This window comes from Toxorhynchites rutilus, chromosome 3, assembly GCF_029784135.1.
Source record: "Toxorhynchites rutilus septentrionalis strain SRP chromosome 3, ASM2978413v1, whole genome shotgun sequence".
Classification (NCBI taxonomy): Eukaryota; Metazoa; Arthropoda; class Insecta; order Diptera; family Culicidae; genus Toxorhynchites; species Toxorhynchites rutilus.
In genome coordinates, this window is record NC_073746.1 from 214,965,506 (window position 1) to 215,109,684 (window position 144,179).

A 144,179-nucleotide genomic window follows, 5' to 3' on the forward strand; every position below is an offset into this window, starting at 1 on the left:
CAAATGTAAACATTGAACTCATATCCAGGGTTGCTAGATGACTGTTTTGAATATATTAACACGGCACGAAAAGGGTCTTCACATATTGAACGAAAATGAGTAATTCAAAACAATTACTTTATTAGAAATACATGTATATAGATATAAATCTTTTCTTGATAAATCGCGAAGGTGAACATACATTGCCCCCAATAAATCCATAATAACAAAACGTCTGAGTGATGAAACCATATGCTCGAGGAAACATATCAATGAAACCAAAAGATATATGAAACTTATTCCTTTTTGTTATGTTTTTTTAATATTTTGGTACTGAGAAAAGAGATCGATTGATCAATTTTAAAACTGTTTGTTATTTTTCTCAAAACAAAAACATGTCTTCTCATCTGACATCACTGATCATACCGAGAAAAACTGACTGAAGTCTCTCCAGTCTACCAAATAAAACATTTCAATGAAACTCGTGTACTGGAATAGAATATTTTGCTCGTCTCGACAGTGACTGAAGCCGAGACGAGACGAGACGAATTGCTCGTCTCCTTTTCTGGAATAGGGCCCTATATACAATTTATTGAAACTGTTTTTGAAATCTCAATAAACTGATTATGTATGAATTGTAGCAGTAAGGAACTCCATATCTCTACGAAAATACGGTACACTCCATATTTTGTGAAATAATACTTTTCTTGAAACAAAAATTAATAAAATAAAAAAATGGAGAAATGTGTTTGGATATGTTCTTGTCAGAATTAGGCCTAGAAACCCTGTCTGTCATTTCTTTCTATAAATAAACATTGCTGGAGTTGTTTATGAAATGTATTTACGTGTTGCTCCCACAATTTACAACAATTTGTGCGAATATGTAAAAGCAGAAAAAAATTATAGATCCAGAAAGTAGAATATTCTTTACTTTAGTCTAGACTCTTTCCCGATCAAAATCAATCACAAACACGAACGAGAATCAAGGCTACCGAATTGTAACAAATCCTAGTTAAACTAAGTAATCCAAATAAAAATATCTAAGTCTAATCTATAAAATACTTTCAAATCAATTTAACTTTATTTTACACATTTTGAATTTTTAATAAAGCCTCTCAGCTACAATGAGCTAGATGCTCACACTATTCAATTCGATTATCCTTTTCCAAATTTGATCAGAACAAAATGTTGAATCTCCACCACACAATACTGTTTTGAGATGCAATTTGTCAAAACTAATTTTAATGTTTCGTTTCTCTATTTTTTTTCTGTTAGTCGCTTCAATTTAGAACAAATACTGCGGCCAAAAACTAAGAGATATCATCAGTCAGATCGAAGAAGTAAATTTCGCTCTGGTTAATTTTTTGCTGCTTTTGTTTTTGTACATTACAGTATGGACTAAATGCGGCATCTAATATATCCGAGGTTATTTCTCTCTCAAGATAACGCATTGCTATGAAACTCGGGAGCATTTCCACGACCGCGACCTCTGCCACGGCCACGACCCCTTCCTCGCCCCCTGCCCCGTCCGCGTCACCTTCGACCATCTCCCATTCCAACTAGATCTGCAAATGAAGACGAATCGTCCAGCAAAAAAAAACAATTTCAATTCACATGTAAACGAGATTCCATTGCGCGATGCTGGATCGATTCACGGACAGTTGTTGGCTCACCTATATTACTAGCCGTTTTCTCCAGATAAGCTAAGGGTCCTTGAAGGTTGGGGTTTTGCTGGAATCCAGGACCTCCAGTTCCAACACCACGGCCTCCACCAGGCTGAGAATAATGCTGTGAATTGGCCCCTATTGGCAGTGACTGCATCTGCTGCTGCATTTGCTGAGCTTGCAGCAATTGCATTTGTTGTTGGGCTTGCATCTGCTGGACTTGCATTGAATTCTAAAAGACGTAAGCTTTGGAACATCAACAAATTCCATCGTTTGTTCGATTAGATACCTGCATAGACATTCCCATCCCAGCTGGCATCATGCTCTGGGCACCAGAGGCTCCTCCTACCAGATTACCACGCATCTCCGGAGGAAGAGCCTGAATGGGTTTGTTGTAATTTTGCTGATCCGAAAGTAAGTTTTTCCATGACTCAATTTTCTCGTAATGCTTCCGAATAAGTTCATCCTTCCGAGCAATCTCTTGCTTTAAGTCGAAATTTTCTTCTTTCAACAGCAGATCTGGTTTCAGTGCAGAAAGCAAGAAACGTTTTTGCAGAAAAAATGCTTCCATTTGACGAGCAAGATCGATGAATTTCAGAGTTGTTTGATCTACTTCCAATTTTATTTCATCTTTATCGACCCCAGTAGCTGATTCTTCTTTTGTCAGAGCATGTATACAAGACTATGGAAAGTGAAAAATTATATTTTCATTATATTCAAAACGTTCATCAATTACCTGGAAGGCCTCTTCAAGCTCGTCGACTAAGTTACCGTTTACATTAGTCGATGAAGTCATGATTTTGATGTTATTTTTAACAAATTTTGGTTGTAATTTCAATACAGAACACCGAATATACTCAACTCAACTCAAAAACTTTTCTGCAGACGGCAGAATCCAAAATAATGCCACGGAATGAATCGAATGAATTGATTATTGCCAAGATAATTATGTAGAGAGGGGAGATTTTCTATTGTTGTCAAATAAATCTAGAGTAACATGTCAAGAGAGTCTATCTCTAAAATTAAACAAACTTTTCATTGCATTATTTGTTTGAGAACTTGAGCATCTTATCATGTTCGGTTCGGTTACGCCCCTTGGGCTGAGGGCACCTTAACATCCAAATATCTTCTCGAACCTCGTTCAGACCAAGACGCGTAGAAGTATATCCTAAGGTGAGGCCGTTTCGTCGGTTTCGTCACTAAGTTGGTTAGGGGAGCGGTACATGAAAACAGTACGGAAGAAAGCAGGAGAATAATTTGCTTGAAGCGTGAAAGAGACAGACTGATCACGAGCGAGCTTTTGCAGAAGCGTATTGTGTTTTGTTTACAAACAAACTTCCTTCCAAGACTTCCAAGATGGCTGAAAAGTGGTTTCAAGACCAAGGCACCTAGAAGTATATCCTAAGTTGAGGCCGTTTCGTCACTAAATTGGTTAGTGGAGCGGTATATGAAAACAGTACGGAAGAAAGTAGAAGGGAAATTATTTGCTTAAAGTGTGGAAGAGACAGACTGATCAGTAGCGAGCTTCGACACTAGCGTATTGTGTTTTGTTTACAAACAAAACACAGTAGACTTTAAAGATGGCTGAAAAGTGCTTTTAGCAAGTTGGCCCACCTTAGGACATACTGCTAGGCGCCTTGGTTCAGACTCCGACCTAGTTTGAGTTCAAAGGATGGAAAGATGATAAAAATAAATAATTGTTTAAGAAAATCTAGTAGGCATAGTTGAGAAGGAAAAATGTAGAGCATAGTGAGAAAAGTAAAAACATTTGCGCAGTGCAGAGAATTTCGAATTTGATTCGATGGAAGCCAAATCACAGTAAGTTACAATTTAAGTTAATTCGACATGCCGAGGTACACTCAGTATCGCATTGGAGGCGATTTTGACCTGCAATTCGCGATAACAGTGTTACCGTGTCGACATCTGGTGGCGGCTTTCAATGTAGCAGTGGAAAATTTCTATAGAAGCAGAAAAAAATAAAAATGATTTTCTCATCTACCGATATTTTCAATTTTGCTGTTGGAAAATCTTTTGGTCGTCGAGGATTAAATGAATTGCTAATCGTTGGTGTTTAACAGGTGAACGATGATGTCTTTAGTGTTTTTAACCTTCCCACAATTATCATCGCCAAGTTTCGAGCCAAACAAATTAATCGTTTTGTTCCTGAAAAATAATACGTTAAAATTGGTGACAATTGCTTAGTGGAAACGTGGTGATTATGAAATGATATTCACGGTTCACGTTACGTTAATCGGTTCTCCATATTTTCATTCCAATTCGTTCAACTGTTCAGGCACATTTTCAATGGGGTAGCATTAGTTTCTATTCATGCCTTTAAAAAGAGAACTGCTTTCTGGTGTACTAATCAAAAACAGAGAATATTCTGTACTTACCTATTAACGTCACCGCAGCAGTTATTTTTTGGACGTGTCTGGAAAATCGCAAAAGAAACTAACAACAAAGAAAAAAGTGCAATGGAAAATTGCACACATAAAATAGCGCACGCGAAAAAATCCTCATGGGTATAAATGTCACACAGAAAAAGTGCAATTTGTTGAATAAATTATTTTTTTCGCAATGAAATTTATTCTGAAGTCAATGAAATGAGGGCGAAGTCCTCATCTAACGAGAATAACGAACCGAGGCGGTCTCAAGCCACCAAGGTGACACAATCCGAGTCGGCCGTACGCGAACTTGTGGTGCACCGATTGTCTGGTTAGTTTGGAACATAGTAGTTAGCTCTGACCGAGCGAGTTGCCATTGACTAGCACACAATGTTCACGAAAAAAACGATACCTACGAGTTTCAGCAATTAGTGTGTTTTGTTATGTTAAATAATTGAATGGGTAAAAGCACAACTTACTTTATCAACCGTCGTTCAGGATCAAGCAAATTGAGTAGCTTATCGGCATACACTCGCTTCGAGGCTGTAAACAGAATAACTTCAAACAGCTGCGAAACATTCTCGAGAAACTCACGACAAAATAGTCGTGTTCGCACGCACACCTTATATATACACTCCCGGGACAGTATCCGCGTTGACGGCATTGAGCTTCGTATTGTGCGATTCACATAGAACGTTACGGAAAAGAACGTCTACGTTCCGTCAACGTTTCGACCAATTCACACATGCAGTCAATGCTTGCAGCATCACCGTCACGTCAAATGTCAAACGAATGATTTATTTAATGTTATTCATGGTGTCGCCACCTACAACAGTTTTAAATTGCAATGCCCTCTTTCGAATCAGCATGCCTAGAATTAGTTCTTATATAGAAAAATTCAATGAAAACCATTGAATTATATTATTTGAATGCTTAAACCCTATAGTCCCGACCCTTATTCAACAATAATAATACACTAGACTATTTTTCTCAGCTAGTCGCGAAAGAATTTGACTGAGACTATGGAACTGGGAGATATGTCGGGGCATAAAAAATGCAACCAAAATCAAAAGCCGAGACACACAGCCCAGACAAAAAACCAATGAACCGTTCCTCTCCGTCAATTATTCTTTTCTACAAATCCTGCCGGTCGTTTTCGTCGGACGTATGCTGATGGGCCGTTGAGCTGCCAGTGTATGTGAATGTTTCCATATGAATTGCATGCTAGAATAACTGACGTAACGTGGCGTAAGGGGACGTGGATGTTGTATGTGAATCGCACTTTTTCGGAATGGGGGAGTCGGCATGACAATATGGGTTTGCAGAAGAAATGAACACACTTCAAAAATAAAAATTATGAATGAGAATTATTTTTCCCAAATCAAATAAGTACTCTATGTAAATGAAAATCACCTTTGCTTGCAAGTAGTGAAAAAATATCATACAAAAATTGTGTCTAAAGAAATTTTTTGGTAATGGTAAGTTTTGGTGATAATATCTAAAAACTCATAGAAAATATATCAAATTAGAGTCAGAACAACGTACTTCTAGCAGGTAAATAACCAAGAAAAAAAATTCATACAAAATTTAGCAATTTAAAATGTGGAGGCGATCTGGCGTAGTGGTAACATCCATGCCTCTCACGCTAAAGGTCACGAGTTCAATTCTCACTCCCGACATTCTTCCAAAAATGGAAGTAGAAGTGACGAACCAGCCAAATGAGTTGAAGTTCACTATAATACAGATAAAAAAAAGCAATTTAAAACTGCCATAGGGCCGACTTATTATTATGATAGAGAATAGTTGGCCTTATACAAACTAATGTCGTATCTAGAACTCTGGACTGAACTCCGGACTGGACCTAGCAAACCAATCCGTCCAAACTATCGGCTGAAAAAAAGTCTGCAGTGTGCGGGGGCCCTAATACAAACTGAACCTACCTCAATTTCCATCCTTCATAGGATTCCAGCTGTATTTCACTTTTACTTTCATCACAGTCGTTTCGTTGCATTCATTCATCAAGTAACACCAACAGTGTTTACATTCGATGTTTTCGTTCGGCCAGGTTCGAACGAAACCATTGATACCTTTTTCGAACGTGTGAATCAGAGCATTCGTACGAAAGCGGATACGGCCGTTAACAAGAATAAGGGTGGTAATTGGCGTCTAAAGACATGAATAAAACCAAAGAACAAATGCGATGCGCAATAAACCGTTCAGCTATTTCTAACGTTTTGTGATGCCTATTGTATTATCCTTGAATTAACACGGATTATTTTTGAAAATAGTATTTTTGTTTGTAAAATTCGCGTTCGCGGACATCCATACCGCAGATAGTCGGTGCTCTACTGTACATCTCAATATTTTCTTTTGTTGAATCTGGCAATCCTGATGCTAACTTGAGATTTTGACATTTAAGAAAATTCTGACATATTTCGGAAATGTTCGGCACTTTGATATTCATTCAATGTTATCATAAATTGCATTGCTTGTAAACATAGTAACTTAATACAGTCACATATCTGTTTCATATAGTTTTAACATGAGATATTCTATGGCGACAATGCTTCGCTTTCCGCTCCTTTTCGGTGGAATGCTAGTGGCCGGCACAATAGCATTTGTTAACAGGTAGAAGCATAACGTAAAATAACGCTTGAAATGAAATATTTTATATTCACAGAGATAAGTTCATGACCGATTTGGAAGAGAAACGTGCGGAACTGCTTCGCGAGGATGAAGAATCTAAGCGTTTGCTGCTCGATTCAATGGAATCAATAAATAAGTTACGCGCTGCGAAATACAATAAATGATCATAACCGCTGTTTTATTTAGTCTCCAAGCGTCTACATTATATCCATTCTTCAATCTTTGCGTATTCTTGCGACGCGTGGATCGTCCGGACGCATCACGACGTAATCCATTTTATAAACGCGATTATCCATGTCGTTACTGTAGTATCTGACTAGGCCGATCGCAGTTAATCCGACTCCAATTACGGCCATAACTGAGGAACCAACCACTTCTGGGATTTCGTTCCAGCCTCTTCTGAAGAGGGCCCGCAAACCTTGGGATGTTTTTGCGCTTGCAGCCATCCTGATTTCTGAAAATTAGTTGATGGTAAATGCGAGTAACGAATAACACAAATATACCAACAAAATTCACGTAATCAGCAGCTCTATCGCCAGAATGTTTTTTTTCAACGCAAGGCAGGATTGATTCTGTCAAAAGTTGTCAAAATGAGAATATCAACAAAAATGAAATATCAATAGAACATACCTAGATTGAAATAAAAAGATGGGAAAAGTAGCATCAAATTTTTTTTGATTATTTCAGTTATAATGTAGGGCGATCACTCCATGAAATTGAAAAGAAATGAAAATTTAAGAGATTTCAAATACATATTACCCAACCCAACCCAACCCAGTTGACATATGGATACACAATCACAGCCATATGTAAATCAAGATGCTCAACTATAGGTGTTTCGTTCTTGACACTTTCAGGACATGACGAGACGTAACTTTCAGAATTATTCACTTTTTGTTCGGGTGTGTGGTTATGATTTCAATGTCAACTCGCTAAGGAAAATAACTGAAGGAAAAAATAAGCAAATATATATTCGTGAAATATAGTGCACAACCTCCTTTTGCTCAAGCCAATTACTTGTAACGGCCCTTTCCTTCTTCTTCTTTCTTTGTTTTTAAGAGGCTTTAAACTTTGCAGTTCATTCGCCTCTATCGGCCCTTTCCGGATCTCCTTCCCGGTATATGCACAGCATTCTCCTCCTCCCTGAGCGAAATCAGTGGAGCCATAATCAGCGTTATTTTCTGTCACCATCGCCGTAAGCTGATAGTACTCTTTTCCCCGCCGATGGGAGCCAAACAGAAGTACATTTTGCTTGGAAAGAAAGGCGAAAAGATATACTAAAAACATCCTTCTGCACTGTTATGATTCGACAATAAAGCGCGAGCAGCTATTTTGCCAACGAATGCATTTGTCACCAAAAGATACGATTTGTTTTGTAAACACATTTGTTTTGTCACGAGCAATGGCCGAACAGCAATTTTGACATTGCGGTCCACCTATAGTACAACGCCTTGATGTAAATCTCCTGCCCACGGCCATAGGCACAGAACCTCCAACATTTTTCAGCTAAATCATAGATCTAAACTTCAACTACATGTAGGAAGCCTAGCTAGAAAGTATGATAATTATATATATCAGAGCGAACATTTATTCATTTCGGTTTATTCATTGCAATGTTGTGACATTGTGGTTATGTGGTCGCGGACTTCGACATAACGTGTCGCATTAGAGGTCAGTTCAATTAGCTAGATGTCGAATTAGATGTAACTTATTGTATATGTTAGTTAGGCGCATCGTATACCCAGCAAACATTAAATCGTATAACTTTGCACATGATAAGTCACATATAATTTCGTATCAAATCACAATCGTATAAAATATCAATCAAAATCTCGATCATATATATCTAAAATCGCATAAAATGCAAAAACACGATTTTCCATGTCATCGATGGATTGAGTGGTAACGTTGTCGTATCAAATTGCATATCAGTCCAAAAAGCATCGCATATCGTTATATACGGCTTTATATGCGTACAAAATATGGCATATACGTATATCGCCTCCACTTTTGTGTGTATATGCTAGTTATCTGCATCATATATCATACAAATGTGTCTTGGTTGTATGTATATCGCCTCCAAATATAGCTATTCATACGACTTAATGTTTGCTGGGTATACCTACCAAAATATGTGGTATATGATGATGTATATGCGCTAGTTATACGATTTAGTGTTTGCTGGGTTTTGTCTATTGAATTTAATTTCTTTATCGTAGAAATTAACCTCTAACGTATATGAGGTGTTCATACACTGTTTGATCGTAGCCAGATATTGGCCACTTTCAGACAGAGAAAATTTGATCAACGTGTACTCATCAAATATATTTGACACGAGACTATAATCAAATATTTAGTTTCTATTCACTTAAACTTTTTTTGACCTGTTCCTCGAATCATGTACAACATATGTTAAATATTCTAGTCATTTTCTTTTCTATATTCGATGTTTGACATTATAGCATCTGTACCAAATCTCAACCAAATATTATCTTTCTAAAAATGTGTCAAATATTTGACCTTTGGTCAAACATTGAACCTTTATATCGTCTATTTTTCTATCATAACATTGCATGACAAATCGCTGCCAATCTAAGAATACGACATGCCGAGGGACCGCTCAGTGTCGCATTGGAGGCGATTTTGACCTGTAATTGGACTAGGATTGGGCGATCTTGGATCTATTTTCAGAAGATCGATCTTTTCCATTTCGATTTCCGATTTTTTGGATCGATTCATTTTTTTCCCTTTATTTATTTAATTAGGCTCAAGTGGATAAAGAACCACCATCAATCAATACATTTACAACAACTATTTGAATATATTATAACTACATAATCACTAACTTAAGTCTAATTAGCTAAAACTACAGTGCAATATAAAAAAATATAATTTATTCCTTCGTTGCCTCGTCGGTATTATCATTGTCTGGAACAGTGCCTGTGGTGGGTCGTAACAACTACATCGCCAGTTGATGTAGCAACGGTATCCTTTGGTAGTGAGTAGCTAAAATATCGCGAACTGGCATGCACGACCCAGCAAACGTTAAATCGCATAACAAGCGTATATATAACATCATATGCCCTAAAATTTGGTTGGCATATAATGCGCTTAACTGGCATATGCATGCAAAAGTGGAGGCCATATACATACATGGCAAATGCTTACCGAATTTGTTTGGATGAATATGCAACTTTGACCGGCTATAATAGCGATTATGTTGGAATTGAATTGCGATCTAATATGAATATATTCATGAATTGTCAAAGCACCAAATACGACTTTTGCCATACTTATATACGATTTATTACAGACATAGAAAAAAACAAATGGCGCAAAATATTTTCGTGAAATCTCGCGTAACTTTTGAAAAGGTCCTATGTAACAAATGTAAACAAATCGAGTTAATGAATGCACGCTATTAGTTTTCAATCATTGAATGTATTACAAAAACAATCGTTCACGTATCTATCTTCTTCATCTTTTTGTCGCCGATACAAAAAATATCCAATGTACAGATTCGAATTTTAAGCACCCGGCTGTTACTTCGGACGCCACTTTCCTCCGACGGCCGAAACGTCCGAAGTAACAAAGCAGTCAAAACAACTCGCAGTCGTACTTCGGTCGTTTTGGAATTTGTTTCTTACAGGTGTTGTTATCGATTTCAGTGCAATTCAACGAGTGATAACAATAGTAATCAGTCTTTAGAACGAAATGCTGATATTTGGATTGTTGTTTATTAGTTAGTTTCAAATTTTTATAGTGCAACCTAATATGTCCAATGTGCAAACGCGGGCAGTCAAAACGTCCAATGTAACATTTTTCGCTCCGAGGCTTCAACCTTAATCTCAAATCACGGAACAATAGTTACGATTGGTTTTACGAAGTTATTCTTGACAGCTAGTGGTGAAAACAGTGATAAAGATTGATAGCTTTTAAGACAATTCGCGAAATAATGTTCGGGTCTTCAACTACGTTTTTCTCGAGTTGGCGAAAATGTTACATTGGACCTTTTCAAAAGTTACGCGAGAAATGTTTATTACAACCTCACGAATCGCCATTTTTATATATGAGTATTTATGTTCGTAGAAATAATAATTGTGTGATTGACTTGTGTTGGGAGTGGAATATGAATGTTTGAAATGCCACAGATTGATGTTTGGTGAAAACTGTTCCGATGTGGGTTCGAACTCCGGTCGTCTGGATTTTCATCCACCAGCTATCTCGCGCGGCTATCTGAAATTTAATTCAACAGCGGTTAAAACTTTCGAGTGCATCATTGACATTTCAATATGATGTAATATGTTCTTTATTAGGATCTAATATGATTTACTGTTTCATGATTTTCTTCAGCATGCAACACGATTTACTACAGTACTGAATCGATTGAAATTATACGCTTATACGACACACAAACTGCATCAGCGTAATATACGCATATGATGCGGATTAAATATATTTTACGACAATGTACAACATAAAACTGATGTTTATTATAACGAATTGCGACTTAATTTGATAATGGCATATAAAATCGAGTTTTTACATTTTATGCAATTTCAAATATACACGATACATACTTTGATTGATATTATATGCGATTATGATTTATTCGGATTTCTTGTAAGACTTGGCACGTGCAAAATTATACGATTTAATGTTTGCTGGGGAGTGTACTCCTTGAGCCTCTAAATCGGCAACCAGTTTTATTCTTTCATTGCAAAATTCATTACATGACCAAACAACGTGCTCGATGTCATGATACCCTTGACCACAATTGCATAAATTGTTAGTAGTAAGACCTATGCGGAAGAGATGCGCATTTAGCGCGGAATGATTGGACTTGATGTCCTGGACATAGTTCTAATAAAATTTCTGTCAAGATCTAACCCTTTAAACCAGGCCTTCGTTGAAACTTTGGGGATAATAGAGTATAGCCATCTCCCGAGCTCATCTCTGTTCCATTGGTTTTGCCAACTGGTGAGTGACTGCTGTCGGGAAATGGAGAAGAATTCCCGATACGCTATTTGTCTTTCAAAAACTGTGCCCTGTATACTACTCATCTTTGCGAGTGTATCCGCTTTCTCATTACCAGGAATAGAGCAATGGGAAGAAATCTAAATGAAAGTGATTTGAATACTGGATTGATTCATTGTACCCGAAAAAAAACGTGAAGATCGATCTTTTTCCTTAGATTTTTTCTCAGAGTTGCTTTTTTCCCAGTGTACATTAATTTTAATCTCACAACCTAACAAATTTTATAAACATAATGTCAACATTTGGATTGTTTCAAGGATGTCAAATAAGTAACAGTGAATAGGGTTGGGCGATCTTGGATCGATATTTAGAATATCGATCTTTTCTTTTCGATCTTTCCGATCTTTTTAATTGAAGGAAAGAAATTGTAATTTTTTTCTCAGTGAACATTGATTTTAATCTCGTCAAAAACCACCTGATTAATCCCTTTTGGGTCCCTTTCAAGGCTATCAAATAAGTGGTCGTAAACTTAGGAGAAGCAGTTTTGTAAGTATGGTCATCACAAAACAAGTGGTCACAAGTTATATTTACACCATCACATTCACTAGGCTGGCAGTAAAAATTGTGACGAAACTGGATGTTGACATCACTAAGACTTCGACTAAATGGCAGAAGAATGACACGATTGGATTAAACGGGATTCTTATCAGCGGAGTTCTGGATGTATATCAGTTGTTGAATTTCTATTCCGGTTCAAGATGAATGCTCTGGAAAATATTTTTTTCTGGGCTTTCAATTTTTTTGTGACCTTCCTTCTGAGAATCATAAGAGTCATAATGAAATGCATTTGATGTTTAAATAGAAATGTAAAATGTTTATTCTATGTTTAAAGAAAAAAACAACACTTATATAGAACAAGTAAATAAATTTGAAAAAAAGGCATTCGATTTTTCAAAAATCGATTCAGCAAAGATCGATTGTTTGGTACCGATTTAATAAGTGAATCAATTCCGGCGTCATTTAGGAAATCAATCCATCAAGAACGATCTTTTTCTGAAGATCACCCAATCCTAAATAGGACATTCGCGAAGACAGTGGTACAGTGTCGCATCTGGTGGTGACTTTTAGTGTTGGGACATAATCGATGTTTTCAAAAATGTTCAAACAGAGGTAAAAATGTCCAATTAAACGTGTCGCATTACAGGTCTGTCCAATTAGCTAGATGTCGCATTAAATGTAACTTACTGTATTTCAATTTTGTGAATCATTTACGAATTGGCCCTCTTTCTGCCCATAGCAAAGAAAGTGATGCTAGCTTTAGCAAACACATTTACGAAACAAGAACATTCCCATGTTGTTGTGGTCTTCTGGTTTGTGGTGTATTTGGATCAATATAACAACAATAAACGTCAAACATTCATGCAAAACATAATTGAAGCACGGCAACACAAATTACAAGCGATTTAGCATAACAAGATGTAGTACGGTTTATGTATCGTAGTGATACCCCAAACGAACAGTGCATAAAATATCTATTCATAACAATGATTTGCTCAAACTGTGATGTGATGTTTTATTTATAATTTAATCGATATGTGATATTCCTTGTTTTATTGTTGTGATACTCCCAGCTTGACAGCTAAACTGAGACTGGAATGTATTCTGGTGTCTCGCAATTACATGAAAATGCTCGCCAAATCTGTTTGATAATGGAAAGTTTCTGTTTGCCTGGAAAATCAAAGTCTGTGGAATTCTATACAAGATTGCTGTTGATAGACGTGATAAGGAACAGGACGATTGTGAAGGTTTTGCTGATATCCCCGAATATCCTGAATGTAGGCTAAACCAATGTCAGTCTCAGTGGTCATGTGAAAGCTTTTCTATTATTGCATCAAAAACAGTGCAACAAAAATCGCTTTGCTATCGATTTTTGCTGTGTGGCGCTAAGAATGGTGGCAGGCTGTCTGCATGTGTGGTAGTGTACAGTATCCTTGCAGTGATTTTTCAGTATTTTTCGTATGTTTTCACTGTCAACTATTGACAGCAATATGTAGCCAACATTTATTTATTTGAATAAAAATCAGGGCTGTTCGGTATGAGTGACAGAATGGACGGCTGCCATTGCTAGTTTGATATGTAAAAAAATAAAATGGATGTGCCAGTATCCTTCAGCTAAAATAACCGAGTGTGGTAAGAATACAGTTGAAATCCATCAGTCCTATATCGTGAAAATGGGACAGGCATCGAGTCAGAACGACGATGCTGAACCCAACCAGGAAGACGACGAAATCATCCCAATGAATGAGGATCGTTTTCTGGTAAGCTTTTATTCATTCATTCATGTTTTGTACTATTAGAAGTATCGAGCTTTTTGTTGTGTGTGTATTGTACTCAAAAATATATTTTCGGAGAATCAATCGATCGTTGCTTTTTCACGCGCTTTTGCAGAAACAGCTAACATGAACACGCCTCCACATATTCTAATTGGAAAAAAGCTAAGAATCTGTGACTTTAAACCTTGGAGAAGCTTTTACGATACCGTTGATTAACGATGTTGGCGCCACCTTATATGCATTTCAAATACGCTCTTAGGGAAACATGAATGTATGGTGTCCGTAAACTTAACCGTTTAAATGTTATAGACGCGGTTGATTTTCATGCGAGCTCCATGACGAGCTCCAACAGGATATGCAAATGTGAAGGCTAGATTCTTAGGCTAAAGCTGGGCTCATAATTTGCGCTGACGACATTAACGACTTTGTATAATTATTACGGATAATTTTCATTCTAATATAGTAAAAAGTACTAAAAACAGGAAGTAGGTTATATATGTTGTATAACCGCAAGGTTGACGTAGTACTGTCGTTGGTTTAGTGATCATTTGTGTTATGTTGAATCTGCATCAAATTTCAATTAATGGATGAAAGAACACATATACAGCCATTTCATGCCAAACCAATATAGTGTTTCTCAGAATTTCGTGAAATGTGATAGTTTTGTTTCTTATCGCGAAATATTAGACGCATATAATGATCATTTCGGTTTTAGGGTGGTTCAAAAAATCTGTTTTTTTTTCCAAAAATGATTTTTATTCAAAAATTCATAACATTTGAACTACTGGACCGATTTAGGTGAAAGCCAATTACCTGGTCTTTTTTGAAAAAAAATACTACACTTGTAAAAAAAATAATTTTGTTCTTGTGATAATTGACTGCATTTTATTTTTTTACATGGTCTCGGGATAAAGGGCGAAACATTTTTCAAAATATTTTTTCCTGAAAGCTTTTTTACATAACATATCAAAAAATCAGAGATGTGCGGTTTTTCGTTTTTAAGTTATGATTTTTCAAAGTTAACATGTTTTCAGTTTTCGTTCAATATTCCTATGCGACTAGTCTAAATATATGCGACTAGCATCCAGTTTTCTCGCAAGTATAGATTATTTTCAAAAAAGACTAGCTCATTGGCTTCAATTCAATATGTAGATTATCTGAATCGGTTTGGTAGTTCAAACGTTATGACTTTTTGAAAAAAGGGGAAAAATGATTTTTCGGACCATTGGTTAACTTTGAAAAAGCATATCTCAAAACCGAAAAATAACACATCTCTTTGATTTTTGGATATGTTATGTATAAAATCCTCAAGAATGCTTCCAAGAAAAAATATAAAAAAAATATAGCGCCCTTGGTCCCGAAACCATATAAACTATAAAAAAAAAGGCACAGGAGGGTTGTGTCCGAGACACGACCGCATAGTTGACGTAGGATTCCGTTAGGCTATCTGTTGATTTTGGATATGTTGGAAAAATTACATAGGTAAACTCCGTTTTGTTTGGTTGTTCGGTATTGTTTGTTCACTCCACAAGTGTTTACCGAGTGATGATGATAGAAGGATGGTCAACAGTTCTGGATGGTGTGTATCAGATGCCGAAGTGGAACGAGATATGCTGAAAATTACTAACTTTTCAATTTTCACTTCCAAAATGTTACTTAATCTCACTAATTCAGATGTTCCACTACTATATTCTGTACTAAATTTTCTCATCTTTCAAATGAAGGCGACAGAATTGGCTTACGTCTAGTACTTTTCAGTGTAGAGCCAGTTTAAGGCAACAGAGTCCGAAACAAAACAAAATGTTCTATAGCTCAGTCATTGTTGAAATTCGAACATACACGTAGAAGGATCTTTTCATCAAATATGATCATCTATCATCTCCTGAGAGATTCTGGGGAAAAATATATTCATGTGAGAAAGGTGTTTTCTGGCTTTAGGGGGATTAATCAAAAATTAAATTCTTCTTTTATTTTCAATAAACCAAAAATATATGCATAAAAACGAATAAAAAAACTTTTTTTTGATTCGATTATATACAGTGAAAAGAAATCGGAAACTGTATATAATCGAATCCACACTGTATAAGATAATTACCAATACCGTACACAATTATCAATTTTTCTCATCAGTAAAAACTTGTTACTTTAATATAGACTTTAATTTTTCTCGCAGTATAAACTTCCCTTGGGTGAAAATGAACACAACAAAACAGACAGCTTAAAACGAACTACCCGTTCTCGGGCGGGAACACACCTCGTATCACTCATCTTACATGCAATATAAAAATGTCCCCGACTTGCATATATTTGCCATGCCGAGTTCACCCGGGTACCTTGGTTTTAATATCTCTGTTAGGGAACACTTTTCGGTGGGAACAAAAGCTCCCCCTACTTTCATGTATTTGCAATGTTGATTTCCCCCAGGCACCTTGGTTTAGATGTCTCTGTTAGGGAACATATTTCGGTGGGAGCAGAAGCTCCCCCTTCTTTTATGTATTTTCAATGCCGATTTCCTCCAGGTTGCTTGGTTTTAATGTCTCTGTTAGGGAACCGACGCATGTGTCGTCAATTTCGACCAATCAAAAGAGAGTATTTCCGATAGGAAAGGGATTGAGATTTTTCAATTGTTCGATAGTTAGTTTCATGACATACATTATTTTCATCAATATAAAAAATTGTTATGGAGTGCCGAAATCGATTGACGCAAAAAATTCATCAATCCATCATGAAATGACTGAGTAATAAGCGTTTGAAATTGGACAATTTTCACGATGTGCTCGATTTTCGATTTTCAATTTGTACCCCAATATGTTCCCGAAAGACGTAATCCTACGTCAAAAGACGGGTGGGTAATGTCGGAGATATAACCGGAGTGACGTAGGACTATACAAAGGGGACAGCTTTTGTTAAATATATATTTTAAATATATTGTTTTATTTTCTTCTCCTACGTGAATACCTACCTATCTACCTGAAAAATGGATTAGTTTACTGTTTACTCTTTATGAATATGTTGATGGTTCTGAAAAGAACCTTTGGTGTTGTGATTTTGTTATCACTCGATACTCCCATCTTGTTCGGTTAAACCTTCCTGTTTAGTTGTAAAATTTCTTCCCATCCGTAAATTACATTTAATGCGACGTGCCGGAGAAACACTTTGCCACTCACTGAAACTAATTGTTGCCTTGATGAGCGCCGAACCGAAGCTGCTCTGTTCTTGATGTGGGTTTTCTAATTGTCGTGAGCAGCTTTGCAAGCCAACTCGAGCACTCCGACGGCCGAAACTCTATAATCGCTGTTAGGTATACTGGTGCTCCGGCACCAATCCGTTCGGCCTAGTTACCCTTGCGGAGCAATCAGTGAATGCGGCCAACAGGGAACTGGAGACCTGCACGGTTCGAGTGAGACTTTGCCTTTCCTTTAACTTGTCCTCCTTTGTTACGTCCACGATGCCGATGCCGTACAACCACACGGGTTTACGGTTTGAAAGAAAATAAGATATTTTTTTGGGGTCCGCCTGTTTTATACTCTAGCGGTACACACTCACAGGATAGAGACAAATCGGCAGACTCAGCCAGAGGGGCGAGTCCAACGAGACGAACGAATGAGCGTTAAAAGGGAGCGATGGCAAAACAATACATTCATTACGATTTGTTCGCTCATTGGATTCACATGCAGGCTAAAAAGGGTCCTTTTCAGGATCACAAAATTATCTTCAATCTAAAGAGTTTATTGTTTTGTTATCACTCGATATCCCCATCTTGTTCGGCTAAACCTTTCTGTTTAGTGATTGCATTTGCCACTCGCCACAGCTTTCACAGTTGGAAAATTTCTTCCCATTCAGCTTGTGACATATTTTACAGTAAATTACATTCAATGGCACGTCGCATTACCACCACTCAGTATCGAATTGGAGGTAATTTTAACCTGTAATTGAACATTTGTGATGATAGTGGTACAGTGTCGACTTTTAATGTGGGGTCATAATTTGGACCCCGAACTCTATGTTTACAAAAATGTCCAACTAAATATGTCGCATTACAGGTCCGTCCAATTAGCTAAATGTCGAGATAAGTGTAAATTACTGTACTTTCACTAGAAGCAATTTAAGAATTGGTGAAAATCAATAAGCTCAGAACAACTGACAAATTCACATACTCATCATATCCTGGCAAACAAATTATGAAAAAATCAATTTGTGTTTTATTATTATTTTGGATATTGTTTTAGAAAGCATTGAACTGTATTTCCTAAACCCTTTTTTGGGAGGTTTAATGGCCCTGAAAAGCGCCTTGTTTTATGGAATGGTTCCAATTTAGAAAACTTAGTACTCGTGGTTTTGAAAAAAACCATTTCGAACGCCCTCGATGCCGCCTTGTTCTGGATTTGCCACCAAAGCAGTTTGTATAAAGAACAAACTTTTTTCTTCTGCTACCTGATTCCGTTTTGCGATTGCGTTTGCCACTCGCCACTCGCTGCAACTGCCTGTTGTTGTCTTGATGTGTTCTGTTCTGAATGCGGTTTTTCTTATCGTCGCGAGTAGCTTTACCAGCCAACTCGATCACTTCGGCGGCCGAAACTATATAACGCCGGCTAGGTGGACTGGTGCACTGGTACTAACGCGCTCGGCCTAGCTACCCTTGCAGGGAACTCCAGATCAACACGGTTCCAGCGGGATTTTGCCTTTCCCTTCACTTTTCCTCCTTTACCATGTCCAGACATGGCTGCTTGGGTTGGTTTGTTGATGTGTTGTGATGCGAACCGATGTGGTGTACGGTTTGAATGAGAATGATCGTTACGGCAGCGGAGCGGGGATTTTTAAGCTGACGGCTGGCTCGAGAATTACGCATGTGTGAGACTGCGACCAATGTTTCGTTCATTTTTTTCTTTTTCCTTTCCAATCGTGCTTCATTCTATTTCGCTGCTGCTCTGGTTGCCCGTTTTGGTCGGTACGATTTGAGGAGCACAAAATGGACCAATCAAAAATGGGAACATAGTGCATTTTGACAATGCTTGATATTTCACAAGTATTCAATTATTTATCTCAAGAAAAATGAAATGTTATTCGTTATGATAGATACGTAGATATATTTCCTATCAATTGATGGAAAAACCTTTGCGATCTATTGAGAAATGCTCGAGTTATAAGCGTTCCAAATCTTGCATTTTTCCCTACTTGTTCAGTGCCTAGATTTTCATTTCACTCCCTATATCTTCCGGTTAGACGTAGTCCTACGTCAAAACAAATACAATCAATAATTATGAAAAATAAATTCTAATTTTTTGAAAGTTCAGTATATATTCGAAAAAGGACCAGCTAGTTGACTTTAATTTGGTATATCGATCATCTGAATCGGTCCAGTAGTTCAAGTGTTATGAATTTTAAAAAAAAGTAATTCTTGGAAAAATTGGGAAAAACTGATTTTCGAAATGGTCACCCCAACGAAAAATAAATAAATAAATAAGGGTCTAATATTTTGCAATAAGAAACAAAACGACCACTTCTCACGAAATTCTGAGAATCACTATATCGGTTTGGCATGGAATGGCTGTATAACAACATTTAGAAAGCAATTTCACTGTATACTATAAGAAAAAAATGAAAACATGTTCAATTAAGGTTTATTTGAAATAACTATATCGGATAACGAAGATAGCGGATCGAAGTGTCGGTACAGTCCTATAAATATATATTAATATATTATTGGTGTTTGCATGTTTACACAAAATTTTACGGTGCGGTAGAAGTCAAATTGCTTGAGCTACCAGAAAGTGTCACCAATAAACAAGTTGCTAATTTTCTTGCCGAGTACGGTGATGTTATTAGTGTTCGTGACCTACTATGGGATGACCGTTTCAGCGTCTTTGGTGGTATTAAAACTGGAGTTCGTGTTGCTCGAATGGTAGTCATGAAGAACATACCATCCCTCGTGACGATCCAGGGCGAAGAAACTGCAGTGGGTTATAAGGGGCAGCGGCAGACCTGTCTACACTGCCATGAATTTGCACACATTGGTATTCCATGTGTGCAAAACAAAAAACTGTTGGTACAGAAGCTCGCAGCAGACCTGTCGTATGCAAGCGTGACGAAGAGTAAACCATCTCAACCACAAGAGACTAAACCATCCAACCAACGTAAACTGTCATCAGTTTCCTCAACACGGATAACGAAAGACCCGCGTGTAGACGGATCAAGCGATATATCGGGTCAAAAATTAAATCTCCTTCGAGTAAGTGAGACACAAGATACATGTTCACAACCACAACAGAATAACACGATGCCACCCCCCGCTGCCCCTGCGACAACGATCAATTCCACAACACACGCTGTAGTACAACTCTCGCCAATCACGATCTCGAACGCCATCACATCGCATCGCAGACCCGATGGCAACGAAACGGATGGCTCGCAAACATCTCAATCCTCGAACACTCGACGCCTGCGTAGACATCCGCCGGGCAAGAAAATGCGTCACTCCGTAGAAAATATCAGTATCAGCGATCACGAACACGTCAGAATCTCCGACGAAGAAATATTATAAGAATGGAGAACGTCAGCTGTAATATTGCAACGATAAACATCAACACCATCACCAACCAAACCAAGTTAAACGCCCTTCGCACATTTGTTCGCTCAATGGAGTTGGATATTGTGTTTCTACAGGAGGTTGAAAACGAACAGCTCGTCTTGCCCGGCTATAACGTTGTCTGCAATGTCGACCATGCGAGGAGAGGAACGGCAATTGCTCTGAAAGATCACATCAAATTCTCACACGTAGAGAAGAGCCTGGACGGCAGACTACTCGCACTCCGTGTGCACAACACTATATTTTGTAATGTGTATGCTCCATCTGGTTCTGTTCTTCGGGCAGAAAGAGAACGCTTTTTCAACAACACCATCGCTTATTATCTTCGTCACCATACCGACCATACTATCTTAGGTGGCGATTTCAACTGTGTTATCCGACAATGCGATGCGACTGGACAAAACTCGAGTCCAGCTCTCAAAACAACCGTTCAACAGCTACATCTGCATGATGTGTGGCAGCAGCTTCGTCCACGAGAGATGGAGTACACATATATCACACACAACTCGTCGTCCAGGCTCGATCGGCTCTACGTAAGCGATGGTCTTCGAGAACAGCTGAGAACAACAGCTGTTCATGTATGCTGTTTCTCGGATCACAAAGCAGTCACCGCGAGAATTTGCCTTCCTCTCCTTGACAAAGCGCATAGTCGTGGTTTTTGGTCCCTCCGTCCCCATCTCCTGACTACAGAGAATATAAACGAGTTCCAAATTCGGTGGCAGTATTGGACTCGCCAACGGTGGAATTATCCATCATGGATGGAATGGTGGCTGTCGTGCGCAAAGCCTAAAATAAAGTCATTTTTCCGATGGAAGTCCAAAATAGCTTTCGACAACTTTCATCAGGAACAACAACGTCTGTATCACCTACTACGGCAAGCGTACGATAGCTATCAAAACAACCATGCCATGCTCACCACTATCAATCGGTTAAAAGCAGAAATGCTAGCACACCAACGATGTTTTTCCGAAATGTTCGTGAGAATAAACGAAACCTTCATTGCTGGTGAGCCGTTATCGACCTACCAGTTGGGCGAGCGTGTGCGTCTAGTGATCCCCGACTTTTGAAATTAATCGTTCATCAGCTAATCGAATAGTTTTCAGCAGTTTGTTATTCGATACGATTAATCGGCCCAAATAATCGATTAATCGATTAATCGTCACACTGAGAGAAATAATTAGTTAGATTAATATTTCTCTTTTGTTAGAAAGTCATATGGAATCAAAAAAGTGTTCATTCCGCCTGAAAATCAATTATTATCTTTTACTCATTCCTAAAGTCGTAAACGAAGCTCAATTCACGTTGACGGCATTGAGCTTCGTTTACGAACTTAGGGGAGCGTCAAAGATAATGATTTGTTTTCAGGATAAAACTGCATCGGCCGTACGTTTTTTCCTCTGAGTTTGGATCGATTAATCGACGTAAATTATTCGTTCGCTTCGATTATTGATTGTGCAGTATTCGTTCGATTAATAATCGATTTCTGTAGGAAGTATTCGATTAATCGATTAATCGAACGATTATCGGGGATCACTATGTGCGTCGAAAAACCGTCATCGAGCGTTTGCGAAATGAGAGAGGCGAAATTATCGGAGATTCTACTTCGATACAGAATCACATGGTCGAATATTTCACGAATCTTTACGCACCAGGGCATGTAGAAGAGGGAGAAGGAGGCTCTTTCCAATGTGACAGAATCATCCCCGAGCAGGATGCCGGAAACGAATCCTGTATGAATGACATTACCACTGCTGAGATGTTTTCAGCCATCCGCACAAGCGCATCGAAGAAATCACCTGGGCCAGACGGGCTGCCGAAGGAATTTTTTCTGCGTACATTCGATGTAATACACCGTGAGTTAAACCTTGTCATCAATGACGCAATCAGGTCAAACTTTCCATCCCAGTTCGTCGATGGAGTGATCGTGCTGGTCAAGAAGCGAGGCGGGGGAGACGACGCGCACTCCTACCGACCAATCAGTCTGATAAACTACGACTACAAAATTCTCTCTCGTATTTTGAAACGGCGGCTTGAAAATGTGCTTCAAGCCCATGGTGTTTTGACTGGTTCGCAAAAATGCTCAAACGCGGAGCGCAATATCTTCCAAGCAACACTAGCTTTGAAAGATAGAATTGCACAGCTGAAAGCAAGCAGACAGAAAGGGAAGCTGATCTCTTTTGATCTCGATCATGCTTTCAATCGAGTGGACCATGAATTTTTATTTAACACGATGCGAGCTTTGGGATTCAATTCAGCGTTGGTGAACTTGCTTTCGCGTATAGCAGCAACCTCTTCCTCCCGCTTGCTCATCAACGGACATCTCTCCGCTTCGTTTCCAATCCAACGATCTGTTCGTCAAGGGGATCCGCTCTCGATGCATCTTTTCGTGCTCTACCTTCATCCTCTTCTGCGGCGATTAGAACAAGTGTGTGGAGCAGATCTAGTTATCGCTTACGCAGATGACATCAGTGCCATTGTATCCAGTGTCGATAAGCTCGATGCAATGCGAAACTTATTCCGGCGTTTTGAAAGAGTGGCAGGGGCACGCCTGAATGAAAACAAAACCATCGCAATCAACGTCTGCTGCGTAAACGATCCGATAAATGTTCCGTGGCTTCGCACAGAAAACACCGTTAAAATTCTTGGAGTGTTTTTCGAGAATTCGATACGGTGCATGATGAAGACGAATTGGGATCTACTTGTGACCAGCTTCTCGCGCTTAGTATGGCTGCATTCATTACGCAGCTTATCGTTACACCAAAAGGTAACGCTGCTAAACATTTTTATTTCGTCAAGAATGTGGTACATGGCAGCAAATTTGCACCCAATGGCAGTTCACGTGGCGAAACTGACGGCCACTATGCGAAGATATCTTTTCCGTGGTACATGTGCAACCATTCCAATGGAGCAACTAGCGCGTCGACGGGAGGATGGTGGCCTCAACCTGCAATTGCCAGCGTTGAAATGTAAGGCGTTGCTTATCAACCGTCACTTACACGAAATAATTTCCCTTCCCTATTATAATTCCTTCCTCTCCCAAACAAACGTCCCCCCTTCAGATCTTCCCTGCCTAAAGCTCATCCTGAACCACTTCCCAACTTTCCCCTTCCAAATTCGACAGCAGCCTACCGCCAGTCTCATCCATCGATTCTTCGCCGAACGAACAGCAAAACCAAAAGTTGAAACAGCGAATCCTACAATTAACTGGCCCCGGGTGTGGAAGAATATCACTGCTCGGGACTTATTACCTTCACAACGCAGCATTCTATATATCTGGACAAACGAAAAATTTTCACACCGACGACTGATGTTTGCTATGAGAAGAACGGACAATGAAATGTGTTTACACTGTTCTGCGAGTATTGAGACAATAGAACACAATTTTTTCGGCTGCTCGAGAGTACGAGACGCTTACAATGTGCTACAGCAAAAGCTGCAAGTGGTAACTGGCAGACAACGAATTCTTCAATTCGACAAGCTCCTTCGGCCCTCACTGGAGGGGATAGCAGCGAATGAAAGAACTCTAATAATGAAATTGTTATTGATATATATCACCTTCATTGATAACAGCAATGATAGGATTGATATAGATGAATTAAAATTTAATTTTGAAGTCGAGGTTTAAAACAATTATGTAAATAATTTTTAATGAACAAATAAACGACAAATAAACGTATTATTGAAAAAAAAAATCGATGCAATATGGTCTGGTTGACCAGCACTTCTCCAATTTTGATGAAGTCAAAAATTGGATTGATTCGTGGTTAGCCGAGAAACCGGCCGATTATTTCCGCAAAGGGATCCGTGAATTGCCAGAAAAATGAGAGAAAATTGTGACCAGCGATGAGCAATACTTTGGATATTAAATTTGTAACCATTTTTGCAGAATAAAGCATTAATTTTTGGAAAAAAACCAAGAAACTTACCGGTATTCCTATTACAAAAAAAAACATTTAAAGGTCAATCAAGAGGATTGTTCGACTGGCTATGTGTACTTGGTCCGCACTGACTGATCAAAAAAATATTTTTCAGATAAAGCGGACAGAACTATAAGTCGGGCTCTGCATGTTTTTGCATTTTGGGGCATTAGGGAAGACCAAATTCCTCAACGGGCTTGTCACACTCCAGTTCTAAAAAAATGTTTGATACACGAAAGTTGAACTCAATTTCAAAATGAAACTGTAATATTTTAATAATTTTTTTAATCATCAAATATCTCAGAAACACGATAGAACCGACAAGATCGTCAATTTCGCAGTAAGTAATTGGCTCTTCACCATCTGCTTCTTCCTCGGAAGTACAAGATTCTGCAGAAAAATGTTTGATATCGAAGTCGGAGTCATTGATTTATTCTGGAAATGTTTGTTTTCCGTCATTTACATTGAAGATTGACAATTTTCAATTATGTGTTTAGTCAGAGTGAACCAAGTACAATTCTTGATTTTCCAAGAAAATTATATTTTAACGACAAACGGGTTAGGGTGACTTTGAAAAAGAGTACTTGAAGTCAATGAGAGACCACGGCTGCATTTGAATTGGATTATGAAAAGTGTAGTAATTACAACTTCAGTCACTGACACTTAGTCCAACTGTCTGAACAAGATATATTAATATATTCGATCAACTTTTCAACAACTATGAATTGTCTGAAAAGCATGTACTTTGATGTACAATATCAGTTACTTTTCCGTGTTCATTGAAGGACAAAGGGAAGTGTCTTCTGATGCGGAGAGATCCAATATTTCATTGGAAATTCTTTTCATTTTCTGGATGGCAGGAAAACGCGGCTTTTTTCTAGTCGTTTTAGAAACGCACTCTGACCGCCTCTATTATCAGTTTTTGCTGATCAGATCAGTGATAAATTTATGCCATAAACCTGGCTATTAGTGTGATCTGATAAAAGTAGAATGTAGGCTAAAAATTCTTGATTGTTTGCTACAATTAACGTATTTCTCCATGTTTTGTGATTTAGTCCGGTCTGGCCCAACACCGATCATATGAGAGGGTAAGACGAACAGGTAATGCAATAGGCAATAAGTAGAAGTTCGTCGCTCCCAAAAGAAATAGGGTAAATTATGTTGGTTTATCCGATTTTGGGTGTGTTCACGCAACTAGTAAATGCAAATCGTTTTTCTTCACGTAAATGTAATCAAGGCGGGTTTGGATTTGCTGAAATGCACCAAGTCTCTAATTGCTGATAATACCATAAGACGTTCAAATTATCCAATTTTTTTATGTTTTTTAACGATTCTTTTCAAAGAGAACTCATGATCATGGTTTATCCGGTTTAAAAAATCACCATTTTTGAAAACGAAGATATTCTCAGGTAGATTTCTCATTGTTCTAAGTTTATTGTCATCATATTGATCCATTCATAAATTAGGCTTTCTTCAGAATAAAGGGTGTGTCACATCAAATTGCATCACGGAAAAAACACTGTAGAAATTCGCCCAGTAGACCGATCCTTTTGAAAATTTTAGACAGTAAAATAAAAACTATTGAACAACTTTTGGCATTTTCTTTTTATTCCTACTTCGAGCCCAAGCCCGTATGCTCGCACCTTCCTCTTTACCCCGTCCATAAGGTTCTGTACAACGTCAGGTTGTAGTTTTTTTTTAACAAAAATCCATTTTCTCTTGAAGTCCGCCTCCGATTTGACAACTTTTGGGTTCTTCCGGAGGGCCTGCTTCATAATCGCCCAATATTTCTCTATTGGGCGAAGCTCCGGCGCGTTGGGCGGGATCATTTCCTTTGGCACGAAGGTGACCCCGTTGGCTTCGTACCACTCCAACACGTCCTTTGAATAGTGGCACGAAGCGAGATCCGGCCAGAAGATGGTCGGGCCCTCGTGCTGCTTCAATAGTGGTAGTAAGCGCTTCTGTAGGCACTCCTTAAAGTAAACCTGCCCGTTTACCGTGCCGGTCATCACGAAGGGGGCGCTCCGCTTTCCGCATGAGCAAATCGCTTGTCACACCATGTACTTTTTGGCAAACTTGGATAGTTTCTGCTTGCGAATCTCCTCCGGAACGTTGAATTTGTCCTCTGCGGAGAAGAACAACAGGCCCGGCAGCTGACGAAAGTCCGCTTTGACGTAGGTTTCGTCGTCCATTACCAGGCAATGCGGCTTCGTCAGCATTTCGGTGTACAGCTTTCGGGCTCGCGTCTTCCCCACCATGTTTTGCCTTTCGTCGCGGTTAGGAGCCTTCTGAACCTTGTATGTACGCAGGCCCTCCTGCTGCTTGGTCCGCTGGACGAATGAACTTGACAAATTCAGTTTATTGGCGACATCCCGGACCGAACTTCTCGGATCACGTCTAAACTGCTTAACTACGCGCTTGTGATCTTTTTCACTGACGTAGCATTCATTTTTGCCGTTCTTCACCTTCCGGTCGATGGTTAGGTTCTCGAAGTATCGTTTTAGTACTGTGCTGACCGTGGATTGGACACCGGAGTTGTCATATCGGGACCGATGTCCCGATATGACAACTCCGGATTCTCGAAATGAGTGCACAGGATTAATTCACGACGCTCTTTTTCGTTCGACGACATTTTTCCTAATTTACGAAAAATTGACAGTGAAGCATGGCCAACGTGATCTATACACTCTTATCTGATTATAAGCGAAAGCTGAAGATATAATTCCTAAAAATTAAATTTCTACAGCGTTTTTTCCGTGATGTAATTTGATGTGACACACCCTTTATAACCTTTTCTTGGGTATTTCAAAGGTAAACAGCACTTAACAGAGAAAAAAATTATTTCTGCTACGCGTGAAGGACACAATAGACAACTTTTTTTATCTTTACATGTTATTTGCAAGTGATTTAAAAATCTTGAACGAGAATTGTGTATGAAAATAATTTTATATTACAATGACGAGTTTTGGTAGAAGTACCAGGAAATTTATAGTGAAAGGAAATTGTAAAGCGTCAATTAGAAGATCAATCATACAAAAGTTCTGCGTTTGGACCAATGAAGGTTCGCTTAGCAAGAAAACGTGAATGTTTGAAGGTATTGATAACTAGAAAAGTTTGCCGGGTCTGCTAGTATCCTATAAAACTACTGTAAATTATGAAAAAGACAATTTTATTTATATGTTTGGAAACATTTGAATACTTCATTTGACACAGGTGCGTTGAAATAAAAAGTATGCGCAAAAAAGTGGACAAACCAAGATCATAATTTCGACTGGACAAGCCAACATAAAATACCCTAGTTAAATTTTTTTCTCTCTTACACATGTCTGTCCAGCAACAGAAATGAAAACATACAGATGAAGAGGAAGAGAACGCGAGTTGGATACGCTTCCCATTACTTACTTTGCAGATTCGACATGTAGAATCACATATGACATTTGACAGATCTTCATTACTATGGAAAACATATATGGGGGAGCTCATCAACACGAATATGAAATTCTTCAGTTAACTATTCGAATGTCCATCTTACTCCTACCGTTGTCCACTTTACCCACAGCTCCCCCATTTACATTTTACAGTGCACTTACAGTGCAGAATGAGATTTCTTCCAAAAGTGAACTTTTTCCGAGTAAAATTGGCGAAGGAGCATTTAGTGTAACACATCCCAAAAATCCCGTATCCGGACTGAAGTTTAACAGACTTGAGCCAGTTTGGACTTGGAAGCTTTCCAGTATTGACAGACCCAATTTTGACGTCGACGCTATCGCCAATAAGAATATTAAATATTATCGGTTGAAAACCGTGTATGTATACAATAATCACAGTGCGATCTTTATTTGCTGTATCAGTTGGTGTCGGGTCCGGTTCCCAGTGCTGCTTATGTCGAAGCTGCAAGTGGCAACAGTCACCTCCCAACGAGTCACGATTTCGCATAATCTTTGCGCTGAGTTTTGACTGATTGTGAAGGGCCGGTCTTCATGGAAAACGATCTTGTGGGCGGTAAATACGTGAAATGTGATATATTTCCCCAAATAATTAGATACCTGTGACGCGGGGGCGTAAAACAACTTGTTTGATTTGTTATTTATACGATCGTGTGACTGCTAATATTTAAATGTGATTGAAATCGGTTCTGTTTAACCATGGTTATTTATGGCACTTGTTAGTGAAGACCGGTTAATTCAATTTGTTTTTTTTTCACGTCACAGCTGCGTCATGATTCCGCGGTAATGCAGCTGATCCATTTATCGAAAGGAATTAACAACAATTGCGATCGAGATCGATTTGTCATTATTAAATTGTTTGTTCCTTTTGTACTTTTATATAAGCTAATCGGAATTATTCTTTGAAGGTGGCGGCCACATGCATTCTATCTTTATGAATGACTATCATATCACGAAATTTGTTCGTGTGCAACACAAGTTTGCATTACTTGTTTGGCATCGGTCACTCACTCACTGGGCAGCTTTTGTTGTGATTTGTATACAAAGAAGTGTCAATACCGTCATGGTAAACATGCATGCACATATAAACAATCTGTGATTATAACGATAAACCGTGTAGTGTAGAATGTATTGTTATTTGTGGTTTGATCAGTTGATGTGTTGGTGATCACCGTGCTTGAATGTTCACGATCACTTTGCTTCCCTTGTTTTGTACGATTCACCGAACCAAGCGACTTTAGGTTTTATTTTTAACCATCACACGATCTATAGTATTGATATTAATTTCACGCGAACGAAGATAGAGACCGCGCTGAAAATTTTCGCAGAAGTGACATTTCTCAGTGTTGGGAACGTTTGCTGGTGTTTAACCGCTACAATGGGCTGAGCAACATCGTCTAATATTTTAAATGCATGTTTTAAAATGCTAACGAAAAACCAGATAGTTATTAATGAAAACTAATATTCCTAGAAAATATGAATAATTCATCGAATTAGCATTCGGATTCACATTTTGTTTGTATTTGTTTGATGGATTATTCGCCCGAAATACAACAGAACGATGCGTTGCGTATTATTTCATTATATTTCCACTACCTGCGGTAGAAATATTTATGTTAAAGTTCGTTCAATAATAGTTTTACGCTTTTGAATATGTGAGCGCATTTAGAAAACATATCACATAGTTGCAAAAACACATTCCCCATTGTAACCGACATCAATAATCAAATGACTTCGCGAAATTCTTCAAAGTTTCAATTGAATTGACGATAGCGATACATCCAATTGACCAGGTAGCAAATACATCAAGATAAATTAATCAATTGGAATCAAATATTAACTGGACTCGCATTAATCACTTGGAATGGGATGGAATTTTAATAGAACGCACGGAATATCTCGAAAGCACCAATGTTGACCAAACTACATGTTTCAAATTGTCATAAGTTAAGGTCTCAAGTCCAGCGGTACAAAACGCATTGCATGCTTTGGGGAAGTGCGGTATACGGTAAAGATAGTTCAATATGACGGAGCCTAGTTTATAGAAATAGAATATCTTCGTCCGAGAGGATATAAATATTATAAATAATAGATAAATCCAAAAATTATAATAAGTACATATGAAAATAGTCATTCCAAATTTCAATAACCGATCATGTACATTTTGTTTAGTGGTCCTGAAAAATTAACTGTGCAAAATTTCAGATCAATCGGACATGGTTTAGGGGTGGCTCAACCCCTACCGTGTGTTGGCGTTGGATTCAAGAAAGATTGTTGACTGCCCTTTAGCTGGAACGAGATCGTGTAACAACGACTTTTAACTTTCCAGTTCATTCGTCTCTATATGTAACAGAAATCGAGAGTTGTATTTTATACTCAAAAAGTTGCACACGGACAGAGCTGAAGTTGCAATATTTTCTCTCCCCCCATTGTTCGAGAACAAAAACTCCACTTGCTTTTCGAACCGCGAACAATTTACGCGAACCTGACTGGGATATAAAAATTTTACTCCGCGGCTACATTAGTTGCGTGTTACTGACAACACGAACATCCCAACCGCCATGTTCACTGGGGAGTATGAGGTTTTTACTTGCTAAACCCACCCCCTTGTATTCCATGCCATGCCATTTGTACTTTATATTCCTCTCCCTGACACTATTGGAGGCGTTATTCACGTCGATCTTTATTATTACTTCGCAACAGTGATCTTTTCTTCGTTTCTGTTTTAGACTTGCTCGTTGATGACTTGTACACGTTCGGTTTCTTTCTCACCGTGTTTCGTATCAATCTGGTTTAAATATCAAAAAATGGAAGGATACCAGCCTTCCCATACATTTTTTTCTGCCCACATGTGTGTCCACCTAATTCTAACATCTATAATGAGCAACTAATGCATTGACGTGGTACAGTATTTATTTACCACTGCGAACCAGGCGTGCGAAAATCGCTCACTCGAAATGCAAATGCAACGTTTGTTTTAAGGACAATGAAGAGAGAGAGAGAGAGAGAGAGAAAATGTTACTCCATAAGTATACAAATCATTGAGTATAAATAAAACATTCGAGATTCGAAATCACAGTCTCAATCCAGATAATGAGCAGGTAACGTTTCACCTATTAATGGTGATATCACGTACAGAGGTTTTGCTAGATACAAAGGAAGTATGGCAGTATTTTTCTGTATTTTTGCATAGCACGGGCATATTGCTTTTGTTTTTTATGCGTTGACAAAAATAGATTAAAGTGGTTAAGAAATGTTGAATAAAGGTGCTGATGGAAAAAAATGTGTTCGCATGTAACCGAGTGTCAAATGTTAAAAATATCGCCGCGTTAGCGTTTGCGATGAACACTCAGTGCCAGGGTTACAAACTATAATTTTTAAAAATCAGGAAGAATGAAAAGAATAAACAGGAAGAAATCAGGATAGTTCATATTGGGTTGTCCAGAAAGTTCGTTTCGATTTTTGGGAAAACAAAAGCGTCATTTTCAAAGGCAGACATATATTTATTCAATTTTATATGCACAGTTGTGTTCCACAATCTTTCACAATTCTCCCAGAACATATTTGCTTTCTCATCGAAAACGGTTGAAGGTATGTTTATGCTGTTCATGAAGTCATGAAGTTTTTTTCCCCTTGAGAGAACTTTGCAGGAACCTGAACCTGTGATAATTTGATGGTGTAATACCCAGTTAGTTTAGCTGGTAGGACAATACTCCCTGACCAGACTTCAAATTAATTTTTCGTGTTGTCAAATAGACAAGAAGTTTAGCATTGCCTTTATGGGACACGACGTCTATCACATTAGCTAATTCTATTTGTTCTGGATTACACATTACGTAATCTCATATGGTTTTTGAATCATGTCTATTGTGCTTCATATAGAATCTGCCAAAAGTCTGTAAAGCTGTCATCCTAGAAGTATGAAAAAAGATCTCTCAATACTGTTCTAAATGCTCATTCATTCAATTCGCGATGACCATATTGAGCTTCATTGTTCTGTCTTTGTGTTATCAATGCATTTTTTTAAATTAATTTTTTTCTTTATCGAATATGTATTCTACGTAGAAGATGAACTTTTCGTTACAAAATTGTAGAAATGTACAGGCAAACCTTTTTTTGTGCGGGGGATAGGGAAAATCAGACTAAAAAAACCGCACAAAAACAGGTTTTCTTGTTTTTTTCATCAGGAAATGTATAGACATATGCAAGAGAGCTTCAGAAGACATGTAATTATTTTTATTCATAACTATGTGAAACTGCTTTCGAGCATGCAAATATGATTTTCTTTCATGCCAACTTCAAGCTTTTATAAATGTCAAAAATGCACCTCCGATTACACGAATTGTTTTGGAATAGATAAATAATGAACTAAATGAAAAGTAGGCATTATACAAGTACGAATCGGAGAGATTTCCTACGTAGGCTATCCGTAATCAACTTGAAAGTTTGGGATCCAAATGCCAAATCTGATTTATCAGATCAGAAGGCACGAAACCCGTTTCAAAATGTTAAAACTTGAATGAAAATTTTTGCATCATGTTATTTAAATACTCAAAACGAGTATTTCTGATTATTATTTGGTCGGTGTTAAGTCAGAGGGGACTAAGTCGCAAAATTAAAAATTTAGAGTTATTGATTGCATTAGGTTAAGTAGGAAAAACGTATCGAAATTGTTTTGAATGCTCAATGAAAACCCCTTATAGCATCAAACTTCAAGTTCGTTTTTGCGAAATCATAAAAATGTCACAGGGTCCGGTCTGACTTAAGGCAGTATTCTAGTCTAGAAATTTGAAAAAAATCAAAAAAATTTCCTTCATATTTCTGTAGTTTAGGCATTCAAGAATATACTATAGAAAAGACTTATCGAAAATCCTATTATTTACCGAGCTAGAGCCATTTTAGTGAAGCGGTATCTAACCTGATACGGTCATAACAATGAACTTCAAACGCGTTTTTCTCGAAACTAGTTTTTTAAAACTGGCGTACACAATATCTCCAGTTCTACTGAACTGATTCATGTCGAATTTATATGAATACAATCCGCAAGCATCTCTCTATCGCATGAACCTCTAAAAATCGATATTTTTTAAATTTTACTATTTTTAAAAAATCGGGAAACGTAAAAAAAATCGCAAACCACATTTTGTTTTCCTAACGACAGCCATTTTGTCAAAGAAGATGTTTTTGACTTGTCCGAGGTTCATGCGATAACGGCATCTTTACTGATTCAGAATCTGTTCGATTTATTTGTTTCAGATGACCAGAAGGGCTGGAATCGTGTACGCCATGGCACAATTTTTTTTTAATTTCCTTACTTCATCAGCTTGTGATTATTCTAGTTATGAATATTTTTTCTCCGTTCAATTTTTGTTTATTGTTTAAAGATAGATGAACAAATAATTATGTAATGGAAAGTAAAAATATTCTTTGATTTAGTTTTACGGAGCTCAAAAAAACGTTCGAAATTCGTGTCTCTACACTACCCCCTTAACACCGACTATTTAACCATTTAATTTTCGATTTCCAATATTCTTATTGAAACTTTCCATTATATTATGAAATTGTCTTCAGGCACAATTTTCGTATGAGATTTTTCACCACCTTCAAAAAAAGTGTTTTCAATTTACATAGAATACTGATAAGAGATAAGTTTTTAATCATAATTTTTGTTTTAAAAGCGTGTTCATTCCGCCTGAAAATCAATTATAACATTTGACGTTACCCGAACTCGTAAAAAGAAGCCCAATGTGGTCACCGCGAATTATGAGAGCTGTCATTTACAACCAGGGACACTTCAGCAGGGATATAATTATTGCGAATAATTTTTATTCTGATGAAGTAAATATCACATTAATATCAGAGTGTTTGTCAGGATATCAGGGAACGCGCCAAAAAGTCTGAGTACTCCTGAAAAATCAGGAAGATTGTGCAATGTGGGAAACAATCATATGATCAGCTTGTGTATTGTACTCGCATGGGCAAGAATGAATCATCATTCAACGGTCTTCAACTGCTTCTACAGACTTTTTACTGGAAGGTTATTTATACAATTTCCAAAGTAATATCAGAAGCAGTAGAAAGTCATTTTTACTTTTTTGCCGAAGAGAGCTTTTGTGAATTTAAGAGTATGTTCGGACTTATTGTTGACATTTTCCGTACTCTACAAAGAATGTGATTCAAATGTAGATTTAGTTTATAGCACATGATACTTAAAGGGCGAACACGAAATTATTGCGACACCGAAAATATCATACCAATTTTCTTATAATGTTTAGAATCAAACCAAAATTTTAGGGTAGTTTTATACATATATTACATATATACATTATTACATATATACTTCAAAAATCAAAAGAAAAGTTAACAAAATGGACAAAATTGGCCTCATACTACTCCAGGGCTCTTTTAGAATAGTGGCATGATGCCAAATCTGGCCAACATAGCGGAGCTTCGTCGTGCTGCTGCAAGAACGGCAAAAGGCGCTTCTCGAGGCACTCAGATTTGTAGATCTCGCCATTTACTGTGCCCTTTGTCACGAAAGGCTCACTCCTCAGTCCGCAAGAGCAGATGGCCTGCCAAACGAGATAGTTGGAGGCGAACTTCGACATTTTCTTCTTCTTAAATTTGTCGTCCACACCGAACTTGCTCTTACCGGTGAAAAACTCCAACCACGGAATTTGCTTAAAATCGGCTTTTATATACGTTTCGTCGTCCATCACACAGCAGCCATATTTTGTCAGCATCTTCTCCTTCCGTGCCCGAGTTTTAGCCGTCGATTGTTGTCGCTCATCGCGGTTTGGGAAGTTCTGTACCTTATATGTATGTAGTCCAGCTCTCTTCTTTGCATTCTGGACGTAGCTCTGCGACATGCCGATCTTTTTAGCCAAATCTCGGCTTGAGACGTTGGGATTTGCTTTAATCATCCGCTTCACCCTTCCCTCCGTCTTTTTGTTCTCCGGTCCTGGTTTTCTTCCAGTTCCTTTGCCGTGGTCCAACGTCAACCGCTCCTGGAACCGCTTCAACACTCTGGAGACGATTGAATGGTGAATGTTCAACATTTTTCCCAACTGTCGGTGCGACAGGTCAGGAAATTCAAGTGTTTGGAAAGAATTTGTTCTCTCGACTCGCGTTGGTTCACTTCCATTTTCATTGAATCGAAAAACACGACTTCGAGTTTGACAGCATGTAGACAATGAGAAATTGTGCAAAATTTGATTGATTTTTACCCAACGGTAAAAAAGTTATGACCTGTTGAATGTGTCGCAATAATTTCGTGTTCGCCCTTTATAATTGTTGATTTTCGAACGATGTATGAAAGCTGTATGGAACTACGTCTGTTATGCAGACAAACAATGATTTTTCGGAATCCTTTTTTTCAAAATTGCTTAAATGTTTTCGAACAAAAAATGTTTGTTTGCATGTTGAGCAAACGAACATTGCGTAGAATGTAAAACGGCGAAAAAGTCGATTTTGTTCATTTTGTTGCTTACGTCGTCTATACAAACATGGGCAGTTTAAAGGGTGTGTCACATCAAATTCCATCACGGAAAAAACGCTGTAGAAATTCGCCCAGTAGACCAATCCTTTTGAAAATTTTAGACAGTAAAATAAAAACTATTAAACAACTTTTGGCATTTTCTTTTTATTCATACTTCGAGCCCAAGCCCGTATGCTCGCACCTTCCTCTTTACCCCGTCCATAAGGTTTTGTACAACGTCAGGTTGTAGTTTTTTTTGAACAGAAATCCATTTTCTCTTGAAGTCCGTCTCCGATTTGAGAATTTTTGGGTTCTTCCGAAGGCCTGCTTCATAATCGCCCAATATTTCTCTATTGGGCGAAGCTCCGGCGCGTTGGGCGGGTTCATTTCCTTTCCTTCGTACCACTCCAACACGTCCTTTGAATAGTGGCACGAAGCGAGATCCGGCCAGAAGATGGTCGGGCCCTCGTGCTGCTTCAATAGTGGTAGTAAGCGCTTCTGTAGGCACTCCTTAAGGTAAACCTGCCCGTTTACCGTGCCGGTCATCACGAAGGGGGCGCTCCGCTTTCCGCAAGAGCAGATCGCTTGCCACACCATGTACTTTTTGGCAAACTTGGATAGTTTCTGCTTGCGAATCTCCTCCGGAACGCTGATTTTTTTTCCTCTGCGGAGAAGAACAACAGGCCCGGCAGCTGACGAAAGTCCGCTTTGACGTAGGTTTCGTCGTCCATTACCAGGCAATGCGGCTTCGTCAGCATTTCGGTGTACAGCTTCCGGGCTCGCGTCTTCCCCACCATGTTTTGCCTTTCGTCACGGTTAGGAGCCTTCTGAACCTTGTATGTACGCAGGCCCTCCCGCTGCTTGGTCCGCTGGACGAATAAACTTGACAAATTCAGCTTATTGGCGACATCCCGGACCGAACATCTCGGATCATGTCTAAACTGCTTAACTACGCGCTTGTGATCTTTTTCACTGACGGAGCATCCATTTTTTCCGTTCTTCACCTTCCGGTCGATGGTTAGGTTCTCGAAGTATCGTTTTAGTACTCTGCGGACCGTGGATTGGACGATTCCCAGCATCTTACCGATGTCCCGATGTGACAACTCCGGATTCTCGAAATGAGTGCACAGAATTAATTCACGACGCTCTTTTTCGTTCGACGACATTTTTCCAAATTTACGAAAAATTGACAGTGAAGCATGGCCAACGTGATCTAACACTCTTATATGATTATAAGCGAAAGCTGAAGATATAATTCCCAAAAATTAAATTTCTACAGCGTTTTTTCCGTGATGCATCAAATTGCACACACAATTGACACACCCTTTATATAATACCTGATAACTGACTAAGTTCGTTGGTTTGAGTACACGGTGGGTAAACAATAAACAGTCCATTAGTAAAGTTTTCGTTTCATTTTATATGACGGAAAAATAGAATTGTGTAAGTGGGATTTGTGTCAGGGGGAGTAGAAGTATAGATTGAAATCAGGTTGAATGAAGAGGCAGATTTGTATTCATTAGTCATGTCAATTAGAATAACCATTTGCTAGAATAGTTCATCAGTCATCCTCGCTCTCAACGCTTGTCAATTAATTTTCCAGTCAATTCAAATCATGAAGTAGTCTTAGTCGAAGCAAAGCTACTAAGATGATAATCGATTTTCATTATTCATCTTCGAAGATTTCGGGCCCTGTCGATAAGAATTCAAGATGAATCATGAGCGAATGATGCCGTTGGCGATGGGTACCGCACCGGATAATACAGAACGTATGATCAGGCCCGGGGCCGGAGAATATTGAAAATATGGCTTCTTTGACTTATCACCTTGCTTATTTGAAGAACAAATACAGTGCGATGAGATTTTGTCACCAGGCCATTTGGAGCGTTAATATGTCTTTGCCGACCGAACGAAGTGGAATAGGGTTGCCACATTTAATTCTGTATTCTAAAAACCAACAGAAAAAATGAAAAAAAAGGTTTACGATGGTCGTTTAAAAAATAAGTTTCAGTGCCTCAGAAATCGCGGAAGAATAAAGTTAGGACAAAGAACAAAGTGATTTTTCGTAAGCTACGTTTTATTTTCTATTTTTCTACATAATCGCCATAACGTTCGAGGCATTTTCATAGCGTGGCTCGAATTTTTCTATTCCGAGCGCAAAGTGCGTAGCGTCCAACTCGACGTTCTCGTCTGACACTGCTTCAGTAGGTCGCCCCGCGCGCTTCATCAAACACCTCTTCTCGGCCTTGTTGGAACTCTTTCCGCCATTGAAGACTCATAAACCTCACACCATACACTGAACACAATGCTCGATGAATTTCAGCACCACTATTGTTTTTCGCAGTCAGAAAACGAATGGTAGGACGTAACTCATATTTGGACAATTTTTTAAGCGGCACTTCCATTTTAAAACTCAATAAAAAACGAACGACGCGTCCGATCCGACCAAGGTTTCTTGAAAATTGCCTAGAAATGTTGTGAAATCACATAATAAAAATTTTGTAGTTCCAACTTTTCATGCGAGATGGCGCTGCGGCACTGAAACTTACTTTTTGAACGACCCTCGTATTTTCATTTGGAATTAGTTTCCCTTTTTTATCGTTTGTTAAAGTAGTAACAATACAACAAAATAAACCATAAAAAGATTTTCTTATAAAGCTTGCTTCAACCCTTCACAATGAAAACAAATTTACGCGGATGTTTGCAAACTCTTTCCGCCAACCAATTAGAACGAAGCGCGGGATTACTTGCGAAAGAGCGAAAAGAGATCGCTTTTGCTGAGAAAAATACGAATTCGCGTTGCTTTGACAGTAGCCTCAGCCCACATCAGAAAATTGAAACAAGACAATCAAGATGGGGGCAACAAGATATAACAAATTTTGCTCAACTTCACATCGATGGAACGATGTAAGCAATATTCAAGCTTGCTGCTGGTAATAAATAAATTTCCGAACGTTCCGTTCAACGTTCAACATTCAATTTCAAAGTTCAACATTTTTATAAATAAAAATATCTTCATGACTCAATGAAAAAAGAACAAAGTTTATTAGTAAGAAGCCAGATAAAAAATGCATTGTAATAAATTTAAAATTTAAAATTGAGTTTTGAAAAAAAAAACTGTAAATTCTGTATCTTTGCTGAAAATCTGTAATTGTGTATATACATATTCTGTATTTCAAATTTGGCGAAAAATCAGTAAAATACAGAATATTCTGTATATGTGGCAACCCTGAGAAGTAGGATGATAAACATTTTTTTCGAATAAAAGGTAATGGATATCCGGTGAATTCCCCTGAGATAAGGTCGAATGCAGAATACTCGTCTATTGTAATGGTCAAACTGAAGAGGTAGGAGTTGAAGTCAAAAAGGGAAATTTGGTTGCCAAAAAAGTGAGAAAACAGTTGTTCGTGTTTGAGTTTATTCGCTTAGTATAGGGAGCAGTTATACCAACTTAGCGACAGAATAATCTTTACCAATTTATTTAAGCGTGATTTTCAAATTGTCAATTCGTGGTACTTTTTTGTCAGAATGTATCCATGCTTTGTCAATAAATTTGTACGTTAATTCATCAATGTATGCTCGGTGCCTTTCAATAGCAATCCGGAGCGTCACTCTTTGGCCCACAGTTTTGTAAAATTTGCGTGTTCATTATACCCTATCCGTCGTTGTGCGGGAGTCAACTTCAGACACAAACGTTTTGATGCGCACAAGCACTTACCTGTGTTTAGTGGTGAGACGCAGACAGTCGACCCCGATCGGAAGCAATCATACACACTAATAAGTTTTTCATGGGAGATTTCGGCTTCAGTCTGCTGTGGGCTTTATCTTCGATATGCATACGATCTACAATTTGCAAGTGTTTCATTATAGTAGCTCCCATTAAGATCCGATCGAAAAAGACGCGATGTACTTGATGTTAATTTGCGTCTCACCCAAAGCATTAGTTAAATTCGAGCAGTTCTTCGGGAAGGTCTACAGATACACTGACTGAAGTGAAGGCTGTGGAGTAGATATATATTTGTGTATATATAGATTATCAAACGCGTTGGCTTGATACACATTTTATTCCTCCTGCATTTCTGCATAAACGTCGATTGCAGTTAGTGCAGACTTGCCTGTGTGCTAGTAACAACGGTCTGCCCTAGAAAGCAAGTCAAGAGATTCTCGTCACTGTTGAAAAAGATTCTTTGTGTGTCACAGTTTAAACAAATTCATTATTTGTGTAATTCATAAAAAGAAGGCAATTCGGAACGAAAATAAACGGGTGAATAATTACGAGCGTGAAAATCCTTTGTGCTACGCAACGTGATCCAATACGAATGAGTGAAAACAAATTATCCATGGGTGACACAACGAGGAAAATCTATCAGGCGCAGTGAAAAACGCGTAGAAACAGAGAGTGTTTGTGAGAATTTTCCGCGAAAAAGTGCATCTATGAACGAGAAGCAGGTGGAAAGCGAAACCCACAATTCGGCTTTACTGTCGAAGCCGTTTAGGATTTGTTGTCTCCGCTGTCGTGCATAACTCTATTTTGCGTGTAGTCATCTAAACACAACATTGAAGCACGAAGCCATACATACACATTATGAAATGCAGCTCGGCATTTGTTACGACGGACAGGATCTATATTTTCCCCGGTTATCATACACACGGACAGTGAAAACAGCTGTTCGATTTCGGGGTCGGCAGAGAACTCTGTCAAAATAAACACAACAAAACAATTTCCGAGTGCTTGTCGGAATTTTTTAAATGAATTAAGGCCAGAACCCAATTTGTGGCAGGCAGCAGAATTTAGGGGTTTAAATTGACGTGCAGCCGATGAACGATGGATTCGTTTCACCCCTTTGCTATTAATAAATGTACCTGTCAGTTGTGTCGTGTGCCTCTTTGGCGCATTAAATTACATAAAAAATATAATGATAAGTCCGTTCGATAGCACTTGTGGTAGTATTGCGGGCGTCTCTTCATATTTGCAACTAATCAAATGTACTAACACTTGACTTTGTTCTATTTGAATTTGTGTTGAGTAATACAAGTGAACATCTAATTGTAACAGTCTGCATTTAAGTATCGCGCGAAGTACACAGTCGTAATTGCAATGCAATTGCATTCGTCGTCAATGCATATGTCAATGAAATGTGTTGGTATTACTCTGTGAACTAAACACGCGAATCGATTACTTACTACTATAACCTCGATTCACGTTGGTGTCGATGAGTTCGCATAAAGAATTTTGGTTTACATCAGGGATCATCAGTGCACAGGTGACAGATGTCGCGCCAATTCACAGAGTCCAGGTGTCGATACTATCCTTTCTGTTTCGTAATGAAAATTTTTGTAATTGTGGCTCAATGTCGATTGGTACGTGAGTCACATCTGATTTTTCAAACAGATTCTCATTTAGAGAAGGAACAGAGAACAACTGTTATTCACAGCTCTAAAAGTCATGGACTCATGGAAAGACTTCTTTCTCGTGAGATCTAGCCGCTTGGACTGGTGTCAAACAAGTTTGGGTTTTGATAAAACCAACTTGTAAATTACTGTATTTTTGTATTGTATATCTTCCTCCGGGACGTACTCACGATGTCCCACTGATCGTTGTGCACGTAAGGGATAAGTGTATAAAATGTACCTACTGGGAAAACGAACCATTCAAATCCTTGGAAACTAGCAAGAATACAAATGCAAAAATAATAGAATCATCTACGAAATCTGCTAAAAACTGCGAGTTACTAGGAACGGAAACTACGAGAAATCGATCGGGTGATTTGGACTGGGAAAGAGCACTTATGCAACATTATCTGCCGGTATATTTTTACAACGTCGACATCGAATGCAATTTGGTGGATGCGGAATCGTATGTGGATGGACTCCTAATTCTTCTTCTTCTTCTTTTTCTTTTTCCTTTTATTTTTCTTTATCTCCTTCCTTTTCTTTTTCTTCTTTCTCTTTCTTATCTTCCTCTACTTGTTCTCCTTCTTCCTATTCGTTTTCTTCTTGTTTTTCTTACTCTTATTCTCCTTCTTCCTCTTCATATTCCTCTTTTCCTACTTCTTCTTCTTCTTCAAGTTTTTTCTTCAAGTTCGTTCTTCTTCTTTTTCTTTTCCTTCCTCTCCTTCTGGTTCACAGTGATAGATGACAAACACGTGGAACTTCTGGTGATTGGAAGACTACGCTTCTGGAAACAGTCTATCCGAACGAGGTCTTGAAGAATACAGGTTGCGCTTCATGGCAGTAAAACGAGGAAATACTCCTCCGCCGACAATCGTGTTATCGTAGAGTGAAATCTAGAACCGTGAGATGGGTGATCAGACATGACAATCGAAGTGGATTGTTTTTTTCGGGGATACAGGTTGCTCAACGGGATGTCCCAGTGTCGCATGACTGGTTTGTTCCGCTTCGTTGAAACCTTGGCTTGCCGCTGGTAGTCTCCAATCAGGTCGTACAGTTCTTGGGTTGACTCATTCTATAGAGGTGGGAGGTCATACTTATATCGGTCGATTTGCATGGCTTCTCATTTCAGTGACTGTAAGAGATACTGAGCTTGGCTAGGTTTTGCTAGGCTTTGAAGGTGAACGTATCACGGATGAAAAGCCGTCTGGATATGTCTGCCGTAGCTTTTGAAAGATCGAATTTAGGCAGATGTAACTGGGAACTTGTTGGAGGGGAATTATTATTGTTGGTTGGTTGGGATATATGCAACGCTTCATCAGTAAACATACTTTAGCCGAACGGTATCTCGCTTCGAACGCTGCTCGCTCTTGCTGATGCTCGTTCTTCACTGGAGTATGAGACAGTTATATGGGTATCATGATAACAAAACGGTTTACTACAAGAAGAGGCAGTTCAATGCATGTTTGTCCGCATTGCTCTCACACGACTTCTTTGGAATGATCCTTTTCAATCTTCCAAGATATGAGAATTGTTACAAGCTAATAGATCTAAGTTTTCTTTTGAGGTGATGGAATGTTTCCGTAGCTTCCTCAGTATTTGATTTTCTACCATCTCACATTGACTGCAAATCAGGATCGGGCAAGTTCAATTTCGATATTCGCTTGCACGAGTTATAAACAAACAAATGTATTTGTTCATTTAACAAATAAACAAATAAACAAATAAACAAATAAACAAATAAACAAATAAACAAATAAACAAATAAACATATAAACAAATAAACAAATAAACAAATAAACAAATAAACAAATAAACAAATAAACAAATAAACAAATAAACAAATAAACAAATAAACAAATAAACAAATAAACAAATAAACAAATAAACAAATAAACAAATAAACAAATAAACAAATAAACAAATAAATAAATAAACAAATAAACAAATAAACAAATAAACAAATAAACAAATAAACAAATAAACAAATAAACAAATAAACAAATAAACAAATAAACAAATAAACAAATAAACAAATAAACAATTAAACAAATAAACAAATAAACAAATAAACAAATAAACAAATAAACAAATAAATAAATAAATAAACAAGAGTTTTGGTTTTTGCATGCAATTTGCTCGTTTTTTTTTTTTATCCAAAATATATATTTTTATTAAGGCTCATATGGCGTCAACCTGACGGGGCCGGGAGTTCAATATTTCGACAATGTTTGCCTTATAACTATGTTAGTAATATGTAACCGATTACTCGCGGTTGGCTCGAGGTTAGTATTACAAGTGTTTTCGTAATTGTGATGTTGCTGTCTTTAATGATCTGTACCTGTGCCCGACACGGGATACTTCCTATTGGGATGCAGCTGACCATTAATCAGCAACGCCCCCTAGTCTGTACCCCATATCTAGCGTGGTGCGTCTTCTCGAGGAATCCAGGATAGAATGGTCACTAGCCGGCGCAATCATCAGCTCGTGTAGAGTTGTCATGAGCGGTACAACCTTTGGCTTTTGTTGAATCATCAGTGGACTGCACAACCTTTGGCCCGTGTATCTGTAAAGAGTGTGTGTATGTATTGCCGCGACTAAGTAAAAGTTTATAGATCGAATAGGAGGGATACGAAACAGGGACACAACGAAGGAAAAATTTGCTCGTTAACTTACATGATATGGTCTGTCGTTGTCACGTTGCATCGAGCAAAAGGTGTACATTGTTTTGTTCCGTGCTTTCGATTTTTAGTTTAATTAAAGAAAGCAATCAGCCAATATAATGTGTCAAAGCTAAGAGTACATTGAGAAATATTGCTGCTGTGCCGATTGCTCGCGCCACATATTGGAAGCATTCTGTGCGATGAAATATGCGTTCGTTGAACAGAATAAGAATATCAGTAGACGGCGTCGGCGAGGACGTCTAAAATGGCTTTTCTGGAAGCTGAGAGCTCAGGTTAGGTTTTATAAATTGGCCTTTTTGAAGGCAAGAGGCGAATGAACTGCAAATGTTTAGAAACTCTTTAATTTAATGCTCTCTCTGCAATTTTTAGCCACATTTTAGACAGCGATCAGCCAACATCATGTATTGAAGCCGTTCGCGTACAAAGAAATAACTGATCGAGCTTCAACGTGTCAACGGTATTCAACAGTACAAAAATCGGCAGTAAATCGAGCGTTTGCTGTTTTGGGCATTGATTGTACAATTACACCGCATCGATGTTTACCGCAATTGTGATATCCGGGACCCCTCGATATAAAAGGGATCAGTGTAAATGTAGGACTCTCTTTGTTTCGCTTCGGTAGATAGCAGCAGTACAGCCATCATACAATTTCTCTCATCGTTTATATTTAACTAAGATTTCATTGAAAAATGTAATTTAGAATGTAGTTTAGTCAAATAGATGAATTGTTAATAAGGAATTGAAATTGTGCTTACCCTGGAACCCTTGGAATACGTGCCAAACCACCTGAAATTAAAAGGAAGAAAACCTTACCTTTGTCACTGTTGCTTCCGCTGAGATGCTGGAAGTTAGCTGGAATTTGTCCGTTCTACTGAGCCGTTGACAGAAGCTAAGAGTTAATCTGGAATTCATTATTCCTGATTTTTATATTTTTTGGCGGGAGAGAGCTCGTGTGAATGCAGAAGTATTTTCGGAAAAAACTCATTAATAAGACTTTTTCTGTTCGGTCATCTGGGATCGGTTTCTGGGATGAAAGCGGCATCAAAATGCAACGCATTCCGATCCGGATGTTAAGAAGGTATTTTCCTGCGCTTTTAGCTGATTTTTTTGGTTTAAAAATGAAAGCAAAAGTTTGTTCCGCGGTGGTCGCTGTCGTCGCGCCGCATGTTTAAATTTTTTATATGACATATATGAATTACAGGGTTTTGTGCTTATTGTGGGGCCATTTTTTCAAAATTACTTCCTACCATAGCCCATTGTTCAAACTTTTTCCCTGAACTCGACCCATCAACCTCTGCACTAGCCAAAAGTCAAATTCCCTTATGGCTCACTCATTCTAGTCGCTTCCAATGATGTAAACATACCGAATTTATCCTGATAACAAATGCCTACTATAATTACAGTACACTCTTAATGTAATTCAGGGATACAGATAGTGGAGCAATAGTTTCGAATTGCAATAAATGATATATTTCAAAAAGCTCGCTAAAACTCGATTGAACCTTACTAAAGGATCTTATCATATGTTTCAAACTAACCGGACCATTAGTGGAACCAATGTACCTCATGTGAAGGTGAAGCAGTAGGCGAAGAATATTTGTATTGGCAAGTAAAATACGGTGTGTAATAATTTGCGTTCTATATGAAGCGTACTGTTTTGTCTCAAATTCCGAACACTTAAGCTTTGTTGGCCATTAAGCAGCGTCTCATTACTCAAAATGGTACTTTTTCGTGAAATTAATGTGTTTTTGTTGGATACAATAGAGCCTTTTCTTTCATTTGTCCACCATGAAATTGATCTACAAATACATATTCATGGTGAAAAACTAAAAATATGTTTGATTATATTTGTCTCAAATTCCGAACAGCAAAAATGCATTTTTTGAAAGAAATCATAACTTTTGAGCTACTAGACCGATTCTGATAATCGATGTATCAAGTTAAAGCCATTTAACTGTTCTCCTTTAAAAAATATTATACTTCAAGAAATTGCATTGGAAAAATCGAATTGGATTTTTAGCTTCGAAACTAGATTCAAATTCCGAGTTTTCTAACACAAACATTTTATCGCTGGATTTGACAGCCACTTTTTTGCAAACGTTTAGTATTTCTATGTAAATGATGTTAAAATGAAGCCTATATCATAAAGAATGTCAGAGTTTTTGATATTCAATTATTTATAACATTAAAATTCAGTAAAATTACATTGTGTTTACATGAAGTGTTCGGAATTTGAGACAAAACATTATATAAAAGAAACAAAACAAAGTTCAAAATACTCACAATCTATGACGATTTGAGCCAAATTTCTTATGAAATCATGCAACTGTTCATCTTTTAATCAGGGCCCGAAATATTCGAAGATAAAAAAAAAATAAAATTTACTCCCCTCTCAGTCGCTTCGCTTCGACGCTTCGTCAATTAGAATAACCATATCCTAGAGGTTATTCTAATTTACGTGACTAATGAATACAAATCTGCCGCTACATTCAATCTGTCTTCAATCTACACTTTTACTTCCCCTGACACGAATATAGTTACTTGCGCACACCATTTTTTTTTCAACGTCCATATAAAGTGAGACGAAAACTTGATTTCTGATGCAAAAAAGTAGTTACATCATTAAAGGACGGTTTATTGTCTACCCACCATGAACTCAAACCAACGAACTTAGACAGTTATCAGGTACGGTATAACGTTCCTCGTGTTAGTATTAGTAAATAGCGTGCAAAATGACGTGCAGTTTGGTAGGAATTCTAAACAAAACTTTATTTCACTTTGTTTCCGAGTTTAATTTTGTGATAAAAACATACAGAAAAAAGAGTTTATATTAACAAAATTCATAAATTTATCAGTGTTTCTGAACACAACACTGCACGCTATTTTATATGTGTGAGTGATTTTCCTGTACGATATAAAAAAATCTCCCGTGCCGAGCCCTGCTTTTAACAGATGACAATTGTATTGTGACTTATTTCCATTATTTATGTGGTGAAGAGGCCCAGATGGTAGTCGTACACCCAAAATTGATTTTTAGCACATGCTTTGTCATCCCGAATTATAACATTAAATGAGCGTAAAAACAACAGGAAATGACATGACTCTCAAAAATTGGTAAGCATTTGTATAATATATATGGTACGGCAATATGAGATTAATACGTGAGAGCGAAACAAGAGACACGTTTCAAATAAGCACGCATTACTTTGCCACATATGTACACGGCCCAGACCGAGATGGATATAGATCTCCTTTATGTTGGAAAGTGTTTTCTTAGAGTATAATTTGAAAACACTTTCCAACTTGTAATGAGATGTAATATTATCACGCTTCTGCGTAACAGCATCATTAGCTATGTGGATAGCGTGGTCGTGTAAAACAGTCGTGCACGCAAGCCGGTCTTGGTTCGATCCCCGTTGACGTCGTTTGGACTTTTTTTGGGTGCATCCCAAAAAAGACGAAAAAAGAAAAAAGAAAGAGATGACTGCTTCCATACATACAAACATTTTGAAGCGTTGGGGGACAGATGACATTATTTGCTCATTTGACGCTACAAGACATGAAAAGACATGGTTTCTACCGAAAATTAAATGTTTTCTAGCAGCGCTAGTTTGGGTGTAATTATGATCCTCAAAAGCAATGACATTTTCTGTGAAATGCTTCTTTATTAAAGACTATTTTCTCATATTACACACACCGACACTGAGAACCACAGTCCAATAACTTTTGTAGACCTAAAAATAACTTGTTTTGCTCTAGAAAAGTCGGCTGGTATTGATGACGTCAATGCAAAAATTGGTCAAGAATGCTTTCATGTCGTTGGACCTTCCATGCTGGACTTGATGAATGATTCATTAAGAACTGGACACGTGCCTAAAGTTTGGAAGGAATCGTTAGTGGTTCCAATTCATAAAATTGCAGGGACGATTAAATCCGAAGAGTTTCGTCCTATCAATTTGTTGCACACAACTGAAAAACTGTTAGAATTAGTTGTTTACGGCCAGCTGGTGAATTATTTGAATAATTACTCCTTGCTGGCACCAGAGCAATCGGGATATAATGAATCACATTCGTGTGAAACCGCTTTGAATCTGGTGTTAGCTGAATGGAAGGAATATATCGAGAACAAAGAAGTGGTCATTGCAGTGTTCTTGGATCTAAAGCGCACTTTTGAAACTATTTCCAGGCCCTTGTTGTTACAGACTCTGCGGCGCTTTGGTTTAGAGGGTTCGTCATATAAATGGTTCGAAAGTTTTTTGAGTAATCGAATTCAGAGGACTGTTTTTGCTAATACTGTTTCTGAACTGATAGCTAGTACATTCGGTGTTTCACAAGGAAGCGTTTTAGAGCCTATTTTGTTTATAATGTACCTAAATGACATGAAACGAGTCTTACGTTTTTGTGATATAAATTTATTAGGCTGTCTAAAAAGTCCTGCGGTATTTTTTTTGAATTTTCATTTGTTCATAAAATTAGTTACAATCATCTGTTTTAAGTCAAATATGCGCCGTTTTGTTCGATGACTTGTTCCCAACGAGATGCCAACTTCATAATACCCCTGTTATAGAAGCTCGCTTCATTATTGGCATAAAACTCGGATAGCCAATTTTCACAGGCCTCTTTTGTGGCTAACTTCTGACTACCTAGCTCGTTCGCCATGGACAAAAACAGGTGGTAGTCACTTGGTGCAAGGTCCGGACTATACGGCGGATGCAAAAGAACCTCCCATCCGAGCTCCCGGAGCTTCTGGCGCGTCACCAAAGAAGTGTGTGGCCTGGCGTTGTCCTTATGGAAGACAATGCGGCCTCTGTTTATCAAAGATGGCCTCTTTTTCATGAGTGCTACCTTCAAGCGGTCCAGTTGTTGGCAGTACAGGTCCGAATTGAGCGTTTGGCCATAGGGAAGCAGCTCATAATAGATTATTCCTTGCCAATCCCACCAAACACACAGCAGAACCTTCCTGGCCGTTAATGAGGGCTTGGCCACCGTCTGCGGGCTTCGACCACGACCGTTTGCGCTTCACGTTGTCGTAAGTGACCCACTTTTCATCCCCAGTCACCATCCGCTTCAGAAACGGGTCGATTTTGTTGCGATTCAGCAGCGATTCACATGCGTCGATACGGTCAAACATGTTTTTTTGCGTCAACGTGTGTGGCACATCGAGCTTCTTTGTGAATCCAAGCTTCTTCAAATGGTTAATAACGGTTTGATGACTTATCCCCAGCTCTTGGCCGATGCTACGGCTGCTACTATGCCGGTCTTTCTCGGCTAATTCAGCGATTTTGTCGCAATTTTCGACGACAGGCCTTCCGGAGCGTGGCGCATCTTCGACGACCTCTACACCAGAACGAAAACGTTCAAACCATCGTTGTGCGGTGGAAATGGAAACTGTATCGGGTCCATAAACTGCACAAATTTTATTGGCAGCTTGAGATGCATTTTTGCCTTTGTCATAGTAGTACTGTAAAATATGTCGGATTTTCTCTTTATTTTGCTCCATATTTGCGACACTATAACTCACGAACGACTTAACCAAACAAAACACTGTCAAGGACTATATTATACCTTTCCAACAAGCTATAGTATGACTCGATACAATGAATACAACTAGAACTACGCGCTTACAACGACACCTCGCGGAAATACCGTAGGACTTTTTTGACAGCCTAATATTTACTGTTCTGATCATAGCAGCTAAAAAATTGTAATCAGCAGCATTACGCTTCAATGGGGATTTGCATTGTCTCAATATTTGGTCAAACTACGTTTTAAGTCTCACATAGATAATGATATCAAGAAAATTGCAAAAAAATACGGTATCATATGCCGTTTAAGGAATGATTTGATTATATCGAGTAAAATTCAGTATTTCCGATAGATTATATCGCCACACATAGACTTCTGTTCATCCATTATTTTTCTTGCTAATGAAACACAAATGTTGAGGTGCATTTCACACGTCAAAAATGTAATATGAATGTTGAGATTGTAATCGACGAGCTGCGAGCATCCTCGTCTCAATTATAATGAAGGATTTTTAAATGTTTGTAGAAATTATAAAAAAATAGAAAGTAGTCTACATTAGTTTGAGAACGTGCGCGGATGCAATGATGATTTACGATCTTCAAGAAGAATACACAATAATCAAATTGGTTCACCACCAAGTTCAACAATCGCTCACACCCAACGGTTGATTCATCTGAGTCATCTTAGAAAACAGTAGAAATATGTAGTGCGTGGAAGAGTTATACACACAGAATCTTTATGTATTGATGAAGTCGATCCTCAAGGATATCTAAAACATCATTCAAGCTCGTAGCAACTTAACACTTTTTCACACCATTTTATCACGTGTTTGTTCGTTGACAATTATCATAATATAATCACAATTATCAATCGAATTGCATTAGCACAAGTTCTGTCCCAGTCCCCATGTGCAACGTATTGATTGCATTTATCACCGAGAAGAGTTGATGATGTGTGCCGACGGTTGAACTGGACACATGATTACGGTCATGTGCTCTGTACATAAATTCTGATATGGTTCGAGTTCACTTCAAATATAACATTACTAATCGTTGCGTTGTTGGAGGGATGATGATTAAACAAAACAAGATAGATATGCTCGACAGTGGTGTTGGGTTTGGCGCCAATGTGACACAGAACTGCATAAATAAATTGCACCAGTGATAGTACTAACGGAAGCAATAACTGCTAGCTGCTAGATCTGGGGGATTCTGCCTTGGAAAGTGCTTCACTCGTCGTTCGTGTTGCGATCTGCGGTTTTTGCTCATTCTAGTGTTGGCCGAGGCTCGGAAGGAAACGCCACAAACGGGTTGAAAACGTGGAAAACAACTTGTTTTGTATATGAGCGTAACGATGAGTGTTCGGAACATCTCGCAGAAAGTGTTGTGATCATAGTGTTGCTTTGTAGAACGGTGTAATATTTTATTTATTATTTTTGAATATCGTGCCTAGCTAGTGTTTAAAGATAAGATTATTGGATAAAACGGAGAATGTCGAATAGAAGGGTGCGAAAAGTTATGAGGGTAAGAATACTTTTTTTTATAATTCTGAATGCGTCTTTTATAGGTGATAAAATGGAAAGGTGACAGTGACATCTTAACCGAACAGCACTTATTCTCATACATCACGCCCACGACTGGCTGGCATTGATGGGGCTTTGTTGTTAACATTGACCGATTTCTCAACACACTTCGGTAATGCAGAATCCGCGATTGGTTGAGACAACGTCCATTATTAAGTATGTTCGTTGTATTGCCTCTTTATTACCATCGGAATGTATAAAAATTTCAATAACAAATCCGTTCTGAAACCCTTAAGAGAAGATTAATAACTGCCATGAAAGAATACTTCAATATCCTAATTTGTCAACGTTCAAGGTTTATTCAGTTTGGACTTATGCACGTTGGCCATCGTGATCTACTTGGATCCTGCTGATGTGTAGTATTCCCGAATCGTTTGTGTTGGTATTAACTCTTGCTGTAATTACAGAAATTGCCTTAAATTAATAAATCTATACATTAGCAGCGTGTGTGTTGCGGGAAATAGGGTGGATCAGCTATTCTAACACTATGAGCTATGCGCGGGCACTTATTTCCTTATCGTCACTATAAGCGGCGCGAATATTGATAGAGTATATACTACTGCACTTGTTGTACGTGTCATTTCGTCTCTGATAATCGCTCACTTGACCACTAGCGAACCCCCTAACACCAAGAGCGGGTGGTGTGTTTTTCTGGGTCCTGAATACACTCGAATGTGGGAATCAACAAATGATTTTCCAGAGCGCGCCTGATATCAAACGAGAGAAGCTTAATTGGCAGTTGAATGAAATTTCTGAAAGTCTCATCCCCGGGGCCCATTAGTTGATTGGTTACGCTGGCGGACGGTCGTTGGCAAATGATCGGTCGTAGACGCGCATATAAAGTCCGATACTTTCCGGAAAATTGAGTTTGAAATGTGCGTATTTTGAGTACTTATAGTTAAGTTCAAAGTTGAAGTCTTTTGATTAGTGTAATAGCGCATTTAGAGCGGATTGAGTGAAAATGTCTGGCAAAAATAAGACGGTGAGATATTTTATTGTGTTTCGAGGTTTTATTAGAATGCGAATATGTACGAATTGCTTTTTTTGATCGTTTGAAAGTGTAATTCGTTAGAATGATTGATTGATGATTATGTGAAATGCATTACATATTATTAAGTTCAAGTTCAAAAATTGAATTATACCGAGCCCAGTGAAAACTAAAATAGTTCACATAATGAACGACCAAACTAAAAGAATTTTCTGATAATTCAGCAATAGTGAATTTAGTGACAAGTGATCACATGATACACAGTAAATGGGGATAGTGAATTATGAAATACAGAGTTAATGAAAAAGTCGTTCATTAACTACACTGTTTGTATCACACACATTTCTAGATCTTCTGACTGAATCCGATCTGGGTTAGAATTGAGTTTTTTTTAAGAGTTTGTGTAGAATCTACAAAAGCTGGTGACAATAGTGGTTTGCCGTTTATATAGGCTGTATAGTCCTGTATGATCTGGAAGTGTTCTTATGAAGCCATGTGGCCTGGTGCTGTTCTCATGGAAACCAACCCTTCGCTTATACAAGTTTTTGTTCAACATCAACTTGTGACAACTCGTAATGATGTCCTCGAGTACCCTGTCAGCTGAGTGTGGTCTGTTCCGGACTATACATCCGAGACCACGTGTTGATATCAACTTATAGACATCGTTTCGTTTTGTAAAATAGGATGTCGATGACCTACGATTCGTTCCCACTTCGATGAAGTACGGCTATTACATAACGTGGTTGATGTTGTAAAACCTTCAGTTAAATATTTTTTACTACAGTGCTCTATTCAAATATTCCATTATTCGAAACAGTGTTGCAAGTCTTCTGTACAGTTTCTATGACATGGGCTGCTTTCTTTTTTACAGCTTCCAGTGGACCTAGATCCTGTTCCATATGTAAAGACAACATCATTGTTTTCAGTACAATTTTTTTTTAAATTGAACGGATCGTCTTGCGTTCTTTACCAGTGCCCAGGCGTTAATCATTTTAAACGGTATTTCGACTATGTTAAAGAGGCGAGTGAACTGAAATGTATCTTTAAGCCAAGTACAGCGCGGACTTGATTATATACAATTTTTGATTTCTTTTCACTGTATATAATCGAATCCTGTATATAATCGAGTCAGAAAAATTTTTTGTGTTATTCGTTTTTTTTGCATGTATTTTTTTGTTTTTTGAATATTAAAGAGGAATTTGGGTTTTGATTCAACCCCTTAAAGTCAGAAAACACCTTTCTCACATGAAAAAAAACAAATTTATCCAGATTCTTTCAAAAGGTGATAGACGATCATATTTGATGAAAAAAAACCTTCTACGCATATGTTCGAATTTCAACAATGAGAGAGTTATAGAACTTTTTTTTGTTTCGGACTCTGTTGCCTCAAACTGACTCTCCATTACAGAGTACGCTACAGAAGACGATTTTGTTGCGTTCATTTGAAAGATGAGAAAATTTAGTACAGGATATAGTAGTGGAACATCTAAATAAGTGGATTTTAATAACATTTTGAAAGTGAAAAACATAAAATTTATTTATTTTTAATGTGTTATTATCAATTTCATCCTAAAAAATTATATTAAACTAGATTGTTTTTATCAATTAAATTGAAGCTTTTTAATCGTTCTACAATTTGTTCTTTGACACCGAACTTCTATCGTTCTTAATTTGGCTGCAATATCGATATAAACAATTCTTGGTGAAAATTTAATCAATATCTTCAAAAATCACGATTTTTACCCCACTGTACATGTAATAGCCCCTTAAATTACACCTTAACGTTGAAAGGTTACATTAATTCTTAAAATATGTCATATTTGAAATATAAAAAAAAATATTTTTTTCCAAACTGTATATAATCGAGTCAAAATTGTATATAATCGAATCACATATAATCGAGTCTGTATATAATCGAGTCCGACCTGTAATAATAATAATAAGAAGAAGACCATCTTCAAAACGCTTGAACGACTTGAAAACACGTGCTCTTCGTGATAATACTATTTATCATAATTCATTTGCTGGAGTAAACAAAAGTGCAGAAAGATTAGAATTTATATTTGCATGTTTCCACATCGGCACAAACAGTTTTTTGGATTTCCGCGCTTAGTTTTAATTTTTGTTCTTGTTGTTTCATAAAAAACGCCAAATTATGTGGTCGCTGCCCTCTTAGATTTATTGCAGAGATTTGTGCATGAGACGGTAGCAACATATGCCTAATCGTAAATAATTTTTTATACAATAAGAAATACATTTCGGAAAAAACATCGTAAATACAAATCCATGAAAATATGGTTTTCGATAAAGTTGTTTGTTGTCAATAAACTTTTTAGGAAAAATAACTTTTTTTTGTTTCATATTATTTTTTATTTTGTTTTTTTTTTGTGAAAATTATCTTAATTGGTCATATGATAATGAAAATTTTAATTTTTTGTAGATCCTTATTTAGGGACCACCTTATGTAAAAGGTTTGAAAAAATTGAGAGACACGACCGAGTACGCAGAACTACGAAATTTTTGCCTGCGAGAACGAACACTAGAATTTTCAGATTCTCAGTACTCTTCAGATATTTAATAGCACTGACAAGGGCAGATGAATAAACGCTTGCACTGACTGAGGGGCGCAAATGATTCGTAAAGTGATTAAAAGAACATGAACTTTTGAGTGCTCTCTCTACAGCGACATTGAAACACTGAACTTATTTTATAAATTATACAAATTATACTATGCAACATCCTTCGTAGAACGGCAACAGAAGATCCGTATCGAATCGTTTGTGTGGTGGTGGCAATGTTTTGATGGCTCTGAAAAGATCCTATAATTTGCATGGTTTTTTGGAAACCGTTGAAAATGATTTTTTCATCAATCTTTATTGTTCTCGCGTGAACAATACACAAGCTGTCCATGTGTCGTAAGTTGTATTCTTTTTTTTTCTTTTATCCCATTGGTTTAATCCAGGCTCATTAGCATTTTAGCTGTAACATAGCCAAATATTAATCGTGTACATGTCACATATGTTTATCATATCTATAGTTAGCACATTACACAGTTGCCATTTTTCGGCGTTATAGTATTCCTTCTATATCATTGCATATGGTACATAAAATTTCACAGAATCCATTTAGGCGTAACAGTATTCGTTCTGTTCATCCATTGTCCAGTCAGACCGGACAGCGGAGACAGTTGATATGCTCATTGTCGAGTTATTAACAGGATAGCAGCCTGATGTTTCTTGCAGAGCAGAGCAGTTGTATGGATGAATCGATCTTATTTCGACCATGGATCGATCTCCATCGCTGATGATTGTTGCGTGGACCAATGTGGCTACGGAGGCCCCCAAGTTGTATCCTTATTGATAATGATCGTAATGCAACTCTTCTTTCAGACACTCGCTGCAGCAACAGTCCATTATATATTTGATGATGGTATTGACATGGTATTGACAACGCAAAAAATTGAGAGTGCGTACGTATAACTTAATTATACCCAAACAATCTTCACTTAACGGTATGAAAGCCGACGCGAGGTTGCTTTTCATATAATCTCCATCTCGAATTTAAAATAAAAAATTAAAAAAAATTACAGTTGTGCGAGACACGGTCGTATATGACGTAGAATTACGTGAGGTTATGTGTTGCACATTGTTTGAAAAATTCCATTATTAAGCTTTTTGATAATAACTTGGTGGCCCTGAAAATGACGGTTTAGTATGATTGTTGGTTAATGTATGTACCACAAGTGTACCAGTGGTACACTCGAGGGATTATGGGATAGGAATGGGACGGTGCATATCAACATAAAAGATGCCGATGTTTATGAGATATGCTGAAAACTGTTCTGTATGGTCTTGTATGAAATAGGTCCTGTAGATATGGAAGGTGAATTAATAGTTTCTCTAACCAACCAAAGGAACACGAAGCTTAATACATCAACGATAGGCCCTTTTAGAAAACTTACCCTTAATTCTGGTTATCGGTCATTTGGCAGCCTCGTCGCTGCTGCCGTCCGGTCTTTGACTGGATGATTCATGAATCGTCATTTAAGCGATTATATTTTGTTCCATTAGTTCCATTCCACATTTCTTAACCCCCTCAATCATTGGCAACGCATAAAAATAACAAGAATGAGTGCGTGTGATGCAAAATTACTCCAACCACTCTCCATGGAAATCGACCCGGTACCTCAACCGAACAAAATTGCATTAGTGTGTGCGTTGAGTCAATAACGCGAGAGCGAAAGTTCGTAGTTCTCCGGTGGAACTTGCAAGTCCATAGCGGAAACTCTTTTGAACAGATAGTTCTGAAAATAACTGATAAATGAACTCTTTCTGCTAGGTTAATAGTGGAAATAATCATGTTGCGACAGGAGCTAAGCACAAACACACGCGTTGTATTCTCGTTCATTTCGCTGTGACAGAAAACTGAAACTCGTTTGCTCCTATCGATGTTGTTGCAACCACCGCTCCTGCTGCTAATGTTAGATTTTATTACTCTGTTTCTTTTTGGGTTCTTCTTCCTTCAGATTGATTTGAGATAGTTGTTCCACAGTAATTTTCTAACCGAGTTGGAGTCAACTTACATTCTCTCAAATATTTACTGGAAAGATTCACCACTGAAATTTTTCAGTTTTTTAAAGTCATGACAATTTTGAGCGCGATCTGTGTTTAATTTGCTTACAGAGTCATTAAGAACAAGTTAACATTTTTCGTTCGGCATTTTTGATATGAATAATCTTAGATATTGTGTGAAATTTTGTGTTGCAAGATAAATTTCTTGTGTCGAAACGTTGAAAATGTTGCAGAGTATATTTGGTGTCTTAACAATGTCGAAAATACGGGTGTACGAATGGTATACGGCATTCAAATACAGTCTAGAATAGATGAACGATTTGTCACATCAAGGATGAAAAAAAGGACAATATAAAAGGAATGGTGTTCGAACATCGTCATTTAAGATTGAGAGAGCTAGCCTGTGACTATCTACTCTGTCTTCCCGGAAATCTCAGTAGCAAGAGACCCTTCGAACTGTGTCTCGGGGTCGGCTTACTACTTGGTAATTGGAGGGGCTTCGCGATCAAAATTGAAAGAAACACTCTCACCTTCTCATACTTCTTTTTCACAATTTCGGTTTATTTCTGTTGATTTTGGCGTGTCGTTTCGAGGTGGCGAGAGAGTGGCGAGCGGGTCCGACTGGTAGGCTTGCTGTCCAACAGCGTTGGAGTCCACGGCTAATCGGCACGTGGACAGTTGACCGTTGCTCGGCGTCTTCCCTCTTTGACGGCAATCGACAGGCCCAGGACGATACCGGAGTCGCACTGCCGAGAGGGGTCCTCTTTTGAGCTTATGGTCAACCTGACCAGACGGTGCTCGCTGGTCCTTTAGGGTTAAGCGTAGGGGTGGTCCACTAGGCCGAAAGGTGTGCCGGTCAACCGAGAGTTCGCCGATGGATCTCTGTCCAGACTTTTCGATCGAACTCTTGGACAAACGTCCGTCACACACCACATCTGAATCCAAAAGCCCCGTTTTGTCTCGCGAATAAGAATCCGCTTCAAACCTTTTCTTCATAATTTTTTTGGTACAGCGTCCATTTTTGCCAACCCTCTCACGCAAGACATGCTTGAACGATCAAATTCTGATCCTACGTTCATCTAACGCATAATTACGGATGACGAGACATGTCTGTAACTTTTTCCTATTACCGAGACTCATATTACTGCCTTGTGGGACCCGTTTTAACAGCATTGAAGACTTAAAAACGAATATGCTGCGGGAAAGAAGGCAATTCCCGGATACAGTTGTAAAAAGTGTTCCGATAATCCAGTTCGTTGGAAAAAGCATATGGATTCAGATTTTCTGTGAAAACACAAATTCGGGAATATTTGACAGAATGTATTACATCAAACAAACATCCGCTTGATAAATCGAATATTAAAAACACAATTGAAAAATAGACATTAGAAAATACTGAAAAACTATTGTTGTCTGTTCGGTAGCAGGTGTAAATCTCAAGGTTGCCTAGAGGCCAAGATTTCAAGCTGCCATGATTGAAAAACATGTGCTTTTCTGAGAGTAAATTGTACAGGAAATTATTCAGAATTGACGAAAGTCCACGATTATGAAGTTTCTCTGAGAGAATTTCCATGGAAACTGAATCAAATGCCCCTTTGATATCGAGAAAAACGGAAGCCATTTGTTCTTTACGAGCAAATGCGATTTGGATTTCAGAAGATAGCAGCGCGAGACAATCGTTCGTCCCTTTACCTCGGCGGAAGCCAAACTGCGTATTTGACAGCAAATTGTTCGCTTCAACCCACTTGTCCAAACGAAGTAGAATCATTTTCTCTAACAATTTACGAATACAGGATAACATTGCAATCGGCCTATACGAGTTGTGATCGCAAGCCGGCTTGTTGGGTTTTCGTATGGCTATCACTCTCACTTGTCTCCAGTCATGCGGGACAATATTCAGCTCTAGAAACTTGTTGAACAAGTTCAGCAAACGCTGTTTCGCCAAGTCGGGAAGATTCTTCAACAAGTTGAATTTAATCTTGTCCGACCCCGGAGCTGAATTGTTACATGAGAGGAGGGCAATTGAGAATTCTACCATCGAAAAATTCTCATAATCGCATTGGAGCGGAATGTCGCGTACGACGTTTTGTGCAGGAACGGAATCGGGACAAACCTTTCTTGCAAATTTGAAAATCCAACGGTCAGAGTATTCCTCACTTTCATTTGTATGGTTCCTAGCCGTATTCCAAAGAGTGCTCATAGCTGTCTCCCTTGACAAACCATTGACGAATTTCCGCCAATATCCACGCTTTTTTGCTTTAATCAGACCTTTTAGTTTGGCTTCTAGAGCTTGGTACTTTCGAAACCATTCCACTAATCCAGTTTTCCTGAATTTTTTGAAAGCGGATGATTTTTCAAGGTAGACCTTTGAACACTCCTTGTCCCACCAAAGTGATGGAGGACGACGTCGGAAAGTGGTAGCAGGAACACGTTTCTTTTGAGCTTGAAGTGCGCTTTCATAAATCAAACTCGATATAAAGTTATACTCTTCGAGTGGAGGAAGTTCATGCATTGAAACAAGTGCTTCAGATATTGTTTCTGCAAATGATATGTCTAGCATACTTGCCCGTGCAGGAGGGTTGGCTATCCTAGTTGCTTCCCCTGTATTTAAAACTGTCATGTTGAAGTTGTCGCACAGATCATAAATCAACGTGGCACGGCTGTCATCGTAGTGTGACCCCCATGCTGTTCCATGGGAGTTGAGGTCACCTAAGATTAGCCGCGGCTCCGGCAATGCCTCGATGATATCAAAAAACTGATGGCGGCCGACCATGGTTCTTGGAGGAATATATATCGTGGCAATGCAGAAGTCTTGCCATTGATTTGTGTCTGGCAAGCGACAACTTCAATGCCTGTCATCGATGGGAGAGTGACTCTATAGAAGGAGTGACATTTTTTGATCCCCAATAGTACGCCACCAAACGAGTCATTTCGATCGAGGCGAATAATGTTGAAATCGTGGAAATTCAGCTCGTCGGCTGAAGAAAGCCATGTTTCACAGAGGGAAAATACATCACAGTTAGAACTATGAACTAAAAATTTAAATTGATCTAGTTTAGGGATGATGCTTCTGCAATTCCACTGTATTACAGTGGTCAAATCCTTGACCTCTTGCACTGAATTAGGCATCGAGGGAAATGAACGCTGCTAAAAAACCACATTTTTCTTTCAAAAATGTTCTCACAATCGGAAGCAAACATAATACTATGCTTTTAAGAGGGTCATTTATATTTAAAGCATTTAAAATGTTGTCCACCAGGTCAGAAAGCGCAAGCAAACCAGATTGTGGCTGTTGCCTCGACCGCGAAAATGGAACAGACGGGGTGGGTGCTGCTCCGGGAAGTGCTGAGGACCCCTGGTGCGTAGAAGAACCGCTTAAACCAGGAGGTACTTGCTTCGGTCTATTCTCAGCACGTTCAATTCGAGTTTTCATTCCAACTTGGGAAGTTTCGGTCGTCTTTCTGGGGAGTGATGGAAAAGAAGTAATTTTTCTTTTCCTGACGGCACTCTGCGATGTACCGGAACTTCCTGCTTTGGGAGCGTCAGCAACAGGCTCGTCGTTCTGCAGAATGGAGTAGGGATTGTCCTGATTCGTTGGTACGGAATTCTTAAGCATTTCTGCATGAGTCCGCTTGGAACGTTCCTTTAAGGAACGCTTGATTTTCTCCCCTCGTTGTTTGTACACCGGGCATTGGATAAGATCATGAGGAGTCCCGTCGCAATGAAGACACTTGTGCTCTTTCGCGCAAGGATTCTCATCATGGCTGTCTCCACAATCTGCGCAACGTTTTTTATTGCAACAATAGGCGGCCGTGTGACCGAGTTGCATACATTTGTTGCATTTCATTACCCGGGGTACAAACAACCGAACAGGTAAACGAAGTGCACCTATTGCAACGTAGTTTGGAAGGGCGGAACCCTCAAAAGTCACACGAAAAGAGTTTGTCCGATTGATTGTCATTTTTGTCATTTTGTGACACAGATTTCAGTCGATCGCATGCAAGAATCTTCACAGTTTTTAGTGAAGAGTTCTTGTAGCGACCGACACCATCGATAATCTCATTTCGAGTCAAACCCTTTTCGGTTATTACGCCGTCTATTTCGACGTTGCAACAGGGCACGTATACGCGATACTCAATCGCAAAGAGGTCGCAGCGCGTGATTTCGTTCGCTTGGGTCCTGCTTGAGACGACAACTCGTAGTTTGTCTGGCCCCATCCGTGTAATCTCGGTAACTGCAGAAAACTTCTGAGTAAGTTCCTTCGAGATACGAATGACATTGAGAGGTTTAGATTTTCGTCTAAAGTATACAATGAATGGGCCTTTGGAGCCTTCATGGTATTCTTTTGGACGAAAATCCTGTTTTCGTCAATGTCCTCATCTTCGGAACTTCCAACTTCATATACAGAAGTTTCTTCCTCAACTTCTGCTTCATCTTCCTGCTCTTCAGGAGGAGGATCGGTATCGGAAATATTCAATGGCGTCGATGGGGGATCCTTCCCGCCCTCAGCCATATAAAAAAAAATCGGTCAACTGTTCGATATGAACAGAATATAATGATTCAAAATAAATAAATGAGTGAAAAAAATATATTTTTTTATAAGGTTATGATTTATTTTATGTCAAATAAAATGCTAAAATGAAAAAAAGTTCCAATAAAAATTCAACGGTATATAAGAAATAATGATCACCCCTAATACCAACGTTTGCCGATTTGGTTAACACAAAGTTGAACAATGGTGTATATCGTGCACAGAAGGAAGAAGGAATGATAGGGAAACAAAAGAAAAATAAATTTCTACTTGCCGCGGCTGTGTGGCGTGTGTGATGAATGTGTCTGATTTGGATCCTCAGCGCGCACCACTTTAAATTTCGCTACACTCGCAAGCGCAACCGATGAAAAAGCACACTATTATTCGATGTGAAAAAAACACCTTTGTTGGATCGATTAATAACTTGTCCGATCTGCTTGCGAGTTGTCGAACCAATAATATTTGATCATATTTAAAAGTTGTAAAATACGTGCCTACTGCATAATCATTCACCTCACAACTCTAACTTGTTTCAGTGAGCACGTTTCAAATACAACAACCAGACTTTCAATTGAACATACACTACTCGAATAATTTAATCCTTCAATTCGCTCTGAGAAGAACGATCGAAAGCTTCGCTGTTGAGAGCGGAGAGAGAGAGCATCGATTAGTTGAGCCAACGCGAATAATAGCCTTTGTATGGAAACTATGAATAATGCTGAACATGAAATGTAGAAGAGTTCATATTGAGTGTCGATTTGTCAATAAGTGAATTTGTTAGACCCAGATTGGAAGTAGTTCTTGCATTTGCCGCTTTCATTTTGGAATGTGATTCCCCGTGTTTTAACTGATATTCCTCAATGGATGATCTAAAAGATAATTGTCATGTTTCAATGATTCTGCTGTTCTAGACCATTCATCATTAACTTGCAAAAATTTAAATTGATCAAGTGTCTCTCTTTTCCAACTTGCTCCTAAAACTATTGACAGTTGCACACAATCTGAGTGTATCATTAAACTGAAGGAATCTTATTCGGATCTAAATTTTTGTTTTTGTCAGTCATTTTTGGTGTATTGACATAGGATTTCATTTAGTTGGGAAATAAATAATGGTATAATTGAATGCAACCGCTCTGAGACCCATGACCAACAAATTGTTCGATGGGTTGTTCTTCATCTACAAAATTACTGTAATGAAATTTTACAAACGATTTCTTACACCAGAGTTCTTTCAATGCATCTTTTGCACGCTCATCGTACAATTTGTTCTAGCTAGGTAGGTGATTTTCCTATTTTGATGATAAAGGCCGAAGTTTATTGATAATAACCTACAATCACACCCAGCAGAGATAATAAGTCCTATTGAATCATTTTCGGAACAACACCAGATATGCATTCATTTATTTTTCACTGGTGCGTTCCAGATATACGTACGAACCAGAGCGAATGAATGATCTAGAATTCAACTTTCTTCGTTCAATCATACTCAAACCTGTCCTTCCATTTTTCATACCAATAACCGTTCAATACTTCCCATTAGAGGACACCTTCAACACCTCTGAAAACCATTCATCATATGATTCCAACGTGACCATCACATGTAACATTGTATTGGAATGCATTGCTGAGATCGATCTGGCTACCTTGAATTGCTCCGATTAACTGCTCAATAAGGTTATGAAGATAATCCCATATTTCTCAACGTGATGTATATCAGAGAGCACTGATAAGAATTCAATAGTTGCACGATAACACGAATAACATCATTGTTGATAGCATTATAGTCTAAGCAACAATCTGAGTTGAAAACACCTGTTATCTGTGCTCGGTTACTCCTGCTAGGGTCGATTTAATTAGCTATCATTTTATGAAACTTTGAAATGTTGATCGCCAAATTTAGCTTGTGATTGATGGACTCTGTGATTGCCGAATATTACGTTTTTTACTTGTATCAGTTGGTTTACTATCAGATCTGGGTGAAACGACTTGAAGCTGGTTGATACTACGTAGTCGGGGTTACAAATGAATATATTATAACATGGATGTTTTTTTGGATTTCTCTGGCTTTTCCCGATTCATTGACATTCAACAAATTGTAACTCTTCGTGACCGTTTTCCAAACATTCCTGGTTTGGCTTGGTTTTTGGTATGAAGTAATTCCACGCCAAATCAGCTCTCTTCGATTTTTTGGAAACTTTATAGCTACCTAAAATCATATTGTTCATTTTTAATTTTTAATTTTCAATTTTAATTTTTTTTTCTTCCAGTTTTAAAGTACGACTGATTATTTTTTATAAGGGTGTATAAGGGTATGAGAAAGATTTTTTTTTAATCAAATCATCGATTAGCGATTTCAACAGAAAGATTACTATTACGCTTAGGGTAACACGGGGTGAGTTGGACATACGGGGCGATTTGGACCACCCCATTATCTCAAAAAGTACGACTCAACTTGGATTTTTTATAATGTCATCTTCTTTTATTGTTGAACCGTATGTAACTAACGTAAAAAAACTTTGGTAAAATTCGACAGGCGGAAGGAAATGGTAGCATGAACACAGCATGCACTTTGATTGTCAAAAAATGTGAGTTTTCCAATCGTGGTTTTAAGGTTTTACTCGCTAATTAAACAAACTTTTCGTGTATTGTATAGTAAAGTTCTTTTCGCCTACAGAAGAGGAACAATTTGATGCAGCGAAACTGTAAGTTTGATAACAATAAATGAAATTAATTGCATTTTATTTTTGCATGTTGTGTGGGGTAACATGGACACGTTTCTATGGGGTGAATTGGTCCTACAGATGGTGTGCACCCGTGGCCGAGTGGTTAGCGTCTCACATTAAAGTCTTGTCCAGTTAGAATCCGTACGCGTTGCACATTTTACAGCGGCACAGTCAGTGGCCGCTGCAAGAAAGTTTTTACAGCGGTTTGTTTACAAATGTTTCCTCTTCTGGTGGTAAAAGTTTCAAATTTTTTCGTGCCGTAAGTCCGGAGTTATTCCACATGGAAGACAGAAGAAGAAAATTAATCTTGCACACCCACGTTGACAATCCAACGTGGTCGGGTGCGAAGATCGCGAAACAGTTGGATATCGCTAAAACTACCGTATGTGATGTGCTCAGACGATTCCGCGAGCGGAACAGCGTGGACCGGGCGGTTCAAAAGAAGCGTCGAAGCGGAACCTACGATCGTCAGCTGAATTGGAAGGTGTTGAGAACCGTCAGAGCAAACCCTGGACTGTCCGAACATGATATCGCTCAGAAATACGGTGCCGCTCGTAGTACCGTTCGACGAATCATTCACCGAGCTGGACTTCATTCCTACAAAGCAATCAAGCAACCAAATAGGACGATGAAGCAGAGTCTAGTGACGAAAACTCGCGCTCGTAAGTTGTATTATCAGGTACTAACGAAGTACCATGGATGCCTGCTCCAGGATGACGAAACTTATGTAAAAATGGACTTCGGCCAACTTCCGGGACAAAAATTTTATCTTTCCACGGCACGAGGCGATGTCCCCGCCAAATTCAAGTTCATGTTCATGGACAAATTTGCCAAGAAGATGATGATCTGGCAGGGTATATGCACCTGTGGTGCGAAGACGCCGGTTTTCATCACTACAAAGACCATGGATTCGAAATTGTACAAGGAAGAGTGCCTGAAGGAGCGTGTGTTGCCTTTCATAAAGGCACACAATGGTCCCGTTAAGTTTTGGCCTGACTTAGCGAGTTGCCACTATAGCCGGGAGGTTCTCCAGTGGTACCGCGACAACGGGGTGGATTTTATCGAGAAGGAGTTCAACCCACCAAACTGCCCCCAATTCCGCCCAATTGAAAAATATTGGGCGATTATGAAGCGGAAGCTAAAGAAGACCGGAAAAATGGCTCGGGACGCTGCAGGGATGACCAGATTCTGGAAAAAACTGGCCACAGAGGTCGACACTGCCGCTGTGCAACGTTTGATGGGAGGAATCACCAGAAAAGTGAGAAGTTTCATCAGAAATGAAGAAAAATAATTTTAAGGACATTTTTTTGTAAAAGTGCAAGAATATATCTTTCTTTTGGTTGATCACTCTTTTTTGTATGTCATTCTATCTCCGAGATATAAATGATTTCTTCCGTACGGATTCTAACTGGACAAGACTTTATCATGTCGGGTGTTCGGGTTCGTTTTTCGTTCTGGCCGGGGAATTTTCGTCAAAGAAATTTCCTTCGACTTGCATTGTGGTCACGCGTATTCAAGAGCTTGCCCCTCGGAATTCATTCAAGGCATGTAACTTGGCTTAAGAAATTTCAACTAAGTATTAGTAAATGACGCTAGTTAATGCATACGTTGAGACGGTGAAAGTTCCGCATGGAACGTTAACGCCATTCAAGAAGAAGAAGATTCCACATGCCACTGAATTACAAAAAGAGGATGGGCAAACAATGTTGGAAGAATGAGAAGCTTAAAAGAGCAACGCAGGCTATCAAGAACGGATTTTCTTTGACCATGCATCGAAAATGTTTGAAAATGCTCGAACAACAGTGAAAAAATCCATGCAGAATTCGAGTTGGTCTCAATCCAATTTTTCTGGTCTGGAATCTAGCCAAGACACATGGTATCGATCTCAGAACACTGTTACTGATTGTAACATTATTCCAAAATACTTTACATAAACATAAGTATGTTTTTTTCGATGAAACACACTGGACCAAATCACCCCACAGATGGTCCAATTCAACCCGCATCAAATTTTAATGTCCAAAAATCATCTCTTTTATTTTATAATATATTTGGTAGTTCAAAGCTTGATATAATGATTAAACTTTATTGATTGAGAGAAAACAAGTGTAGCTTAGTATACAATGTGACATTTTTTATTTAGACCGTATTGGTTTGGAAATATTAGGCGATTTGCTTAGGTGGTCCAAATTCCCCCCTTTTCCCCAACTATGTAACATGAAATTAAATTCCATCGTGTCACTAAAAACTGTCCATTATTGTACACTAATTGCTCAGTTATTTCCTGATGTATTTACCCAATTTTGACACTTCCTAACAGACTATTGCAAAATAGATTTTTTTCAATAGCTTTATAACATTGAAATGCATGGCTTTTCCGTAACACGGACTAGATAATCATGCATGCATACGATTAAGCTACGGTTTTGAATGACTAGTCTCTGCGGATGTTCGTAAACGACTGTCTATTAACAGTTTCTTTTTAGTTCTCACATATTACCTTAACTTTATTGTTTAAAGTCTCTATAAGAGAAAAAATCAGTCAAACTGCGTGTCAGAGCCGCGTTCAACACTCAGAGCAGAGAACATAACTTGTTCTGTTGTTTGGCCCAACCTATCAAAAATGGTCAGTGGTCTGAATGTTTTTTTTCTTTTGATTCACCTTTTTATCCCGCACATGGAGCCATGGGGAGCGCATTGTTTCTACGCTCTTCAAGGGGTCTTCGTAGACATAGCGGTTGTTCATCCGATTATCAAGTGAATGACTGCGGGTTCAATCTCAGAATTCTTCATTGATTGGTCTTCTAATAGGCTTTTGCCATCGCTAGAGGCGAATGAAAGTTGTAGTTTAAAGTCTTCATGCATTGAAAACTCAGGCTCCTCACTGAGTGTAATGTACCATATCGATAGGAGAAACGTGTACATAAATAAATTAGAAATGCTAATGAGCCTAAATAAAATAAACAAATGAGATAAAACCATCTTTATAATGAAAAAATCAATCTTCACAAAAACACAATCACAAACACAAACACAAACACAAACACAAACACAAACACAAACACAAACACAAACACAAACACAAACACAAACACAAACACAAACACAAACACAAACACAAACACAAACACAAACACAAACACAAACACAAACACAAACACAAACACAAACACAAACACAAACACAAACACAAACACAAACACAAACACAAACACAAACACAAACACAAACACAAACACAAACACAAACACAAACACAAACACAAACACAAACACAAACACAAACACAAACACACGATAAACGATAAACGATAAACGATAAACGATAAACGATAAACGATAAACGATAAACGATAAACGATAAACGATAAACGATAAACGATAAACGATAAACGATAAACGATAAACGATAAACGATAAACGATAAACGATAAACGATAAACGATAAACGATAAACGATAAACGATAAACGATAAACGATAAACGATAAACGATAAACGATAAACGATAAACGATAAACGATAAACGATAAACGATAAACGATAAACGATAAACGATAAACGATAAACGATAAACGATAAACGATAAACGATAAACGATAAACGATAAACGATAAACGATAAACGATAAACGATAAACGATAAACGATAAACGATAAACGATAAACGATAAACGATAAACGATAAACGATAAACGATAAACGATAAACGATAAACGATAAACGATAAACGATAAACGATAAACCTTCTTTTCAGAAAATCGTATCTCGTAATCCAGATGTCTGATTAGAATACGATGTATAATGAATATGATGTAAAGTTGTTGCAAAATCATTGAACTTTTTAGGATAAATAACATTTCAAATAACATTGTTAAAATTTTTCTCAAATATTGAATATAGTATTAAAAACTTCTACATTGAAACATCTAAAAATTCGATGTATAGCATCATTCCTGAGATCCAAAGGAGGTCAGATCAGGACCACCTTCCGCTATTTATTGGTCAAGTTGGTTTTATCCATTTTCGAATCCAATATCGACCATAAATTTGCGATCGGATTGATTTGATGCGTTGTCCACGGAAAAAAGGCCTTTAAGGCTCATAGGTTTTGGATCGTTGTCTTGATGAAAAAGGAAGTTACTTCTATGCATGGCTACCAATGAGGTATGCTCTAACATTTTCAAAGAGGATGTCAATATATTTGTCAGTATCGGTGTCGGACCATGCGAAATAATCCCACATCATGGTAAGGTTTGTTATTTTCAATTTTTTATACGAACTTCTCTAGTGACAAGATCATTCTGTCTAGTTTTCAAGCTGTTTTTTTCACTGTCACGATTGTCATCGATTGTTGACATATGACAGATTTTGTGTACTCTGGCCGTATCTCGAAATTTGAGTTCGCACATGTAAACTTTTTTATGTTTCCGAGAGATAACAATCAAATATGGCTAAAATTTGTAATTTACAATAATAACACTTATATTAACATATGATGTCAGTATTGTTTACTTCAGGTAGACATGGCAAAAACATGACAAAGCCTCGAAACTTCTGGCTCACTATTAGAATTACAACGTTCTAACATAGTTTGGGTTGTTCCAGCAATGTTATATCATTACTTAATTTTCACTGCGAAAACAATAATGAAACCTTGAAAATGATTCCCCTTTGAGATATGGCATCTGTCTTATGTTTTTTTGAACTGTTGTGATCGTGTATCATTAGAGTTGAGTATTTCAATACCTAAATTTCATCGTTTGTCGTTTGTCACTTTTCTATGTATTTTAGAGTAATCAAAACCATTCTGTTATGAAAATGCTCACATTTGAAAAAAATTATTGGAACATAGTTGATAACGAGTTATTTTTCCAGGGTTTTCATCTCAAGAACGTAGCCTTAACTAATCTGTGGAATAACGACAATTCATACACAGCCTCAATTTCCCCTTTTCGAACTGGCGAATCCTCTTATACCCTAACGCTTTCAATAGGACAGCTGTTGAATGGTCGTTGAACGCGAGTCAAGTTGGTTTTCGTCTCTTCGTGGATCCGCAGATCTAAAAATAGGTCACTACAGCGAATTGTTTGCAGTGAGACATCCCCCACCTAGAGCATTTGCGCTACCGGCAGAAGCATCAATTCCCACAGACCTAGAGACAAAGTGGCATCAGTATTCTCTCGATCAACGCAAACGGAATTGATGGTGCGGCGGATGGGAATGATGCAAATGATGCAACACTGCCTGCATGGAATAGCCTCTCTAACAGTTCCGCATCATCTTATCACGTTTGCACTTTACTAGAACGTCTTCAATCTACTACTCATTGGAGCGGAGAAGGGACGCTTATCAATTAAAATATTCTACAGCTTTTATTGATGCTAATAGCGTTGTGCAAGAAGCTGTATGCAGCAGCCCCGTATGTCTCCCTCAGCTCGTTCTCTCTTTTGTTTTTCTGAGGGTGGAATTTCGGCAAGTTGCTCAATTAATTATCAATTAACTGACATAGAACTTTTGGCAGAAGTCGATATGAGTAACATCTTTGATAAACAAACACGCCTTTTGAGCGTCTGTGGGAATGTGATGACTGGTCCCAATTGCTCTTCTCATCTGGTAGTTTAGCGAATAAAGAAGTCGAGATAACAACAACGGTAAAGAGTTTCGGTAACGCCACAAGAAAATAAAACAATCTTCTTTGAGCTTCACTATGTTGGTATACAAAACCATTAGGTTGATTGCATCAATTTATCTGCTAACGTTTCAGTTGATTCTCTTTTTTTTTTGAGCGGCCCACGGCGTGGAAGTATTATACTTCGTTTATAGGGTAATTTGATACGATCTGTCAAAACATTGTTAATATTCAAATTGAGTCATTTTAAGTCGGAGAGGGCTTCTATTAGCAAGCGAATGTCAAATTTTCCGGCATAATAGAGAACGAGGAATCGTACCAATTGCTCAACTAATTATTTTGTTTTCATTTCTTTACCTTTGCAGACTGATAGTGATATTGCATGTGAGGAATCATCCAGATTAACCGCTGAACTACAAGAGGAAGCATCTCCTGAGGATGACGATGGAATGTGTGAATATCACGATATGCCGCCTCCGCCGGATGGCGGGTGAGTGTATACATATGAGCTCAATGGGTTGGAGCACTCTCAACCGAGATTAGCACCTTAACATATTATTCATCTAGTTATCCCGTTTATTCATTCATTTTCGTTGAACATATTGTGTTTCGAAATGATTTAAAATTTATCTATTTCCCTCATCTATCTCTATATACATATATATAAATGTTCTGTTCGTTTGTGTATGCGTCAAAACCTCGAAAAGTTTGGAACCGATTTAGCTCAAACTATGATACAACATACAAATCAACCAAAAGCATCTAGGAGTGGTGTTACATTATGAAAAATTTTAAAATACAAGTCAACTATGCAACCACAATGCGCCACAGCAAAGCGTGGCAGGGTACAGCAAGTTTATAATAGAAATGTTGTTTAACACTAAACCTACCATGAGGGGTCAAATGACCCTTTTCCAACTTTTAGTCAAAATTTTCTTGCAAATAACATTGCCACAACATCATTTGCCTACACTACTTTTCCTGAAACATACATCGAATGTATTTTTCAGTGTTTACTCCTCTCTTGTTATTTTTTTACTGAGAAATATATGTAATCTGCCCTAACTACCGCAACGGGTCATTTGACCCTTGCAAACATTTATATGATATCAGGAAGATTTGTATGTGTGATTGTGATACAAAACCGTTGCATTACACATTTTTTGCCATTGGTTTCTATATTTTGTTGTATTTATGATTGAATAGAATAAAATAGCGAATGATCAGAATTAATTGTATTGCTGACTATTCAAGCGAGCTAACAGTAACCATTCCAAGCTACAGTGCTATTTTGCGTGTCGAAAATGGTAATTTTAATATTTTGCTAATAATTGTGATATTTTGCTAATAAAATGCCAAAATATACAGGAGAAATATGGTATTCCACGTTTCTTAACAAATTTAATAAATCGAGTCATTGTTCACTAACCATTTATAATGGGTCACTTGGCCCGCTGTGGTAGTAATAGGTATACATGAAACATCGGTAGGTTTAGTGTCAAGTCATGTACTTAGAAGTTCTGTTTAAAAACCTCGTCGAATATTTGAATTCATAAAATCAAACTCAGCTTAAAGGAATAATTTATCCTAGATGAAGTGTATTGCTGTTCTCACATCTTGTACATAGAGTTTGTAACTGAATAGTTAAAACTCATCAATTTAATTGTTGATTACGAGGATTTCACAATAGTGTCTTCTATCTTCAAGCATCAAGGGACAAAGCTTCTTGACGATGTTTACTTTCCTCACATGCTCAATTTCTATTTCGGATGAATTGAAGCTAAGTGTTGATTCAAGGGTAAATGTCGGATATGGTGAACAGCTGCACTCTTCCAAATTCTCCATCGAAACGCATTCTCCATCGCCCAAACGCAAACACGGATGGTTTCAATTGCATTTTGGATTGGAAAAAGTCGGTCCTGTCCATAATTGTTACAATAGGGTTCTCAACTACGTTAGTCTGCTACAAAGTCGGTAAATATGTAGAACTCTTTTCCCTGATACTACCTCATACTACCACATACGTTTCTCCAACTGGATGTTGGAGAAAATAACTGGCGTTTGTAACATAGCTTAAATAAAACAGCTTTTTTTTAAAAAGAAATCAAGCCGATGGTAATGTTTTTCCATCAAGTGTGCAAATTTACAGATATGATTTCGGCACGGATCGTAGTGTAAGCGTATGCTGATTATACAATTTTAACATATTAAGGACCGCTCATGAGTTTTCTCGTGTTTCGCGTTCCGTCTGTTACGGATGTATCACGAAATAACCCGCGTTTTCTACACTAGATGGTTAAATCCTTGGTCTGCCAAGAATCTAACAAGGTCTACCGATGGCTTGCAGTCGTCCCATCCACATCGAAGGAAACGATTTCATTCGTGGAATCCGAACAAATGAAGCGTACAAGTTTGTCCCAAAACTTGCGGTCCCAAACGTATATGTTACAGATTTCTTTACGGTTCTTAATGTTTCAAGATAAGCCTCGTACTGAGAATTCTTCCCTCTGGCACTTTGCGAGATTACGGCAGTATAACTTCTACTCCAAAACTGCCGTAGTATCGCAAAATGGCGTAAGCGTCACAATTAACATTTTACTTTTTCGTTAAAGATCAATAAAGAATATCGAAAAATTGCGTTGTTTTACAGAAACATAAAAATATGACCCCGAAAAAAAACAGAAAACATGAAACAGAACGGTGTAAGCATGATGAAAAATTTCGATAGAACATATTGGAATCAAAATGCAAATTTTGTCAGTGCAAAATATCTCCACCAACACTCTTCACTTTTCATTACGTCCTGGTGAAATTTTCGTTGGTCATAGAACCATAAACCTAGAACTCGAATGTGCCGTTGCCCATCGATGTGTGTGCAATGAGCGGCACAAAATTGGGACCGGGCCAGAAACAAACCAGGAGAACATACACACGAACACGCGTATAAACGTGTGACGCGGTGTCAGTGAGATGATATTTTTCTGAATGCAATTTAGTTCCCTTCGACTGTCAGCTGATTGAAGATGCTCAACTCATATCTCATTTGGAAACCTGACATCTCTGTTGCTCGCACTTGGTTGAAGAGTTAGAGTAAGAAGCCAATTGTCATGTCTTTTATCGGTGTCAGCTGTAATTTGTGCGAGAAATGGAGTCCGCGTGAGAAGTAGGCGAACTTGTGATAGAATGGGGACTTTCTCTACCAATAATGGGGCGAAAAAATCCTCTCGCTCGGCCAGTGCGTTTGCGTCTATCGCCGCCACTGAGGTAGATGTGGTACTTGAAAGAAGTATCCTCTATCGGGTATCCAGCCTAGAACTCCTGTGTGCCAGACTTTGGCCAGTACACTTCTTGGATGACCGCAACATCCACATTCTCCTTTCGCAGCTCTTCCGCTAGAATGTCCACGCGATTATTCCGTTCCAATGTTTTCTGTAGGTTCCTCTTAGTAATTTTATATTTTGGCATGCTGTCTCACTGAAGAGTGTTCCACATCAAATCGCATCACGGAAAAAAAAACGCTGTAGAAAATTACCTAGTTGACCGATTCTTTTCAAACATTCAGACAATAAAATATAACCCATTAGTAAGGCTTTGGCATATTTATTTCATTCAACTTCAATACCATAACCGCATGATCGCACCTTACGCTCAACTTCACTCATAATACTCTGTACAACATCTGCAGCTTCTTTTGTACGGAAACTCACTTTTCTTCATGTTTCCTCAGATTTGACCTTCTTGGGTTGCTTCCGTAATGTCTGCTTCATAATAACCCAGTATTTTTCGATGGGTCTTAGTTCAGGTGCGTAGTAGGGGGAGGAGAGGGGGGTGTTTCTTGTTCTTGGGTATGAAAGAGACCCCGTTGGCTTCGTACCACTCCAGGACATTCTTTGAATAGTGGCATGAAGCTACACTCTGTCCAACTTCTATAAGACCACCCTGATTCTATTTCGTTGCAACACAAACAGTTAGAATTTCAACAAGATACATTCATACATTGTTGAATGCTTAGAATAAAGTATATTTAACATCAACTACGTTCCAAAGAGTTGTTTGTTTATTTATTATGCTTAAATATGATTATTTCAGCTGTCCAGTTTCTATAAGACCATTTCGAAATTCATAAGTATCATCAATGAAAAAATCAATACGATCGACTGATTTACATGTCAATAATTGGCAACCATGCCATTTCGGCTAATAACCTGGAAAATTCATGTTGGAATACTATTTACCAAATTCTGCTGAAGATTTCTTGATTTTTTTCCATGTTTCCGAAATTGTTACCTTGAGTTCTTCAATCGTGGTGTACCGTTTACCCTCAGTGTAGATTCTGCGTACAAGGATCCCCCTAAGAAATTGAGTTTTTGGCCCATAATCCGTTGCTTAGTTTCCTTGCTGGTATGAACACAGTTTTGCTGGAATGTGATTTTTTTTGTGACGATATCCACGAAAAAACTGTAGGAGAGAGGATTCCTGAACAAGTATGTAATCTTTGAATGATGTGAAAGGTATGTTGAGCTTTCCGGTTGCACAGAATCCCGTCCAAACCATACACGAGCCATCACAAAAATTCCTGGTTGTAAAATACTATTCCTCCGTCCGTAAATCACGTCAGTACCCGTTGAAACCATCAGGACCATCAAAATTGAACTTTTTTCGTCAGTGAAGATAACCTATACATTAAAGAACTTCTCGTTATGGTATATTGTTAAATGTATTCTTTTGGAAACATTCTTTGTCGCAACATACCATGTCCCACTGTCGGTTTATGTGAGCTTTGGCGGAACTCAGACATCTTCCGACAGTCTTCAGAAAACAAACGCAGCGCTGCGCTTGAGTTTAATTTTCATCAGCGCGCGTCAAAGAACACTCGTATTCTCTCTTGGTGCGAAGCGCACAAAATTCATAAGCACGGCAGCGCAAAATTTACCCAGCGCAGAACTCAGATATTAAACATTTCTTCTCACTTGTGTGATGTGCGTCTCATTCTATATACATACACACACATACACATCAAATTCCAGCGCCCGCTTTGTCTTCGTTCGTTCTAAGCAAAGCATAAAAACAACAGCGCGCCCCCATTTGAACCGTATACGCTTGTGTGAAGAAAAATATCTCAACAGAGACAGCAATCTCAGCGTGAAACATTTCATCTGTGTTTTGGAAAGTGCTCATTCACCCGAGCGCAAGTGTGTGCAAGGAGTGGGAGCTCAACTAGGTACAAAAATCTTGTTGCGCATCAGCACCGAGTTGCATTCTGAAGACTGTCTTCCGATGTGAGCTGTTCTAGCTATTTCCCGCTTCTCCCGGTCAGAGAGTTTCGATTTACGTGGATCTCTCTCCTTCTTACTGTATCCTTGAGGATTCGACAAACAATTGAGCACTACTTGATGGGATCATCCAATCCGACGAGCAGTTTCTCTGATACCAACATTTTGTTGTTGAAATGCATCGAAAAAAAAAAAAAAGAAGTTGGACAGCGTTGAGCGTAGAGATTTGAGCGTTAAGCGTTGTCGTTCATTTGTTTCCGTTTCCGTTTCCGGTTCCTGTTCCTGTTCCTGTTCCTGTTTCTGTTTCTGTTTCTGTTTCTGTTTCTGTTTCTGTTTCTGTTTCTGTTTCTGTTTCTGTTTCTGTTTCTGTTTCTGTTTCTGTTTCTGTTTCTGTTTCTGTTTCTGTTTCTGTTTCTGTTTCTGTTTCTGTTTCTGTTTCTGTTTCTGTTTCTGTTTCTGTTTCTGTTTCTGTTTCTGTTTCTGTTTCTGTTTCTGTTTCTGTTTCTGTTTCTGTTCCTGTTCCTGTTCCTGTTCCTGTTCCTGTTCCTGTTCCTGTTCCTGTTCCTGTTCCTGTTCCTGTTCCTGTTCCTGTTCCTGTTCCTGTTCCTGTTCCTGTTCCTGTTCCTGTTCCTGTTCCTGTTCCTGTTCCTGTTCCTGTTCCTGTTCCTGTTCCTGTTCCTGTTCCTGTTCCTGTTCCTGTTCCTGTTCCTGTTCCTGTTCCTGTTCCTGTTCCTGTTCCTGTTCCTATTCCGGTTCCGGTTCCTGTTCCTGTTCCTGTTCCTATTCCGGTTCCGGTTCCGTTTCCGTTTCCGTTTCTGGTTCCAGTTCCGGATCCACATCGAACAAAACATAGTTTGAGAGTTATAGTAACCATTCCAATGCCGAAGTTGCCAAAAAACGAGAATTTTATGTAATGAATGGCCGTTGCAATTTAGGGAGATCAGGGCCAAATGAGTTAATTGACTAATCTTTTCTCGTTAAGAGATTAAATCTTCATTCACTTCAGCCAATTCAGTTTCAAGTCTTGCTCAATTTAGAATGGTTGACTCGTCTTCTTCTTTTCCGACGCCGATCTCCAATTCTCCTTGTCCCCACCGGATTCGATGCGACCACTATCTATGGTGGATTGCTTGTCGGCAGCGTGTCCCGCACATCGCACTCATCTAGGCTTTACGACTTTCAGGATGCTCAGTTAGTCGTAGAGTATGACTAGTTCGTAATTTATTCTACCCCTCCTACTTAGAATATTTTGAGGAATTGACGTTCGTGAACATGCCAGTCCTTTTCAAGCACCATCCATTCATCGATCCTGTGGATAACTATCGGTCTTATAAGAGATTTGTAGAGGGATCACTACTTCATACGGGATCGGAGTTTGTTGGACCTCGGGGATTTCCGTTCCTTGCGTCTTGGAACCCCACGTAATTCTTGTCTGCTCCATTTTTTCACACTAAGGTTCGTTCATCCGCCTAGAAGGAAAAACCAAGGCGAGTGAACGAGCCTTAGTTAACTAAAAAATATTGCGAAATACTGCACAGTGGATGAAACTCTTATGTATCAATCGATTTAGGAATTCAATAGGCTTTGAAGACCTCTAACTAGTGCCGTAAGGAATCCCGTGTACAGATTAGTCTAAACTACAGTATACTAACACATTGATCAACTTTTCCACAATAATAATAAGTGTTTCTTTTCTCAATTTTCATTTCAGCTACGGATGGGTCATTGTGTTTGCGTCGTTTATGTGTAATATGATAGTGGATGGTATCGCCTATACCTTCGGTGTGTTCCTGAATGATTTTGTAGAATATTTCGGCGAGGGCAAGGGTACGGTAGCATGGGTCGGTAGTTTACTTAGTGGGATGTACTTAAGCGCGGGTCCAGTGGTATCGGCACTGGCGAACAAATATGGCTGCCGAGCAGTCTGCATAGCTGGCAGTATCATTTCCTGCGCGGCTTTTGCCCTCAGTACATTGAGCACCAATGTAACGATGATGATGTTAACGTATGGCGTGATGGGTGGGATAGGATTTGGGTTTATCTATCTGCCGGCAGTTGTGGCCGTTGGGTACTACTTTGAAACAAAACGTTCCTTGGCGACTGGTATTGCTGTGTGTGGTTCTGGCTTTGGTACCTTCGCTTTTGCTCCGTTGGCGAATTTGTTGTTGGAGCATTTTGACTGGAAGAATGCCACCCTTATATTAGCTGGTCTAATATTAAACTGCGCTGTTTTCGGTGCAATGATGAAACCCCTAACGTGAGTTCTTTGTTAGCGTTTGGAGGCGACCTATTAACAAGTGTTTCTCCCACGTCTGTAGGTACCCCAAGGAAGATAAAGTGAAGCCCCTTATGCAGAGAATGTATGAAGAAAAACGTATGCAAATGGAACGTGGTTCGATTGGCGGTTCCTATTTCATGGTGCAATTACCAGACGGTACAATGGAAAAAAGACTGAAAGCTCCTCTGAATGCCGATCCAGGCGTGCACTCGAGTTTAGCTCTAGATCAATTGGCCGCACAACAGGGTGGCATACACGCGGTTGCCACTCTACCCACTATCACTGAATCGAAAGTTCAGGAGCAGAATGGCTCTAGTAATTCTTCGTCCGAGTCCAGCCAAATAGAGATGAAGAAGCCATTGCAGAGAAAACATAATGCCAGTTCCGAATCCGACGCGAATGAGTACAGTCCGAACAATTTGCCACGTAATGCCTCACAACCTGCTTTCACAAGTAACCAATCAGGTGAGTGGAAATTCGAAACTGATCTGATGGATTGTGACCAATGCTAAAATTTTCGATCATCAACAGGTATCCCAAAGAACGGATCCGTTCCAACGTTCGATCGCATTCGTAAGCATTCGACAGGTGAAAGATTTAAACCATCCTTAGCTGCTATAAAAGCAAGCTCTAGAGGTGATGTTAGTAGTAACGGAGATGTACGTAAAACTATGCATTTGAAACTGTCACGCGGTTCTGTCAACGGCAGCAAAAATAATAACGCTGAAGATTTAGTTAGTAGCAGACACCTTTTATTTATTTTTTTTATTAAGAATGTTTGGTTGAATGGTTCGAAACTTGTTTGGACAAATATTTTAATTCTATTGCTCTATCATTTCCAGTAGTTTGCCTCTTTTTTTGCTATAATAACCTATTTGAGCTGGATATGAATATTTCTTTTTAATTTTAGTTATTTCCATAGATAGATCTATCCCACGTACTTTTTGCTTCTATTAACCCTGTAGAAATTACATTCGGGAAACTTCTGCACGAGCCTACACATTGGCATGTTTGAGTTGCCTTGATGTGTTTGATTATTTTAGGATGATTTATCGGATTTCAGCGCTGTTATTTACTGTAAATAGTAGGAACGTAAACGACAATTTGCTATGTGTGTTCATCTGTACATGTGCGAAACTCATCAATAATGATTACGTTATAATTAGCGCAACAACAGCCGATAATCCCATCTATTCAACCTAACCTAGTCGAATTGGAAAATCCATATACAGCGCGGACTCGATTATATACAGTTTTTGATTTCTTTTCACTGTATATAACCGAATCCTGTATATAATCGAGTCAAAAATAATATTTTTTTATTTGTTTTTTTTGCAAGTATTTTTCGTTTTTTGATAATAAAAGAGGAAATTCATTTTTGATTCATCCCCTTAAAGTCAGAAAACACCTTTCCCACAAAAAAAAAAATAAATTTATCCAGATTCTCTCAGGCAGTGATAGAATCAATTTTATAATGAAAATTTCTATTAAGCTGGATTGTTTCTATCAATTGAATAGAAGTTCTTTGATCGCTATACAATTTGTTCTGTGACGCCCAACTTCTATCTTTCTTAATTTGCTTGAATTTTCACCAAGAAATATTCAACTCTTGGTGAAAATTCAAGCAAAATATCCAAAAATCACGATTTTTACCCCACTGTACATGTAATAGCCACTTTAACTTCACCTTAACGTTGAATGGTTACATTTCTTCTCGAAATAAGGCATATTTGAAATATATAAAAAAAAAACAAATTGTATATAATCTAGTCCAAAATTGTATGTAATCGATTCTGTATATAATCAAGTTCGACCTGTATAGTGCAATCCCAAATGAAATCGAACTAAAAATGCCGATTTCAAAAACTTGTATTATTGATTCGAACGAAAGTTTGTACTCCGTTTGGGTTGGAGGAAATATGAGTTTTCCACAGCATTTGGGAATTTTTCGACTCAAGTGTAACTCTTGGAAAGGGCGTATCAATTTTAGTAAGACCAATCTGTGATAATTTATATCTCAAAAACTACGAGTCGTATTGAAATAGTGTCTTAAAAAGAGTTATAGAGTATTGATGTGAAAACGTGAAAAAAATATACACTGAGAAAAAATAAGTATTCTTTTTTTAGTAACACAAAAAACTTTTCTAATTTATTGTCTTTTTCATTTTTTTTTAAATTTATATATGTATTTTTATTTTTTTTGAATTTTTTTTCAAATAAAATAGAAGTCATGTAGAAAATTTAAAAAATTAGACCAAGATGGTAAAACTATTTTTGACAAACTTTGTGGAACATCGATTTTTCATGAATTTTCGAAACTTCATAAAAAATCGATGTTCCACTAAGTTCGTCAAAAATAGTTTTACCATCTTGTACCCATTTTTTTAAATTTTCTGCATGACTTCTATTTTATATGAAAAAAAATTGAAAAAAATGAAAAAATATGTAAAAAATGATACAGGCTGGACTTGATTATATACATACTCGATTATATGTGTTGCGCTCATATACAATTTGGACTCGATTATATACAGTTTGAAAAAAACATGTATTTTTTTTTAATTTTTCAAATATGACTTATTTTAAGAAAAAAAACCTTCCAAAGTTAAGGTGAAATTTAAGTGGTTTTATATGTCCAGTGAGGTAAAAATCGAGATTTTTGAATATTTTGCTTGAATTTTCACCAGGAATTGTTTATATCGATATAGCAGCGAAATTAAGATAGATAGAAGATGGGTGCCAAAGAACAAATTATAAAGCGATTAGAAAAATTTAATTCAGTTGATAGAAAAAATCAAGTTCAATATGAATTGTTAGGATAAAATAGGATGAATACATTAAAAATTACTAAGTTTGAAGTTTTTCTCTTCTAAAATGTTATTTAAATCCACTAACATACACGTTTCACAACTATATCATGTTATAAATTTTCTCAAATTTCAAATGGAAGCAACAGAATCGTCTTCTGTAGCGTACTTTTTGAGCCAGTTTGAGGCAATTCGAACATATGTGTAGAAGGATTTTTTTCATCAAATATTATCCTCTATTACCTCCTGAATGAATTCGGATTTTTTTTATGAGAAAGGTTTTTTTATGGTTTTAAGGGGATGAATCATTAATTAAATATTTCTTTTATATTAAAAAAACGAAAAATATATGCATAAAAACGATTAAAAAATTATTTTTACTCGATTATATACAGGATTCGATTACATACTGTGAAAATATATCCGAAACTGTTTATAATCGAGTCCACCCTGTATTGCAAATTCAAGTTTTTTTTGTAAATGAAAAAAAGTGTACTATTTTTTTTTCTCAGTGTATATTTTTTTCCCCGTTTAGACATCAATACTCTATAACTCTTTCTAAAACACTATTTCGGTAGGACTTCTAGTTTCTGAGATATAAAATATCAAAGATTTCTCTTACTAAAATCGACGCGTCCTTTTCAAAAGTTACACTTGAGTCAAAAAAATCCCAAATGCTGTGGAAAACTCATATTTCCTCCAACCCAAACGGAATACAGGCAAACCTGTTTTTGTGCGGTTGATTTTTGTGCGATTTCTCATTTGTGTGACTATTTAGGTGCGTTTTTATTATTTCTGTGATTAGTTTGTGTGATTCAAGACCCGATGTCAAAATAGAATCGCACAAAAAGAATCGCACAAACGAGGAATCACGCCAAAAGGGACCGCACAAAAACAGGTTTGCCTGTACAAACTTTCATTCGAATCAAAAATACTCATGTTTTGTCATTTGTCGATTTCATTTGGAATTGCTCTATAACCGTAATCTAGCAATTAGTTTTACATTTCTCGATGTACGCTGTTGCATATTTCTCTATAACTAACCATTTGTTATTCATGGTGTACTTTTGCTGGTAGTTGCAATATTTTTAATGTGAAACATGGTTTGATCTTTGGTTTTGTAGTTAGAACTTTTTTTCTTCTTTCAAATTCACAAGTAGTGTTGTTCATTGCGTGACTAACTATCAGTATCTTGCCTGAACTAAATCGGTGTGGTTCGAATACAATGTCGGTGTATCCTAATGTATCTGTTTCGTTTTGTATACATTGTATATGCGCAATTTTTAGGAAGATGGCAATATGTTCACATCCAAAGCATCGCTGAAAGCCGACCGTCCTGCAATGGTGCGTCCGTTGTCCCGCAAGGATATCTTCTACTCGGGATCGGTTACTAATCTTAAGGAGTACCAGTCGCAAAAATCACTCACAAACTATCGCAATTCCGTCGTATCATTAACTAAGTTCGAGCGCGATCATAGAGCCGATGTCGCTGTTCGTGACGATGTGGAGAAAGGAGCTGAACGTAAGTGTACACTCCAGAAAGTTACGATTTTTGTTTGCTTTAACAAAACCGGTTACCTTCTCGATTTTAGAATATGATCTATGTCCTTGCCTTGTGCTTCCGGAATCTTTCAAAAACGCCATTGGGGCCATGATGGACGTGAGTCTACTCAAGGATCCCGTGTTCATGATGATCGGCATTTCGAACGTGTTCGGAATGGCTGGTTTGTATGTGCCATTTGTGTACTTAGTTGATGCGGCTGTACTTGGAGTAAATTGGAATTTGTTGTCTCCTGTTTAGGTGTATATAATGCATTAATTTGTTTTTCAGGGAATCGAACTGAACAAAGCTTCCTTCCTTATATCTATCATTGGTATTACGAATACCATCGGTAGGATTGTTTGCGGCTATGTTGCTGATTTTCCGAAAGTGGATGCGTTATTTTTGAATAACATTTGCCTTGTGATCTCTACGTTCGCTGTCGCATTAACGCCATTCTGTCAAAGCTACGCGTCATATGTTGTGATGGCAATTGCTTTCGGAATAGCAGTTGGTGAGTGAAATGCTTGTTGAAATCCAACACTTGATTATGAAACTAACGTATTTTGTTTTTGTTTTCAGCCGGATATATCTCGCTAACGTCAATTATTCTGGTAGATTTACTGGGACTGGATAAACTTACAAATGCGTTTGGTTTGCTTATTTTGTTCAGAGGAGCTGCTACGATTGTCGGTTCTCCGTTGGCTGGTGCTCTGTACGATGCGACGCAGACATACTCGGTGCCATTTTATGTGGCCGGTGGACTGTTCGGACTATCGGCCATTTTCAGTTTTGCAGCGCCAGCCATGAAAAAGTGAGCATATTGTACTCATGTACCTAACTGATTTTAATTATTTTGCTGGAAGCTGAGTCATCGCATTATTTTATTCTCATATCAGATAAACTCAGAGTGATGCGGGGTATTTAACATTTATTTATGTAACATCGCCTTTGACTATCCGCACAGACTGAACTATTTTATTTACGAACTAGGTCTACCAAAACTCCGCCAAAAACAATTTTCAAGATTTAAACCATTTTGTAACAAAATACCCCAAATCACTAAACTGTTAATGCGGTATAGAAAATATATCATTAATAGTTACATTGGGCCTGATCACGAACGTCACTTCACGGTGAAAACGAAATGAAGTGCATATAACCTTTTATACAAATCATTTCGTTTCCACCGTGGAATGATGTTCGTGATCAGGCCCATTGAAAATAAAAATGGGAAACATTTCTTTAAAAATCAATTAAAATTTTTTTTCTAACATGTCATCACATGTAATACAGCGCATGTAAATTGTATTATTCCTAACTCTACACGGGTGTGTTCTCAATTCTGCGCGCACTTAAAATATAAATCTGGGTGTTAAAAAGGTTACTTTTCTTATTTATTGGCAAACATTGTTAAATAACATCACCAATATTTATATTATACCAGCTGTCCCGACTAACTTCGTCTCGCCCAAAATTTATCTTTTGTTATCAATACCTTCAAACATTCACGTTTTCTTACTACGCGAACGTTCTAGGTTCAAATTTGGTTCCATTTGCCTGATTATTTCTCGAGTTATGCAGACATTTTTGTTCCATTTCTTCGACCTTTTATTTGTATGGCAGCTTCTCCTTAGAAAGGGGGGATGGAGGGTCTAACCACTGTAAAAACATTTATTGCACCATAAAACCTCCATGCCAAATTTGGATCCATTTTCTTCATTAATTCTCGAGTTATGCAGAAATTTTTATTTCATTTGTATGGCAGCCCCCCTTAGATAGGGGGAGGGGTCTCGAACTATCATAAGAACCTTCTGCTACCCTAAAAACTCCTACATATCAATTTTCGTAGTAGTTTTCGAGTCCATAAGAATCAGACAGACAGACAGACAGAAATCCATTTTTTATAAGTTTTATATTATATTCTATATATAAGTCAAATAGATGTTTTATTTATGACCCACAAAAAGATAGTAGTCCTGGAAATTCCTATTTCGTCGGTGAGATTTGATAGAAAAATGGGGAAAATTATTAAATGGTTATTTATTAAACTTATTCTCTCCTCTAATGTTTCGCAGCAAATATGCCACGGACGCCTTCAAACATTTCGTGTTAATCGGAATGCCGGCTTTGAATGCCGCGGTTATCCATGATACTTTCTTCCTCTTCCTTCCGCAAAATTGAGTGCTTTTCGGGGCATTTCACGTTACCATTCAATTCCAGTTATGCACGGGACTATCCGGGATTACTTGTTATTTTGCTTCTGAAATACTTTTTGTTATCATATCCACGGTCAGGACAAGCTGTTGACGATAATAGCGCATATTTGTCATGCGCAGAGTAATGTCGACGCTACACGATTCGTCCAACGTTTGACTCGAATGATAGAATCAAACATTTGACTCAACGAATTGATAAAATGTTGTGACGAATGTGCTGCTACACAATGAAGTTAATGTTCAATCCAATTCATTCGAAACAATCGGCGAGAATTTGGATCATATGTTTATTGTTTTTATTCACCGTTGAAAAGGATTGGAAATAGGATGTCGAATTTAGAGCTTTTATACTGATATTGGGCTGTAAATTAAAAATGCTTGGAATCAACATTACTAAACTGCAATGTTTTGCCGCATATTTTGAATTTTACGAATCAATATCATAGTTCCTTTATCTACAACTAGTAAACAAACCAATCTGTCAATGATAGATTCGGAGAGAATTATGTAGCAGTTTATCGAATACTGCTGTACTGTTATTGAATACAGCGATTGGCAAAAATTATTTTACTCGTGTCAGAAAACCCACAAGGAACGAATTACCTTCCAACGCGAATATTTGACGATCGACATTGGAGGTGCGTAGCTCGTCCATCGACTACACGATGCGTCGAACTATCGAGCGTCCAACATTCGGGGTTGTTCGTAGCATCGTGTAGTATCGGCTTGAGGAATATAAACAAAACGTCGAGTCCGTTAAACACTTTAAATAGTTACATTCAGTGATGTCAGATTAATATTTTTTTCTGTACAACTAATTTTTTTCGATGAAATATTGGGTGATAACAAAGATAAAAGAACTGCTTCTGTTCTGCTTTGCTTCCCGGTTAGAAAAGGAATGATAGGTCCGGGATGGAGCGAGTGAAATTCATCCGATTTTGTTGTTTGTGTAATATTGGGCGATCTAGGATCGATATTTAGAGAATCGATTTTTCCATGCCGATTTCCGATTTTTTGAATCGATTATCTGTACTCTAAAAAATGACGGGAATCGATTCTCTTCCTTTCGATTTTTTTCGATCTTAGAAAAACTTTTTGTAATTTTTTTTTCAGTATTCTTCGATTTTAATCTCACCAAAACATAATTTTACAACTTTATAAACATAATGTCAACATTTAGATTGCTTTGGATCGCTTCATTGCGCTGGCGAAAAAAGTCAATCTCTTCTACGATTTACTTCCTTACAAACACAGACACGATTAGAGTAGCTATCTAGGGTTGCGATCTACCGCCAATTTTACTGGCTCATACGATCACTGAACTGGAAGGAAAAACATCTTCTCACCCAAGAAATATGAACTCAATGCTAAATATTCTGAGAAAAGTAAAGAAAAGTAATAGAAAGGTTTATTTTTTGGAATAATCGTAAATCGGTTGCGAATCAAGAATTTCATACCTCTGAATGTATTTTCGCAGAACTTCGGGATTCAATACATCAAAAGATTGTAACACTATACACAAATCCTTTGGCTATTTGAGAATCTATCAGAAGCGAGTCTCTTACAGTATATCTGGTAGTTCAAGATTACCCCAGCCGAATAGGGGTATCAGTTCCAATCGAAATGTTGTTTTCTGGAATTGGCGCTATAACCAAGGATCGGTTTTGAATAAATTCCAAACTTATGGCTTACTAGTTGTTAAATTTTCAAATGATGCTTTTACAATTATTTCATTTCATTAAGGTGAAGGTGGAACGAAGCCACAAATGGCTGCCACAACGGTGCTCACTTCTTCCATCTCCCTTCCTCACGCTTCGCCCGATATGCAAAAAAAATCAATAATTTTGCGAAACAGTGTGTAGAAAATGATCGTTTTCGCACACTTCCCATCAAGTAATATCAACCAAATTATAACCGATTACTCACAAGATATTAAATTTTCATCTGCCGTCGCAATGTATAATGAAAAACGTCGGAAAACTCGAGTTAAGGCTCTGAAAGTTAAATTTTCATTTTCCAATTTTCCGCACTGGTTTTGTTTGTATTGGTAAAAGCAGTTAGTTAGTTATTTTTTCAACACTGATGACAGAAAACATCATCGAAACAGCTATAAAAACCACTCAATAAAATGTTATTCCTGAGTCATAGCGTTTCATGTCATGAAAATCAATGAAATAAAATTGTGTTGATATCAATGAAATTATTATTTTTACGTTTAATGGGTCTATAATGTAAGTTTTAACAACTTTAGCATTGGTTAAGAAAATTGCATTGCAGAGCTCGGAGCACTGCCACGGCTGACTCTGCTGTCAAAAATAGTAAACGGAAAAGTATTACATTGAATCAAAATGTCTCGGTTAACGAAGAGAACGGTTAAAGCTCTCCAACGAGAATGTGGGAAAAAAATACGATCAACGAAGGAAAAAATTAAGGAATTATCAACATCGGCTTACTGTGCGGAAGAACTTTCCTTGCTACATTTGGAACATTTGGAACATTTTTTCAGTCTCAATGGCTGAAGCATAAGTGGAAATACACTTCCAAAAGAGTCCCAATCCGCATGTTATAAATTTGCTCATGTTACGCTCGCGCACAATCTGAATTTTAGTTCATTTGCAAATACATCTATATATACAGTCATTCCATGTCGAACCGATATAGTGGTTCTCAGATTTTAGTGATAAGTGGTGCATTTGTTCGCTTTATCGCAAAATATTAGACCCGTATTTTTTATTTTTTCATCAGGATGTCCATTTCCATTTTAGATTGGTCCGAAAACTCAATTTTTTCGCTTTTTTCCCAAAAATTACTTTTTTCAAAAAATCATAACTTTTGAACTACTATACCGATTTAGTTGATCGATATATAAAAATTAAAGCCAATTGCTTCTTTTTTTAAAAAAAAAACTATGCCTTGAAAATTCATAACATTCATTCAAAACCGCATCACATCACTTTGGATAAAAAAAACCTCAGCTTTCAAGAAAAAATATAAAAAAATATAGCGCCCTTTAGTCAAAAGCCATGAAAACAACAAAAAACGAATACAATCAATAATTACGAAAACAAAATCCAAAGTTCAGGCTAGCGTAATATTTTTTCAAAAAAGATTAGGCAATTGGCTTCAATTTGATGTGTCAATCATCTGAATCGGTCCAGTAGTTCAATAGTTATAAATTTTAAAAAATAATTTTTGGGAAAAAGGCAAAAAATGGAATTTTTGGATCACCCTAAAATGGAAATGGGCACCCTATTGAAAAAATAAAAAAATACGGAACAGAACAAATCTACCACCTTTCACGAAAATCTGAGAACCACTGAAGCGGTTTGACATGGAATGGCTGTATATTCATATTTGCAATTGTTCATCGGAACACATCGTATTATAATTCAGTATTGAATTGTGATTTTTTTCAAATGTATTCTAAGACTCGTGTCAGTGAAGCACCACACAGTCTGATAAGTAAATTGATCCATTCACGTACCAAAACCGAAACAAACGGTGTATTGCTCTTTTATCACAAACACTATTACCCCATGAAAACATGTGGTTTTACCTATACTGCTACAATGGCTTCGTTCCACCTTCACCTTAAATGCTTCCATGACGGTACAAAATGAATGTAAAATCTGGAAAATGGAAAATACTTTATTTTGAAGACTATATTTTTTTGTCGCCTTCATACTGAGAAACAAACCAAAATGCTTTTGATTTTTTCATTCCCTCAAATTAAAGAAAAGGTGACCCTCATATAGAATAAGTAGATAAATTGGAAAAAAGCGTTGAACAGACAGTCAGAGAAAAGAATATCCGAGAATGAGCCTATATGATGGTGGATCACTCAATGACTTCGCTGATTTTGGCAGTGGAACCAGTCTCTGTCTCTTCCAGATATCTTGACGGTGTCCTTCATACAGGCATTTTTGCAACGTAGCCCTGGCACAGCTTTTAAAACTAGTTATTTCTGCTGCGACTGACTTAATGCTTGCGTGGAGCTCTTGCCTCCCTGAACTCAGTCGGTGGCAGTCCTAGCCCTTTGCATTCTACTACTGGCTTTAAGGCTTGTCCGAAAGCAATGAATTTGTCTCATTCCACAAAAAACTGGACAGTGTTCTTCTTTGGCGTTACTTTTCGTGCCATGGCGATGTCACATGCTTTGACGACACCATCTGTCAATTCGTTTGCACTGAAGTTGGTGACAGATCGTTCGAGTTACTGCGAATTCGTTTTTAAAACTCATTGTCATTGTCATTGAGCATTCAAAACAATTTCGTCAAGTTATTCCTGCTGTACGCGTGATTTTCCGAATCTGATAAGTGTGGTATATAGCTTGCGCAATGCTTAACCAAATGCAATCGATAACTCGACATTTTCAATTTTGCGACTTGGTCCCCTCTGATTCAACCCCGACCAATTGTATCTTCCACTTCCGATCGTCTTCTCTCGTCCCACGCCTTGTCGATGGATTCTGACTGGAGATGGTGTAACGACTCGCTTGGTGATCACCGTGTATGTAGCTATAGCCGATTCTCCAATTCATGTTTGATGTCACTGGCGGGGTACAGAATGTGGAATCAATGATGGATCGCCGACCACCTCTGCGGAAGGTGCTCATGGAACCTTCATTTGCCGGTTTGATATGACGGATCCCCACGCCGCTGTCCAAGCTTTGAAATCCCAATCGATGACAACGGGGCTCCGTCCGATGATCTGTTCTGTCAAAATAAAGAGCATCCGGTTGAATTGGTTGCATAACAACTGCATATAAAGATTCCGTTAATTTTGGCAATTGTGTACTCTTCATATGCATTGGATAGCACCTGTTGTATGGAGTATTTTCACATTGTTGTTAATGCGGTTTCTGCTGCAGCCTGCCATAGCAGTTGTTGTGTCGCGTCACAGTGGTTTAGGTTTATCTGTGTTTCCTCCATTTGGCCATTGTCGCCATCGCCTCTTTGAAGATCACGTATATCGGGCTTCCTGAAACGGGATCATTCATCATTTTGTGATCCCGTTGAGAAGAGCATGCATTTCAGTGGCTTGGTGCCACGTGTCCCTTATCATCAAACCAAATACAACGGCCAGATCTATCCGATCCCATGCAATCCTTAGCACGGTGGCTGAAACTCGTGAACATAAAGCACCTTATTAAATCTGTCGGGTAACTCTCAGGAGGCATACCATCCATCCGACTTTCGTTTTCCCAGTCTTGAACAGTTTACGTAACAGTTCTTTGACAGTTTTGTTGCTGCTGTTTGCGTGTCTCCGATCGCTTTTCTACGTCAGATATTCAGTGAGACGTCTCTCAGCTTGAACGGTTCGTTTAAGGCTTCTCTCAATTCGTCCTCTGTCGTAATTTCATCCAGGTTCCTACATTCGATCAGTATTATTCCAGATAGAGACACTTGCGATGTTTCTACAGTGATTTCTCGATTAGGTCTTCATTGGATAAACTCTTTATTATCAGGGTTTTTTTCAATTCGAACGGCATTTTGCGGTTTTGAACTAACCTGAAGACCTGCCAAGGTTTTACCGGGACGGAGGTAGTCGCACCATCAACCCGCAAGCCGCTGTATCGATACACACAGGCTTCCAGGTAGCCCGCCTAGTACTTGCCAACGAACCTCCTGGTGTGTAACCAACAGGATGTTTTTAAACCCCTCAAAGTGTTCAGTCATTTCATTCTCACGCAAGCGTTCGTCAAGAAGCTTCAAATATAAGCTGCATGGTGTTTTAGTTGACCGTGTCAACGCCATCAAAGACCTCGGTATTATGTTGGATTGTAAATTATCCTTTCGAAACCATATATCCTACATCGTATCTAAAGCATCTAAAACACTTGGTTTTATCTTCCGCGTCACAATTCGCTTTGCGCAATTTACCGTGGAATGACCCAATAAACCATCCTAGATACGAGGATCGCTGCAAATTGATTGGACTGGACTCATTAGCTTCACGCAGAAACGTTGCTAAGGCCCTATTTACCTTGGACTTGATTAAGTCGAACACCGATTGTTCTGAGCTCCTTCGGTTGATTGATTTCAACATAAATCACCGTAATTTACGATCTCAGAACTATTTATACATCCCATCAACCCAAACGAACTACGGGTTTAATGAACCTATGGCACATGCTAGACCGCGTATTTAACCGTTGTAGTGTCTGTTTTAATTTCCATCTGTCTCGTTCTTCACTCAAAAAAATGTATTCTATTTATCTTAATTAACATTATGTTTATTGTTGTTAGTTAAAGTAGTATATATTTATATAGTTGTAGTTTGTAGTGTTAGTATTATAAGTAGTAGTAGTAATCATGAAGCATTAGGGCATCTATGGATGGCTTGTTGTCTTTGTAAAGAACTAGTGAATGTAGTCAACGTATCGAACATCTGGTACCTGTCTGCACCTGTCCCGGAAAATGACCGGTTCAAGCGATACTGAGATCGCACTGTTTTGATCGATCTTTCGATTCACCACATCCGTCCAGATATTACGGTTTACGACATCATCATCGATGTCGCTATTTCACTGACCCAAAATTCCTACGGTCGCGAAATTTGCGTGTACCGAACATTGGCCGTGAACTCAAGGAACTGTGAGGCTTCCAGTTCTTCTCTTTGGAAATGAAACTGTGCCGAATATGCTTTTGAAAGCTCTAAAGGTGTTGAACATGGAGAAGGAATCCAAAAGTGGGTAATTCGATTCGGTTTGATTCAGTAAGCTGAATATGTTATAATAGTAGCAGTGGGGAACTCCACATCTCTATCACACAGTACACTCCTAATTTTGTACATGAATACTTTGCTTGAAAATAAAACAAATTTCATAAATAAATAATCTCAGTTGTTCGAGCCAACAATTCAACCTTATTTACTCTTCTTCCCCCAACAGATACCGCAAACAAGAGGAGGCCCCCGTACACGTGGAAGTGTTGACCCCTATTGACGAGGAACCGTCGGAGGATCTGGCTGACGACGATCAACCCATTACAATTGTACCAAAGATAGTTCAAACTGCACCAAGCCCATCCACGGAGCAGCCGGTCACAGCGAACAGCAAGCACCCTTCCAACGGCAACACCAAAGACGGCGACAAGGAAATCAGCCAGATGGAGTCGGTGCTGTGAACACGGCACTATGAACGCATCGATGCTTAACCTCTCAACATAAAACACACCTATACATATGCTGCGCGTGCGCTTGTGCTTAGTATTGTACGTTGGGTATGGAGGACGAATATGTTTTGATTATGTTATATTTAATTGAAACATTAACAAAAGTAGTGTCATACAATGAAAAAAAAGTGTTTGTAGCGATATCAATCGAGATGAATGTGCGGTGTCTGACTCAAATTTTTGTGTGGGTGTGTGTGTATGTCTCCATGCGTTATCTATGTTTTAATTATGTAATTGCGGAAAACTAAAAAACGGTGACCGAATTATAATGAAAATAGAATTGTAAAGCTAGTTCACGCAAACTTATCCAAAACTGAAGCCAATGTTTACCAATGAACGGAACACAATTTGATAAGCAAAAAAGTATTAGTTGGTTCTAAGTGTACATAGAAAATATTTAGACAAGCAACATTAAAGCGATATAAGCTTATTCGATGATAGAATATGACAAAGATTTTAACTACGATAGCTGTTATGAGATTGAATTGGTGAGTTGGAAGATAATGTATTGTGAACCCTTCAGAATCGAGAATGAATAGAATCACGCCATGTACGTTAAATCTTAGAATGCAAATCTTTTCGTGTAGAGTGAACAGAACGCTGCAAACTTATTTTGATATTAGAACGAGTAAGCAAGTTTACGGACAAACAAATCAATTTAGTTTAATAGTAACTGCTAACAAAACAAGAAAAACAGTAGCTAGTATTTCTTATGTCATGAAGCGCCATTAAAAATTGTCGTCACTTCCGTTCGTCGTGCATGCGATTTCAATAGTGAATCTATCATCTCAGTTTTATTGTTATGACATCTTATTATCACTGTTCATTCCTTCGAAAAATATGATGATTCAAAAATGAAAAAAAAACTCAAAAGTTATACAAGATGATACATCTGATTTGTCAACATTATTTCAAACATATCAAAGTGAATCCTTGCAATCGATATAGTTAGAGTTTCCCTAGTGTTCGAAATACGTGAAACGTATATCGTAGAAATATATTCATTGTTGTTATTTTCTGAAGTTGATTTATTCGGTTGTCAGATTATTATAGTGTGATGCACGGCGAGTGATTTGAATGACGGCAGTAACTATTCATAAGCTGACGCTACAAAAATCAGATGAAAATGCTACAGAACGAACAAACAAAATTGTTAAGAAATAAAAATGAACCAGAGAACGAAGAATGTGAGAAAATGATTCAAATTTTTGAAAGCCGTATCTTAAATATCACCATACCGTATGCATCATAGTATTTGCACTATCGTTCTAATAAGGTTCCCATTTCACCTGTGCATACAATGATTTGGTTTTCTTGGCACGCCGCAATACATATGAGGTGGAGCTGTATACAAAGTATACTTAAATTGGTAAACAAAATATGGTGTCGTCATTGTTTGCATTCAATATGGAACGTATATGGAAGAAACAAAACAATGATTAAATAACTCATAGTTTCATGATGTTATGAGCCAACTTGCTGATGAAATCTTGTAAATGATTGTTTTTTAAACGATGACAATTGTATTGTGACTTATTTCCATCATTCAAGAAGTACAAAAGTCCAGAAAACAGACGTACTCTTAGTCCTCTGGAAAAGCAGTATTTTCAATGAAATGTTGTCTAATTGCACATTTTTTCTCAAATCACATAAATCGATACCGTGAGTTTCGAAATAATCGTCAAGTTATCGCGAAAATAATGGAAATTTGTTTGTTTCTATGAAGGTGAGAGAACAAAAACGACACACGAAAATATCACTTTTATTTATCTTCTTCGACCTGATTCTATAAATATCCACTGCACAATTTCAGATTATTAGAGGCGAATGAACTGAAAAGTTTAAAACCTCTATAATTCATCACGTTCGTTCGTTCATATTATACTCATATTCGACGGAAACTCCAAAAAACTATCTGTTTTCAATTGATAAAAAAACATACTGAAAATAGCGTTTTTACATGGATGTGAAAGGTATGTAAATGTAAAAACAAATGGAGACGTCACGATTCGAGAAGTAGCTATGGCAGCGCACGGTAACACGCACACTACGCTCACAAAGTGTACCATTTGCTCCACTTATAATTCTTGCTCATGGACATGCACGTAAGTTATAATAATAATATATCTATAATATATCTATAATATATATATATATATATATATATATATATATATATATATATATATATATATATATATATATATATATATATATATATATATATATATATATATATATATATATATATATATATATATATATATATATATATATATATATATATATATATATATATATATATATATATATATATATATATATATATATATATATATATATATATATATATATTAGGCTGTCAAAAAAGTCCTGCGGTATTTCCGCGAGGTGTCGTTGTAAGCGCGTAGTTCTAGTTGTATTCATTGTATCGAGTCATACTATAGCTTGTTGGAAAGGTATTTTTGCGCGTCCTTGACAGTGTTTTGTTTGGTTAAGTCGTTCGTGAGTTATAGTGTCGCAAATATGGAGCAAAATAAAGAGAAAATCCGACATATTTTACAGTACTACTATGACAAAGGCAAAAATGCATCTCAAGCTGCCAATAAAATTTGTGCAGTTTATGGACCCGATACAGTTTTCCATTACCACCGCACAACGATGGTTTCAACGTTTTCGTTCTGGTGTAGAGGTCGTCGAAGATGCGCCACGCTCCGGAAGGCCTGTCGTCGAAAATTGCGACAAAATCGCTGAATTAGCCGAGAAAGACCGGCATAGTAGCAGCCGTAGCATCGGCCAAGAGCTGGGGATAAGTCATCAAACCGTTATTAATCATTTGAAGAAGCTTGGATTCACAAAGAAGCTCGATGTATGGGTGCCACACACGTTGACGCAAAAAAAAACATCTTTAACCGTATCGACGCATGTGAATCGCTGCTGAATCGCAACAAAATCGACCCGTTTCTGAAGCGGATGGTGACTGGGGATGAAAAGTGGGTCACTTACGACAACGTGAAGCGCAAACGGTCGTGGTCGAAGCCCGCTGAAGCGACTCAGACGGTGGCCAAGCCCTCATTAACGGCCAGGAAGGTTCTGCTGTGTGTTTGGTGGGATTGTCAAGGAATAATCTATTATGAGCTGCTTCCCTATGGCCAAACGCTCAATTCGGACCTGTACTGCCAGCAACTGGACCGCTTGAAGCTAGCACTCATGAAGAAGAGGCCATCTTTGATAAACAGAGGCCGCATTGTCTTCCATCAGGACAACGCCAGGCTACACACTTCTTTGGTGACGTGCCAGATGCCCCGGGAGCTCGGATGGGAGGTTCTTTTGCATTCGCCGTATAGTCCAGACCTTGCACCAAGTGACTACCACCTGTTTTTGTCCATGGCGAACGAGCTAGGTAGTCAGAAGTTAGCCACAAAAGAGGCCTGTGAAAATTGGCTATCGGAGTTTTTTGCCAATAAGGAAGCGAGCTTCTCTAACAGGGGTATTATGAAGTTGGCATCTCGTTGGGAACAAGTCATCGAACAAAACGGCGCATATTTGACTTAAAACAGATGATTGTAACTAATTTTATGAACAAATGAAAATCCAAAAAAAATACCGCATATGCCATACAAATGAAACACAAATTTTTGCATTCCTCGAGAACTAATCAATTAAATGAAACGAAATTTGTTATTGGAGGGTTTTAGGATGAAATAAATGATTATATAATAAATGTTTTCACGGTGGATAGACACTCCATCCTCCTCTCTAAGGGTGGGCTGCCATTCAAATGAAACACAACTTTCTGCATTACTAGGGAACTAATCAATTCAATGAAATGAAATTTGACATGTGGAGGTTTTAGGATACAATAAATGATTCTATGGGGGTTAGATACTCCTTCCCCCTCTCTAAGGGGGAGCTGCCATACAAATGAAAGACAAATTTTTGCATAACTTGAAAACTAATCAAGAAAATACTAAATTTGGCATGCGAAGGTTTTAGGGGATAAAAAACGTTTCTATGGTGAAAAGACACCCCTCTCGTCTCTCTGAGGGGGTAGGGGGGCTGCTATACAAATGAAGCATACATTTCCGCATAATTCAAGAACTAATCAAGCAAACGGAACTAAATTTGGCATGAGGAGATTTTATGGGGAAGAAACATTTCTAAGGTGGTTCGACACTCCGTCCCCCTCTCTAAGGGGGGCTTCCATACAAATTTCTGCATAACTCGAGAACTAATTAAGCAAACGAAACCAAATTTGGCATGTGGAGGTTTTAGAATGCAATAAATGTTTCTATGGTGGTTCAACACTCCTCCCCCTCTATTAGGGTGGGCTGTCATACAAATGAAAAATAATTTTTTGCATAACTCGAAAAATAATCAAGCAAATGTAGCCAACTTTGGCATGTGAATATTTTAGGGGGCACGAAACGTTTCCATGGTGAATAGAGACTCCTCCCCTCTCTCTAAAGGGTGAAGAGGGGAGGGGTCTGTCTTCATTCTATCATGTTTTCTGTATCAAACATTTATTCCATGTAACGGAGAAACATGTTATTTGCAAGTGGTTGAAAAATTTTGAACAAGAATTGTGTCTCAAAATAAGCTGATATTATAATGATGAATTTTGGTAGAAATACTAGGAATTTTATGGTAAAAGGTAAATTCAACGGGGTCGATTAGAATGAATAGTTCTGCGATTAGACTCATGAACTTGCGCTTAGTAAGAAAACGTGAATGTTTGAAGGTATTGATAATAAAAAACAATTTTGGGCGGAACGAAGTTTGCCGGGCTAGCTAGTTCATATCATAATAGGCTGCGAGTGAAAGAAACCGATTGCCTTAGTTTGACAGTTGCACCATAACGAAGTCGATTAGAATGAATAGTTCTGCGATTGGACTCATGAACTTGCGCTTAGTAAGAAAAAGTGAATGTTTGAAGGTATTGATAATAAAAAACAATTTTGGGCGGAACGAAGTTTGCCGGGCTAGCTATTTCATATCATAATAGACTGCGAGTTAAAGAAACCGATTGCCTTAGTTTGACAGTTGCACCATTACGAAGTTGTAGCGCCACCCGGATGCTAGGATCGTCAGCAAAATCTTAAGCAGAACTGTCATTGGGATACCCAATTCATGTGAAAATAAAGAGAAATGCAAAACGCTCCTGAAGGACACATTATCTTGCACGCACCTGTGTACGTTTTGCTTCCCAAATTTTTCATCTTGTACTTTTGACGTTGGACTACGTCTTACATTAAGGGTGCCAAATCAGAAAACAGGTCACGTTTTTATAAAACAAAGTTAACGTTAATAACTATTTTTGCTGCGAACGGATTTTAAGGATTTGCATACCAATCGAATCAGAAATTTTCTAAGATTTGTTTGATGTGCTGTATATTACAATCCCATAGTATGTATATGGTTTAAATTGATGAAAATTTCTCCATACATTTGTTCTGTCGATTTGTGTGCTTTCTCAAACAGAGCTGTCAATAACGAACAACTCATACAGCCGCTAGAATAGAAACAACGAAGGGTGATAGCGGAAAGAGAAATTTGCGAAGTAAACTCCACACTTGCATAGTAAGTAAGCTGTCCCTAGCGTATAAGTATTGCATCTCCTATGAGGAAAATTCTCAGAATCTTTCTGTGCCCGATGCCGAGAATCGAGAAACGATTTTTCATAAACGCTCATTCTCGCGATGTTTCATTTATATCACTGCAACTGTGTGCATCTGTTAGACGCTTGTTTGAAGCTTATTGAATGGCGATGCACGGAAGATGCCTCTTGTTAAATACTCAGTGCAAAGTGTGCATTGATATAAAGAAGCAAATTGCGACTGTTCTGAATTTTCCTACTTCCCCACTTAAGAGGGAAAATTATTCAGCGCAACTGCCAACACTGCAGATCATGCGCATGCAACGAATTTATCAGGCTTGAGCTTTCGGAGTAAAATAGCAACAACCGAAAGCTCGCGCACCAACACACGGCTCGCAAACACTCACTCTCACTCAAGCTATCGCACTCACCTGGATTGTCACTGCCGTCGGTGTTGCACGGTCTTTGAAGTCGCCGACGTCGCGACACTTATCCGCCACTGGTGGGTATCTTAATTGTCTCGTTCCACTTCACAGTATCTCTTCTTTTTGCTCGTCTTTCTCTATACAACTCTTTTACTTCACGTTCCACGGATATACTTCTTTTAACTTGCAATCTCACTCGCACATAGGGTGGCTACTCGAAATCCCTAACATTCGCACGAACGCGAATAACCTTAGCGCCCGATGAACGGTGCGCAACAACTTGCAGAAACTCGCACTCTGCTTTCATACGCACATACGAGATGTCACATCCAAATCAATGCGTGAACATCCGCCAACAAGCTCCAAAACATCAACTTTCCCGCGATTAGTTTGATCGCCAAATCCACAACAAAACTAATTCACTAGTCCACACGACAATATCCTTCCGTTACGCAAGTTCTTTTTCGACTGTCCTCCTCATATCTTTTCGACTCATCCCGGCCGATCCGAATGAAAGCTCTCGTACCGTGATCTCTCGTACTCTTACTCGACGTCATCTAACTCCCACCTCAAAGCTTTCTCCCGCCTTCTGCTCTTTCGCTCTTCACACGACAGTTGGGCCAAGTGCGGTTATAGCATGAGAGTTGTTGACATCTTGCGTATTTGTGTTGGTGCGCCTATTCCACTACATATTGACCGCTAGTCAGTATCGATATCGCTCACTGACTAGGGTTGCTACACAATCCCCCCATGAAAAATGAGTTTTTTGTGAGGCACTTTTGACGTAGGACTACGTCTAACCGGAAGATATAGGGGGTGAAATGGAAATCTAGGCACTGAACAAGTAGGAAAAAATGCAAGATTTGAAACGCTTATAACTTGAGCATTTCTCAATAGATCGCAAAGGTTTTTGCATCAATTGATAGGAAATATATCTACGCATCTATCATAACGAATAACATTTCATTTTTCTTGAGATAAATAATTGAATAATTGTGAAATATCAAGCATTGTCAAAATGCACTATGTACCCATTTTTGATTGGTCCATTTTGTGCTCCTCAAATCGTACCGACCAAAACGGGCAACCAGAGCAGCAGCGAAATAGAATGAAGCACGATTGGAAAGGAAAAAGAAAAAAATGAACGAAACATTGGTCGCAGTCTCACACATGCGTAATTCTCGAGCCAGCCAGTCAGCTTAAAAATCCCCGCTTCGCTGCCGTAACGATCATTCTCATTCAAACCGTACACCACATCGGTTCGCATCACAACACATCAACAAACCAACCCAAGCAGCCATGTCTGGTCATGGTAAAGGAGGAAAAGTGAAGAGAAAGGCAAAATCCCGCTCGAACCGTGTTGATCTGGAGTTCCCCGCAAGGGTAGCTAGGCCGAGCGCGTTAGTATCAGTGCATCAGTCCACCTAGCCGGCGTTATATAGTTTCGGCCGCCGAAGTGGAAAAGCTGCTCGCGACGATAAGAAAACTCGCATTCAGAACAGACCACATTCGGTTCGGTGGACATCAAGACAACAACAGGCAGTTGCAGCGAGTGGCAAACGCAATCGCAAAACGACAGCAGGTAGCGGAAGAAAAAAGTTTGTTCTTTATACAATCTGCTTTGATGGCAAAACCAGAACAAGGCGGCATCGAGGGCGTTCGACATGGTTTTTCTTAAAACCACGAGTACTAAGTTTTCTAAATTGGAACCATTCCATAAAACAAGGCGCTTTTCAGGGCCATTAAACCTTCCAAAAAAGAGTTTAGGAAATACAGTTCAATGCTTTCTAAAACATTATCAAAAATAATAATAAAACACAAATTGATTTTTTCATAATTTGTTTGCCAGGATCTGATGAGTATGTGAATTTGGCAGTTATTCTGAGCTTATTGATTTTCACCAATTCTTAAATTGTTTCTAGATTGAAAGTACAGTAATTTACACTTATCTCGACATTTAGCTAATTGGACGGACCTGTAATGCGACATATTTAGTTGGACATTTTTGTAAACATAGAGTTCGGGGTCCATATTATGACCCCACGTTGAAAGTCGACACTGTACCACTGTCATCGCAAATGATCAATTACAGGTTAAAATTACCTCCAATCCGATACTGAGTGGTGGTAATGCGACGTGCCATTGAATGTAATTTACTGTAAAAAAAAATATGTCACAAGCTGTAATGCGTAATGCGACGTGCCATTGAATGTAATTTACTGTAAAAAAAAATATGTCACAAGCTGGATGGGAAGAAATTTTCCAACTGTGAAAGCTGTGGCGAGTGGCAAATGCAATCGCTAAACAGAAAGGTTTAGCCGAACAAGATGGGGATATCGAGTAATAACAAAACAATAAACTCTTTAGATTGAAGATAATTTTGTGATCCTGAAAAGGACCCTTTTTAGCCTGCATGTGAATCCAACGAGCGAACAAATCGTAATGAATGTATTTTTTTGCCATCGCTCCCTTTTAACGCTCATTCGTTCGTCTCGTTGGACTCGCCCCTCTGGCTGAGTCTGCCGATTTGTCTCTATCCTGTGAGTGTGTACCGCTAGAGTATAAAACACGCGGACCCCAACAAAATATCTTATTTTCTTTCAAACCGTATACCCGTGTGGTTGTACGGCATCGGCATCCTGGACGTAACAAAGGAGGACAAGTTAAGGGAAAGGCAAAGTCTCACTCGAACCGTGCAGGTCTCCAGTTCCCTGTTGGTCGCATTCACTGATTGCTCCGCAAGGGTAACTAGGCCGAACGGATTGGTGCCGGAGCACCAGTATACCTAACAGCGATTATAGAGTTTCGGCTGTCGGAGTGCTCGAGTTAGCTTGCAAAGCTGCTCACGACAATCAGAAAACCCGCATCAAGAACAGAGCAGCTTCGGTTCGGCACTCATCAAGACAACAATTAGTTTCAGTGAGTGGCAAAGTGTTTCTCCGGCACGTTGCATTAAATGTAATTTACTGAACAACATGTCACAAGCTGGATGGGAAGAAATTTTCCAACTGTGAAAGCTGTGGCGAGTGGCAAACGCAATAGCTAAACAGGAAGGTTAAACCGAACAAGATGGGAATATCGAGTGATAACAAAAACACAACACCAAAGGTTCTTTTCAGAACCATCAACATATTCATAAAGAGTAAACAGTAAACTAATCCATTTTTCAGGTAGATAGGTAGGTATTCACGTAGGAGAAGAAAATAAAACAATATATTTAAAATATATATTTAACAGAAGCTGTCCCCTTTGTATAGTCCTACGTCACTCCGGTTATGTCCCCGACATTACCCACCCGTCTTTTTTTCAAGACTCGCAAAAAACTCTTAAAATGGATTTCATGATTTTGTGTGGGGATGACTGAGAATTCGCAACAATATCCTCTAAAATTACTTAATACTGTTAACTGCTCGACACCGAGACTACTATCGGTAATACAATACCAGTTTTGATAATCAACGCAAGCCTTTTGCTTGCCAAAACTAAAATATGCGAATTCAACAAAATTTATAAATTCATAGAAAGTATTAATAAATGTTCTATATGAATAAACAAAAAAAATAAAGACGGCTATCTACTTTATAGGATCAACTGAGTGCTCGGCGATATATCCTGGAAATGGGGGCATTTCCTCCACCCTGAACGTCATGAGCCCATTTTGAAGGTTATAAAACCGCGCCTTCTACCCGCGTTCCTTTTGATTTGGTTAATTTCATGACGCACTCCACAATCGCGCGAAACGTATTCAGAAATGTCCTTTCGCCCAACTTTTCAAGATAATGGATTTTGGAATGGATTTTGTAAATGTCAAATATGCGTCGTTCATTATATTTCCGCGAAATTACTCGATTACGTCAATTACATTTTGGTATTTGGAGCCTCACTACATTTCCTCACAAGTTCCAATCTCCCTTGCCCGATGGGCTCCCTGTGAGTCGTCTACAACTCTACAGGGTACAATTTCTCTCGATTGTGAACGGCCAACGCAACACGTCAATGATGTGGGTTTCTACTAATCTACGAATATACTTCTCTGCGTGTTTTAAAAACGTGTTGCCACTTGGGCTCCCTGTGACACGTTTCCAATTCTACAGGGTACAATTTCTCCCGCATTGTGAACGGCCAACGCAAAGCGTCAATTGTAAGGATCTCTGTCATAGTCTTACTTCCTTTCTGAAACTACAATCTATCTTCTGCTGCCTGTCAAGATCATTCAACATCGGTGGCGTCTGAAGTGGTTTCTTTGTGCATTACAAAGTTTGTCCAGTTTGTTCTTTTTCCGTTGTTTATTTTCTAGCCACAACTGGCGTTGTCTTCTGGTCAATGTGCTGCAGCAGAGAAATGTTTTCTGGAGCGATTTCTGTGAACATAGCTTTCTACCCTTCGGCCTTATGAACTCGGTTCCTTCCGATCTCCTGCTCATTTTCCTTTTGATTTTTCGTTTCAGATAGCGAGTACTTGCGAAGCAAATCAGGATCTTGCAATGAGCGCAGTTCCTTCCGATCTCTGGCTCTAGTCTTTTGTTTTTTCGGCTTTACGAACTCGGTTCCTTCCGATCTCCGGTTCTACCAATGAGCGAGGTTCCTTCCGATCTCCTGCTCATTTTCATCGGAACGTCGCAACGCAATTCGACTTTGACAGCGACTGCGTCGGAATATTGCCGCGTGGAACGATGAATTGCCCCTGCTTGTTTTGCCAAAGCGGGGAGGTAATTAAATCGTGTTGTTGCTCACCACGCTTCGGCAACGTTGGATTATCCCGACAACGATCGGTGTTTCAGGAGTATTTACTCGTTGTTAACAGGCTTAACCTGTGTACATAGCTGAACAGTGTACGTTTAGTTCGCCTTGATATCCTTAGCATGGTATCGCCCTTTTTTCCGGTGGCCACATCTTCCAGCATGTAGAGGTTTGCACCAAGCTTTTCTCTCACGATGGCGGGAATAAACTTTGGATCCAGTTTTCTGGTTCTGGTTTTCTGTCGATTTTTGAGGATTGCGAAAAGTTTCTACGCCACACAACACTTCCTTCGCTGAAATCCACCAGCCGTTTTCGCAAATTGTAACGCGCCTTCGATTTTTCGTGGTTGTTCTGGATGTTCTGTAGTACGAACTCATGGATTCTTCGCAAGGTCGACAACCTGAGATCTTGGGCAAGTTTGGGGTCTTCCAAGGCGTTTAGATTATGTTGAGCATAAAGATCAGTATGGAGTATAAGGTCTCTACCATAGTTCGCGAAGTGAGGACTGACACCTGTCACCTCATGTTTCGCACTATTGATTGCAGCCGTTATTGCTGCAAGGTTTTCGTCCCAGTTTCTGTGGTCTTCGTCTATGAGCGATCTTATACAGGTTATCAATACTCTATTAACCCGCTCCGCATTATTAACCATTGGGCAATAGAATGCTGTTTTCATGTGAATGATGTTATATTTTGCGAGAAATGATTTGAATGCGCCTGCTTGAAATTGCTTTCCATTGTCGGACAGTATAATTCTTGGACGGGAGTACTTGAGAAACACCCCTTCTTCTAAAAATTTCATCATTGCCACTGAATCCGCGTTTCGCATTGCGTGTGTTATAACATATTTTGTTATCCAATCCACCACCACGAGCAAAACTGTATTGCTTTTCTTGGATCTCGTAAGTGGACCAACGAAGTCCACAGATATAAGCTCCCATGGAAGCCTCGCTGGTTTCGCGTTTCCCATCTGGGGCATTAATGTCGAATTTGGTGCTTTACTAGCTTTACAAATTTTGCAGGATTTGACATAATCGCTGATATCCTTTCTCATTTTCGGCCAGTAATAATGAGCTTGGATTTTCTCAAATGATTTTTGGAAACCGAGATGCGCTGCCGTGGAAGCATCGTGAAATCTGCGGATTGCTTCTATTCTATCGCTTATTGGAAGTACGCGTTTCCATTTGTGTTCCGTCACTCCCAGTTCATTTCTGTACAAACAGTTTTTATACAGATCACCGTCTGCCAACCGAAAGTCCGGGAATCTTTCTCCATCATGTATGACTCGATCTGCCATGCGTTTGTACCAGTCTTCGGCAAATGACAATGATGCTGCAATTCGAGACAGCGCATCCGGAACTATATTTGAATTTCCTTTGCGATAACGAATCTCAAAATCAAAGGCGTTTAGGCGTAGAATCCATCGACATAACAAGGCTGTAGGGTTTTTCATTGACTTCAAATATGAAAGCGCTGCATGGTCACAATACACAACGAACCGGACTCCTTCGACGTAACCACGAAATTTCTCGATGGATCTTATCACCGCCAAGCATTCCCGCTCTGTTACCGAATATTTTCTCTCTGCTGCTGATAATTTCTGTGAAAAGTAACAGATTGGATGCTCCTGTCCATCAACCTCCTGCATTAACACGGCACCAATTGCCACATCACTAGCGTCACATGCGATAGCAAAGGTCTTTGAATAGTCGGGCGTTATTAGAATAGGCGCTGATACTAGCAGTGATTTAAGCTTCAAGAACGCTTGTTCAGCTTCGTGCGTCCAACGGAACTTCACCTTGGTCTTTGTCAACTCTGTGAGCGGAACTGCTATTTCGGAGAAATCAACGATGAATCGACGGTACCAGTTGCACATCCCCAGGAAACGTTGAACTTCCTTCCGGGTTATTGGCGCAGGAAAGTTTACGATGCAATCGATCTTATCATTATCTACCTTCCAACCTTCTTCATTGAGCACGTATCCTAAGTACTTCAATTCTTTGAAACAAAAACTCGATTTTTCTTGTGAGATGGTGAGACCACCATATTTTAGCCGACTGGCCACCTCTTCCAGCATCGTGATGTGTTCGTTGAATGTGCGTGAGCATATAATGATATCATCCAGATAGTGGAAAACGTTTGGTTCCATATCCGCAAACAAGTGCGTCATTAGTCTAGCCAATGCTTGGCTGGCTGTGCATAAGCCAAACGGAACGACTTTGAACTGAAAATGGCCTCTCTGTGGTACAGTGAAAGCAGTCAACGGCCGGGCGGATTCTTCCAGTGGCAGCTGCCAGAATGCATCTTTCAGGTCAATTGACGAAATGAATCTACAACTACCTAAATTGTTTATAATGGATGCCATTTGAGGAATCGGATATCCTTCGTTTATCATGATAGAATTCAGATGACGTGCATCCAGACAAACTCGATACTTTCCCGTCTTCTTCTTTACGGCGACGAGTGGATTGTTCCATGGCGAAAAAAACGCTTCTTCAATTACGTCTAGGCTCAACATTCGATCAATTTCTTTATTTACTTCATCTAGAACGTATTTAGACATCGGGTAGTAGCGCTGTTTCTTGGGTATTGCGTCTCCAATATCGATGCGATGTGTATATAGCGTCGTTCTTCCCAGTCTGCCCTCTTTCGCACTGAGAAATTTGTTAATCGTTGTTTGCAGCATACTCCTCTGTGCTTCTGATAGTTTTATCTGATTATTATTTTGTGCGAATTCACTGCTCGTTTCTGCTTTCAGTGAGAAGCATATCGGTTTAATTTTGAATTTATTCCAGAAGTTCATGCCGAAAATTACGCAGTCTGGGAGCGTTGGTAGTAATAGTACTGGAACTGTTTCGTTTTTATCATTGTACGCTATCGGTAGATGCGTGTAAGCTTGTACTGTGTGTTCTGTTCCATCCGCTGTCTTCACTTCTCCCTTCAAGTTGTTACTGCGAAGGCCTAGCTGACCCACCAATTCCACGAATTTACCTCCTAGTAAGGAGCAGTTTGCGCCACTATCCAGAAGTCCTGTGATTTGCTTGCCAAGGACGTTTACCGTGACATGAGGACGGTTATCATTTTCAGGGTTTGTAATTATACTAATACGCGGTATTTCTGGGACATCTACGGGGAGGCAGGCGATTGGCGAGAAATCACTCCCCTTTATTGTTGATTTCCCGCGTTTGCGTTTCCCATGCGATTTTGGCATGTGCGACAACTTCGGAGTGAAAAACCTTTTTGTCCACAACGGTAGCAAAATAATATTGCTTGGGGTTTCTGACAGTCCATGAAGCGGTGTCCTTCTTCATCACAGTTCCAACAAATTAATGTTGGACTGCGTGGAGGCCGTGTTTCTGACGAATGCGATTGTTGTTGATTCTGACGTGATGTAGACTGTTCATTTCTTTCGTTCTCTCTTCTCTCCCATCTGAGTTTCAACATGTTCACTTGTTGTGTAAGCATCTCTATGTGTTGAACCAAGTCTTCCTGTGTATGCGTCTGTGTCGTCGCCATTGCACCCATTTCACTGCTGAGCGAGTTCGCTGCTTCTACTGAGTGTAATCTTGAGAATCTTTGAATTTGCTGTTGTGGTGGTTTTGCGGGACGCTGCCATGGAATCGGCGTGCCTAACGAAGGTTCTAGAAGTGTGTCATGAGGTAGTGGGATGCGCCGTTGAACGTTTTGTAGTTTCTGCAGCTCATCAAATTCTTTGCATGCTTTCACCAGTTGGAACAATGATGTCGAATGGTGCGAAGCCGCTATCGATGCATAAGTGGAGTTCATGTTCTTTTTGATGATGAACAACTTCTCTTGTTCCGTCATTGGAGGTTTGACATAATGGAACAGAGTCGAAATATCCTGATGGTATTTAGAGAACGACTCTTCTTCTCCTTGTAACCGATGATAAGCTTCAACCCGTAGAGCGTATGCGTAGTTGCTGGGTAGAAATTCTCTCCGTATTTGTGTCTTGAATGACTCCCAGGACCTCAGTACACCGCTGATGTAAGCGTTACTGTACCATGTTAGTGCATCGTCCAATAACAGGTGTTTGATATTCATCAACAGTATTTCTTCTGACATATCCTCGGATGCTGCGAATATTTCAACTCGTTGGAGAAAGGAATTCAGCGATGCTCCTTCCTTCTCCCCCTTATAGCGAAACGGCCAATTGTGTATTGCCTTCTGTGTCCGTCTGTCCTCACGCTGCGAATGTGATTGTAGTTCCTGATCACGTCTTATATACTCTCTCAAGAGTTGATCACGCATCGAATTGTAATCGTTGTGTGCGCTCTGTTCTGCTATTCGTGCTGTGCTCGGAATATCGTACGGAGGCGGTGGCATTTCCTCGGAAGACTGTTCCCGTCTCTGATGGTGTGTTCTGAGATGCCTTCTCGTTTCTTCAGTTGCGTTTCTTTCCCTACTGCTGTTGAAGAGGGCCATATTTTCGATGTTTACCGAACGGACGTTATTGTTTGGGTTTAATATCCCGGCACCGGCTGATGGACGCGTTTGCTGCCAACTCGCTCTTTGATTTAACTCGAGAGCTCCCGTGTTTAATTCTGGAAGACTCGTCAATGTATGATTGTTCGCGGATGCTGTTTCGATTCCATCCGTTGTTATCAATGACATATTTGCAAGTCCTGATTGCTGATTTGCTTTCGGAATGGCGCCGGTAGGTTTTGCTGTTCTGTTTTCATCGTTCACTTGAGCTTCACAAACACTTTTTTGATTCACTCCGAGCGCATCTTCAATATCTTCGAACGTTAGCTGCACTTGCAGTGCTAGTGATGCATGAGCATCCTTTAAATCTGCGGGAACTTCGACAATTTCTAGTCTGTCCCGATAATGTGCTAAACGCGAACAAGCCTGACGCAGAAAATCTAGATCGAAATGATCGAAAGCCGAATCTACTAGCGGTAATAAATCACGAACGCATAGCTGACACTGATTAATATTAACTGCTGCATCCATTACGTGGGATGAGCTGTTATGAATTTTGTTGCTTTTCTCCTCTTCTTGCATGAGCGTGCGCAGCCTAATGGCTCTTGCTCTACGAGAGAGGGAACTCAAATTTGTTACGTGGCGTAGAGCCAATTCGTAACTGATCTCATCCTCTTCTAGATGAGTAGTTTCCATATTTATGAAAATTTTAATAATGAAAATAACGATAATAATAATAATAATAATAATGATAGAGAAGTAAATTCAAATTTATTTTCTTAACACTAATCCACAAAATCCAAAAATCCAAGAAAAATCCAAAATATAATAATACAATAAAATAATAATTCAATAATAAATAATAAAAATAATGATATTAATAATATTTACAGAATTCAAACTATCCACAAAGTGGGTTTTTAAGTTGGGCGCCAATGTTCTGAATTTTCCTACTTCCCCACTTAAGAGGGAAAATTATTCAGCGCAACTGCCAACACTGCAGATCATGCGCATGCAACGAATTTATCAGGCTTGAGCTTTCGGAGTAAAATAGCAACAACCGAAAGCTCGCGCACCAACACACGGCTCGCAAACACTCACTCTCACTCAAGCTATCGCACTCACCTGGATTGTCACTGCCGTCGGTGTTGCACGGTCTTTGAAGTCGCCGACGTCGCGACACTTATCCGCCACTGGTGGGTATCTTAATTGTCTCGTTCCACTTCACAGTATCTCTTCTTTTTGCTCGTCTTTCTCTATACAACTCTTTTACTTCACGTTCCCCGGATATACTTCTTTTAACTTGCAATCTCACTCGCACATAGGGTGGCTACTCGAAATCCCTAACATTCGCACGAACGCGAATAACCTTTGCGCCCGATGAACGGTGCGCAACAACTTGCAGAAACTCGCACTCTGCTTTCATACGCACATACGAGATGTCACATCCAAATCAATGCGTGAACATCCGCCAACAAGCTCCAAAACATCAACTTTCCCGCGATTAGTTTGATCGCCAAATCCACAACAAAACTAATTCACTAGTCCACACGACAATATCCTTCCGTTACGCAAGTTCTTTTTCGACTGTCCTCCTCATATCTTTTCGACTCATCCCGGCCGATCCGAATGAAAGCTCTCGTACCGTGATCTCTCGTACTCTTACTCGACGTCATCTAACTCCCACCTCAAAGCTTTCTCCCGCCTTCTGCTCTTTCGCTCTTCACACGACAGTTGGGCCAAGTGCGGTTATAGCATGAGAGTTGTTGACATCTTGCGTATTTGTGTTGGTGCGCCTATTCCACTACATATTGACCGCTAGTCAGTATCGATATCGCTCACTGACTAGGGTTGCTACAGCGACATATGACCAATTAGTGTATTGTTCTCGCAAGGCAAAAAAGAATCGTTGCTTCTCGAAATGATTCTACAAAACCATGCAAGTCATAAAACCTTTCCAGGGTCCCCGAAACTTTTAACTAAAGAGTTATTCATGCAATTTCGATGTATTCGCAAATAACATCCGAAATGATAAACAAACAAATAAAAAAAAACGGAATTTGATAGAATAGGCACTTAAATATAAATATGGGATATGTAGAATAATCAAAAAATCGAAAACATAAAAATATTTTTTTTATACTATGTTTTTAAACGGTTTTACTTAGCATGATCTATTGTAAGTATGTTTGTATATTTATCTGTAGGGTTGTCCCACATCAATAGAAATTTAACGCCCTTGCTGTTGACCGATTGATCTGAAATTTGACACTCGACCGAATCGCTCTGGGAGACGAAAGTGTTAAACGCTTTCACGATACGTTTGTGATTCTTATCACTGATCCTGAGAACATCCATTCTGATTTCTCTTTCCATTCGAAGCTCAGGGTTTCGTAGTAACGTTCAATCACACGACTCACCGTTGACTGCACGATTCTTAGATGTTTTCCGCTGTCCCGAGGAGAAAGTTGAGGATTTTCCAGGTGCAAAACCAATTCCGACGTTTCTTTTCGGGTGACGCTTTTTTCCAATTTTCGAAAAACTGACAACAATAATAATACAATGTAAACAGTACACTCTAAACTACTTTTACTAAAATTTTCACGAGAAAATACCCAACGGGTAATTTTCTACAGCGTTTTTCGAGTCTCGATTTTAATCCAATGTATTATTCAGTATCATCGTGAAGGCCTGTAGTTTAAGACTTTCAGGAACATCCCTCTTCTGAATAAATAAAAAAAATCAGAACCGATATTTTTAAGATTTTTTTAAAATTTGGATATTGCTCCATGGTGTAAACATTATCACGCATACGGTACCTCCTTAGTGGGGGACTTAAAGTACCCGGTTTTTTGCCAGTCGTTTCCGTCTAGCGTTGAGTTGGTCTCGTTGTCCATTATGACCACATTGTCGCGTTTCTCCGGAAAGCTATTTTTCACCCGCATCTTCAGCCGCTTCGTCTGGGTCACTGTTCAAACGGTTGTGTCACATTCACCGGAAACACGTTTACGCGAAGCACATTTACCCGAATGTAACATATACATATAATTATCATTCACCCAAATGTAATCAATACCCGAATGCAACGTTTATCCAGATGAAAAAGGAAAATTTCCGACAAATCAGTTTGTGAGTTTTGTCGAATTTCATGTTGATAAATAAGATTAAATCGAAACAACATGAGAGAGCAGCAAATACACGAAATAAAATGAAAAGTTGTGATGAGGAGATTTGGAATGATGATGAAGAGATGATAGTGTTGGCACAATTAACATGCTGTCTTCTTTCCTTTCCGTATTGCCCTTTAAGGCTAAGAGATCATTTAGAAATGAACGCGGGCTAAAGAATATTTCGAAAACTAAGCAGGTATCTTGAATATAAAAATTGAGGGTCTTAGAATGCAAGGGGTGTAAGTGACTTGATCGATTTCTCTTCATCAACTTTTTCTTTAGTTAATAACTCAACTGCAAAAACGTTCCAATTTAAGTTTGCTATAGAATCCGATAGATGAGGTTCTGACCTACCTTCCACATTGTGAAAAACAGTTGGGAATGTATTTACTGCGAAGTTATGACCAAAAGAGAGAGTCGATGTAGAGAAATCGATCAAATCACTTACACCCCTTTCACTCTAAGCCCCTCAATTATAAAGCACAATTGCCTTGAAAATACTAGAAGACTTGATAAGAAGAAAAGAAGGTACCGGAGGTGATGGGGTTGAGAATGGGTCAAAAACAGAGTAAGTTACTATAAGTTATATCTTGACAAATATTGCGAATATTTTTGAAAGCTGTGATTCGTTTCATAGGAGACATATATATGTATTCACACATCAAACTTTGATGAATTATTAAACAATAACTACGAGGGTAACTATTTATATTTCGGGAATTGGCAACACTGATGTCATGTGAGTCCATCTGACGGTTCCATCGTAAAGTTTGACATTTTTGACGATATACGTACTCAGAACATTTTGTCATACGGACACTATTTGTTTATTTTATATTTAGTTGAAAGTTTGGTCTCGGCAAAAAAATTGAACTGAATCGTGAACATTTTCGTGCGATGATTTTTTACGACTTTCGACGTGGATTATCACAACAAGAGTGCGTCAATCAACTTAATTTGACTTTTGGTGATGAAGCTCCATCAAAAACCACTGTGTATCGCTGGTATAGTGAATTCAATCGTGGTCGTAGTTCGCTGTCCGACGAGTTTCGTGAAGGTCGTCCAAAATCGACTGTAGTGCCTGAAAACATCGATGCTGTGCACGAAATGATTAAGCAAGATCGTCATGTAACATATTGTGAGAATGAGGCATCCCTAAGCATTAGTTCCACCAGCATATATGCGATTTTACATGAACACTTAGTTGTGCGAAAATTATGTTCACGTTGGATCCCACATAATTTGACAATCGCTCAAAAAAAAAAGGCTCGTGTCGATTGGAATAAATGCTTTGAAAATTGGTTTAAGCACATGCAACAGTGTATCGATCATCGTGGCGAGTACTATGAAAAACAATAAAAATATATTCGCAGCTTAACTATTTGTTTTTGTTCCTATTCCCGAAATATAAATAGTGACCCTCGTATAACGAGAACGCTTGTAAGAAAAATAAAACAATATTGTCATTTATGAGCAAAATGCATGTAACGCAAGGTTTATTTTGTTAATGCATACTCAATGGGTTAAACATTAAATTAGATTTTCGTAGCTTTAAAGGCAAAACTATATATTTTCAATTTCATGTATTCTTTCAATTCCGCATGATATTCATATACTTCCTAATTCTCATAAAACAATCTGGGGGAAGCTGGGGCGATTCATGAATTAGGTAAACATAAAATCTCATAGTGAGGGTATGTTGAGAAAAAAGTTTTTTAGTTCCTTTCAATCCATTGTTTGGCCTATTGCGTGTACGTGTTATGGTGATTGTTTGTATGATTGATTGTTAGTCAAAATCTCTGCTGATTTTTTCTCTGAATAAAATATGATCTTATATGGAACCTGTGTGTTGTCCAAACAGAAAATATGAAGAATTGTACATATTTTGTTCGCATCAAATTATAACATATACTTTTGTCGGCCGATAAACGTATTTTCATATACAGTTTGCGACTTTTTTAAAAAAAAAGCACCTTATCTTTCCCTTCTAAATTTCAAAAATACAAATCCCATACGTACACTATCTAATCCAACGATATTAATGAATAGCTGTCTATTGATGTTGAGTTCCAGCTAACATTCTATGTTGTTCTTAATCCCACTGAACGCAAGAGCGAAAGAACGGCTCAAAAGAACTGATTCACTTAGATGAACGGTTAGTGACTGAACCATTCATCAAAGTTAACTCTTTTGCCCATCTCTAGTATTGATGTTAAAATAAAAAATATATACACTGAGGAAAAAAAACTCTTTTTTTATTTACAAAAAAAAAAAAACTTTAATTTGCAATATCTATACATATTCTTATTTTTTTTTTCATATGAAATAGAAGTCACGTAGAAAATTCAAAAAATGAGTCCAAGATGGTAAAACTATTTTTGACGAACATTGTGGGACACCGAATTTTTATGAATTTCTGAAACATCGAATTTTTGTATGTTAACAATCATTTTTAGCCACAAATTATGAATTCTGATGTGATTTAAAATAAAAAAGCTCTTTATCAATCTTCTTCTAAATGTACCCATTCTCGAGATATTTGAAAAAGTATTTCTAATTTATTGTCTCGACTCGACTCGACTTTTCCATAAATCCATTGTAACGTGTGTTATGTGGCAAGTGGCCCCGTCTTGTTCGAACCACATATCATTGATGTGAGGATCTTCCAATTCTGGCCAAAAATAGTCTTCCACCATGCCGTGATAGCGCTCTCCTTTGATGGTAACATTAAGATCGTTCTGATCGACGAAGAAATACGGTCCAATCACTCCTTCGGCATGAAACCCCCACTAAACAGGAATTTTTCACGAATGCAATGATGTTTTTTGAAGTATCTGACCAATTACGCATATTTTGCCTGAAATGAACCTCATCGCTGGAGATGATTTTGTGGTGATAATCATCATTTTCTTCAAGATTCACCAGAGCCCAATCGGAGAAATTTCGGTGTTTAAAAGGTCATGTGGCTTTAGTTCTTGAGTCAACTTGATCTTGTAAGGATGTAGCCTAAGATCTATTCGCAAAATACGTCACAATGAGATACGGGAGACGTCCAATTCTTGATAACGCCGTACGCCGGGTAATTTCGGATGGATTCTTTGCGGCTGCGATATTTTCGTTGGTTGTGCGGCTTCTCGTTGGGACTGGAGCGTCCAACAGCGAAAATATATTTTCGTAAAATCCAAATATTCTCACTAAACTACTACTTGTTTGGACCAGGCCATGTTGGGCTGGGTTAGTTCTAAATTACTAATTATTGATATTGCTCGTTCATTTTTTTAAAGTGATTCTGGAAAAATAGGCATGTCTTCAAATACACCATTTCTTCCTTCATTTGTATTCGAAACATAAAAAATCCTCAAAGTATGAAAAACGAAAACAGTAGAAATAAAGTTACACATGTAACAGGATAAGTCACATTTACACTTAAATCGAAGAAGCCGGGAAAAAGAAAATGTCGAGAATGTCTAAGTTATGGGTATTGGATTATGGTTGCAGAAATTTGGTCGCAATTCAGTTTATCACTGCAAAATGGTACAATGATTAGATGATCATGACCATCATAGTGGAGGAACCAACCGAAATGTTGATTAACATATTGTTTCGTGTTTATACCAGTGTCAATAGATATGTTTTTTCAAATAAACTGCACAGCCTGAAATGTATAAAACCGATCGGCCATTGAGGACTCAATTACATACTATTGGGAAGATGTCATGCATGTGATTTGACGAAAAAATATTCAAATACACTCGATGACTATCGTATAGGGTGATTCATTAAGAGATATATTTCTACTCTATTGGGTAATTTTCACTAACACACAAATATATTCTTAACATTTCCGTTTTTTAACATGTTTTTCGCCCTCGAAGAAAAATAAAAGATTTGAGGTGGGCTGTCACATGAATTACAAGCAGCCTATTCAATGATCAGAAGCGTGAAATGAATTGAAAAAGGACCACAGAATGAATCATCCTATACTTCTTGGACACTATGCGTATCAGGAAGCGTACAACGATATGAATCTGTTTCAGAGATTTTTCGATTGGGGATCTTATCAATTTTCGTAAATAGCCGTGAACCGTTTCTGAAATCTGTACAAATTGTTCTTCGCAATATTCCTTGTGTCCATCTATTTATTCAATGGACATAAATTGGTCTTGATTAAAATTCAATGGAATTCCGGGACGGCTCATTACTATCATCGCAGTGCATCGACAAACGGATGAACGATGTTTGTCAAATTGTTTGTTATTGGTGTTGATACCACTATCTACTCCTTTGGACTCGGCAAAACTGCACTGTGCGTTCTCCTTCAGAATGGAATTAATTATCAATCGAAATAGGGACTCATATGGGGAATCATTGCAATTGTTTTCTGTTTGATAGACAGCCGTTATCACCCAAGGCGAACTGAGTAATTTCAATTCTCTTCGGATCTAACACTTTGTTTATGTGAAAACACAATTATCAGCAAAGCCTGTTTTCACAGTCTACTTCATGTGGCATTGTGGATGCTATTGATGGATTATATTTTAAGCTAAATATTAATTTATGCTCTGTCTTGGGACAACATCTCATCGACGCTACCGATAGCAACGGGGTACAGTTACGGATTCACAATACCAAGTGTTTCTCAATCATTTCGTCGAGGAAATGTAGCATGGTAGATTTTCTATTCAACTGTTGAATATGACTCAAACGGACTTCACTAAGAAATATTTTTTTTAAATTCTTAACTAGGAATATTCAAATAACCTAACAATAAATTTAAAATGAGATTTTAAGCCGATGTGGCTGTTAAATTTGTACTTATTTATTCTCTTTTCAATGTATACGAAGCTAGTGACAGTTGGGGAAAGGCGGCACATATAAAAAAGTGTATCAAGTTCTATACCTTTATAAAAATACCCATTATTTATGCGATTGTGTAATATGAAAACAAATATCACCGGGCAACCTTCTTGATTTTGATATACAATTGAATGTTGAATATGGCAGGCGATGGAATCAAAACAAAATACTTGCTTTAGTGGCAATTTTACACTTGTTTTACTTATGCTCTCTTCTCACAATTATGAATACTTCTCACTATGAGATCGTGTCGCTATCAGCAAAAATTACGTCTTATCCATTACATGGAGCACTATCACGGCCATTCGCAATAAAGTTGTGTCTTGTTCGCCCATTATTTTAAGCTTCTCTAGACGGCATCCTACCTTGCCAAATCTCCGCAAATGAAAGTACACCTTATGGTGGTTCAACCAAGCGAGGAAAAGGCTATTGCGTCGTATTTCATTACTGTTTCATTTTTTTTGTGATACCCCGTCTTTTAACCCATTGATTATTACAGCGAAGTCATGTTTTAGTCGTTCTTATTCATGGTCATTCAACTCTTTCCAGCTTTCAATAAAGGGGCACGATTAGTGATATACTGTACCCAAACAAATTACAGCGTAGGTACGTAAATCATACTACAAATGAGCATGACGATGGTTTATTTATTTTGTTGTTCATATTCAACAGAATAATTTACATGATCACGTGCCAACTCTGCCGGAATCTAAGTATGATGCATCCCGAATGAAAACTTATCTTGGGGTCACTTATTGAATTGCACAAACGATTCCAACAAAAAACGATGCACTTTGAGGTCCATGAGTGAAAATGAAAATGACATTTGAATTTCGCTGCGTGAAAATGAATAAAAACGATGCTGATCGGCGTTCAACTGGAATTCGCAAAGACAGAGCACAAGAGGTAAATGACGGAGTCTCTGAAGATGAGTTATTCTTGTTATATTTATGTTTATGTTTATGTTATGTATATATGTTTCTCATTTTATGATCCGTACAGTAATAGACGCAAAAAACCACCCCCATTCGGAATCGAACTGTTCTAATATTAAAAGTTTTTTCAAACTTTTCGGTATTCCAGTCCATACTACGTAAAAGTAATCGTAATCGTTAAATTTATTCGTTGATTTATTTTTCAGACCAACAAAAAATGACTTTTGTTCCTGATGGGCACTTTTAGGGTATGACATAAAAAAATCTACTTCATGGTTTATTTCGAAAAAATAATAAAAACAAATAATTAATAGTCATTATGACCTCCTCTGGTTTCGATAACCAACTGACAATTTTCGCAGTATGCTTCGGGTTCTTATCTGGCTGGAAGGTGTAGTCCCATTTTCAGCATGAGTTTTTCCAGGTTCCCTCACAAGATGTCGATGTAACCATAGGCAGTCAAAATACCGTTGACCTGCGCAAAGTTTCCCACCTCAGTCCACGAGAACAGCCCCACACCATGATGCTTCCACCACCGTGCTTCATAATCGGCTATAGATGCTGGATGTTCGTCGCTCTCCCGCCAAACTTGGAGTCGCCTTTTCTTATTAAACAGATCGAATTTGGACTCGTCCGACCAAATAACGCGCTTCCAGACTCCAGCGGCTTGTTGACATGGTCCCTCGCATACTGAAGTCGTTTTTTTGTTGGTGTCGCTGATCATCGGTCGTTTGCGGCGAAGTAGCTCTTCAGGTTCCGTTCCTTTAAGCGGCGTCGAATGGTGCGATTGGAAAGATCTAGATCTAACGTGTTTTCAATCGCCCGAATTGTCGTTCGTGGGTTTTTCGCACCACAGCTGTCGGTACACGGCTTACCCCATACTTCTCAGCAATGTTTCATTGAGACTTCTTACTCCTTCGGCTCTTTCGGACCTGTGTTGAGGTTTGCTTCCCACTCATTTTCCGGAAGCTTCCCCATCGTCTGAAACACGTTATTACGCATTAAAAGTTGACTAAACAGCTACGAAAATTGAGGGGTACGACTAAAACGTCAAATCCCTCATATTGCCAGTGTACCCAATATTGCAGCGGTTCACTGACATTTTGGTTCTATCAATTACTGTTGTTTACAACTCGGTCCGATTATATAGTCGAATAGTGGCTAACTTCAAACTCCATGTTAAATGTGAACACCTCCATGTGAAACCGAAATATAAAAATCGCTCATGCAGTTAGAATAAAGCAGCGCATTTTTCGTTTTCAATCCTCGTAAATGATATGTTGGTAAACAAATGACGCCATATTGATTTTGATTTTGGGTAGCCTATATTCAATTGATGTCTAACCCCTGCGAAAATTATGTTTGTGTCAGATGTAAACAACCAGTTGTCAAAACCGAGGGGTGCATCGATGAAGAAAACATGGTAAAATAAATTTACGCATGTGGACACATGTCATAGCCTGAAGTACCCATTTAGGAATAAAAGTATTTCTTTTGTTTTTCAACTTTCACGTAGTATTGACTGGGATACCGAAAAGTTTGAAAAAATAAAAAGATTTTGAAACAATTTGACAATGTAGACGATAGGTCAGAACCTAAATTATCGGTTTCTATAGCAAAATCGAATTGGAACGTTTTTGTGCGCTGAGTTATTCATGAAAGAAAAAGTTGATGAAGAGAAATCGATCAAGTCACTTACACCCCTTGCATTCTAACCCCCTCAATTATAAGAGTTATAAATAGTTAGCTAGCCACCCGGTTCGATAATGTTTTCGTTGCTCTGTAATATTCGAAGTTACTCCAAAACGACGAGCATGGAAAATCACAAAAAGTTTGTTTGTAAAGAATTGCGGTTTACGAATTGAGGGGCTCAGATGGAAAGGGTTGTTGTTGTTGTTGCTTAATTAAAGTGGCTTAAAAAATATTCTTATTCGCCACTGTTCAAATTAGTTACATTTAGCAATTATTTCGACTTTTGATGCTGCGATGATTCTGTTTTTTTTTTTGTTTTTGTTACTTTTCATCTAAATTTTATCAATTAATGTCACTTCTCTTAGGAAATTTAACACTTTCTCTCCTGCTTTCCGATCAGGAGCAAGTATTTCTTCCACCGTACCACATATTCCGTATCGGCTCCACGCATGGGTCAATCCTGGGCAGTCTTCCAGAAGATGCTTCACCGATATCCTCTCACCACAGAATATACACAGATTTGCCTCCTTTCCTTCCAACAGATGTCCATAAGTCAAATATGTGTGACCAATACGTAGCCTGGTCAATATTCTTTGTTCTTGCGGTTTTCCACAGTCCGTCCAGGGCATTGTTGTAGATTTGATCTCTCTTAAAAATTTGTCATAAGCCATAAGCTCTCCCATGCCTGGCGAATTCGGTGCCTCACCATTGGGTCGACATCCTCTCTTGGGACCGGAATGCATGTCGTGGGGTGTGATTTCTTCCTTCCTTTTGCTGCCAACTCGTCTGCCTTCCCATTGCCAGGAATCCCAGAATGTCCAGGAACCCAACAAATCGCTACGTTGACCTGGTGCCAAAATTCCTCCGCGCGTTGGATCCATGGGTGACAACTTCCATGTTCCAATGCTCTCATGCTACTCGCCGAATCAGTGAAAATAACCGTTGGTTCAATCGGATCTACCGTTCTTTGTAGCGCCTTCCAGATCGCAAACGCTTCGGCTGAGAAAGCCGAGCATCCATCCGGTAGACGATATGTTTCACTCTTCTTTTTACTCCAGTAAGCACAACCGGCTTCATTCTTGTCTACCGATCCATCCGTGTAAATTTTCCTGTAGTTACTGTAGACTTCGTCGATGTGAGCAAGAAATACCTGTGGTGCCACAGACGAGCTCGATCCGGCGGGAATCTTCTTCTCCAAACTCCAATTCAAGCACGGTCTGGGGGTAAACCACTCACGGGAGCCAGCACGGAGCTTCCATGCAATCGGTGGTAGATCATATCCCGTTAACTCCTTGTATTGAATCATAGCCCTCCTAGCTGTCGGGTAGGATCCACGGGAGATTGATCCTACTGGCAGACGGTTGGCACAATTGATTAACGCCACAGCTGCAGCAAATTCCATAGGCAACTGTCCTGATTCCGCCATCAGAGATGGAATAGGACTTGTTCTCATGGCCCCCGCGCGGTTCCGGATCGCCTCATTATATGTCGGCTCTAGTTTCTTGATGGCCTTTTTTCCACCTGTGCTGTACATGCCAATGCCGTAGAATATCTTCGGGACAATCCATCCGTTAACGATATTTAATAAAGTCTTTCTGTTTGCGTTTCCACGTGGACCGCCGATTAACTTCAGTACATTCAGACGACTCTTGGTGCTCCGCTTCACTTCCAGTACATGGGGGATGAATGACAGTTTATTATCAATCACCACCCCCAACAGTCTCGCTGATCTCGAAGGTTTGATTATCTTCATTTCAATTGACAACCCAGAATTTTACTATGGCGTTTTCCTTCACAGAAATGGAGTAGCTGGCATTTATCAGACAAAATTTTGAACCCTGACTCAGAGGTCCATTGGAGGACAGCATCGACAGATCTTTGAAGCTTTCTTCTAACCATTTTGGCCATTCTTCCAGTAACGATAATAACGATATCATCTGCATATAAAAGAGCCTTCACCCCTCTTTGGCATGTGAGTAAAGATCGGTTGCATCGCCACTAGGAACAGCGTTACCGAGAATACAGCTCCCTGCGGTACACTATTCGCCTGGTTACGTGACGACGACTGTTTTTCTTCCACTTCCACTCGAAAGCACCTGTCCTCTAGGAAACTTTGTAGAAATTTGAGCATTCTGCCGGATACCCTCCATTTCCGCAGGGTGTGGGTAATCGGTTCTCTCCATACCTTGTCGTAGGCCTTCGAAAGGTCTAGCAGGGCACATTCTACGTGCTTCCTGTCTTCCATTGCATCGCTAATGATTCGTTCCATCGTGGCTAGGTGAAGCTCGGTTCCCTTGCCGGCACGAAACGCAAACTGCTCAGCGCCCAGGTAACGATGACCCTCGAGGTATGTGACAAGTCGACGATTCACTATACGTTCGAGCAATTTTCCCAAACAACTGAGCAGTGTTATTGGACGATAATCCTCTTCGCAACTGCCATTTTTTCCCTGCTTCAGTAAAGGGATAACGACGCCCTCCTTCCATGTCTTCGGAATACATCCCTTGATCCACACCTCGTTGAAAGCATCCAGTAATATAAGCTGCGCCACGATAGGCAAATGTTTTATCATTTCACAACTCACGTTGTCGAATCCCGTCGATTTACCCTTCGCTCGTCGAAGGGCAAACTGGAATTCCTCATAACTAAAAACTGCTTCCGTTCACTCCATTTCACTGACGATTTCTTCTTCTTCCAGGTTTTCAAACACTTCGTCATATTCCGGACTGTCTGCTGATACACTCTCGAAGTTATCAGCCAGCTTCTCCGCTACCACTTCTGGATCGTCGTTCCACTCACCGCCAAGATTAAGAACAATACTTTTCTTCTTATAATTTCCTCTCAGTTTATTGGTGAAATAGCTTTCGTAAATTTTCCCAACTTTCGTCTTTCGCCTCCTTAATAATTTTTTTTGACTTCACTTTTTACTTTTTTAAATTCGTCTAACACTGCTTTTCTCTGTTCATTCTCATTGTCCAATCTATTCAGTTTTCTCAACAGTTTTCTTCTTCTTTTAACACAACACTTCACCTCCTCGTTCCACCAATGAACCGCCTTGCGGCCTATCCATTCACTTGTTCTTGGGATACTCGCTTCCGCCGCAGTCATGATATGTTCAGTGATTTCCTCCACAGTGTAGTTCCGATCGGGAACCAACAGTTCGCTGGCGACGTTAGCGAATGTCGTCCAATTAGCTTGGTCAAACTTCCAACCACGTCTACATTTCGGTTTTCTGGCCTCTCCTAGCATCGGTAACAAGATTGGAAAATGGTCGCTTCCGTGTGTATCATCGTCCACCGACCAACCCAGATTCATCCCAGCACCCGGCGATGCCAACGCCAAATCGATGGCCGACGATCGAGTCGCGTCGATCTCCCGTCGTTGAGGACACACAAGATGAATTCGTCAATGATTTGTTCCAATATTTTTCCTCTACGATCGATATGTTGGGAACCCCACAAAGGATAATGTGCATTGAAGTCTCCAACCAACACAAATGGCAACGGGAGCTGTTGGATCAAGTCCCGCAAAGTATTATTCAACCCCGAATCAGAAAATCGGGTTTGAGGAGGAATGTACAGAGAAACGATCGTTGTCTTCATTGGGTGCATTACTTCTAAGGCAGTCGCTTGAAGATCCGTTCTAAGCGGAAAAAATTGGTGAGGTGTGTCATTTCTGACACCTATTGCAGTACCACCCTTACCACTACTGCAAGGCGTACCGTACCAATTGTACTCGGATAGGTATGTATGTTTGCTATCTCTAGCAAGCATGATTTCTTGTAAAGCTATTACGATGGGTGTGTGTTTGTTGTCTTCTTTATTTCATTGGAGAATGAAAAAAAGAAGATCCTGGCTATTGTTTTTCGGGGGAATATTGAGGGCTTTGTTATTTGAATTAGTGTTTTGGGGGTCCATTATTATTTCTCTTGAGTTTTGTTCCTGTATATACTTGAACCAGATCTTGAGTCGTAGTTAATACTTCCTCTTCATTTTGCGAATTATCCACCTGTACATTTGAAGAGACATCATCATTCTGCGACCATTCACTTTGCACCTTCTTCGATGGGCCTCCAACAGGAGAGGTGTTTCGGCTGCTACCTTCGGGCTTCTTCTTGGTTGCCATTGTCTTTGGTGGTTCTATTTCTATTATCACTGATTCGCTATCCGTTTCCATGTCCTGTTGCTTCGATTGCTTGTTCTTCCCCTTCTTCTTTGGTGGTTTTTTATTCGCTTCCATGTTAGCTATTTTCTCCAGAAGCTGTGTCAATTGCTGTTGCCTCGATGAGAGTTCTTTCCTTAATTCTTCAATGATTTTGTCTTTCTTATCTTGTACCTGCGCATCAACCAACCTTTTCTGGACTGCTTCAGCACAGGTCACGGGTCCGTCGGTGTATTACATAACTTACGAGCCTCAGCAAAGCTAATTCCGTTATCCACGTTGGTCTTAATGACGTGTTGTTCGTAACGGTACACTCTGCATTCCCTGCTTGTTGGCTGGTGTGGACCACCGCAGTTTGCGCACTTTGTGGGCGCAGTGCACGGTTTATCGAAAAGATGTTGACCAACACAGTTCCGGCATATCACAGGAAGATTACAATTATCTTTTACATGATTCATTCCAAAGCATCCGAAGCACATTCGTGGGTTCGGGTACCATGTTCGAGTGGGAATCATCAGTGGACCAATTTTTACATGTCTGGGTGGTGTCGTAGCATTGAAGGTAACTGAGAACAGAGGAGAGTTCACCTGTACTCGATCCTTCTTTCCTGGTTCATTCTTACTTTCTCGTTCCTTCCACGTCTTTATGCGTCTTACTTCCAATGCGTGGGACGGCTTCAGTTCACCGAGAAATTCTTTATCATCAAGATCGGTTGCTTTCGGGCAGTACACCATTGCTTTTACTCGATTCAACGTTGGGTGGTAGTTTTTTTTTTCTCGGCGTTCCATCCAGAAGTTGCGTCATATTCAACGCCAGCTGCACTTGTTCTTCGCTGCGAAAGAACAGCTTGTACTTCTTCCCTTTATCTTCTGTTCTCGCATCATCTAGTTTGCCCACTGAAGCTTCAAGAGACTTACCCACTATTAGCACATGTTTGGCTGGTATAGTCGATCCCTCGGCCGCACACCACTGCAGAATCGCCAGTTCTCCAGCGGTTCCATCAGGATCAGCCCAGTGCGGCAACAATTTTTCTGCATGTAGGTAGCCTCTCCTAGGAGGAGGACCACGGTCGTGGAATTTTGCGGCCTTTGCTTCTCATTTGGCTCAAGGCCAACAGTTTTCCCACTTTATCCTTTTTCTGTGTTGCTCTTATTTACACTCACGGCCAACAAGTCACCAAATAACTTTCCCTCATTTTTTCTTGCACAAACTGGTCTTTACCGGTGCGTCGGTGTGTCCCCCGGGGCCGTAACCACACGAGGCGACGAAGACGTTATAAACGTCAACCGGTCAGGGCCTGTTTACTCTGTTTTTACACACTGGTGATCGTTTTGTTTCACTTGATGGCGCTAAAAAAGCAACCAAGTAATCAAGCAATCAAGTAACCAAGTAACCAAACAACCAAAAACAAAAACAAGCCACCAATTCAGTTTTTTTCCTTCCTGCGCAATCCGATTTTTTTCGGTGCGTCGGTGTGTCCCCCGGGGTCGTAACCACACGGGGCGACGAAGACGTTCCGAACGTTAATCAGTTAGGATATGCGATCAATCAGTTTTTGACGTAGGACTACGTCTTTCATTTCTATACCGGGGTGTAAAATCAAAGTTTCGAAAACGAAAGCGTTACGCCGGAGACCGAGATTTTGAGTGTTAATAGCTCCTAAACAACTGAACGAAATGGTATGATAAACACTTCATTCGAAAGATAAAATGTCTACGCGTTCTATACTTGGTTACTTTCTGATCCAAAAACTTGTTTCAATAGTCTTAAATTTGCTTTCAAAATAGGCTATTGAAATCACCAATCGGTATATCAGCGAGCGCCGCTCGGAAATCCACTCAGTTCTAATTGAACAGCGATTGGAGCATGTTGTCGCTGTTGTGGTGAAGCTCTTCATTTATCATGAAAGCGCGGATGAACGGTGTCACCAAGAGCCTGTTTGTGCACCTTAGGCCAGAAGGGAATCCATCAGGAGGAGAGTGATGCTACAAACGGTTCCCCGGAAGGTCTCGAAGCAGCCGCTACACACACACACACACACACATACACGCACGGAATTCTTTCCGTTTGGATCGAGAAAGATCCGGAAAATAATTTGCCAGTTCCTAATTTAAAAATACATTCATGTGAAAGATTTATTTGAATGTTTTCTATCCATGTAACACTGTGACCAAATATGTTTCAATCAAGTGTTATTAACAGATGGTTATCGAGTTAGCATTAACCACTGGTGGGCTTCCAGTATCGAGGAAAATGTGGAAATATCTAATCGTTACTGAAAATAATCTGCCAGTTCCTCTGGGAATTTAAAATTACATTCATATGAAAGAGTTTATTTTAATGTTTTCTATCCATGTAACACTGTGACCAAATACATTAGGTTTTGTGATTTTTCAATCAATCGCAATCAACAGGATAGCTTCTGAAGATTATTCTTCCCCATCAGTAGGATATTTCCGTATCCAATATTGGATGCATAAAACTTTGTGCCTCCAACGTAACGCTCTCGTTTTCGAAGTTCTCCAAATATTCATTCATTCAGAATGAATTCAGATTCAACTTCATACAAATGATCTCTAAATCAACGATAGTCCTACGTCACCCTTGCGGTTATACCATAGATATAACCCACTTCCTGTTTTTTTCACACGGCTGCGCTCACACGTGTACAGCCAACCGGCCGCAATGGAGGTCACCGCTCCACAGTTTTTATCTTCTTTTTTCGGCTAAATCTCGACTTTCGACCGATGAATCGATTAGAAGTCACAACAATTATCTTTATGCTTCTTCATTCAAACGCACGGACAATAATTAATCGAATTATAGATCGTAGACGAAAAACAGGACGAAAGAAAAATTATGTCTGCGCTCGTCAACGTTCACACTTCGAATGAAGGAAAGGGTGACTTAGTGACTTGATCGATTTCTCTTCATCAGCATTTCCTTTGATTGCTAAATCAACTGCAAAAACGATCCTATTTGAGTTTGCTATAGAATCCGATAGATGAGGTTCTGACCTATCTTCCACATTGTCAAATACAGCTGGACATGTGTGTGCAGCTACCCATATTCCGTTTTGTCTGCCAAGATTAAGTCGATGAAATGTCAACAATCGACCTCAAATGCTGCCACCTTGCAATTGATTTATCGACCTTCAACATGCATTCATCGAACAACTTGACGCCACTTTCTTGCCAACATATGCAAGGCGTCGACCTGCTTGCAGAGCTGCTTTCAGCACTGCTCGCCTCTTGTTTGTATTGGTTTGTTATTGAAATGAAATAAGAAAAAAATACATAATTATTTTTAATCATTTTATTACGGATAAAAATATGCCATTCTGCTCAGCTATTTAGTTTTGCAACTCATTTGCAAATATGTATATATATTTTAGGTGGAGATGGTTTGCTTATGGCAAATCTCAAAATCTGAGCGAGGGCAAGACTCCAATAGCTTTTCATATTCCCGTTCCTCCCGGCGATCCCATTCTTCAATGGCTTGGGGGTCACCAGCATTAGAATCCTGCACTGGAGGATACTCGTCGCGTTTTTTCTTCGTTTTAGTATTGGTGTCGATGTCTCCAGGGTCTGAAAAGACAAATTCATTACGGCATTATTCTCATAAAAAAATGGAACTTACATAATTGCTGATAACGACTAACAGTCTTGGATCTCATCCTCTCATCCTCATAAAGTTTTTCGAAACACCATCGATGGTCAGGTCCTGTTGTTGCTGTTCTTCGGCACGGTCACCAGGGTTTGGATGATACTGCTGCGGAAATTGTTGATGCTGTTGGCTGCTATCACAGTGGCAATCCACACTGTGGTGATGGCGGAAATAATCTCGCTCACAGGAACCAAAATAGCCTTGTGTTTATAGCTGAAACAAAATAAAATAATTAGTAAATGAAAAATAGAAATAGAATCCCAACTCTTCAGTTGTATGATTCGATTGTTTGTTCGATAATTTGTTCGTCGACTGGATTGTGGGTACCCACATTCCGTTTTGCCTGCCAAGATCGGGTCGATGAAATGTCAACAATCGACCTCAAATGCTGCCACCTTGCAATCGAGTTATCGACCTTTCATATGCATTCATCGAACAACTTGACGCCACTTTTTCGCCAACATGTGCAAGGCGTCGACCTGCTTGCAGCGCCCCACATTCCGTTTTGCCTGCCAAGATCGGGTCGATGAAATGTCAACAATCGACCTCAAATGCTGCCACCTTGCAATCGAGTTATCGACCTTTCATATGCATTCATCGAACAACTTGACGCCACTTTTTCGCCAACATGTGCAAGGCGTCGACCTGCTTGCAGCGCTGCTTCCAGCACTGCTTGCTGCTTGTTTGTATTGCTTTGTTATTGAAAATGAAAAGGAAATACATTGATCGATTTTAATCATTTTATTGAAAAAAAAAATAATAAAAATCCATATATAATAAAAATAAGGTATATAATGGAATCGGTGCATCCGGGTTGTCTGGATTGACGATTCAAATCCGACGGAGTACATTGATGAATACCTCCTTGCCCTTGATGACACAGATATGTGGCTGAGGAGGATTCTTCAATGTGCGTGAAGCACGGGATCTCCGATGGGGAAAATTGCTCGAAATACTATCGATGGCCAGGTCCTGCTGCTGTTGCTGTTGATGCTGTTCCCCGAAATAGCACCCTGGACTTAAAGGATACTGCTGCGGGAAAGCTGATGCTGTTGGCTGGTGTGACAGAAGTGGAAATAAGCAATGTGGTGATGAGGGAAATCATCTTTTTCATTCGCCGATTGATTGAGTCGGATGTATTCATAGCTGAAACAAAATAAAATGATTAGTAAGTGAAAAGTAGAAATGAATTCCCTACTCACCAGTTGTATGATCCGGATAAAAATGCGAACATTAAAATATCATGCGATTACGTTCGCTTACCTCGCCTATTTTCATTCTACTATACAACGGAATCAGTGCATTCGGGTTCCTCCGGGTGGTGATTCAGCTGAGCAAGTTGATAAATACCTCCTTGTCGTTGAGTTTTCGTGTCTAAAGAGGATTTTTGAATGTGCGCGAAGCACGGAACCTCTAATGGGGAAAGTTCTTCGCAATACCATACCATGGTCAAATTCTACTGCTGCTGCTGTTAATGCTGTCCCCCGGCATTGCCAACAGGGGTTGGAGGTTACTGCTGCAGGAAAACGGATGTTGTTGGCTGCTGTGATAGAAGTGGAAATCCGCACTGTGGTGATGGGAGAAATCATCTTTCTCACTTACCGATTGATGGAAACAAACGAGTCGAATGTATTCATAGCTGATAAGACAAGATAACATAATTAGTAATTAAAAAGCTGAAATATATTTCATACTCACCAGTTGTATGATCCATTTGTTCGTGAATGTTTTTATAATGTTTTTATACTGGGGAACAGCATCAACAGCAACAGCAGCAGGACCTGGCCATCGATAGTATTTCGAGCAATTTTCCCCATCGGAGATCCCGTGCTTCACGCACATTGAAGAATCCTCCTCAGCCACATATCTGTGTCATCAAGGGCAAGGAGGTCGACGCCTTGCACATGTTGGCGAAAAAGTGGCGTTGTTCGATGAATGCATATGAAAGGTCGATAACTCGATTGCAAGGTGGCAGCATTTGAGGTCGATTGTTGACATTTCATCGACCCGATCTTGGCAGGCAAAACGGAATGTGGGTATGTTATGACCAAAAGAGAGAGTCGATATAGAGAAATCGATGATGTCACTTACACCCCTTCATTTTAGAGCTCCTCAACCATTATTGTCACAGTAAATCACGTTATTGAACTCACAGATCATTTTTTTAGCGAAACAATGGTTCAGTTCTAGAAACTCATCACACATTTCGTCCATTTTACTTTTTATTATCAGAGATACGCCAATAAGTAAAACTGCCGTGTTTGAAGTGAAGACAAACCGTTAGTGGAACACCGTTGCATTATATGTTGCACTATTTTTGAATAATTGGTTCGTTTTTCTACAAAAATTAAGTCGACTAAAACGTAACAGCTAATGGTGACTGGTGAAGGGTCAACGACTTTTTTGTACCAAAATTGAGTGCTCTTAATGTGAATGAGTTGGGGTTTTAACAAGACGGTGTAACATGCTACACCCTGCGTGTCACAATATGTTTACTGATGAATCTACCTCGAAGATCGTGCGATTTAACACCATTGGACTTTTTTTGTGGGGCTATGGGAAATCTCTGACTCACGTCGATAAGCCCCAGACGATTGACGCCATGGAATCGTTCCCGCTTCATCACTGCCGAGGTAGCCAAATGCCGGTATTCAAATAAAATTGGCAAAAAACTACCTTCAGAATAAGGTCAATTTAATGGCAATTAACACATTTATCTGTGCGCTCCTACAATTAAAATTTCTATGTCTCTATATCTGTAGCTTCAGCAGACTGCAGAGCCATAAGCAACGTTGTTTTGACTAAGTTAAAACACTTAAAACAATCAAAAGTACGCGGCCGTATTGCACATAGCATATTTCCGGTGGGAAAACGAGCAACTATGGATTTGTTTACAGAAATCAACGAAAAAATCAGTTGATCTTTGTCGTTTAATGCATGCTTAATTAATTTGTAGCTGAGTCAGTCTCGTTATTTTATTGTCACACCCCCATAGTCGTCGAATGACACGGGATATGTTGTACAACAACAAAATGGATTAGCGCCATATGCATGATATTGTTTGTTGTCCATCTTTAGAAAAACATTACATATTCCGTGTTATTGAATTGCCGGTCATTTCATTACGCAAAACATACACACCCAATTAAAGGCGAATGAACTCACCGCGTGAGCTATTTTTAAAAGACATTCTCTCACATTCGTAGTTGCAAGGTTTGCGCATAATAGTGTTTTTTTGTTTAATCCCTATGGTGGTGCGACAACGTCAGAGAAGCGCTCTCATTGTATACGACATTAGATCGATCGAAGGCAGTAAATATTTATTTTATTATGAAAGCCGGCGAAGTTTAGGTCTACGACACGAAAGTTATTACCACCACAACGAGTGATGCTTACAGATGCAGGGAATTGAAAACATTTTGTTTCAGAACGGATTTGTTGAATTTAACAATTCAGCTGTTTCGTTGCTGATAACAGTTTGCAGGCCTTTGGCGACCTTTCCGTGATAACGCTATTTATATGTCAGTATTATACGGAAGATTTAATTCAAACCTCTTAGCTTGTCTGCCTTGCCAAACGTCACGGATTTGAATCCAAGCGCCAACCCATTGCGAGTGACCAATTTTAACGAAGCCAAGCCTAATCAGAACAATGATTCGAGTTCTAGATAAGCAATACGTTTATCGTGATATCGTGAATATGTTCGTCGAACCACAGTAAAAAAGCTGTCTCAAATATTTCACGTACCGATGTTTGTGTTGTTTAAATTTTGCGGCTGATAATGAGATGTCAATGTATTGTAACGCCGTTGAAAAATACGCACGCATCGCGTGGGCATTAATTTACGATACATTTCGATCGCTCATTGAAGAGCACCATAAACATAAATGTTACGGCCTTGTATTTATGTGTGAATGAAAGTGGAAACAATGAATCGAGATAACTTAATGGCGAATAGAAACCGCGTTGTGCCTATTTTCAAACAGATGGGACTGTTCTCCCGCCCGGAAAGGTGCCTTTTCAAAGCTGAAATAATAACTTTTTTTTGGGTTGTTTTGTGCCGACGCAAATGGTGTTTCCAATTCGACGACACGAGGACCAGAGAGAGAGAGAGAGGCAGAAAACTTCGGTGTTCGTACACGATCAAAACCTTAAAGCAAATACCAAAGAGTAACATGACTTAAGCTTTGGTCCGCGCAACACGCACGCGCTCAACATTGATAAACGCTCTCAAGTCTCAAGCTTCGTGCATCCGATCATGGGGTTCTAAATCGAGTTTGTCGTCTGTTGAAAGGGCTATTCTAGTCTAGAAATTTAGAAAAAATCGATTTTGTTTCTTCATATTTTTGATATTCGAGCATTCAAGAATATGCCCCTGGAAGGATTTTTCGAAATTCCTATTGAGCGAATCAGAGCCATTTTAGTGTTACGGTGTCTACGCTAGTACGACCTTACCTCAAAACTTCAAACGCGTGTTTCTCGTAACTCCTTTTTTTCAAGCTAGTGTACACGATACCTCATGTTCTTTTGAACCGATTTATTTCAAATTTGATGTGAATACATCTTCATACATCTCTTTGCTGCATGAGCTAGAAAAAAATACTTTTCCTAAATTTTACTATTGAAAGTAAAATTCGAAAGATTCGTCTTCGCGAATTGGTGTGAAGCTAATGTTGTACATATGAGGGTGGAGTAATAGACGAAATACATTTGGATTGGTAAACATGAAATGGTATCATGTGTTTCATGATATTTTGAGCAATTGCTGACTAAATGTAAACACAATCATTTATATCACGAAGTAGAAAGAAGTGGGACAACTTTTAATTATAATATGAAACCATGATCAAACATCATTTTCATTTTAGATTTTTCACCACTGCATGGAAACACAGAATAAATATTTCATACGGAAAAAATAATTTTCGTACATAATATTTATTTTGATCAACGCACCGAGACGAATCAACAACATGCATCTCGAAATAGTGCAGGAGGAACGAGAAGCACATGCCGCTGTTGAACGATGAAGATAGTAGTACAGTAATTTGGAAATTTACGATCAAGCCGAGAAAGTTGATAGTTCTCTACAACGACGGAAGCAGCCTTTGAAACATTTTGAGCACCTTTTGGATGATATATGAGCGGTATGATGCATCAGATTGAATATATTTCTTAGAACTGGATACTACTCAGCACCGAAAAATGATTGCTCCGATCCGATCACTTGCCGTTTGGCGTGGTGCACAAATTATGTAACACTAAAAATTCGAATTTTCGACCCCCTTCAACTAACCCCTACTCTCTTTCTTACGTAACGCAATTCTTATCTTTAACACACTAAGTAACGCAACGTCGACACTCTCCATCCTTCACACGTTACGTAATTTGTGCACGACGCCTTATTGGTGGACTGAAAACTTTAATCTGAAAATTCATAACTCACTCCGGAATAAGAACTGTATCGAAAAGTAATTAGCAACTTTTATAATGATTCTACTCAAAAATGGGTGAACTTGTTTTAGTGTGCAAGCTAGCAAAAGTTTGTTTACATGTCAACACAAGTTTGTGCAATCGATTCATTCCGTTTAAGTAGTTCGTTTTAGATATGACTAGAATTGATCTTGAGACAAAAAAGAAAATTCTGCACACTTGGTGTACTAAAAAGTGTGCTACCTTCAACCAAATCGCATAACGATTTATAGTGCACCACACAAGTGTGCAAAATATCATCCACAAGGATGACGAAAAGTTCTCCTTGAATGATATGTCTAGATCCCGTAGAAAACCTGGGGTGGCATTGCGTATTTCGAAACGAGTAACTCGTTTCGAGAAAATTCGAACTCAAGTCGAATTGGTTTTAGTATTAGGGGAAAGGGGGGAATTTGGACCACTTAAGCAAATCGCCTGATATTTCCAAACCAATACTGTCTAAATAAAAAATGTCACATTGTATACTGAGCTACACTTGTTTTCTCTGAATAAATAATGTTTAATCATTATATAAAGCTTCAATCTACCAAATATATCATAAAATAAAAGAGATGATTTTTGGACATTAAAATTTGATGCGGGGTGATTTGGACCAGTGTGTGTTTCATCGAAAAAAACATACTTATGTTCATGCAAAGTATTTTGGGATAATGTTACAATCAGTAACAATGTTTTGGAATCGATACCAGATGTCTTGGCCAGATTCCAGACCAGTTGGATTGACACCATCTCGAATTCTGCATGGATCTTTTCAGTGTTGTTCGAGCTTTTTGAAACATTTTTGATGCTTGGTAAAAGAAAATCCGTTCTTGATGGCCTGCGTTGCTCTTTCAGGCTCCTCCTTCTTCCAACGTTGTCTGTCCATCCTCTTCTTGTAATTCAGCGGCATCTGGAATCAATTAGACCAAAGAAAAGTCTCAAACCTGTAGGACCAATTCACCCCACAGAAACGTGTCCATGTCACCCCACACAACACGAAAAAATTAAAATGCAATTAATTTCATTTATTGTTATCAAACTTACAGTTTCGCTACACCAAATTGTTCCTCTTCTGTAGGCGAACAGAACTCTACTGCACAATACACGAAAAGTTTGTTTAATTAGCGGGAAAAACCTTAAAACCACGATCGGAAAAAACACATTTTTTGACGCTCAAAGTACATGATGTATTTATGCTACCGTTTCCCTCTACTTGTGAAGTTTTACCAAAGTTTTTTTTACTGTAGGTACATGCGGTTCAACAATAGAAGGAAATGACATTATAGAAAATCTAAGTTGATCCGTAATTTTTGTGATAAAGGGGTGGTCCAAATCACCCCATATGACCAAATCACCCCGTGTTACCCTATATACTTGTAAACTAAACAACATCGGTATGGTGCATATAAACGTTAACAGAATTGAACATCAGTAATAAACGTTAACAAGATTAAAGAAGAAAAGTAAATTAATATCTACAGAAATCAAATATTAGAAGCAATCCTGGAGATCACCACCACACACTAATCTATACGATCGTCGCGGAATATATATGTTGTGCTGAATCGACTCCGGGCCAGGATAACCACGCAAGGGGTGGGCGCGCAGGATTTAATCGATAACAACTCGGGGAGATCGCACATAATTTTATCGGTAGTGGTTCGGGATGACCACGCAGGATTTTCTTGATAGCCGCTCGGAAATACCGCGCATAAGTTTGTCGTTGGCTTGACAAGACAGAGCAGAATTTTGTTAGTAACGGCTTGAGATAACCATACTTTTTGAACTGAAAGCAGCCCAAACTGGTATTGGACGGATCTTATCGATAGCGGATCGGAAAGATCGAATTCCTTCAAGCTGCCGGTTGATTGGATTGGCCACATATTAACTTTCGCCATTTCAAACTCCCTCAATTACAGGTTTCCGCCTTATTCCTGATAATAAGGTTTACGATTGACTTGGAGGTTAATAAGAACGAGGTCTCGAATACAGTGGTAAATCGGAAAATCTTTAATCAACTATCAACTATGATATTAATATATTATTATATGATATTATTATGATATTTTTCACTTTTTAGTGTTGGTAAAGGTAATGGAAAGAATGCCATCAAACAGCTGAAGAACAATGAATCGACTGGAAATGATGATAAGGTTCGATTCGGTTAGAACCCGGAACCACTATTCATTTCATAGCAGCGGTCATAGTAGGCGTATCTGATTTTTTTTTGGCAGCCAATTGTTCGGAAAATCTGCTTTTTTCGACGGTGAACGACAGTTTCGACGGCTTTGTATGAAAATGTGATCGCTTTAATCGTATGCAATCGTGAGAAATAACCGACTACATAGAATGGTATTGGCGTGGTTATTGCTTCCCCGTCTCATCGTTTGAATTCGTCAGCTTCGAGCGAATAAAATTGTTCGTTTCTTTTCGTCAGTTATCAGACAATCAAATTTTCGTAAGAACTCTTATGCACTGTCACCGTACCTTAACTAAAGTATCATCCGTAGAATGCGTAGGCGTATGCGAGAAGGTTATTACAATTCCTGTGCCTGCATAAAACCAAATAGGAAGTTGAAGCAATATCTGGTGGCCAAAAGACGCACTCGAAAGTCGCACAACAAGGTTTTGAAAAAGTAAGAAGGATGCATTCTGATGGATGACGAAACGTACATGTAGATGAATTCTGGACAACTCCCAGGCCCTGAAACTCTTTAAGGCCACTGCAAGAGGAGATGTCCCCAGCAAATTTAAGTCATTTTCGCTGATAAATTTTCCAGGAAGATAATGAATTGGCAAGGGATTTGTCAATTCATTTACTAATCGTCCCTGTGGACCGGTTTGTAGCGCTCCCATTCGACCACGATGTAGAACAGCACCCTGCTGTTCTGGAGCTCCTTCAGAATCGCTGAGGTTTTGGTAAGATGTATAAGACAGAGTGCATCATGGAACCACCAGAACTGGTGATGCCGCTTCATTTCGTAAATTTGAATCGGCTTGAGACCGAAACTACCAAAACTACCTTGATGTCCATATTGTGGAGGCCCCAGAGCACCACCTTGAGCGGTTTCTTATTCTCGAAAATCCGCAAAAATCAGGATGAATCAGGATCATTTCAGTAAAATCAGGAAAAATTGAATGTTTGTCAGGATGTCAAGGAACGTGATGAACAGGTCTAGGAAATCCTGAAAAATCAGGAAGGTTAGCATCTCTGGGTATAAGTGACATCATCGATTTCTCTACATCGACTCTCTTTTGGTCATAACTTAGCTGCAAACACATTCCCGGCTGTATTTGCCAATGTGGAAGATTGGTCAAAACCTTATCTATCGGATTCTATAGCAAACTCAAATTGGAACGTTTTTTGCAGTTGAGTTATTAACTAAAGAAAAAGTTGATGAAGAGAAATCGATCAAGTCAATTACACCCCTTCCTTTCTGAGCCCCTCACTTATAATCGTGAATGTTTTTATACTGGTCACTGTATACACTGCATACTACTAAATGATTTTGCATTTTCTAAGAAAAAAATCTTGCAAAATATTGTGACGTATTTCTACCAACAATGTTTTTCTATCACTTTGAGCGATGATTTGAAGAGTTTCTAAATAATACAGCTATTTGTTTTTCTACATCAGATGGTGGCCATAGTAAAATGTGTGTTTTTGATCTTTTTATCCTAGTTTTTTCTCTCCGAAAATCGGTATTTAAATCTGTATAACAGTTCGGCTGAAAAGTTCATAAGATTGACGTCTAAATAGCGCCTTTTGCAAAAATCTACTTGACTATCACAAAGCACCATCTTTCAATGAATACGTGTCAAAAATTAACAGCAATCGGTCGATTGGTTCGTGAATTGAGAGTAAAGTAACTTTTGTTATTGTGAAAAAAATGGAAAACTCACAAATCAATGAAAACGATGGCAAAATTGCATGAAATAGGCTTCGAATTGCTTCTGCATCCACCGTATTCTCCAGATCTGGCCCCAGCGACTATTTTCTGTTCGCAGGCCTGAAGAGAATGCTCGCTGGCAAGAAATTTAAGTCCAATTTTGAAGGCATTGGTATAGTTATTATGAATTCGACGAAGAGCCAGAATTGTGGTGAAAATACAATGAGGTGTAATGGATATTTACACAGTTAGCAGGACGTGCTTTTTTACATTGCGCCACATAAGTTATTATCAATTACATTGACATAATAAAGGTACCAATTAAGAAATAGGAGAACTCTCAACGCTTGGAAAATTGTCATAAAGTTGCTTTGAAGTCATATGCTCAGGACACGGACAGGTTCTGATAGAATTTCCCCATTCTAAATAAATTAATCGGGTATGTTTTATTAAAATTTATATTCTTTTCTGTTTCTACAGTTTCAACACCGACGTTGGTTCTTGTGGCTTCTTCGGATGCTGTTAATATTTTTCGTTCGTTGTTTAACCTTTTTTTTGGTTTGGTTACGACGGATTCCAGTACTTTCAATGACTTGATCTCCAATATTTACTAAATTGAGTCAATCACATTTGTTCACTTGGGTGCTTTAGGCCTTAAGATAACTATAAACGTGAAAATCGCAATTCGGTTTCCCTAACACAGACAAGACCGATTTTTTTTTCTATTTTCAACGCATTTTAGTATGGAGCTATTGGGGGTTTTATAATTATATTGCAATATATTGCTAGAAGGTGTCCAAATCGATTGGTACGAAAATATCATGAATTGCCAATGAAATTTCTAAGCAAAATCACTCAAATTGGATTATTTTAGTGACGCGATCTATATCTAGTTTTTTTTAAAAATTTGTTCTCGATATATGTTTCCGAAAACGTAATCCTACATCAAAACGTGTTGATGATTCTCTTAGATATTATAAATCCCTAAAATTTAAAGCAACGTGGATTTTGACGAGAGTATGAGCACACTTTTGAAATTCAAAATCACTGTGTTTTACAAAGAAAAGGATAAACATTGTTTTTCATCCAATTAACGCTAGCAGATGACATAAATTTTTGTATCTTTTCGCCTTAGATCGAACATGAGAAAGCAGGGTATCACGCTACATATGAATACCAAAATGACTCTCATTCAAACTGATTTAAATACTATATGAATAAGATTGGTGGGAGGGGGAAAATTATTGACATCAAGCAATAAATAATATTGGAATGTTATTTGGAAATAAATTGTAAATTCTGTATGAAACCCAAAAAATCCGTAATCTTCAACTACAGATTATTTTGTAGATAGATATATAAATAATTTAAAATATTCATAAATTTTGAATGTTTAATAATATTGTGTTAAATATGAAAACATTTCTGTGCGTAAATTTTGTCTGATTTGACACCCTATTGCTCATCTATCTGCTATCTGCATCTGTACACAGAGAAAATTACCAATTATGGGTTCATCTCGCCATTTTAATTAAATATACGGACCGTCAATTTTTTTTAAGTTTGTGCTATATTTCGATGACGCAAAAGTGCCTTATCAAAGCATATGTTTGTAAAGTATGATTTCCAAAACTCTAAAAAAAACGTCATGCTCAAGAATTGAACTTTTATTTTGCCTGTGCATGCCATACACACGCTTCGTCGTGCCTTTGTGGGTGTGTTGACTGGTGTGTTGAACATATTTTCTGAAACTTTATTTTTAGAAGATTCGTTCGGACCCGTTCGCGCTCAGTTATGCTTTAATAGTCACGCAGAAACGTTGTCTCTTGGCTTAGTGGCCGCAAGCGCGTTTCGCTTCTCGCGTTTCATTGACTTTTATTTTTGTTGCGGATGCCGGTTCCCGATGGAACAACTTTTACACATTTTCGTTGTTGCGAAATATTCGACTTTTTGGTAGCATTGCGTATGTGCTATGTGTTGTTTATCTTTGCCTAAAAGGTTCGCAGTGTGTGTATCTTGTTATCTACGTTTTATGTGAAGCTAAAATGCAGCTGAATGCCTCCCTGATATCGATACTGCCGATACCCGTATTGAAGTTTTAGTGAACCACTTCCGAAGCATTTTGGTGATGATAATTTATGTATCAAGTATCGAAAAAGTGGATCAACTTTTTTGTTGAAGTTGTGTGAGTGTGTTCAGAAAATACACGATTTTAGTCGCTTTGCGCGACATGTTTTCTGTGTTTGAAAATAATAGATACCGACCGAAAATTACATATTTATAAAATTGGGTTCCTAACCTTCGGAGAGAAATACCGTTGAGAAGAAAAAAAATCGTGTTGGTTGAGTGGCGTTTTTGTGTCAAAACAAGGTTGTGCGCGAGACAGCATCAAAGAAACACCGGCTTTTATGCACACGTGGTTTGTTTCAGTTCATTCATAAAAAGAAACTCAGATATCATCATCAATAGGATAATCCGGTTGCAAGTGTTTGAAACGGTGTGGAAGCCAAAAAGGTAATATGCGTCCAAGAAGCTCACATACTGTTGTTTGCTAACATATTTCTGTTCTTTCATTTCCTTTTGTCCTTTATGCCCACACTTGACACGACTTAAGTGAGCTCAGCACATTCTTGGCAATAATCACTCTTTTGGGATACAATAAGGCAATAAATCAGAAAGCTAAAAACTAGTTTCTTTTGGTTTCCGTTTTTTTGCGTCCCCAAAAGGCATGGCTCTTCGTCACTGGACTGCTACACTGAGTCAGTGGAAAATGGATTAATTACACATTTTGTGGCCTTTGACTTATTAAAGATCAGTGGCAGACAATTAACGCTTTAAATCACTTATTGAGATGGGTACAATATAGTTATACTTTATGTGGTTCGAATGTGGTGTTTTCGCTTTTGCCACACACTGTATAGAGTTTTTTTAAATTTTTTTTATAGAGACTGCCTAATGTGGCATTCGCCTCTGTATATTGATTAAATTTTATTTTGTGAGTTTACAGTAATTCATATATGATTGTATAGTTTGATGTCTTTTAAAAATTTCAGTACATTTTCTTCCATATTGTTGTGGTTACTTAAGATATCCCTTATATTGTTGGGTAGTCCGTTTCGTCTCTTTTCAATAGCGTATTTACAGCAATCGAGTAGTATATGGTTCACAGTGATTGGTTTGCTACAGATGTCACACATCGCAAGATGTTTCCTCTCGAACAGATGCTTTTTGTTAAACCAAGTATGTTCCAGACGCAATCTGTTCAGTACTATTTGCTCTCGCCTAGTTTTTCTGCCTTTCCATCTCGTTATGGTACCTTTAATGAGTTTTAGGCCTCTCGCATCAACGTTGTTCCATTGATGTTTTTGCCACAAAATCCTTCTACACCAGCTAACTGCATCTTGTGCGGGGACCGAGGAACAAATCACCTCCGCATTTCGTCCTTCGCGAGCCATGTCATCCGCCTTTTCGTTTCCGTCGATTCCCTGGTGACCAGGAACCCAGCATAGAATGATTTGTTTATCCTTCATATCTTTTATAATTTTTTTAATGAAAGGATGATGCAAGTTCCCTTTTTCTATCTCCTGTAAGCAGAATCGGTGAAAATTACGCTTCTATTTTGTATTTGCCTTGTAGCTTTCGCAATTGCAAAAGCTTCGGCGGAATAAACGGAACATTGATTACCAAGGCTTCCACTAAGCCGGTAGTTCGGGCCTACAATTCCAACTCCAACTTTGGATTGTGCTAACGAACCATCTGTGAACCAAAGGTCGTAATCAGCGTATTTTTTTCCCTTAGTGATTGAAATAATTTTTGGGCTATCAGACGTCCTTGACCTGCTTCGACCCGTTTTTTCAAAAACCGGTCGATTTTAGGATACGCTTCATACCAGGGTCTACCTAGCATAGTGTGGATTTTTGTGATCATCGGGAGTTTTTGATTGGTTAGAACATTAAGTGCTTGATTGGTTTTCTTCCATATTGTTTTGGTTGTAGCCTTTTCCCTCTCCATGATTCTACAAGTCTTTTTTGCCAATGTTAAGGTTGCCACAAACTCCCATGGGAGCCGTGCTGCTTCTGCCATCATCGATTGTATTGGAGTTGTTCGTAGGGCACCTGATGCAATCCGAATGACAGCATTATAGGTTGGAGTGAGTTGGATGATGTTTTGCCACTTGAGTACCTCAAGTCCATAAAACAATTTGGAGAGAACAATAGCGTATCCAATTCTTTCGAGGGTTTTCCTGTCAGTCCACCGAGAAATTGCTTTCAGCAGATTTAGTCGACTTCTGCAGTCTTCGATCAACTTTTTGGTGTAATTGTTGAACAAGCATCTTCTGTCGAATATCACACCAAGAATTTTTGTGGTTTTTGGCCTTTGGAGTTCAACTCCGTCCAGGTCTATCTTCCCTCCGTCAAGGTGCCATTTTCGGTGTTTTTGTAGTTTGCAGCAATGCATAGTTGAAGACTTATCGACCGAGATTTCAAACCTAGAAGCCCATTTCGAGATGGCTTGAACTGCTCTCTCCAACTTTAGGCGCAAGTGTTTGACCATTTTGCGTGTAGCAACGACCACAATATCGTCAGCATAAACGAACATACGGACGTTCTTAGGAGCAGCACCAAAGATAGGATTGATTGCCATCAAGAATAGTGTCACAGAAAGCACAGACCCTTGGGGCACACCATTTTCTTGAATTTTTGCTCGCGACAACGATCCTCCATTTCACAATGCTCTCGGTATTTTGCTGCTTCCGTTATCACATGGTCCAATTCCGAAAAATAATCGCTTGTGCCCATACCTTTACGAAAGGCAAATTGATGTGGGCGGAATACTCCGTTTGTTTCTAGGTGGGTAGTCAGCCTACGGTTGACCATTTTTTCTAAGGTTTTGGCTATACAGCTGGTCAGAGAAATGGGACGAAATTGGTTATAATCCTTGCTTTTTCCCGATTTTGATATTGGAATCACGATGCTTTGTTTCCATGAATTCGGAATTACTCCATGAGACCAGGTATGGTTGAATGCCTTTAGAAGGGTGTATTTGCAATGGAATGGAAGCCGTTTCAGCATCGGGTAGCCGATGTTATCAGGACCCGTTGATGAACCTTTCGTGTTATCTAGGGGTGAGGATACTTCAAGGCTGTAGTCTAAGTTATGCTTTTCACGATCTCGTTTTAGTTGTTGAAAGCCCGTTATAATGATTTTTGGGTTTCGTTGATTGGGATATAGTTGACGACGGCGTTCGTCGTCCTTTAAGTGTCTCCAGTTCATGGGAATCGGCTTCATTTCATAATCAAATGAAGTTCAGGGAATTGGAAAAAAATCACAGGGATTGTAATATGGTGCGTTCAAGAAGTTTTGAAGCAAAAATAACGAATTTTATTAGTTTAGTTTCAACTAGAAACAGTTTTTGGACATCATTCAGTTCAATGTCACTAGACCATCAGATGGTCTGTATGTTTAATGTTATCTCCATTTTCCCTACAATATTTTCCTTGAATCGTTGGAACCGTTGAAGCACATGTTCTGGATAAAAAATAATCACTAAGAAACTTTTTTTCAACAATGCACAATGGTCCAGGAGATGCATTTAAGTGGAAATTAGCATTTAGAACTTGACAGTTATTCTTTAGACAAAAACTGTCTTAGACAAATTTGTTACTCATGATAGAGCGCTCGTTTTTGTGTTGTCTAAAATAGGATGACCAAAATTGTCGATTTTCAAGAGAAAAAATAACTTGTGTTTGAGTAAATAAAAATTGAAATCATGAGTTTTTGGATGAAAATCCATCAATAACTTTGAGCAGGATTAAAAATCGCAAAATGTTGGTATTGATAAGCTCTAAAAGTCGTACGAAGACCATTTTGATGTAGAATTTTAAATATAAAAGTTAGAGTAAAAAAACTCGTTTTTTCATAGTTGCCCTAATGCAACTCAGATAGAATGATTTCAATTTTAATTTAATCAGACACGAAAAATAACATAGTTTTGAAAATCACACATCATGTAGAGTGAAATATGCTCTTTCAAATGCCATCAATAAACTTTGTTTACGTTTACCCCAGAAAGAATGACAAATAATTGAAGAGAGCGTATTTTTTGGGAAGAAATATCAATAACTTTGAGTGATGTTGAGATATCGACAAGTTCTGCATCGAAAAATATTTGTATCAGTAAGTTCTAAAAGTCTTTGGAAGACAGTTTGCATGTAGAAATTGAAATATAAATGTTAGAGCGAAAAAATAGTTTTTTTTTCATGGTGACCCTAACGTAACATAGAAAAAAGGCGCTATATCGATTAGTTTAATAGATAGGGAAAACTTTGTTCTACAAAGATGTCTCAAATAACTGGGACTACAACATTGTCGAGCTATATTTACCTGTATCTCTAAAGATAAGAAAGTTAGATTTTTTATTTCATCAAAAATGTTGGTCACCCTATTTTTGATAACATCAAAATGAGCGCTCTATCATATGCAACAACTTTGTCGAAGACAGTTTTTGTCTAGAGAATAACTGTCGAGCTCTAAATGCTAATTTCCACTTAAATGCATCTCCTGGACCATTGTGTAATGGGAAGGTTTTGGTAGCATTTTTACCGATGAAAATGTTTAATATTTCCTTCTCTACATTTTCGACTATCACACTAATCTAACGCACGACTCACACCGCTGTTAGATCATTTATTGAATCATTATTAAAAATCATTTAAAAATCTTCTAATTGTATGTTTGATTACTTGAAATATACGTCTTGGTATACTTTGTGTCAAGTTTTGCAGTGTTGTCGGTTCAATATCATTCCACGACTTAAGATTGGCAGTTTTCAGCTCATTAATCGTTGAAAGCTAACGATTGTCAGCATATATTCGTCGAACAATCATTCCCCAGAGGTTCTCGATCCCCGGAGAATATGCCGGCCAGTCCATAGCATCAATCTTTTCAGACCTAAACCAAACCTCGTTTCAGTACTGGTATGAATTCTGGCATTGTTTTGCTGGTAAATATGCTTTGCTCATCATTTTCTGTGAATCATTTGTAGCAAACCGGCATCAAGAACTTTAATGTAGGCAGAACTATTCATTTTGTGTGAAACCATTTTGAGTTCTAGTTTTCCGGAATCACAAAATGCTCCCTAGACCACGAAATTCCTGCCAGAGAAAAATCGCGATTCCTTGCGCAAATCTCGTCAATAACCGTTATATCCATCCGGGTCGTCCTAGTTGAACTTTTGACATAGGACTATGTCTTTGATGTCTATATAGGAGAGTCACTTTACGGAAAATGTAACGATTCATTAACAGATTTCAAACGCATATTACTCAAAATCGTTATTGCGACATATGTTGTGTTATGATGTGTTATATAGACAGGAAATGTATCCATTATATTTATTTCTGTACTTCTGTTCTTTTTTTTCCAATAACCAGTAAAAATCTCTACCATCGAAAATATTCGTTGTAGGGAAAAAAAACTTATTTATTAGCATGAAAAAATACTCATTTTTATTTCAAATACTACATTTACATTTGCAAGTCATGTGTTTGATGATGCTTATACATAGTTTTTCTGAATCTAGATTGAATACTACCATTTATTAAAATTTTCGAGCCACGCTGTTTGGTCAAATCTTTTGATCTCTAAATAAGGTTCAGCGTATCGTTGCTGTACCGATTTCGAAACTTATTTTGGTTCTGATTATATTAAAAAAAAATTGCTCGACAGTTGCCAAGGAGTGAGGTGTAGTGAGAACGTTACTAATAAGACATCGAAACGCCGAAATGCGAGCGAACCGTCAATTCTTTTTAGCCATCTAATTTTTGTCCACCAACCTTGCACATGCTCGTTGATTTTCTTAAGGAGTAATTTTATATTTAGAGTATGGAATTAATTCTCTCTCTTGTACATTCTCATTTTTTCATGGCATCCATTTGATGTATCAGAAGAGATAAAAATACAGATTTTGAGCAATAAAAAAAACTCAATTCAAATGCAATTACTGCACACAATCATAGTCCTATGTCAAGATCCCGTCTGTGTCCCTAGGCCAAGATCCATCAACTTTGTTTCGTATGAGAAAATTGGCATTAGATATCCCAACAAAATACTACTAATAAAAATGACGCAAGTTGAGACGGCAAAAGTTCAATTTCTTCGGTTCCGACTGATTTAGAAAATACCGTTCCGAAGTTTGCTGATTTGTATTTATTTATTTATTTATTTATTTACACATGCGACTCTAAATCTTAGGTCTTCTATACATCAACCACAACCCGATCTATGTTGGCGATGTCAATCAGATCTTCAACTCAGCTCTACACATTGAGGCAACTCAAACTCTATGAAATCGTTAAGTTTTAATTTAACTGCATAATCGCTGGCAGAGATGCCATTCCTGTAACTGCTGGAGGAAGTCATATGAAGAGTGTTTTACGAAATCATATGAGTTGAGACGGCAAAAGTTCCAGTGGGAACGTTATTGTCATTCAAGAAGGGTTTGAACGCATAAAATTTAAAAAGTAACCAAGAAGAAGCGTCGTCGTCGAACAATGTTAAAGAACTTTGTCATAACTTTTTTTTCTCTTTAGACATGTTTCGGAGTGCGAATTCTAGCCTTTTATACCAAGGTAGTAAACGTGGTGGATTAACCATTTTTGACCGTACAAATTTCGAGCAACTCATCCTTGTATTCGATGCTTGTTTGACAATATGACGCTCATATCTCTCTCTCTCTCTATCTCTCTCTCTTTCTCTCTCTGACAGTTTCTTTCTTCGTCTTGGACTCTTTTTTTGGCCATATTTTGTGAGGTTTTTAAGGAATTTGGAGCCATCAATGTGTCGCCTTCGTCCAATAAAGTTTGGAAATTCGGTGTATCCAAACACTTGCGGATGGTTTCCACGATCATCGCTTCTCACATCAACATTACGTTAATAGTCGTTAATAGTCCTATGTCGAAAATGAAAATTACGCTTCGAAAAAAAAACAATTTTATTGGAAGCACTATCAACATAGAAAGCACAATATGCCCTATAATGCGAACGTTTAAAACTACCGACGAGATAATTGCGCATCAATGTTACCGGAATTTGTTGGCTAGGTTTCAGCCTGTTAAAATATATTCTAGAAGTTTAATGTATTTTTTTTATTGATGAAACACATACCGAAACAACTTCGTGTTTGCATCTCATTCTTTGTCTTTTATTGGTTATCCGCGATTCTCGTTATCCGATATAACCTTTCAACCCAACTCCGCGGATAATCGGGGCTCCACGGTATGTTATGACAAGTTATTTTGTCAATAAAAAGAATATAATACAATAACTCATCTCACATGGCAGTATCATTGTGACTTGACATATCAGCCAATCACGAAAGAAACCGTCGGTGTCCACCCACAAAAAACAGTTGCTGGGCGCAGAGGTTACTCATTTTAGAAATCAAAATCACAAATTCCAATTACCTCATCACTGCACGAAGAGTATAAGCGAAGTAATGTTTCGTTATATAATACAATTAGCACGAGCGTAATGACGTCCGCATTTGTTTTCGAATAACTTTTTGGCAAGACAAGACAAGAAGTAACATCTTCATCCCAAGCTCAAAATGCGTCGTATTTATGAATCTGGGGTTTACGTATACGGTAATAATTCAAATGAATGGGGTTACACTCTAGGAACAATGCACACATTTGTCTTTCTTTTTATCAACTCAACTCCGAATCCGTATAGCTGCGCGCGATAAGATTTCACAAGCGTGATGGCGATGTCAAGAAACTGTGACTGAATTTGGATAAACAGATATTGGATATTTTTGCTGAAAAACTCACAATCAATGTTTGCTGCTTCCGTAGATGCGATGTGAACGGCTCTGAGCACGATTCAAGTTTTAATAGCATCATGGTGCATTTGATATAACATCGGGTGCTTTCAATTCTACAAAAACGGCGAACGCGTTTTAGCTATGTTGTGATTTGTGTTTTGGCAAATAGTAGTATGCAGAAGAACAGTCAAGTTGTTTATTTGCTAGTTTGTTAGTTTGCCTTCGCTAGCAATAATCGAAGCTCGAAATTCATTTTTTTTCAAATGAAAAATCTTGTAAACTGCTCGACATTTGAACCTAATGTTCTCGTTAGTTCTCGTATATCACTCACAGCACGGTATGGGTAGGGGAGAGGGGCGCACATTCGGACACTTTTTTTCCTTGATTATTCATATTTTTTGTAAACTTAAAAATCCTGAATTCATCCTGGTTATTATTTGGACATCAATGTATCATATGAGCGTGTTGGATGTGTGCGTTGATGCGATTACGAATGGTTTATTTGAATTTTTGAAAATTGCCTTTTTGTCCGAATGTGCCCCATTTGTGGGGCAGTTTCGGACAGTCCTGGGGCATTTTCGGACAACGAAAAAAAAGTTAGAATTTTGTGTTTATCAACAATTACTTCCGTTTCCTCTTATTTCTAGCATATTCTGCATTTTTCAGTTTATCAGTATTTGTCTGAAAGGGAACTGCTTGCTATGAGAGTCGGTAAAAAATCGTGATTTTGCTTTCTTCCGGTTTCGAGTGGTGGTTTTCCGCGGTGAAGTTTTTGGAAAAGATCTATCTGTGCTGTAGACTGGGGATTACATTACCGTGTCAAAATTTCAATAACCGATTATTCGGTAATGAAAATTTCATTACTGGTAAAACCGGTAAATTACCGGTAAAAAAATACTTTAAAATAAATCATTTTCTTGGAGGAAGGGCTTTTATTGACACAATTGTTAATTTTTGTTACATAGTTTGTTGGTTAAAGTAATACT

At 38.6% G+C, this 144,179-nt stretch overlaps 4 protein-coding genes and 3 long non-coding RNA genes across 18 annotated transcripts in view; 4 read left to right on the top strand and 3 right to left on the bottom strand.

The window, feature by feature from the left end:
• Nucleotides 1-1,335: 1,335 nt before the first annotated feature.
• On the bottom strand, nt 1,336-2,556 carry LOC129775652 (mediator of RNA polymerase II transcription subunit 28). Its single transcript, XM_055780634.1, has 4 exons — nt 2,380-2,556; nt 1,933-2,325; nt 1,653-1,875; nt 1,336-1,544 (listed from the first exon to the last, which is right to left on the bottom strand). Exons 1-4 carry the CDS (start codon nt 2,437-2,439, stop codon nt 1,513-1,515), a joined length of 708 nt encoding a protein of 235 aa, XP_055636609.1. The 5' UTR covers nt 2,440-2,556; the 3' UTR covers nt 1,336-1,512.
• Nucleotides 2,557-6,451: 3,895 nt separating this feature from the next.
• On the top strand, nt 6,452-7,127 carry LOC129774625 (uncharacterized). The gene is made up of 2 exons (XR_008742736.1): nt 6,452-6,655; nt 6,708-7,127. It is a non-coding gene; the product is annotated as an uncharacterized LOC129774625 (long non-coding RNA).
• Nucleotides 6,826-7,352, bottom strand: LOC129774624 (uncharacterized). The gene is made up of 3 exons (XM_055778405.1): nt 7,304-7,352; nt 7,177-7,245; nt 6,826-7,127 (listed from the first exon to the last, which is right to left on the bottom strand). The coding sequence occupies exons 1-3, from the start codon at nt 7,335-7,337 to the stop codon at nt 6,889-6,891; spliced, it is 342 nt and encodes a 113-aa protein (XP_055634380.1). The 5' UTR covers nt 7,338-7,352; the 3' UTR covers nt 6,826-6,888.
• A 5,717-nt stretch (nt 7,353-13,069) lies between these two features.
• On the top strand, nt 13,070-91,522 carry LOC129774623 (monocarboxylate transporter 3-like). Of its 11 annotated transcripts, none has more exons than XM_055778394.1 (11): nt 13,071-13,625; nt 13,735-13,968; nt 69,400-69,524; nt 76,019-76,564; nt 76,626-77,050; nt 77,117-77,319; nt 80,680-80,914; nt 80,985-81,163; nt 81,224-81,446; nt 81,515-81,746; nt 90,044-91,522. In XM_055778394.1, exons 2-11 carry the CDS (start codon nt 13,804-13,806, stop codon nt 90,276-90,278), a joined length of 2,568 nt encoding a protein of 855 aa, XP_055634369.1. In that variant the 5' UTR covers nt 13,071-13,625; nt 13,735-13,803; the 3' UTR covers nt 90,279-91,522. The 11 variants fall into 11 exon arrangements, with proteins under 11 accessions (XP_055634370.1, XP_055634369.1, XP_055634368.1 ...); XM_055778398.1 differs by lacking the exons at nt 13,071-13,625; nt 13,735-13,968 and adding exons at nt 39,146-39,431; nt 50,284-50,533; XM_055778399.1 differs by lacking the exons at nt 13,071-13,625; nt 13,735-13,968 and adding exons at nt 39,146-39,415; nt 50,284-50,533.
• A 22,510-nt stretch (nt 91,523-114,032) lies between these two features.
• On the top strand, nt 114,033-129,004 carry LOC129774628 (uncharacterized). Its single transcript, XR_008742738.1, has 3 exons — nt 114,033-114,161; nt 114,228-114,461; nt 128,878-129,004. It is a non-coding gene; the product is annotated as an uncharacterized LOC129774628 (long non-coding RNA).
• LOC129774627 (uncharacterized) lies at nt 124,787-125,729 on the bottom strand. Its single transcript, XR_008742737.1, has 3 exons — nt 125,708-125,729; nt 125,212-125,648; nt 124,787-125,155 (listed from the first exon to the last, which is right to left on the bottom strand). It is a non-coding gene; the product is annotated as an uncharacterized LOC129774627 (long non-coding RNA).
• A 6,165-nt stretch (nt 129,005-135,169) lies between the features above and the next one.
• LOC129777213 (monocarboxylate transporter 12) overlaps nt 135,170-144,179 on the top strand; it is a 46,933-nt gene continuing 37,923 nt past the window's right edge. For both annotated transcript variants that reach the window (XM_055783358.1, XM_055783357.1), the window contains exon 1: nt 135,170-135,885. The gene's annotated coding sequence lies outside the window, so the exon portion shown is untranslated. The remainder of the gene's footprint in view (nt 135,886-144,179) is intronic.

Bases quoted from the DNA above. Each gene is read 5' to 3' on its own strand.
- LOC129775652 (XM_055780634.1), bottom strand. From the start codon at position 2,439: ATGACTTCATCGACTAATGTAAACGGTAACTTAGTCGACGAGCTTGAA. The intron at 2,326-2,379 runs GTAATTGATGAA...CACTTTCCATAG, and splicing joins AGCTTGAAGAGGCCTTCCAG to TCTTGTATACATGCTCTGAC. The intron at 1,876-1,932 runs GTATCTAATCGA...TACGTCTTTTAG, and splicing joins GGATGGGAATGTCTATGCAG to AATTCAATGCAAGTCCAGCA.
- LOC129774623 (XM_055778393.1), top strand. From the start codon at position 13,804: ATGTGCCAGTATCCTTCAGCTAAAATAACCGAGTGTGGTAAGAATACA. The intron at 69,525-76,018 runs GTGAGTGTATAC...TTTTCATTTCAG, and splicing joins CCGCCTCCGCCGGATGGCGG to CTACGGATGGGTCATTGTGT. The intron at 81,447-81,514 runs GTGAGTGAAATG...TTTTGTTTTCAG, and splicing joins TGCTTTCGGAATAGCAGTTG to CCGGATATATCTCGCTAACG.
- LOC129774624 (XM_055778405.1), bottom strand. From the start codon at position 7,337: ATGCTACTTTTCCCATCTTTTTATTTCAATCTAG. The intron at 7,246-7,303 runs GTATGTTCTATT...AACTTTTGACAG, and splicing joins ATCTTTTTATTTCAATCTAG to AATCAATCCTGCCTTGCGTT. The intron at 7,128-7,176 runs GTATATTTGTGT...ACTAATTTTCAG, and splicing joins TGATTACGTGAATTTTGTTG to AAATCAGGATGGCTGCAAGC.